This window comes from Lepidochelys kempii, chromosome 21 (genome assembly GCF_965140285.1).
Source record: "Lepidochelys kempii isolate rLepKem1 chromosome 21, rLepKem1.hap1, whole genome shotgun sequence".
Classification (NCBI taxonomy): Eukaryota; Metazoa; Chordata; order Testudines; family Cheloniidae; genus Lepidochelys; species Lepidochelys kempii.
Genome location: NC_136400.1, coordinates 17,408,155 through 17,550,939, shown reverse-complemented (window position 1 = coordinate 17,550,939; position 142,785 = coordinate 17,408,155). Strand labels below are relative to the sequence as shown.

At 49.2% G+C, this 142,785-nt stretch overlaps 3 protein-coding genes across 5 annotated transcripts; 1 reads left to right on the top strand and 2 right to left on the bottom strand.

Moving 5' to 3' along the window:
• The first annotated feature begins 34,620 nt into the window (after window positions 1-34,620).
• GNAT2 (G protein subunit alpha transducin 2) lies at window positions 34,621-54,982 on the top strand. The gene is made up of 8 exons (XM_073320361.2): window positions 34,621-34,738; window positions 39,405-39,447; window positions 43,252-43,393; window positions 44,485-44,642; window positions 46,216-46,344; window positions 46,665-46,794; window positions 54,117-54,270; window positions 54,792-54,982. The coding sequence occupies exons 1-8, from the start codon at window positions 34,621-34,623 to the stop codon at window positions 54,980-54,982; spliced, it is 1,065 nt and encodes a 354-aa protein (XP_073176462.1).
• A 3,901-nt stretch (window positions 54,983-58,883) lies between these two features.
• GNAI3 (G protein subunit alpha i3) lies at window positions 58,884-112,471 on the bottom strand. Its single transcript, XM_073320293.2, has 9 exons — window positions 112,238-112,471; window positions 75,054-75,096; window positions 74,795-74,936; window positions 72,946-73,103; window positions 65,431-65,559; window positions 61,995-62,124; window positions 61,248-61,401; window positions 60,171-60,369; window positions 58,884-60,062 (listed from the first exon to the last, which is right to left on the bottom strand). Exons 1-8 carry the CDS (start codon window positions 112,353-112,355, stop codon window positions 60,179-60,181), a joined length of 1,065 nt encoding a protein of 354 aa, XP_073176394.1. The 5' UTR covers window positions 112,356-112,471; the 3' UTR covers window positions 58,884-60,062; window positions 60,171-60,178.
• A 10,237-nt stretch (window positions 112,472-122,708) lies between these two features.
• On the bottom strand, window positions 122,709-133,001 carry GPR61 (G protein-coupled receptor 61). Of its 3 annotated transcripts, XM_073320358.2 has the most exons (4): window positions 132,927-133,001; window positions 132,504-132,845; window positions 125,027-127,075; window positions 122,709-123,621 (listed from the first exon to the last, which is right to left on the bottom strand). In XM_073320358.2, the coding sequence occupies exon 3, from the start codon at window positions 126,677-126,679 to the stop codon at window positions 125,306-125,308; it is 1,374 nt and encodes a 457-aa protein (XP_073176459.1). In that variant the 5' UTR covers window positions 126,680-127,075; window positions 132,504-132,845; window positions 132,927-133,001; the 3' UTR covers window positions 122,709-123,621; window positions 125,027-125,305. The 3 variants fall into 3 exon arrangements, with proteins under 3 accessions (XP_073176459.1, XP_073176458.1, XP_073176461.1); XM_073320357.2 differs by lacking the exon at window positions 132,504-132,845; XM_073320360.2 differs by lacking the exon at window positions 132,504-132,845 and having other exon boundaries at window positions 125,027-126,719.
• Between the last annotated feature and the right edge of the window lie 9,784 nt (window positions 133,002-142,785).

Sequence of the window (142,785 nt, the reverse complement as noted above, 5' to 3'; positions counted from 1 at the left end):
GATGACAAGATCGGTCAGGACTTACCTTGGCATGGCTGGTCTGCAGCTACTGGGGAAAGCAGAAGAGTTAATGCCCCTCTCCTCAGGCAGGATCTGGAAGTGGGGCAAGGTGCTTTTCCCTGCCTATTTTCTCCCAGTCAGATCCCCACCCAGGCTGGGGTTCAGGGCTCCAGGCACCCAGAGTTCCAAGCACCTGCCAGCCAACCTCGAGGCATCTCCCCATGGACTCTGTGCAGAACCGCCACCCATCCTCCCCCCGCCACATCCTGACTTGAGCCGTTCAAAAACTAGTCCGTTTCCAGCCAGATTTTCACTGAGAAAAAGGCACATTCCCATGGCCTTTTGAGCAGCCACTCAGCCTGCCATGCCCCTGCTGGGCACCTGGGGCCGGTTCCCAACCCCTCTTTTGCGAAGGGAGCCCATGGGTGGGCAGCTGGCACCAAGAGGTCAGGCTAAGGGTGGGGATGAACTGGCAGTCTGCCATGCAGGGGGACCCAGCAGCTGTGTGAGGTGGGCAGGCAGCATGAATCTGTGCCCACTGGCAATGGGACCTTCTGTGGTGATAGGGCCAGGGAGGTTGGAAGGTTCTCATGGAGGAAGAGTGATCGGCAGATATTAAAGGGTTAACAGCCAGGGAAAGCAAGGGGGGAGCCTATGACTGGCTGCAGCTCCTGCTGCCAGAGCGATGGGGTCTTCTCTACCGCACGGGCTGAACTGGCCGTTACCCATGGCAGCAAATACCCAGAGGGAGAGCGAGGCCAGGAGGAGTGTTTGCCTAGGGTGGCAAAACCTTGGGATGTGTGAGGCGGCAGCTCCTCAGATGAGAGTGGGAGATGCTGAATCTGTGGGGAGGCTTCCTCTCCTAGGGTCTCTGTGCAGACCCTCACCGCTACCCCCTAACGGTGTGGCAGTCCCTCCTTATCTGCCAGCCAACCTCAATGCATCTCCCCAGGGACTCCCAACTGAGCCAGTCCCTCCTCTTGCCATCCCATGCTGGAGGTGGTGTGGGTTGCCCCAGGCCAGTCCCAGAAGGGCACATGTCCCCAGCGACCTTAGCTCAGCTTGAATGGGGTGAAGGGTCTGGTATTTTAATTGGTTACATCTATTGGCATTGCTCCATTATGGATTCCATTAGCAGCAGGTTTATTAGAAGTGTTTACAGACTTGCATGCTTCCCAGGGTGCTTGGGAATCTCTGGCTGCTCATTGCATTGTCCCTTCTAGAGTCCTTCACAACAGGGCCTTTGTTTCCTGTTTAACACACAGCAAGAGAGAGAACAAACTTCCAAAACCTGGCCAGGCCCTGTCTGTGGGTGGATACCAGCTTCTTGTGAGCAGATTCACCTGCTGGATCTTAAAAAGAAGAGGAGGACTTGTGGCACCTTAGAGGCTAACAAATTTATTTGAGCATAAGCTTTCGTGAGCTACAGCTCACTTCATCGGATGCGTTTGTTAGTCTCTAAGGTGCCACAAGTCCTCCTTTTCTTTTTGCGAATACAGACTAACACAGCTGCTGCTCTGAAACCTGCTGGATCTTAGTGCTTCTAAGGCCCCCAGGTCGGGGTAGAGCTGGGTCATGGTTCCTAGCCTAGGTCTCTAAGACACACTCAAGTGTGGCTCCTGTGTCTTCCTCCTTATCTTCAGACATAGAATCATAGAATCATAGAATATCAGGGTTGGAAGGGACCCCAGAAGGTCATCTAGTCCAACCCCCTGCTCAAAGCAGGACCAATTCCCAGTTAAATCATCCCAGCCAGGGCTTTGTCAAGCCTGACCTTAAAAACCTCTAAGGAAGGAGATTCTACCACCTCCCTAGGTAACGCATTCCAGTGTTTCACCACCCTCTTAGTGAAAAAGTAAGCCCAGCTGCCTTAAACCCTCACAACCCAGCCTTCCCAAGCCCCCATGCTCTGTCAGAATCCACCTGGCTGTGGGCTCTCTGAGCTTCTCGATGAACCCCTTCAGAGACAACCTGGCAGACCATCAAGAAACAAAGGGATTAGTAAAGAAATTTTTTAACCAGTCACTTTTACTCTTAGGAAAGCACTTGAGAGTTACAGATCTTTGCCAAACAACAAACAGTATGTACACACACACACTCTTTTCACTTGTGAGGTCTGGTCAGCATCTCTGTCTAGGCAGAGTCCCTCCTGCCTCCTCCTGCTTGGTCTTCTGGCATGTGGCAGCAGACAGCTCCCTGACTCAGCATGGCCCCTCTTAGCACACTTTTCAGAGTGGTAGCCGTGTTAGTCTGTATCAGCAAAAACAGCAAGGAGTCTTTGTGGCACCTTAGAGATGCATCTGATGAAGTGGGTTCTAGCCCACGAAAGCTTATGCCCAAATAAATTTGTTAGTCTCTAAGGTGTCACAAGGACTCTTTGTTGTCTTAGCACACTCTCTTCCTTTTCCCTGCTGGGAAATTCTAGCTCCTTCCCCCAGTCAGGCTTCTGTGAAGAGAGTTCATTGTCCCTGGCAATGGGCTGGTACTTGAGAGACAATCAAAGCTGATGGCCTTACAGTGCTCCTTGATGGCTTTTCAGTCATAGTCATTCAACCAGGTGTCAAGCGCCTAATGCCACTTGGAGGTTCTAATCCAACATGGAGGTTACATTAGGAAATGAAAGTCACAGTCCAAGATGGTGGTTGCAATGCAAAATGGAGGTTACAATTTGATGTAGACATAGCTCTTGGCACCACCATGCCGGTATTCTTGTGACACCGCCCCTCAGGGACAGGGGCAATGCCCAGTCGCCGGTGAAACGAGGGGCTCACTTCAGCTCATATCCCCTTGCAGGGGAGCTGAGGGAAAGAGCTATGGGCCATAACCCAAAGCCCCTTGGCATCAATGTGTTTTGGATCATGGCTAAGGCTCCGTTTTAGTCACAGATATTTTTAGTAGAAGTCATGGACAGGTCACAGGCAGGAAACAAATATTCACAGCCAGTGATCTGTTCATGACTTTTACTATCTACCCCGACCAAATCTTCAGAGAGCCGCAGGTGCTTGTGGAGGGGCTGTGAGTGCTGGGGGCAGCCCGGGAAGCGCTGCGGGGGCGTGGGGGAGGCCGCAGGTGCTGGGGAGGGGCTGTGAGTGCTGGGGGCAGCCCGGGAAGCGCTGCGGGGGCGTGGGGGAGGCCGCAGGTGCTTGTGGAGGGGCTGTGAGTGCTGGGGGCAGCCCGGGAAGCGCTGCGGGGGCGTGGGGGAGGTCGCAGGTGCTGGGGAGGGGCTGTGAGTGCTGGGGGCAGCCCGGGAAGCGCTGCGGGGGCGTGGGGGAGGCCGCAGGTGCTGGGGAGGGGCTGTGAGTGCTGGGGGCAGCCCGGGAAGCGCTGCGGGGGCGTGGGGGAGGCCGCAGGTGCTGGGGAGGGGCTGTGAGTGCTGGGGGCAGCCCGGGAAGCGCTGCGGGGGCGTGGGGGAGGCCGCAGGTGCTGGGGAGGGGCTGTGAGTGCTGGGGGCAGCCCGGGAAGCGCTGCGGGGGCGTGGGGGAGGCCGCAGGTGCTGGGGAGGGGCTGTGAGTGCTGGGGGCAGCCCGGGAAGCGCTGCGGGGGCGTGGGGGAGGCCGCAGGTGCTGGGGAGGGGCTGTGAGTGCTGGGGGCAGCCCGGGAAGCGCTGCGGGGGCGTGGGGGAGGCCGCAGGTGCTGGGGAGGGGCTGTGAGTGCTGGGGGCAGCCCGGGAAGCGCTGCGGGGGCGTGGGGGAGGCCGCAGGTGCTTGTGGAGGGGCTGTGAGTGCTGGGGGCAGCCCGGGAAGCGCTGCGGGGGCGTGGGGGAGGCCGCAGGTGCTGGGGAGGGGCTGTGAGTGCTGGGGGCAGCCCGGGAAGCGCTGCGGGGGCGTGGGGGAGGCCGCAGGTGCTGGGGAGGGGCTGTGAGTGCTGGGGGCAGCCCGGGAAGCGCTGCGGGGGCGTGGGGGAGGCCGCAGGTGCTGGGGAGGGGCTGTGAGTGCTGGGGGCAGCCCGGGAAGCGCTGCGGGGGCGTGGGGGAGGCCGCAGGTGCTTGTGGAGGGGCTGTGAGTGCTGGGGGCAGCCCGGGAAGCGCTGCGGGGGCGTGGGGGAGGCCGCAGGTGCTGGGGAGGGGCTGTGAGTGCTGGGGGCAGCCCGGGAAGCGCTGCGGGGGCGTGGGGGAGGCCGCAGGTGCTGGGGAGGGGCTGTGAGTGCTGGGGGCAGCCCGGGAAGCGCTGCGGGGGCGTGGGGGAGGCCGCAGGTGCTGGGGAGGGGCTGTGAGTGCTGGGGGCAGCCCGGGAAGCGCTGCGGGGGCGTGGGGGAGGTCGCAGGTGCTGGGGAGGACTGGCCCGGGGGGCACCACAAGTGCTCCAGGGGGGCAACCTGGGGGGTGCCATGAGTGCTCGGGGGGTGCAGCCCAGGACCCCCGCTGGTGCTAGGGGAAGGCCGGGGGGAGTTGGTGGGTCTGGCAGGCTCCCTACCCAGCTTCTCTGAAGCGGCGACATGTCCCTCCCCACGCTCCTAGCTCCACACACTGCCAGCTCCGCAGCTCCCATTGGCCAGGAACCACAGCCAATGGGAGCTGTGTGGGTGGTGCCTGTGGGCGGAGGCAGGAGCTGAGGGAGGGACATGTAGCTGCTTCTAGGGAGGCCCCCCAAGGTAAGTGCTGCCCAGAGTCCTTACCCCCTCCTGCACCCCAACCCCCAGCCCTGAGCCCCCCACCCAAACTCCTCCTGCTGCGGCTGCCGCTGTGCTTGGGGGGCAGTTGCCCGAGACTGCCCCAGCAGCGGGTGGTGTGACTGGCCCAGGGGCTGCCAGATGATGAAGCAGAAGTCGCGAAATCCGTGATTTCCGTGACAAACTCGCAGCCTTAATCATGGCCCATAGAAGAGGTTGTTTGGGAGGCTGGGACACAGGGGAGAGGAAGATGGGCTCCAGATTTTCAGATTCCTTTCTGATAACATTGTAACAAGAAGGCAAAGGAGGCCAGTCCCTATCTCTTGAGGGAAAGGCCATGCTGACTGGGACTGGGACTTTCTCTGCTCTATCATTCCACCAACATCCAAATTGGTTCCTTCTTTCCTCGACCACGTATTCCAACAGAAGACAAAATAAAAGCTTAAGATCAGGATAGAAGTTGCAGCTCCTAGGCTGTAAAGGAGGCTGTCAAAGGACAACGCAAGCAGCATGGAAAACCTGCAAAGAGCACGACAAGCGTCACAATGCAGACATTTCAGGCATTCCTGACATCTGTTCAAGTGCTGGGGGATGGACTAGATGATCCCTTGATGTCCCTTCTAACCCTACAGTTCTGTGGTTCTATGTTCTCATCCAGAAGTGTACGATGGAAGGGCGGAGGAGTGATGCTGTATATCGAAAGTATCAAAAGATGCTGTTCAGAAATGGAGAGCATGACAATGAAATGCCCTGGACTCAGACAAGGAATAAAGAAGCAAGTATAATGGGCTTCTGCCCCAGAGCCCCAGGAATGGGGGGAAATAGCAGCAAAGTATTCCTAGGCCAGCACTAGCTACCTTACTACAGTCACAAGGGGTTAATTACCTAGCTGTCTGCTAGGTAGGAAACTTGCAAAACATGGATGATCAAAGTGGCTTCTAAGTTACATGGAAGACAACTTTATGACACAGAGTGGAGACCCTAAGCCAACACCTCAGCTCTACTTCACCCTGTTAGGATGCCTGAGTGGGAAGAATAAGGCAGGTTGGTACCTGTGACTGAGAGGTACCTGAATTTGTCACCGTACAGAACAGGCTCACCTAAGGCAGCCGCAGGAGGGGGGTTTGATTTCAGGAAAGAAAACTTTCGGGAACTGAGAACTCCAGCAGTCAGACTGCACAGGGAGAAGGAGGGAAATGACTTACCCTGTGTCTTAAAGAAGCTCTTCAGTGGGAGATGGAGCTGTGGCATTGTAGGGGAAAATGTACTTTCTTTCAAGGGCCTTTGAGACCAGGTCAGGTGCATGAGGGTTTCCCATGCCCTCGCCACCAGCTGGGCCACATTAGGGTATGACGGCACAGCAGCCTGGAGGACAGGAGTCCATCCTGGCCCAGGCTCCCTTCAGGGTTGAGACTTGTAGATTCCTCGATCAACTGCAACTGAAAATCAGATTGATACTGATCAGGCAGGGACCTGAGTGGAGCTACACCTGCCTCCTGCCACTCTCCAGGGTCAGAAGAGGAAGTCTACCAGTTTCATGCTAAAGAGCTAAGAGCCAGGGTATCTACATGGGTATCCTCAGGGAAGGAGTCACTGACATCCACCAGTGTGGAAGTGTAACCCTTCTGCCAGGGGGAGCCGGCAGCAACCAGGGCCAGATTCAGTATCTAGGGTTCTTTTTCAACAATACAACACAGAACTGGCTCGAGCCCCACTCAGTAACCTCGGAAAATTACACCCCACCCTCAGGCGTCTTTGAGAGGCCATACTTCCCCATTCGCAAGCACAGAGTCTGAGTGTAGAAAAGAAACTTTTAATAAAAAGAGGGAAGTCACCCGACATTAATTAGGGAAAATGCCACAAGCAGGATTCATAATCATAAAACTGAGGATGATGCCCACCCCAGAGTGCGTGGGGCAGAGCTTCCGCCTCGTGTTCTTGAGTCCTACAACCAACAGTTCCTTTTCTGTGCCCCTCTCTGCTCCCTCACCACACCCCACCCCACTCACAGTGGTTGCCCTTGGTCAGTGATGACCCAGGGCTCAGAGGTCCAGCTGTGTGGGTTCACCTCCCACCCAAGGAAGAAAGCACCTTGCTTGCTCCACCATCTGAGCACTTGCTGTGGCTGGCTGCCCCACCAGCCATGGTTCCTTTCTGCTGGCCACCCCGCCCGCTGCGGTTCTTTCTACTGGCCACCCGCTTACCATCCCCCAGCAGCTGGCTGCTTGCCGCTCCCGCAGGTCGACTGTCAGTTACCTTAGCTGTCAACTGCCTCTCTGCTGTGACATCTGCAGGTCAATCTCTTAGTGCTTGGCAGCTTTTAGCAGGCTCAGCAGAAACACTGCCCCACCACAAGTGATTTCAGCTCTCACTCCAGCACTTAAAATAACAAAGGCTCCTAATGAAGCCTATTTAGTTCTATCTAAACAGAGGAGGAACAGGTTAAACCAGACCAGGGATCCTTATGGAGAGTCCACACCTCCTGGCTGGGACACTTGTCCCCCACCCCTCTTACTTTAAGATGTCTCTGGCATTCGAGCCCTGATCAGCTCTTTAGCATGAAACTGGTAGACTTCCTCTTCTGACCCTGGAGAGTGGCAGGAGGCCGGTGTAGCTCCACTCAGGTCCCTGCCTGATCAGTATCAATCTGATTTTCAGTTGCAGTTGATCGAGGAATCTACAAGTCTCAACCCTGAAGGGAGCCAGAGGCCACAGTGCCAACCCCTTGTCATGCCCCATCACCCCACTGGGAGCTGAGGGTGTGCTATACTTTTTAGGATTTTACCTGCTGGATGAAGATGCAACAGACTATGAGCCCTCTGCAAAAGGAGTCAAGGAACCAGAAGCAGCCAGCACGGCATTGCCAGGGACTGATCAGCGATGGGCCATTCAATAAAACATGCTAGAAATGGAATAGATGGGAGACAATCAGCCAAGAAAATAGAGTCAGCTGAGGCTTTTGAGGGGCAGTTAAGGACTTTAGCAAATGATGAAGCAACATCAGCATTAGGAAAATGCTAATGCTGCCAGGGAAGTGAAAGGGAATAAGAAGGGCTTTTATACTTGGGGCAGGAGGGGAAGGAATACTGTAGGTAAATGAGGGAGACTAAAAATTAATAATGATCCAAAATGGCTGAGATACTGAATGCTATTTACAATCTGCCCTTAACTCTAATTTTAATTTAGGGCCCAATCCTGCAAGCGCTACCCACTTCCACTGACTTCAGCAGGGGATGCATTGTGCTTGGATCGACGTGAAGGCAGGGTGCATGACCCCAGAGAGGAAGGATGGCCCAGGGTTTAGGGCACCTGCCTGGGACTTGGGAGACGATGAAAAATGGATACACTCAGAATTGCTCGTCGCTGGTGAAAATCTTGGCCCTAATTGATTTCTTAAGGCACTATGATGCCACTAACAAAATTAAACACACACAGATTACACAAAGGACATGGACATACGCAAGTCAGCGTTTTGCAAACTGGGAGCCCCGACCCAGAAGGGGGTCAGAAGGCTATGGTAGGGACATTGCAATATTGCCACTCTCAAGGTTCCTTCCCCACTCTGAACTCTAGGGTACAGATGTGGGGACCTGCATGAAAACCTCCTAAGGTTACTTTTACCAGCTTAGGTTAAAGCATCCTCAAGGTACAAACTATTTTACCCTTTGCCCTTGGACTGTCACTGCCACCATCAAACGTTTATCTGGATTTATTTTTATTAGGAAAGCATTGTTTGGAAACGTCTTTCCCCCCCAAAATCCTCCCAACCCTTGCACCCCACTTCCTGGGGAAGGTTTGGTAAAAATCCTCACCAATTTGCATAGGTGACCAAAAACCCAAACCCTTGGATCTTAAGAACAATGAAAAAGCATTCAGTTTCTGAAAAGAAGGATTTTAATAAAGTAAAAAAGAATCACCTCTGTAAAATCAGGATGGTAAATACCTTACAGGGTAATTAGATTCAAAACAGAGAATCCCTCTAGGCAAAACCTTAAGTTACAAAAAGACACACAGACAGGAATATCTATTCTATTCAGCACAGCTTAATTTCTCAGCCATTTAAAGAAATCATAATCTAACGCATCTCTAGCTAGCTTACTTACTTACTTACTAAGTTTTAAGACGCCATTCCTGTTCTGTCCCCAGCAAAAGCAGCAGACAGACAGACAGACAGACCCAGACCCTTTGTTTCTCTCCCTCCTCCCAGCTTTTGAAAGTATCTTGTCTCCTCGTTGGTCATTTTGGTCAGGTGCCAGCGAGGTTATCCTAACTTCTTTACCCTTTACAGGTGAGAGGATTTTTCCTCTGGCCAGGAGGGATTTTAAAGGGGTTTACCCTTCCCTTTGTATTTAGGGCAGCCACCCTTATTTCTGCGCTGCCTTCAGAGCCGGGAGCCTGGAGGGCGGTGGCTGCTGGCGGGGCACCCAGCTGTGAAGGCAGCGCGACCGCCAGCAACAGCGCAGAAGTAAAGGTGGCCTAGGACGGTTTTGCCACCCTGACTTCAGCGATGCTGCTAGTGGCAGGCCTGGGTGCAACACCACAACCCCCCTACAGTAGCCTTGCCAACCCCCTTTTGGGTCGGGACCCCCAGTTTGAGAAACACTGCCCATAGCATAGGGTAAAAGCACACAAAAGACCAGATTTCACAGGAGAGTGTGGATTTCACAGTCCGCGATGCATTTTTCATGGTCATGAATTTGGTAGGGCCCTAGCAATGAGGAAGGATGGTCCAATGTGTAGGGCAGCGACTTGAGGGATCTGGAGCTTAATTCCCTGCTCTGCTCCAGACTCCTTCTGTGGCCAAGTCACTAAGGTATTTAGGCTTCTAACACCCAATGACGTCAGTGCCCATAGGCGCTGACTCCGTGGGTGCTCCAGCCCTGGAGCACCCACTATTTTTCCCCATGGGTGCTCCGTGGACCCTGCCGATAAGCTCCTTCCCCTTGCCTCCCGCCCGCTGTGGATCAGCTGCTCAGTGGCAGGCAGGAGGCGCTGGGGAGAGGGAGTGCAGCAAGGGTGGGACACGCTTGGGGGAGGGCGTGGAAGAAGGGAGGATGGGGTGGGGCCTGGGGCAGAGCGGGGGTCGAACATCCCTGGGGAAATGAGAAAGTCCGTGCCTGTCAGCGCCTTAATCCCTTTGAGGAGTTGGGCCTTAGTCTCTCTGGCTCTCAGTCCCTTGCCCCATTAAAATGGGGGTAATATCGCTGCTCTCCCCCACAGGGGACTGTGAGGCCCTCAGGTGACAGGGCCCTATAAGTACCAATGAACAGACCGAGAGCGGCCCCACTATATACAGCTTGATGTGACAACACCCAGAACACTGGGTGAATGTCTGGACATGGTAATACCAAACAGACCTGGGCATGCGGGAAGGGGTGAGGGGGGGAAAACAGAGAAGCAACAAAAACTCATCAGGAGCTGGAGGAATGAATTTATGAGGAAAGATTAAAGAGCTAAATTAGCAGATCTTGGCTAAGAAAGGTGAAGGAGCTGTGCTCGTCTGCAGATAGCCGAACGAGGTCATCAGAGGGAGAAACGGGAATGATTTCAAAAGGCACCAGGGGGTAAAACTCAGAGGAATTAGATGGAGATAAAAATGCAGAGTGAAGATGTAAGCAGAGACAGGGTGGGCTCCACCCTGACATCTGGTGGTGAGGTGTGGCAAGTTGTGGAAAAGAACTTCAGGGGCTGATCTCATTTGCATAGGCACACCCACCCCGCCTAGAATGAGGCCATAACTGCCCAAATCGTCACTTTGGCTGCTGTGGGATCCCCAGTGTCTCTGTTATTGGGGCGGGAAGAATAAATTGTTAGTACCCTGATTATGGGAACTGTGCTTGGAACTGTACTTGGCCTTTTTGTTATGATGGAGGACTCACCATCAACTGAGTAGCACTCACTAGGCAAGGGACATGGGTTCCAAAACTCTGTGAATTGAGAGAGACTTGAGACAGGTATTAGTGCCTGGTGGTGTAGGCCCCTTTGTGAGGGCCTGAAGCACCAATTGCACCTCTGTCTCTCTCCACTGTGGAATGTCAGAGCTAATTTTGGGTCTATTAAGAGTTTTGTTACAGGTATTGTGCTGAATTCACTTCAGCCTTATAGTGCACCAGCACTAAGGCTCCCACTACTATGAGCTGAAATCACTGAGAGCTGAAGTCACTGAGCACTGTGTCAAGTAGTGGGGAGCCGGAAGTTCTAGTGTGCAGTGGAGCCGGTCGTGAGACAGCGGTGTGTTTGTGAGACGGTGAGCTGAGCGGAGCCGGTCGTGAGACGGTGAGCTGTGCAGAGCGGAGCCAGTCGTGGTGGAGCGGAGCAGAGCCCTGTGGGGCAGTCAGCTTCAGGACACGTAAGGTGCCCCTTACCTCTTTCCCCCACACCCAGGCACATTTTAGCCAGATTGGGGAGTAACACTCTGCAGGTGAACTTTTGAACTCCGGGGCTGGACTTTTTTTGGACTTTGGGTGATTTGTGGATTGCTGGACTCAAGAGACGTTTGGGTTGTGGGACTCAAGAGCCTGAGGGAAAGGATGTGGCCCAAATTTTCTGGGGTGGGTCAATGTTCATGGTTTGGTTAATGAACCCTAGTTGTGGTGTTTCCCCAATTTAATGCTGATGTTGTTTGCCTCATGTTATTAAAGATTCTCTACTACACCAAGACTCTGTGCTTGCGAGAGGGGAAGTATTGCCTCCTTGAGGCGCCCAGGGGGTGTGTAAGATTTTCCCAGGTCACTGGGTGGGGGCTCGAGCCAGTTTTGCATTTGCTTTAATGAGAGGGAACCCCTGTGTACTGAACCCGGCCCTTGCTGCTATCAACTTGGCCTGGCAGAAGGGTTACATTTGTGGGGGAAAGAGGTAAGGGGCACCTTACGTGTCCTGAAGCTGACTGCCCCACAGTCAGCCCCTGAAGTTCTTTTCCACAACTTGCCACACCTCACCACCAGATGTCAGGGTGGAGGCCACCCTGTCTCTGCTTACAAATACATTGAAAAACAGAAAAATTATTGCTGTGTCCAGCCTCTTTCAGATCTAGTCAAGGTCGCATGCGATTCCTACAGAGACATCCCTTCGGGGAGGATCTATTAATGGAGATTCTCTATGTCCTAGTAAGGAGGAGAGAACGGAAGATGATAAAATACGGGTAGGATCTGATGAGAAACAGTCAAACGAAAGAGAGTCCCATTCAATTACATCACATGATGGCAGACAGCTTGTATACCAATACTAGAAGTCTAAATACTAAGATGTGTGAACTTGACTGCTTCATATTAAATGAGGAGATTGATATAATAGGCACCACAGAAACTTGGTGGATAATAATGGGACACAGTAATACCAGGGTATAAAATATAGCAGAAGGACAGAACCAGTCGTGCTGGTGGGGAAGGGGCACTATATGTGAAAGAAAGCGTAGAATCAAATGAAGTAAAAATCTTAAATGAACCAAACTGTACCATAGAATCTCTATGGGTAGTAATTCCATGCTTGAATAATAAGAATATAGCGGTAGGGATATATTACCAACCACCTGACCAGGATGGTGATAGTGACTGTGAAATGCTCAGGGAGATTAGAGAGGCTATTAAAATTAAAAAAAAAAACCTCAATAATAATGGGGGGATTTCAACTATCCCTATATTGACTAGGTACATCACCTCAGGACGGGATGCAGAGATAACCTTAAATGACTGCTTCTTGGAGCAGCGAGTCCTCAAACCCACCAGAGGAGAGGCAATTCTTGATTTAGTCTAAGTGGAGCACAGGATCTGGTCCAAGAGGTGACTATAGGTGGACCGCTTGGTAACAGTGACCATCATATAAGTCTCTATGTAAGACAGTCTCTACGTAAAAGAATAAATGGACACAAATCAGATGTCAAGAATTAAAACATTCATAAACCAGTCGGAGAACACTTCAATCTCTCTGGTCACGCAATTACAGACATGAAGGTCGCTATCTTAAAACAAAAAAACTTCAAATCCAGACTCCAGCGAGAAACTGCTGAATTGGAATTCATTTGCAAATTGGATACTATTAATTTAGGCTTAAATAGAGACTGGGAGTGGCTAAGTCATTACGCAAGGTAGCCTATTTCCCCTTGTATGTTCCTACACCCCCCCCCAGACGTTCTGGTTAAACTTGGATTTATGCTGGAAATGGCCCACCTTGATTATCATACACATTGTAAGGAGAGTGGTCAGTTTGAATGAGCTATTACCAGCAGGAGAGTGAGTTTGTGTGTGTGTGTGGGGGGGGGGTGAGAAAACCTGGATTTGTGCTGGAAATGGCCCAACTTGATTATCATGCACATTGTAGGGAGAGTGGTCATTTTGGATGAACTATTACCAGCAGGAGAGTGGGTTTGTGTGTGTGTGGCGGGGGGGTGAGAAAACCTGGATTTGTGCTGGAAATGGCCCAACTTGATTATCATACACATTGTAAGGAGAGTGATCACTTTAGATGAGCTATTACCAGCAGGAGAGTGGGGTGGGAGGAGATATCGTTTCATAGTCTCTGTGTATATAATGTCTTCTGCAGTTTCCACAGTATGCATCCGATGAAGTGAGCTGTAGCTCACAAAAGCTCATGCTCAAATAAATTGGTTAGTCTCTAAGGTGCCACAAGTACTCCTTTTCTTTTTGCTAATACAGACTAACACGGCTGCTACTCTGAAACCCATCATATAATTAAATTTAACATCCCTGTGGTGGGGAAAACACCACAGCAGCTCAACGCTGTAGCATTTAATTTCAGAAAGGGGAACTACACGAAGTGAGGAAGTTAGTGAAAAAGAAATTAAAAGGTACAGTCATAGGCAGCGGGTATAATAGGCCAGGGAGGCTCTGCCTCCCCCAGCGAAGCTGCTGCTGCAGGACCCCAGTTACAGGTTTGGCAGGGGAAATTTTTGCTTTTTATTATGCACCAGTCAGGTTCTGGGACTGCTGAGGAGATGGTATGTGCTATTCAGCCTCCTGGGTTCATTAGTAATCTTCCTCTTGGACTCCAGAGATTACTGAGGAACCCAGGAAGCTGAGTAGCAAATACCACCTCCTCCGCTGCCCGGAGCCTGCCTGGGGCATAGCAAAACCTCAAGTTCTTCTTCCAGAAGAGAGAAGAGAAGAGCTTTTGAATTTTCACCGAGCAGCTTGGGGTCTCTGGAGGGGAAACATGGCTGCAGGGGCTCCAGACAGCCCAGGGGTCCTCCAAGCAGGTGGTAGGGAGGCTCAGGGTTCCTGCTGGCCCAGGGCTCATCTGGCCAGGGGGGCTCAGGGCTCCAGCCATGGAGTGGGGAGGGGATCTTGGGGCTCAGGCTACAGGGAGCAAAGGGTCTTGGGGCTCTGGCCATGGGGGATGGGGCAGAGAGTCTCAGGGCTCTGGCTGCAGAGGAGGGAGTGGGGCTTAGGCTGTGGGGGAAAGAAGGGCAGAGGGCTTGGTCCACAGCGAGAGGCAGGGAGACTCAGTCCACAGGGGGGAAGAGGGTCCGAGGCCATGGGGGGCATTTCAGGCCACAGGGGGGTGGGGGGTGGAAGGGGGTCTCCGGCTGCAGCTGTTTGCTCCAGTATAGCAGCCCTCGAGTGCGGGGCTGTATGGCCTACTGGCCAGAATCAAGGGCCACCACCCACAGAGGTGATGGCCAGGGTAGGGGGACCTGGGCCCTCCCTGCTCCACTGGTTCTGGCCCAGGGCTCTGACAGTGGGGGGATGTTCACCACCCAGTCAGCAGGGATCCTACCACAACACACTAACTCTGTTTTGAGGGGGTACAACCCACTCCCCCTCCCCGGGCCATTTCCCACCCTGTTTCCTGAAGTCGTAGTCCATATGATATCAGGATCGCCAGGCACCTCAGCACAACTAACTCCCCTGGACTCCGATCCCAGCCAGTCAGCTGAAGGAAACAGGTCTCTGGTCTGGCCCTTGGCTTCTCTGGCTCCCACAGGCAAGGGCTGTAGCCTCCACCAACCATCCTTCCTCCTCAGCAGTCAGCCCAGACTGAGCTGAGCTGCTCTCCTTTATACTAGCACAGTATTTGGAGCATGCCCAGCAGGGTCTGAGGAGTGGGACTTCCTCCGCCCATAGTGTGGGAATAGCCCTTTCTCGCCTAGTGTGGGGTATGCATAGGCCCCGACTCCATGGGTGCTGCGGGGCTGGAGCACCCACGGGAAAAAATTAATGGGTGCTCTGCACCCACAGGCAGCCAAGCTTTCCTGCTCCTCCCCCTCCCAATGCTTCCCACCCACCGTCTAACAGCTGTTTGGCAGCGCTTAGGACTTTCCGGGAGGGAGGGGGAGGAGTGGGGATGCAGCGCGCTTCGGGGAGGAGGCAATAAAGAGGCAGAGCAGAGACTTGGGGGAATGGGGTGGGCAAGGGTGGTGATGGGGTGGGCAGGGGAGGGGGGGTCAAGCACCCATGGGGCAGAGGGGAAGTCGGCGCCTATGGGGGTATTCACACCCTGTCACAAAGGCCAAAAAAGAATTCGAAGAACAGTTAGCCAAAGACTCAAAAAGTAACAGCAATTTTTTTTTAAGTACATCAGAAGCAGGAACCCTGCTAAACAACCCATGGGGCCACTGGACGGTCGAGATGCTAAAGGAGCACTCAAGGACAATAAGGATGTTACAGAGAAACTAAATGAATTCTTTGCACCAGTCTTCATGGCAGAGGATGTGAGGGAGCTTCCCAGACCTGAGCCATTCTTTTTAGGTAACAAATCTGAGGAACTGTCCCCAATTGAGATGTATTAGAGGAGGTATTGGAACAAATTGATTAACAGTAATAAGTCACCAGGACCAGATGGGATTCACCCAAAAGTTCTGAAGGAACTCAAATGTGAAATTGCAGAACTACTAACAGTGGTCTGTAACCTATCATTGAAGTCAGCTTCTGTACCAGATGGCTGGAGGATTGCTAGTGTGATAACAATTTTTTTAAAAGGCTGCAGAGGTGATCCTGGCAATTACAGGCCAGTAAGCCTGACTTCAGTACCGGGCAAATTGATTGTGGAAAAATTGGAAAGAGTCCAGCGAAGGGCAACAAAAATGTTTAGGAGACTGGAACATATGAGTTATGAGGAGAGGCTGAGGGAACTGGGGATGTTTAGTCTACGGAAGAGAAGAATGTGGGGGGATCTGATAGCTGCTTTCAACTATCTGAAAGGGGGTTACAAAGAGGATGGAGCTAGACTGTTCTCAGTGGTAGCAGCTGACAGAACAAGTTGCAGTGGGGGAGATTTAGGTTGGATATTAGGAAAAACTTTTTCACTGGGAGGGTGGTGAAACACTGGAATGCGTTACCTAGGGAGGTGGTGGAATCTCCTTCCTTAGTAGTTTTTAAGGTCAGGCTTGACAAAGCCCTGGCTGGGATGATTTAATTGGGGATCGGTCCTGCTTTGAGCAGGGGGTTGGACTAGATGACCTCCTGAGGTCCCTTCCAACTCTGATATTCTATGATTCTATGATATGATTGAAACTCTAGTAAAGAACAGATTTATCAGACACATGGATGAACATGATTTGTTGGGAAAGAGGCAACATCGTTTTTGTAAAGGGAAATCATGCCTCACCAATCTACTAGAATTCTTTGAGGGGGTCAAAAGCATGTGGACAAGGGGGTGTAACTGTTCCTTAGTGGGTCACAACTGAGGATACCAAATTCAGGACAAACTGCTGAGAAATAGGGCAAACACAACCCAAAACTGGTGGTTATTCTTTTATAAGATATACCGGTGACGTTGTACGCCATATGATTTTATGAAAATATGCTAATGAATGTGAATATAATGTAACTGGAATATGCTTCATGCAAAAGGTTTCTTGTAAGGTATCATAACGAAGCTTATAATCTACTGAGTGTGGTCATCCTATTTGTATAAATGCATCATTCTTGTATCTGAAATGAGAAATATGAAATATAACTCTGAGGTCCTATAGTAATTATGCAAAGTGTGGGCCATTAATGGTGGTTTGGAATCTTGATGGCTCCCATCAGCCAGGACAACTGACTGTGGATGGCTCTGTTTACTTGCAAGCCTTCCTGTGAGTCAGACGAGGAAGAATGAAGGCTTGGGGTCTCATAGGACATGTGACCATGTCATCTGGTACTGAAATCCATCTTAAACTTGGTGCTTTTCCATTTAGGAGGGGTGAGGACCCAGAGAGACAAAAGATTCTCGCTGTGTGCCCAAGCTATAAAAGGGGATGGAACAGAACAAAGGGGGCTGGAGTCATGAGAAATCCCCTAGCTACCACCTGAGCTGGAACAAGGACTGTACCAGGCGAAAGGTTGGGCCCAGACTAGGAAGGAGTCCAGTCTGTGAAAGAAACTTATTGGAAAATCTCTGAGGGTGAGATTTTATGTGTAACCAGTTTCTTAATGTATTAGGCTTAGACTTGCCAGTTTTGTTTTATTTTGCTTGGTAACTTTGTTCTGTCTATTATTACTTGAAACGACTTAAATTCTACTTATTATATTTAATAAAATCACTTTTGCTTATAAAAATTAACCCAGAGTAAGTAATTAATTCCTGGGGGAGTAAACAGCTGTGCATCTCTCTCTATCGGTGTTATAGAGGGTGAACAATTTATGAGTTCACCCTTTATAAGCTTTATACAGAGTAATACAGATTTATATGGGGTTTGGATCCCACTGGGAGTTAGGGGTCTGGGTGCTGGAGACAGGAGCACTTCTTAAGCTGTTTTCAGTTAAGTCTGCAGCTTTAGGGGACATGGTTCAGACCTGGGTCTGTGTTTGCAGCAGGCCAGTGTGTCTGGCTCAACCAGGCAGGGCACTGAAGTCCCAAGCTGACAGGGAAAACGGGCTCAGAGGTAGTCTAGGCATATCAGGTGGCAGTCCCAGGGGGTCTCTGTGACCCAACCCATCACAATACCAAACCAGCCACAAAAGTAAACTCCTGTTTCACCACACTGGCTAACAAGAAAACAAAGGCAGTTTCCTCAGGCATTCCAGTTCTTAAATCACTGGATTCAGAGATGAGTGGTTCTTTACAACCAGTCTCATCAAATAATAGGTTCTGATCCCAAAGGACCAGCCACACACCCAGGTCAATATATAGCTTAGATCTTAGCCAAAAATCACACTGATGCCAATCCTAGTATCTAAAATCTAAAGGTTTGTTTATAAAAAGAAAGAAAGAAAGGTGAGAGTTAATATGGGTTAATCAATTACATAGAGTAATGGCAAAGTTCTTGGTTCAGGCTTGTAGCAGTGATGGAATAAATTGCTGCCTTACGTCAAGTCTCGGGAGTACATCCAGTTTGGATGGGTAATTAGTCCTTTGTTCAGAGCTTCAGTTTGTAGCAAAGCTCCTCCAGAGGTAAGATGCAGGATTGAAGACCCAATGGAGGTGTTTTCAGGGCCTTTTATAGCTTTTGCCATGTGGAGGGCATCCCATTGTTCTTACTGTGGAAAAATCACAGCAACAAGATGGTGTTTGGAGTCACCTGAGCAAGTCCCATGTTCATGCATTTCACCTCAGTCATTGCAGGAAGCCATTACCTACACACCAGACAGCACTCAGTGTAGATGGGTGTCTCCCATGGTTCATTGTCAACTAGGTGTTTCTTGATGAGCACTCAATTTGAATAGTCCCTCCAAGATATGCTGGGCATTACCTTGTGCGCATTACCCCAGGAGCAAACATTTGAAATCCAGGTATAGAGCCAATACTTATAACTTTACGTACAAAAACAATACTTGCATACAGATAGCATAATCATAACCGGCAAATCATAACCTTTTCAAAGACACCTCACTCAACAACCTTTGTACAATATTTGCTGCAAATATATAACAGTGGTTGCAACAATGATGTACATCAGTGGCCTCGGGGGCGCACAAGACCATCCTTGGGGGTGCGCAGCAGGAGAAGTGCCGCCGAAGGGCCTTTGATTCTTCGGCGGCGGCTCGGCTCTCCCCGCTCCGTCCTCGGCGGCCCGCTGGCAGCAGCTCTTCTTTTTTTTTTTGCTTCCCCAGAGCTGGCCCTGGGGGTGCGCGATTCAAAAAGTTTGGAGACCCCTGGTCTATATGGTCATATTTTAATCAGATAACATCACAGGGGGATCCAGTGGATGTAGTGTACTTAGATTTTCAGAAAGCCTGTGTAAAGGTCCCTCACCACAGGCTCTTAAGCAAAGTCAGCTGTCATGGGATAAGAGGGAAGGTCCTCTCATGGATGGGTAACTAGTTAAAAGATAGGAAACAAATGGTCAGTTTTCAGAATGGAGAGAGGTAAATAGTGGCGTCCCGCAGGGGTCTGTACTGCCCTGCCTCTTTGGTTTGAGGCCCTGCCCCCACTTGCTGCTCTCATCCCAACCACATGGCCTTGGGCGGGGGGGCCTAAGAGCTTGGTCAGGACCATGGAGGGCGGGGGACTGAGAGCTTGGCCCCGGCCAGGGTCAATCTCTTAGCCTGGGTTGGGACCATGAAGCTCTTGGCCCTGGCCAGAACTCCCAGCCTCGAGCCCCTCCTGCATTCTGCCCACAGCCCCTCCCATGACCCCACCCCATTCCACCTCTTCCCCTGAGGCCCTGTCCCCCACTCGCTCCTCCCGCCCCCCTGCTGCGGCCCCATGACCAGAAAAGCTCCGCAGCTGGGAGCAAGAACTCCCCCAGCCCCAAGGCTCTGGTTGAGGGAGATTTTTCCGGGGGCTGCAAATTGGCCTGGGCCCTGGGCATGGGCCCCAGGGGGTAATCTGCCATTGCCCCCCTCCTGGCGGCGAGAGGTTTGGGGAGGCTTAACCTCCCCTAGCCTGCATTATGTGCTGCCCATGCCCTGAAGCTCTGACCGTGACAGGCAGGTGGGAGGCCCCTGCAGCTCTCAGTCACTGCGGGTGGCAGGGGGACCCAGAGCTCCCAGCTTCCGGCCCCCAAGCTTTGAGTCACCACTGGGGGCCTCTGCAGCTCCAAGCCACCGTGGGTGGCAGGGGGACCCCGGAGCTCCCAGCTACAGTGGTGGTGGGTGCTGGACCCTGCCCCCCTCCTGCAACAGGGCTTGGGCTCTCATCCCACCGTCAGCCCCATTTTGTTCTGGTTATTTTCAGTAAGTCAGAGACAGGTTATTGCCTTGACGTGTCTTTTACTTTTACTAAAAATAACAGTGACAAAAATCTTAACCTGAATGGTGACAATGAGGGGGAAAAAGCAAAAGCTATATTGTTTTTTCCAGCAGCCTTCTGATTTTTAACCCTCCCAACTCCAGTCTGATCATTTCAGGGTGAAAATGGTCACACAAAAATGCAGGGCTTATCCCCTTGCTGAACCCCCGCTAGCCCCTCTGTGGGGGGGGGGGAGCTGCCATTCTAGCTCTTTTTGCACCCCTCCCCTAGTAAGCTCCTCCCTCCCTTCCCATGACCCCACTGCCTCCCAGTCTTTCTTGGCTCCCACATTTCCCTGCTGTGCCCCCCTCAGTCTCCGTCTCTTCCATCTCCCTGGATACTGGGGGTCGGACTGATTCCAAACCCACTGAAGCCTGTGTAGAATCTTTCCATTGATTTCAATGGGCCTTGGCGAACAGTGTGTGGCTAGCGTTAGTTAAGAGCCTGCCTGCCTTCAATCCCCGTGAAAGTACTAGCAGCTGGTGGGGAGGCAGGATGGCATGCAGAAGACCTAGGTTCTATTCCCAGCTTTGCCACTGGCCTGCTGGGTGATTTTGGATGAGTTGCTTCCTTGCTCTGTGCCTCAGTTTCCCCATCTGTAAAATAGGGATAATGATACCAACCTCCTTAGTAAAGTGCTTTGAGATCTACTCCTGAAAAGCATTAGGTAAGAACAACGCATTATTAGTATTCTGGATAAGGGGAAAAGTACGCAAAGGAAAAGGAAAATGTATGGTGAGCCTCAGGAAAACATCACAGGTGCTGACAATTCTGCCAACGCTTCTGGGGAAGCTCGTTCTACTAAAACCCATGGAAAAACAGAACATTTCTGTTTGGTTTCCAATCATTAACCCTCTTCTGCTGTTTTAAACACAACTAGAGGTAAGCAAAATTGAGCATTGCCATGCCTCGGGAAATTCCAACAGCTCAACATTTGTTTTCATTCCAAATTGGGGAAAAAAAGTTGAAATTTTTCATTGGACAGAAAAAAATACAATAAAAAATTTTGTTTTGACATTTTCAATTGTAATGAAACATTCTGACATTCCAAAAATCAAAATGTTTCCTTTGGGCTTGTTGAAATCACCCAAAATACTTCATTTAATGTCTTTTCAACATTAAATAGCATTTTCCCATTGTGGCACATTTGTCTCATGGGAGTTACAGTTTGGGAGCCAGATGCCCTCATTTTCCCCTATAGGTCAGGATCCCTGGCTGGACTACAACTCCCATGATGCACCACACAGAGTTTTGTCAGAGGGAAGATCATAATGCATTATGGGAAATGTAGTCCTCTAGGGAGCTCAGCCTATAGGAGAGACTTGAGGGCTGAACTACAAATCCCATAAGGCATTGCAGTGATAGGAAAGTGAAGTTTAATGTTGTATTCAACGGATATGAAACAAAATTGTTGGGTCAGTGCAATAAAACAAAATATTCTGATTTGGGTTCAACCAATCCAAAATGAAATATTTCCATTTAAATTTCCCCTACCAAAAAATATGGAAATTTTTGGCAAAATTGAGAATTTTTCTCATGGAAAATGTTGACTTTGTGGAAACTGCATTTTCCATTGGAAAATAATTTTTGCAGAAAAGTCCCAACCAGCTCTAAAGAAAAACCTAAACTTTGGGTCGAAAGTACCGGAGTTGACAGTTTCAATATGAATGGGCTGGAATGCAAAAGGGAAATCCTGCTGTGCCAATACAGATTGACTTTATTTAGGCCCAGGTTTCCAGAAGCAATATCTGGCACCCACCATGAGACCCCCTTGAAGTGACGTGATTTGCAGAGGCTAGGTATTTGGCTGAGCACCTTAAAGGCATCTTAAACTGGGCACTAAAAATTTGAGACACTCAGCATCACTAAAAAGAAAAGGAGTACTTGTGGCACCTTAGAGACTAACCAATTTATTTGAGCATAAGCTCACGAAAGCTCATGCTCAAATAAATTGGTTAGTCTCTAAGGTGCCACAAGTACTCCTTTTCTTTTTGCGAATACAGACTAACACGGCTGTTACTCTGAAACTCAGCATCACTAGTCACTTGTGAATATCTTGGCCTTAATTACTTTTTTGGCCAAGCAAAGCATGTACATTACACACAGGAAATGCACTCCCACATGGTGATTCTAGTCAGTGTAACTCAAGAAAGGTCTGACTGAAAATAAAACAAGCTTCAAACTATTCCTTGGAATCCCCTGCTTGTGCTTTGGCAGAGCACGAGGGGCAGACAAGGTAAGATGGGCCAGTGGTTAGGGCATTAGCATAGGAGACCAAAGGACAATTCTCTGCTCTGCCACAGATGCCCTGTGTGACCTTGGGCAAGTCCCTTGCTCCCTCTGGGCCTCTGCTCCCTCTGTTCAATAGGATAACAGCCCTGCCCTGCCTCCTAGGGGTTGTGATGCTTTCTCCACCAATGACAATTTTTAACTCAGGATGGAATGTTTTTCTTAAATGTGGGCTCTATTTGGGGGCAGGTCTCTAGCCGGTGTTACAAAGGAGGTCAGACTGGATGGTCCCAGTGGTCCCAGAATAGCACGGGGGCCAGATAACTGCTAGAGATAGAAGTTGGCTCCATAGGCAGAAATCCGTGACAGAGGCTGCCCTGTCACTAGGCCTGGAGAAAGCAAGCACAATCCATTGGTCAGTGTGTTATGGGTCCCCCCTGTGTCTGAATCCCTGGGGATGTGGCTCTGATACAGCTTCAGGCTTTCAGCTCTGGCAGTCCCTGGTGCCAGCCAAGATGTTGGCTGTCATCCAACCCTAGGAACCAGTAGCAAACAATGGAGCACGAAATGGCCAGGATGGGACACAAATTTAAATTCTTCTCATGGCATCCTCTCTCCTTTTGTTCACTTCTCCCAACAGCTCCCCACGGATCTACCATCTAGCACATGCGGTTTGGAGAGACGAGGGAAAGGATCTGTCGGAGTGTCCTGCGCTAGCCTCTAGAGTGAGCCCCAGGGCTTCTAAGCTTGAGTAGCGACACTGGGGCATTGGCCAAGGTGTCAGACCAGCTCGCTAGGAGAATACCAACTTCACTGGGGAGCAGGGGCCAGGCAATAGACTGGGAATGCACCAGAGGGGAGCAGCTGGGAACTCACCAGATTAATCTGCAGCATCAGCAGGAGAAATGTGCAGAGAGCAAGTGGCTCAGGAGAGAGGATAAGAAAGATGTTGTAACACTGTGCGGGTGAGGGAGGGCAGTTTGCTGTGAGCTTTACTGGCACCCACCCGGCAGGCATCACCTAAAGGCTGGGAGCAGAGATCTCCTGATCCTTTAAGAGACAGGCCCACCAAGATGCAGGAGGGGAGGGACTTGGCTGCAGCACAGAGAGGAGGAGGAGGAGGAGGAGGAGGATTTGGTTAGCAAAGCTAACACTTTAAAGAGCTTAAGTGGCAGGATAGAAGAGCCTGATTAATCAGCGGTAGTCCTTCTCCTGGCATCGAGGGATTAAGAGCACTCATTACCTGCCTCGTCCTTCAGAGCAGCCAGTGCCACAAGGAAGAAAACAAAAGGAGATCCAGTTCCCTTTTTCCTCACTCCCACCCCGCACTGCTGGGAGGACAGGAACCATGAGGCCAGCACTATGCTAGAGAAACCAGATCTATGAACCCTTGGCGTGCCTCCCCATTCCTGCAGAGCAGAACACTCCATGGCATCACAGCCTGACACCCGAGCCCTGCAGACCCCAGCTAGCATGGACCCAAACTTGGCTTCCTCCCTTCCCTGCCTGCACCCCGCAGCAGGCACGGGTCAGAAATCACAAAAGCCAGCGGGCTTCATCTTGCCCAACAGAAGTTGAGAGGCCAGGCTTGAGGTCAAGCAGAGAACAGGGCGCTCGCACTGGAAACTACATCCACTCTAAGCCCTGCACCTGTGGAGTGGCTCCTGGAAATGGAGCACTTCTCTCCGATGGTGGGTGAAAGCTCTGCAGGTCATAGAATATCAGGGTTGGAAGGGACCTCAGGAGGTCATCTAGTCCAACCCCCTGCTCAAAGCAGGACCAATCCCCAATTAAATCATGTGCCAAGGGCCCACAGCAAGTGGATTTCACATGGATGTGCATTGTCCTAATCCATTCAAAAGTAGCTAGTTGGGTGGGGGGAGCTCCCATCGGCTCCCTTTTGGATGGGGCAGGTTGATTAGTAGGCGAGTTCCAGGTATGGTGACCAGATGTCCCGATTTTAGAGGGACAGTCCCAATATTTGGGGCTTTTGCTTATATAGGTGCCTATTACCCCCATCCCCTGTCCCGATTTTTCATACTTGCTATCTGGTCAGCCTAGTTCCAGGCTGCCCTATTGCATGCAGTCAGACAAGCAGAGGGAGTTTCTAATTGGCCAAATAAAGCGAGGAGTACCCACAGTTCACAAGCTGTCGTCTGCACAGGGTGTCTTTTGCAGAACATATGTTTGTGTATAAATGTTCACAGAGTAACTATTCCAAAATAACTGGGTCCACATGGCTGGTTTTAGCCTACTTCCTTTGGAATCAGTGTGCCCACATAGTACTGAGTTTTTTTCAGAATAAGCGCACAGCATTCTGGGCAGGTATCCCACCATACATTGTCCTGCTCCTAGGGTCTATGAATTCTGGGATTTTTCTCACAGTGCATTTTGGGATACCCACTGGAAGCCACTGGAATTCTGGGACTTGGGGGTCAAACAAGTAAAGTCCCAGGATTCCCCTCCTGTCCCCATGATTCATTTGTCTTTCGTGAGCCAGCACCATTTTCAAACTGCTGTCAACCAGCCTGGAGGGGACTGTGCTGGACATGGTGATCCTGGCAGTTGTTAATATACAGTGTTGTACCAATAAAATAAAAACCAGCAGGATCTTATTAAAGGGAAAAAGGCAAAATACCACATTTATTGTGAATACAGAAAGAATCATAGTAAGCAGTTAGTTTTAGCTATAACATTCCATTCAATCTCATATTTATTCACACATTCATTCATTCATACAAACACACACACACACACACATACACACCCACACACACACGTTCTGCAAGGTTGTTATCATAGTTACCAGCCTTAGAGTTGCTCATGCCAAGCCACTGGCCAGGTGGCCTGGACATGAGGAGGGAGCAGGGCCTTGTCAGATGCTCATCTGATGCTCCTGGAAGTTGGTTTGCAGAATCAGACCCCAAAATTCTCACTTTTTAGAGTCTATTTTTATAGGAATTTCTTCCTATGCCAGTCTATGGGAATTGCTTCATCATGCTGTTGCTGAATCAATCAGCAGATAACATCTTGGAGCCGTCAGGAATGTGCTATCTTGTTCTTTGGTTCTCCCATTCTTGAGGCTGTTGGGTGGATTCCAGTCTGCCCTCCGGGTGGGGTCCTCTGGTTATTTCCACTTGACGCCTTCTTCAGCCGATGGACACTGGATTCTTAGGCTGGCACCTCCCTGATCATTCAGTTATTATCCACACCAAGCATCCATCCACATACATCCTCTATCTCTATTTTAATCACAATGGTTAATACAACAAAAGGGCGGGGAGTCTCTGGGTGCTGTTTCTGTTGTTACAGAGTATTGCTTTGAGTCTCTCTCTCTGTGAATTGCTTTGAGAACAGACTCTGTCTTAGAATGTAGTAACGCAATTAGCAGCTTGCAAGTTTCACACATAGAGGGAGAGAAACAGCACCAAAAACCAAGAGACCTCTTCATTAGTAATACCCTGGAATTGAAACTCTGGGGAATCAAACTCATTTGTGATTTTAATACAGAACTTCTTTAATATGATCCAACAACAGCAGCTGTTGCACTTGTATTTGCAGCTGCAGAGCCAGATGGTTTGGCTTTGGCTCAGCAGCACAGCGGCGTTTCCCAGTTTGGGAAGGGGAGGAAGAGGAGGATGAAGTCAAGCAGCTACTTGTGTCTGACCTTTTCCTGGAGCAGCTTCACTCAGGGAACTGCTGTTTCTGGGCTTGGCCAACTAGCCCTGACTGCGGGATGGGACAGTGCTGCAGATCTGGGATGACCACCAAGGGCAGCAGAATTTCAGGATGGCAAAGGCTACTTTCCAAGAGATCTGTGCAGAAGCTCAAGCTGGAGTTGCACTGGTGGCAAACCAACACGAGAGCTCACCGTGGTGTGAAAAAGTGTGTGGCCATTGCCATTGGGAAGCTTGCCATCCCTGGTCAGTAGCTCACCAATTTGGGGTTAGTAGATCAACCATCAGGGTTCTTCTCACGGTTGGGCACACTGAGGTGTGTGCTGCTGAAAGAGCATGCTGATGCCTGGCTCAGACAGCTCGGCAACGCACAGGAGGTTATGGGTGGATTTGCACAGCTGGGGTTCCCAAAGTTGTATTGGCACCATAGATGGGACCCACCTGTGCCCATTCTTTGAGCCCCACACAAGGCCTCAGAGTTCACCAACAGAAAGGGGGATTGCTTTAAGGCCTTGGTTGATCACCACGGCAGGTTTGCCAATATTAACATGTGGTGGTCTGGAAAGGGCCATGGTGCCTTTAACCTGTTTCCTGTAATGAGAAAGAGAACTTTGCGCCCAGGACCACTCTGGACATCAATGGTTCTGTGATTCCCCTGTCATTCTGGGAGACCAAGCTCACCCTCTGCTTCCCTGGCTGACAACCCCTTTTCCCGTGCACCTGGACAGAAGAAAAGAGCTGTCTAACTCTCTCTGGAGCAGCTGCGGCATGACAATGGTGTGTGTGTTTGGCAAGCTGAAAGGGAGACAGAGGAGTCTGCTGGCAATAGATGGAGGCTACTGAGCAGTATCTGCCTGGTGGGATGGCTGGTTGCTGTGTCTGGCACAATCTCTGTGCGAAGCCCAGTGTGGAGCTTCACCAATGGTGGAGAGGTGGAGGGGCAGAGACTTTCGGAACGTTAGGAACAGCTGGAGAAGTAGCCTCTGCCAATTACAGAAAAGTATCAGGGCCCAGGGTGAAATGGTGACATGAACGTCGATGACGCACTCTGTCAGGCTGGGCATAATGACTTTACGAAATGGACATTTGTCAGGCTTTTATTAGGCTTTGTGCATCGATTTTATGACTGTGCCATAGGTGTAGTTTTATACACATGGACTGAACCTGTGTCAATAAGAAACTTCTGTGAACTTCAAACAGTGCAGATAATAAAAATCTCTATTGGGCAGAACAGTGCAACCATAAAACCAGTGAAACATAAAACACGAGACAGTGCAAAGTGCAAGGTACATAGCAGTGCACACCTCGCACACATTTCTAAGGTGTCGAGTGCACGCATTTGTGCTGTTCAGGGCACCAACGTCTATGGGTGCAGAGCATGACCGTTGTTCTTACCTTGCAGTGCAGAATGTCAAGGGAGGAAACCAGGATCCACTGTTTTCCTTGTCATGGGGAAGGAACTGACTCTAGCTGGAACTTGGTACTAGTATTCCCAACATGCATTGCTGGTGTGGGCTCCAGGACATGACTGGGTTGAGATGCGAACTATGCACCGAAGCGTTCTCCAGCAGGACCATCTGCTTCTGTGTCAGTTCCAGGAGCTGCTCCTGTATGTCCCTGTCTCTCTCACGGCTGCCCCTTGGCAATTCTCTGTCCTTCTCTGTGAGGAGACCTTCTCTCTACATCTGTGCCTTCTTAACCCTCTTCTGAGATGCAGACACAAGGTCCCCAAACATCTCATCTCTCGTCTTCCTTTTGCTGCCCTGAAGATTTGTTGGGCAGTTAGAGGTTGAAAACGCTCCTGGCCGGTGTTCGGGGGGCATGGAGGGGCGCCAGGTGTGGGAGCTGCGAAACAGGAAAAGTAGTTATTGTACTAATTCCAGTCTCCATGGCAACAATGAGAAAACGTTGCTGTCTCACCACTCCTGTCGCCTCTCCCAGCCTGGGGCGAGCTTGGAGATGGTAAGATGTTTGCCACCTCCCCTTGCCGTCCGATAGGACCCCATACCAATCCTGGGTCGCTGGTAGGCTGTTGGGGTTGGATAGTAAGTTGGGGGTGGATAGTAAGGCTAAGGGGTGGCAGTGGGGGACAGGTTAGTAACTTCACGTGCATCTGATTCACAGATTCATAGATTCCAAGGTCAGAAGGAGCCAATGATCATCCAGCCTGACCCCTGTAGAACACAGGACAAAGAACTGCCCCAAAAGAATTCCTAGAGCCGATCTGTTAGAAGACATCCCATCTTGATTTAAAATGGTCAGTGATGGAGAATCCACCATGACCCTTGGTCAGTTGTTCCAATGGCTAATTACCCTCCCTGTTAAAAACGTATGACTTATTTCTGATCTGAATTTGTTTAGCTTCAACTTCCAGCCCTTGGGTCAGGTTAGACCAGGGGTCGCAAACACTTGACCCGCAGGCTGCATGCGGCCTGCAGAGGTCTTTCCTGCGGCCTGCCATAGCTCCCCTCACCCCACACCTCCGCAAGCGCACCGCGTCCCCGCTCCTCTGCCTACCTCCCAGTGCTTCCCGCCACCAAACAGCTGTGGCATGCTCAGGGGAGGAGGTGGAGAAGAGGCGGGGCCAGGGTGGGGATTTGGGGAAGGGGTTGGAATAGGGGCAGGGAGGGGACGGAGACTTTGGGGAAGGGGTTGGAATGGAGGCGGCGCTGGGGGCAGAGGGAGGGGCTTTTGTATCTTTGTATGAAAAAGGTGTCGGCGATACAGCCCTCGGACCAACGTACCAATCCTCACGTGGCCCTCGTGGCGATCTGAGTTTGAGATCCCTGGGTTAGACCTTTCTCTGCTAGATCAGCTGGGCAGCAGGTTACTAATTACATTTTTGAAGCCTGTCCCTACCTTGGAGGACGTTACCCTGAGGTGTGCTACCAAGAGACAGAGAAGGCACTAGGCAGGCCAGCGCGATATGCAGCGTTGCTAGTCACTAGAATGGTCCCCTGCGTAAGTTGCTACCTATGCAGGCAGCCCTGAGAAGGCTGTGTTGCCTGGTAATGAGTGCGCCAAAAAGCACTCTTTGCTTTAGCGTCTCTAACAGCTAACGACCAGCACAAAACGCACTGCAAAATAAACAGACTTCTGCAGGAATTATTCTGAACCAAGGAGTTAACAATGCAGCGAATCTGAGCTAGCCCAGTGCCCTCTCATCTCTATGAATTTTGAACTGTCTCACTTTGGGAGATATACTTCATCAAACGCTACAGTTGCGGAAAGCTCAGAGCATCGCTCAAAGTCAGAAGCAAAGGGCCGTTTTATTTCTCTCTTTCCACATTTGCTGTTTCAATAAACAAGCCTGCATTACAATGCATTAGATTTTTAACCCCAGTGGCGTGTCAGCCGGGGGGGGGAGCAGCGGCTGCACAGGTGGGAGAGGGACAGGGGATGGGGAGTGCTGGCTTGGCCAATCGAGATTTACATTTCAGAGAAACACACACTTCAGGGCTTAAATTCTCCACCATGGATCATGCCAATATGAGCAGGGGAAGGAGAGGCAGATAAAATCTGAGCAGGTTCAGGCTCCTAACTCACAACGGCCCAGAACGGTCGCAGCCGCTGGGTCCTGGAACAAAGAGTTGTTTCACCCCCTGTAAGAGCCCCCTAATTTTTCTCCCCCATGGTGGGAGTCCCTGGCCACGCCCAGTTATCTGTCTTATGTGCCGGTGCCTGTTTCTTAGTCCTTGCAAGAGGAGCCCTGCCCTTTGCGGCTCTTCTTGGGTCTCTTCCACTGAAGGAATCAAAAGGAAAATAAAAGTTCCAGCACCCTGAGAATAACTTCTTCCCAGGGCCACGTCACATGGAAAAGCCCAGCAGTGCCATCTTACTCCAGGGCTGTCTGCGTGGCACTGTTCTAGGAGTACTTCTGGCTGGGTCACTGCCCTGGGAGTTCGCTGCATTCCCCGTAGGGCTGGGGGTGAAGATCTCCTGGATGGGCATCCCCCTGTGGCTTTGGGAGTCGGGTGACCTGTCCCCTGCCCCCCGACCAGCTGACACTTAGCCAGGTCAGCAGTCAGGATGGCTTTGGCGATCAACTGTAGTACTGCGGAAACATGGTGGAGATAGCTGTCCCAAACTGGGCTATATGCGACTCGCTCTGCCAAATAAGCCACAGCGGACTGCTCATGTGGAAGGAGTACATGATCCATTCTTCTCTGAAAGGTCGCCCCTGCCCCGCCACCCAAACGGCATTGTTGGAAAATCATTGGTGCAGTGCAAAGCGCGAGGCAAACATGGTCTTTTCCCTGGATCCCGAAGTCAAAGGGGATCTGCCAACCCCAGGGGGCAGGGCGTCACCCAGCCTCATTCTGACCCCAGCCCCACAGCATTTCTGCCTCATTCCCTCTCCACCCCAGCCCAGCTCTGCCCCCAGCCACAGCTCCACTCCACCCGCAGCCCAGCTCTCATTCCCTCTCCACCCCCCAGCCCAGCTCTGCCCCCAGCCACAGCTCCACTCCACCCGCAGCCCAGCTCTCATTCCCTCTCCACCCCCCAGCCCAGCTCTGCCCTCATTCCCTTTCTGCCTTCAGGCCATTCCTGGTAAAGCCGGGAGGGGAGGCAGGGGATGCAACGGGAAAAGTTGGGCACCATGGAGCTAGATAGCTCTCCCTAAAGTTCATGGCATCCCTCAAAGTCTCGTGCCTATGCGTTCTGCAAGCACAACTCCACCACCCCGACCCCCCTACGGGATTCCGGCTTCAGCAGCCACCAGCAAAAATCTTCTAACTTCTGGGCTACGGTTCGCGGGCACGCACCTGGAGGTTACGCCTCCTCCCAGAACCGCCCTCAGTCTTGGGCTGCTACCAAGTCAAGTTCCCAGTAGGTGGTTTGAACCGGTCCTGACACATGGGGCACCACCAGCATGGCCCAGTGCTCCACCACCCACCCTGCGGTGATGCCAGCCGCCCAAAAGCGGGGAGAAGCGCTCGGGCCTTGTCAGCGCCCAGCTCAGCCAGCACCCCCTCGGCCGGGGGCTGGAGCGCTGGTAGCTTCTGTTGCACCAGGCTCTGTTGTTGCTCCTGTTGGCGTGTGGCTAATTCTCTTACCAGCGGCTGCACCAGGTGTTGCTGGTGCTGTGTGGCGAGTTGCTGCTGATGGTCTATGAGCCGTTTTAACGGCCGTTCTAGATCCACGCCCAGGAGGTTCCTGTAAGGACCTTTGCAGCTTCAGAGCCTCTGTACTCCTGCCTTTCTCAGCGGGGCCGACTGAACACCCACATGCTCAACCACTTGTAAATGAGCCCTCTGAGGCTTTTCTCCCTGATGGTGGGAGTCCCTGGCCCCACCCAATTACCTACACTGTGTGGCTTACGTCTAGGCCCCAGCTCCTTAGTCCTTGCAAGGGGGACCCCCATATTTTGCAGGCCTTCTTATGTCTTTTCTAATGGGGGAATCAAAAGGAAGATAAATGATCCAGCACCCCCAAGAATAACTTCTTCCCTGAGCCAAGTCAAAGAGGAAGAGCCCAGCAGTGCCATCTTACTCCAGGGCTGTCAGCATAGTGCTTTTCTAGGAGTCCTTCTGGCTGGGTCACTGCCCCAGGAGTTCACTGAACTCCCCACAGGGCTGGGGATGGAAATATCCCGGATGGTCATTCCCCACCCCCCGCGGCTTCAGGAGTCACTCCAGCCATTCAGCTCAGCTGATCTAACCCTGCTCCCCCTCCCCAGCTGGCTGCAGTTTCCTCCCTTTTAAAAGTCTTCTCCCTACCACACAGGATCAATAGACCTGCCAAACAGGGAGACTCTCTGCAGCCTTCCTCATCCATGTGGGCATCTATACACCCCATCATATATCCCCACATACAGCTGTGTTGTTATATAGGCCACAATAGGGACTGGCAGAGCTCCCCACCCCAGCACTGGCAGGCTGGGTGCCCATCTGGGTTTCAGGAGCTGTCTCTTCCTCAGGAGTTGCCTCAGGCTTTTGCCTGGGGAAGAGATCCTGGCTCTCCAGGGAAACCTCTTCCACATCAGGGTCCTGGTTGGGATCCTGGCCGGCCCGTAGTGGGTTAGTTGTCGTTTCTCCCCCTCTGGCTCAGCGGAAGGCCACTCCGCCTCACTACTCCCTGGGGCACCACCCACTCTCAGAGGATTAGCAGGTCAAGCGCCAGGGCCAGAGGCCCCTTTGGCGAGGCAGAGCAGGGCAGCAAAGTGGTTGGGGTGATTCTGACCCTCAGGCAAGGTGGAGCACCAAACAGTCTCTGGGTTTAGGCCCTGAGGCAGGGAAGAGCAACGTCCTGGCTCAGGCGTATGGCAGATAAATGCAGGTCTCTTGACCTAAGGTGGAGAGGCAGCAACCTCAGGGGTTGGGTTAGCAGCAGGGGGTAGGGAGACCCGGGCCCACCCTACTCCACCCGGTCCCAGCCCTGGGCCCAACAGTGGCAGAGGGTCAGCAGGGATCCCACGGCAACACGCTGACTCAGGTTCTGACAGCAAAACTGGACCAACGTCTGGTTTCCCTGGGCTACTTCCTACTGGAGTCTGGGAGGGGGGTTCCGTAGGCATGGGGTCCTCCATCTCAGCGGGGTACTGGGCTGTCGGCATTCCCGTGCGCTCCTCGCCACTCTCAGCTTCCTCCGGGGTCAGGGTGCTCCTCAGCTGGGGAGCTGGGCCCGGGGTCTGCAGCAGGCTTGGGGCATTCATCTCCTTCCCTGGCTCAGGCTCCACTGAGCTAGTGGCCCCATACCCACCTTTTATACTTCCTGTCCCGCCCCTTAGCTTCCAGCAGGAGGGTCAGGCCTGGCCTGGCTCCGCCCACCACATCACAGAGAGCAGCTCCTCCCCCTCTGGCTCCGTGGGAGGCCACCCTACCTCACGACACGGCCTCTTGGGGGCCTCCAGTGCTGTCCACAGAACAACAGGACGCCTCCGCCTGGCAAAAATCAGGTCCAGCTTGTGATAGGAGGGGCAGGGGCCGGGACCATTCCAGAGGCCTGGTTGCCCTTGCCTGTGGAGTGACCCCAGAACTTGTCCTGGGAGTGACCCCTGTCCGTCACTGGATTCGATACAGACTTGTATATCTGGGTACTCTGACGGTAGCTGCTAAGGCAGGACTAGGCCATCTCCCCAGCTCACAAGGAAATCCATGATCTCTGCACGGCTCCCTGGGGGGTGCATGTGGCATGGCTCCTGCACCACTGAGAGGGGTACGTGACTCTGGCCGTGTGTGCACTGACAGGGCACAGGTGATGGCAAGCCAGTGTTTAAACTGGGAGGGGACACCCAGTCAATGCCAGAGTAGTAGAAGGTACGGAGGTAAAAAGACAGGCCAATCCAGATGCAAAACAGTGCAGTGTGGGATAGTAGTGGGAGGACTGCCAGAGGCAGAACTGTTCATTCAAAATACAGATATGTCCACACAGACCTGTGCTGGACTAACTCATCTCAAAATGGACTCAATCCACTTGCAAAATGGATTAGCCAATTTGCAAAAAGTGGCCAGATAATTAAAAAGAAAAAGAAAAGAAAAGACAGATTGTGTCAGACGGACACTGGCCATTTTAATCCAAAACAATAGTTAATGTGTGTGTGTGGGGCAGGGGGGACGGACGGGGACCAACCTGTGTAGAGAAGCTCTTGGTGTTTGTCTGGCTGTTAGTACGTTTCCAACGTGATAACATTTGAATGCTGCATCCGACCAATTCCAGAATTTCAGGGAATGGAATTTCATGGGCAGAACAGTGTGGATTTTGGTGAAAACTCAGCAACCAGAAGGGGAAAAATAGGGAACACCTGGAACCCTTTCATCTGGTTAGCAGACCCAGCAGTTTCAACCACTTCTGCCATCATCTATAGATCAAAGAACCAGTTGGTGTTGCCACCTTCTAGCACAACCCCTGCTAGCTAGCTCAGCTCTACCCATCCTCCCAAGAAATTTTAACATGTGACCCCTTGAATTATTTATCTCCTAGATAGAAATAAGACTGGGGGACTGAAGGGGCATGGGACTGCACACAGAGCCCTTGGCTGGGGGTGGGAAATGGAGGACCCTGGTATGGGGGAGGTGGGGCACACAGAGCTACTGGCATATGTTGGAGAGCGAATGGGGGCACAGAGTCCCTGCCATGGTGGGAAAGTGGGGAATGGAGGACGTGGGAGGAAAGGGGAATGAGGGGGACACACAGAGCTGCTGGCATGGGGGAGGAGTCCCTGAAATAGGAGAATGGCACCCAAAGAACCTGTGGGGGGGAATGGAGGGGAGTCAGGAGCCTCGGGGGTGGGCAAGGAGCTCAGCTGATAGAAGCTATAAAGTGTGCAAACTACTAGTTAGCCAACGATCGATGAATTTCTAACGCACCCATCGCCGTGGTACTAGGGCCCCAGCTGCTAGGGTGCTGGCTGTTCCCCTTGGCTGCTGAACAGCCTCTTCCAGATCTGGAGCAACAGCAAGGAGAAGGCTGGTTTACCCAGCAGGCCCCGGCTGACATTTTTCATCTAGAGCTCTCCAGCTCTATAGGTCTGACCTGGGGCCCCCCAAGTCACACACCCCAGGGCCCCTGCAGCAGCGGGATTCCTTCCCTCGTGTGCTTGCAGGATGGGGGTCGCTCTCCCTTCCCCCCTTACATAATGAACCTCTCCGCCCCACCTGCAGCCTCGTCCAGTGTTCTCTGTTCCCAGGCATTAATCTTTGCCATCTTGGGCTCATTTAATTGGATTTCCCAGGTCACATGGTGAGATAAAAAGTCCCCAATCCGTAGGACAGAAAGTGGGTCATCCATGGGGAATTAAGGGAGAGGGGCAAGGTGAAGGGCTCCCAGGCTGCCTTCATAGCAGTCTCTGGCCAGCAGCTGTCCGGCGTGGAACTCCAGAGCCAGCCTGCGGCGTGCGGCCCTTCTCTGGTGCTGTGCGGGGTTGGGCAAAGAGATATATTTTTTCTCTCTCTCTCTCTCCCCACCCCGTAAAGGGTGAGTGACCTAGGGTGAAGAGCTGGAAGAGACAGAGGAGCTCGAGGAGTTAGAGGAGCTAGAGGAGGAAGACGCTGAGATGGGGAGTGGAGCGAGCGCTGAAGATAAAGAACTTGCCAAAAGGTCCAAGGAGCTGGAGAAGAAACTCCAGGAAGATGGAGACAAGGAGGCAAAGACAGTCAAGCTGCTGTTGTTAGGTAAGCATGGGAGCTGGGCAACGCTGCAGCTTGCCTGGGGCACCCTCAGCTCCTAGAGGTGGATCCAGAAATGAGCGGGCAGAGAAGTGGTTCTGTACCACTCAGAGCTGGTCTCCATGCATGTAATAAATGTGCAGTCTGCAGAGAATGGCCCAGCAGGGGATTCTGGTGATTCAGGATGAATGCAGGGTACGAGGGGGAGGTTAACCTGTAGTTCTCTGTTGGCTAAGCAGTGCCTGGGAAGAAGGCAACCCCGAGATGAGACGTAGTGATGCCAAGCTAGGGGAGGTGGGGCAAGAAAGGAGAAACTGGGGTTATTGTTGCTGGGCCTGAGGAAATCAGTTTATGTGAAGGGATTAGAAAATGGCAGTATCTGCTGGTGGTCAAGGGATGGGAGACAGAAGAAAGAGAAGAGGGAGCATGAAATGCAGCGCAGGACCAGGGCAGGAGGGCTTGGTCTGGCTGTTTCAGTCCATGGTGGGTTCAGAGATATGGTCACCCTAGGTTTTTTGTTGTTTTTCTCGTTTTTTTCCAACTGAGAGGAGGATCCGTTCCTAAGTAGCACCAGATGGGCTCTCATTAGCTTGATGACTTCCTAACTGAAGCGATTAGCTGGGATACAGAGATTTCTCAGCCAATCGGATGTGACAAGAGGTCACAAACACCCTCTTGAGAGAAGCCTGGGTGAAGGGGGCAGCACCTCAGTAGGGATTAAAATCTATTTGTGATTTTCCAGAAGGGGCGGTAGGGCTGGAAATAGGAATGCTGTGGCTGGTGTCACCACTTGGTAACTACATACCTGGGTCTTTCAGCATTGGGGCGGGGGGTGGGGGCACTTTGGATTGATTTGGTGACTCACCAAGGGCCATGGGTGAAAAGGGAATTGATCAGAGAGTCATTGTTCTGGCCAAAAATGACAAGCAAAGACGTACATGTCATGTTTCACTTCAGGTGAGAGTTTAGTGGCTGAAGCATAGGGCAGAGGATCAGGACACCTGGGTTCTAGCCCCAGCTCTGCTGCAGCCTCCCTGTTTGGCCCACAGATTCCCGGTCTGTGAAGCAGGGTGGGGGTATTATCCCTACCCCCCCCCCGCATACTGTGGGGGAGGTGCAAGGGCTGGATCAGGCAGCAAAGCTACTCTGGTGAGCAGGGCAGGATCAAACCGCAGCTCGTTAGACGCTGATGAAGCGCTTTGAGAGCTCTAGCCTAGAGAAAGGCAGAGGGTGATGGCGACTGGGTCTGTTACCTGCTTGTTGGTAGAAAACTTCATAAGCAGCGTGAATAGAAAGGGCTGGACTTTATTTCTGAACACACTGATTTTACCCGATTACTAAAAGCCTCAATTTAGCCAAATATCCCAGTGGCAGAAGGGCCTGTGCTCCGAGTCTGCATTACCGAGTCACCAGCTGGAGGCTTCACAATCCTGCTGATCTCCGAGCTGCAAGCTGAAGCGAATGGGGGGATCCCACTGCTGGGCTGGGCGCCTCTCTCAGCCCTTTTACAGGCACTAGACCATGAGCGGAGTACTGCAAACAGCAGAATACTGGGGCAGGTCTCACCGTCAGCCCAGCACTGCTGAGGCAAGGGAGCCTGCTAGGAGATGCCGAGAGCACGCACGGTTTAGTCCTTCTAAAGCCGTGATGGAGCGGGATTCTCCAGCCTGCTCTTGTTCTCCTACAGCATCCCCTCTCCTTTCCCCTGGGCTCCAGCTCAGAGCACAGCTTCCTTTGGGCCTGTGCTGCCCAGTGAAGCTGCTGCTCACTCTGGCACATGGCAAAGTCTGGGGCACCCAAATCTTACAAGTGTGCACATAAAGTCAGCTAGAAGGGGCCCTGCTTGGTCACAGCAGGGGCCCAAGTGTCTTCTTCAATGCAGCTGTGGGGGAGGTGTAAGGGATGGATAGGTCCCAGGGAGGGGACACAGGAGATGCAGAAGGTAGGGAGCAGGTGCTAGGGTGAAGGTTAGGCCACTGGATGGTCATGGGTGGGGGGAAACCCCCCAGTGACAGGCTCCTCCAACCCATCTCTGCTTAGTGTCACAATCAGCGAGGGTAATTCACCACCTCCCTCTTCCAATCAAGATCAGATGTCTCCTCCTGAAAGAAAGGCTCCTGCTCACAATGAAGAGATGGGATCAATGCAGCAATGTCTGGCTGAGGTCTCTGGCCTGGGCGTGGCAGCAGCTCAGACTAGATGCACACAATGGTCTGAGGGGCCATCAGGTTGCACCATTCCACCCAGGAACTCATCACTGGGGGGTCAGTCCTGGTCTGCACCCCAGGGTGCCCTAAGCCACCCTCTGTGATTCCTATGCTCGCCCCCCGTGCCTGGAGAGAACTCCAAGCCTGCATCAGAACCGTGCCAGTGTGAAGGCAGCAGAATAAACCCTTGCTCCAGAGGGTGACTGGTGAGGGTTTAGGAAAGATGGCACCTAAGCGGAGAACTGAGATTGAGGGTAGAAGCCCCTGCTGGAAACCCAGCCTCCCACCCGGCTCCTAGAAGAAAAGTGAGGCCAGCAGGGCCGTCTCAGCCCAGAGCCACCCTTTGCAGCTCCTGGGGTGAATGCTCCCTGGAGTTCTAGGTTACAACGCGGCTGCCTTGCTGCTCGCACTGCAGGGGCAGGAAGCCTGCGCCTGACTCTGTGCAGCACCACAAGGTTCATCCAGGTGACGGCAGGGAGGCTGGGATCAGTGTGATTAGGCCCTAATTCTAAGCAGCTTCCTGGTTTGGAATAAGCTGCTTAAAACGATAAGATGAGGCGCTGCCCGGGGCTTGCAGCCGAGAACTGAAGGGCAGGCGATGAGAATGGAGGCAGTAGAGAGGAGGGGGAGGTTAAGAAAAGCAAAGCGCGGGGCTGGGCTGATATGCCCAAGGGCTGAGGCCCTTACCATGCAGGGAATCCCAGCTCCAGGCTGAGTTCAGGCTGCCCGACATGGTCCTTTCTACCCTGCTGGGGCACAGTATGATGGTCCCAGCATGACAGACACATGGGCCTGGCTTGCTGTATAGGGTTCCACTGATGGGGGGCTTATGGAGTAACTAGGTCCCCTGACCCCATAGCAATGACAGGTCCTTTGTGCCAACAGCAGCCGGGGACATAGCTCTTGAGTGCCCCCCCCCCAGCGGCTAGCCTTTGAGCACTGCTCATGGGCTCTGGAGGGAGGGATCTCCAGCCTTCCTGGGCCAGGGAAATGAGTTGGGCCAGGGGGGAGCCTCTGAGGAATAAAAAGGGGGCATGAGCAAGGCACAGGGGGGTCTCCCTAGGCCTGAGAAAACTGTTCAGGCCCTGCTGACTGCAGGGGTGGATGGAGGCTGGAAGGTTCCCCTGATCCACCAGACCAGCAAGGCTCAGTACTGAGAGGAGCAGGTGGGATAGGAGCCAGAGCAGAGGGCTCAGTGACAATGCATCACATAGTCTGCAGGGAGGTTAGGTAGATGGAGGGGGACGCTTGCAGACTTAGGCAAAGGGGTGTGGAAGGATGATGGAAGCTGCAGTGTATTGCTCTGGCAGATGGATCCTGGAGGTGTGAGAGTAGTGAAGGATCTGAATACCAAGCATCCAGGCAAGAGCTGGGACAGGAGAGTTAGGGCAGCCAAGTAGTGGAGGCTAGATACCCTTATCGAACTACAGGGCTGGAAGGGACCTCAACAGGGCACCTAGTCCATCCTCCCATGCTGAGGCAGGCCCACCCCAATGGCTATAACCTATTTTCAAGCCCCCCGGCCTCCCGAACCCACCTGTTCCAGCGCTGAACTTGCCTTGCAGGTAGAAAGTTATTCCTAAAAAATCCAACCTCAGCCTCCCTGGCTGCCAAGTAAGCGGATTGCTACTTGTCCTGCCCTCGGTGGCCATAGAAAGCAATAGATCACCGGCCCCTACGTAACCACCTTTACATATGTTATGTTCCCCCCTCAGCCTTCTCATCTCTAGACCACACCTGCCCAGTTCTTTCCTCATCCCCTACCCTGTGGGGCACCAGATGGTTTGAACCCTGGGCAGGGAGACAGGTTTGGGCTAGAAGCACCTGGCCCAGCTTCCACACAGTGAGGCCTGTGTGACTTGCAGCTGGCTGGCACGGAGCCTTCCAAGGACTGGCTCAATGCCGGGGAACAGCGGCAGTGCAGGAAGCACGGCCGTCCCACGTGCGCCTCCCCCTTCCCAGAGCCCAGCTCATCCCGCTCAGGGCAGGCATGCATCAGTGCACAGCGAGGGGAGCTTAGCAGCGCGGGGGGGGGGGGCGCTGAAGGGGAGAGTCCAGCTGGTTCTGCAAAAGCAGATTCAATCCCTGGTTCCTAGACACCCATTTTGACTACTCCCTCAAAACAAGGCCTTTCCCTGGGCTGGGCTCTTGATGAGCTCTTGGGAGCCCAGGGCCCGGATCAACTGACCTGTTTGATCCACATTAATATGCCACTAAATAACCCTGCACTGGAGAAATCCTTTCGTGCTGCACTGTCTGAGGGGCCAGCCTCAGAGAAAGGTGCAGGGGGGACAGGAGTGAAGTGCAGGATAGATGCTGGATCTGAGCGCTGCGGATCCAGGTCCTTACGCTGGTCCCAGTGCCCAAGGATCTGAGTGCTCCAGAGCTGCTGTCCCCTTGAAGGCGCACGCGTCTCTCTCTTTCTGAATGCTGGCACTCAAACGTTTCCTCGGGCTCTTTTCCAGGTGCCGGGGAGTCAGGCAAGAGCACAATCGTCAAACAGATGAAGTGAGTACCATGGTAGGGCTGAGGGTCAGCTGCCCAGAACATAGCCCAAGGCAGTTTCCTTGTAGGAGCCTAATCTGAGCATGAATATAGTGTGATTAACCCCTACACTGCTGCTGGGCCAGGCTGCCTCCCATCTGGCCATAGCTTAGCAAGATTAATAAAAATGGATTAACCAACTCAAAAATAGCATCTGCAGTTATGCTGGCAAGCAGGAAAAGGTGCCCAGTTCTTCTGCTTCGAGGCACGAACTGATCAGCAGCTGGGGTCTCTTCATGTGCCATCTCAGTTACAAGTGATGGGTGGGGGTGGAAGTTTCATTCCTCCCACACACCTCAAGACAAGGAAATCGGCAGAGACAGACAGCAGATCTAGCATCTCCGCACCTGTGCCCTGTGGAACGTCCCAGGGAGTGGCTGGAGTATGGGAACATCCCATGTGAACTGTTGGCATGTGGGGTACTGGTGGCAAGTTCATGGCCAGCCATACCAAACACCAGGTTGCAAGTCTCCAGGCACAAAGGAGGAGGAAACCACCACACCCCCTTTGTGCGTTGTTCCTTGCTATGCTGTGTCACTGACGTTAGCCCCGGGAGGGGTGGGGGGCAGGGAACACAAACCATCACGGAGTTACACAGGGAGCAAGTGAGCTCTATGCATCAGCAGAGTCCAGCTGCAGAAGGTCCCATGCGATCTGACCTTCCCCTATGAATCTGAGGCTCTATCATAGGCAGAGCCATGTGTGGTCAGTCCAGGAGCCAGTGAGCTAATCCATGCCATGGGTCTCAGACCGCTTTCCTTTCAAAGCTGGTACCCTGATCTTCATGGAGCCAGCCGATGGAGGGAGTTCTCTCATTGCATCTGGGCTTGGCTGCAAGGCACCTGTGTAGATCACAACTGGCCCAATTGTGAGCTAGGCTGCATGCCAGCACAGAGGCAGATGGGGTGTAAGGAACTCCCTTTCTCCCCTGCATGGGGCAACACATTGTGAGAAACTGCTAGCAGATGCCACTCAAGCCGCTTCCCTCCCACATAGTGTTCAGCGGTGTGGTTCCTCAGCTCTGCACCAAGGGGAAAGTCAGCTATGCCAGGAAAACAGCAGGCATTCCAGCCTAGGAGTAAGCAGGGGCCAAGCTGGCACATTTCAGTCATAGAATATCAGGGTTGGAAGGGACCTCAGGAGGTCATCTAGTCCAACCCCCTGCTCAAAGCAGGACCAATTCCCAACTAAATCATCCCAGACAGGGCTTTGTCAAGCCTGACCTTAAAAACCTCAAATGAAGGAGATTTGACCACCTCCCTAGGTAATGCATTCCAGTGTTTCACCAACCTCCTAGTGGAAAAGTTTTTCCTAATATCCAACCTAAACCTCCCCCACTGCAACTTGAGACCATTACTCCTTGTCCTGTCATCAGCTACCACTGAGAACAATCTAGATCCATCCTCTTTGGAACCCCCTTTCAGGTAGTTGAAAGCAGCTATCAAATCCCCCCTCATTCTTCTCTTCTGCAGACTAAACAATCCCAGTTCCCTCAGCCTCTCCTCATAAGTCATGTGTTCCAGTCCCCTAATCATTTTTGTTGCCCTCTGCTGGTCTCTTTCCAATTTTTCCACATCCTTCTTGTAGTGTGGAGCCCAAAACTGGACACAGTACTCCAGATGAGGCCTCACCAATGTCGAATAGAGGGGAACAATCACGTCCCTCGATCTGCTGGCAATGCCCCTACTTATACATCCCAAAATGCCATTGGCCTTCTTGGCAACAAGGGCACACTGTTGACTCATATCCAGCTTCTCGTCCACTGTAACCCCTAGGTCCTTTTCTGCAGAACTGCTGCCGAGCCATTCGGTCCCTAGTCTGTAGCGGTGCATGGGATTCTTCCATCCTAAGTGCAGGACTCAGCACTTGTCCTTATTGAACCTCATCACATTTCTTTTGGCCCAATCCTCCAATTTGTCTAGGGCCCTCTGTATCATATCCCGACCCTCCAGCGTATCTACCTCTCCTCCCAGTTTAGTGTCATCTGCAAATTTGCTGAGGGTGCAATTCACACCATCCTCCAGATCATTTATGAAGATATTGAATAAAACCAGCCCGAGGACCGACCCTTGGGGCACTCCACTTGATACCAACTGCCAACTGGACATGGAGCCATTGATCACTACCCATTGAGCCCGACAATCTAGCCAACTTTCTATCCACCTTCCGTCCATTCATCCAGCCAATACTTCTTTAACTTGCTGGCAAGAATACTGTGGTAGACAGTGTCAAAAGCTTTGCTAAAGTCAAGGAGCAACACGTCCACTGCTTTCCCCACATCCACAGAGCCAGTTATCTCATCATAGAAGGCAATTAGATTAGTTAGGCATGACTTGCCCTTGGTGAATCCATGCTGATTGTTCCTGATCACTTTCCTCTCGTCTAAGTGCTTCAGAATTGATTCCTTGAGGACCTGCTCCATGATTTTTCCAGGGACTGGCCTGTAGTTCCCAGGATCCTCCAACTTCCCTTTTTTAAAGATGGGCACTACATTAGCCCTTTTCCAGTCGTCCAGGACCTCCCCCGATCGCCATGAGTTTTCAAAGATAATGGCCAATGGCTCTGCAATCACATCCGCCAACTCCTTTAGCACTCTCTGATGTAGCGCATCCGGCCCCATGGACTTGTGCTCATCCAGCTTTTCTAAATAGTCCCGAACCACTTCTTTCTCCACAGTGGGCTGGTCACCTCCTCCCCATGCTGTGCTGTCCAGTGCAGTAGTCTGGGAGCTGACCTTGTTCATGAAGACAGAGGCAAAAAAAGCATTGAGTACCTTAGCTTTTTCCACAACCTCTGTCACTAGGTTGCCTCCCTCATTCAGTAAGGGGCCCACACTTTCCTTGACTTTCTTCTTGTTGCTACCATACCTGAAGAAACCCTTCTTGTTACTCTTAACATCTCTTGCTAGCTGCAACTCCAGGTGTTATTTGGTCTTCCTGATTTCACTCCTGCATGCCTGAGCAATATTTGTGTACTCTTCCCTGGTCATTTGTCCAATCTTCCACTTCTTGTAAGCTTCTTTTTTGGGTTTAAGATCAGCAAGGATTTCACTGTTAAGCCAAGCTGGTCGCCTGCCATATTTACTATTCTTTCTACACATTGGGATGGTTTGTCCCTGTAACCTCAAAAAGGATTCTTTAAAATACAGCCAGCTCTCCTGGACTCCTTTCCCCCTCATGTTATTCTCCCAGGGGATCCTGCCCATCAGTTCCCTGAGGGAGTCAAAGTCTGCTTTTCTGAAGTCCAGGGTCCGTATTCTGCTGCTCTCCTTTCTTCCCTGTGTCAGGATCCTGAACTCGACCATCTCATGGTCACTGCCTCCCAGATTCCCATCCACTTTTGCTTCCCCTACTAATTCTTCCTGGTTTGTAAGCAGCAGGTCAAGAAGAGCTCTGCCCCTACTTGGTTCCTCCAGCACTTGCGCCAGGAAATTGTCCCCTACACTTTCCAAACACTTCCTGGATTGTCTGTGCACCGCTGTATTGCTCTCCCAGAAGATATCAGGGTGATTGAAGTCTCCCATGAGAACCAGGGCCTGCGATCTAGTAACTTCCATGAGTTGCCGGAAGAAAGCCTCGTCCACCTCATCCCCCTGGTCCGGTGGTCTATAGCAGACTCCCACCACGACATCACCCTTGGTCCCTGCACTGCCTCTCCTTTGGGCTGGGGGGCAAGGGGCCAATATCTGTGCTGCAGGGAGAGGACTGGCAGGGGAAGCAAGGCTGTGATCCCTGCTAACAGCTGTGTTTTATTCCCCTCCCCCCACAGGATTATCCACCAAGACGGTTACACAGAAGAAGAGTGCCTGGAATTCAAGTCCATCATCTATGGCAACGTGCTGCAGTCAATCCTGGCCATCATCCGAGCCATGTCCACGCTGGGGATAGATTATGCCGAACCAGGGCGAGGGGTCAGTACGCTGCCCCTGCCACCACTAGAAGATCTGATTGGCCCCTGGACAGGGGAAGGTGGAGGAGCGGGTGGTCCCCACGTGTTCGTCTGTTCGAATGCCTGCAGTTCCCAGTGATATGCAGGAGTCCTGGGAGAAGCTGCTGCTGCTGAGAGGAAGTTTGTTCCTTCTGAGCCCCCGAGGGGGCGGGGACGGGACGGACGGACGGACAAGTGGGGGTTGGTTCACTGGTGTTCGCTCAAGCTAGTGTGTGAAGAATAGCAGTGTGGATGCTCAGGCTAGCTGTGTAAGTCCAAGCCCATCTGACCCCCTGGGTCTAAGGTCGGGGGCTAGTCCGAGCCTAAACTGCAGCATCCACAGTGCTATTTTTAGCATGCTTGCTCAAGTTTGTCTACCAGGATGGGGAGGCTGTGGCGTAGACAGAGCCCGTGTGTCTCATTCACTCCTGCTAGTGCCTGCTAGAAGCCACTCGGTGGGCAAGTGGCAGTCGTCTGGTTCCACTTCCTCGCGATGTAGATCATAGAATCACAGAATATCAGGGTTGGAAGGGACCTCAGGAGGTCATCTAGTCCAACCCCCTGCTCAAAAGCAGGACCAATCCCCAATTAAATCATCCCAGCCAGGGCTTTGTCAAGCCTGACCTTAAAAACTTCTAAGGAAGGAGATTCGGAGGGGAGGAGATCGAAAAGGAAGGGCAAGACCTCCAAGTGTGGGAGAAAGGAGCTGTGGGGAAGGAGAGTCTAGAGATGAGTGTCCTGCTCCTTTCATTATTCGCAGAGGAACGAGGAGTTTGGTTTTCCGTTGTTTCAGGCACCACGCTGCTATGGTGTGTTGCCGTCTACTGGTTAAGGAAAGCATTCTGGGAGCAGCTTGAGTTCCCCACTCCTGGGCCGGTAGGATTCTGGATATGTTTCCCCACATTCTCTGGGGAAGCTGTTCTTGAAAATCAGCAGGGTTGAGTGGGGAATTTAAATTTCAAAATCCAGATTAAAATCCCACAAAACATGACCCTGTTCAGATGGGCCCAAAGCAGGTCTGCCATTCACACCCATCTCTGGCCCCAGCCTGCTCACCGGCTCTGTCTCTTACAGGATGATGGGCGGCAGCTGTGCAATTTGGCAGATTCCATCGAGGAGGGCACCATGCCCCCGGAGCTAGTAGACTGTATAAAAAAGCTGTGGAAAGATGCGGGAGTCCAGGCCTGTTTTGACAGAGCAGCTGAGTACCAGCTCAACGACTCCGCTTCCTAGTAAGTCTGTCCCTATGACCCAATCATTAGGAAAAGCACCTGCCAGACAGCGAGACCCTCCAGGGATGGGCACGCACTTATTGGGACACAGAGGGCTCATCCATCGTTGGAGCTTAGTACCTTGAATCGTCCCCTTCGCTGATGCTGAAGGGACTGATGTCTTTATGGAGCAGGTACCACCCCCCTCTACTGCCACGTAAAGCAACTTGGACTCAGCTTTTCACCAGCAGCCAAGGGGAAGGAAAGGAGAAATTCCAGGTAAAGGGGCCAATCTGCTCCCTTTGAAGCCAGTGGAAGTTTTAGCACTGAGTCCAAGGAGAGCCTTGTCCATCAAAGGAAGGGTACATGCCCCTTAAAGGGCGTTAGAAGACAAGCAAGAGAGACCAGAATGGCTTTGAAGCATCGAGTTGCATGCACGCTCATAATTCACTGTGTAACAAGTGAGGTCCTCTGTGCTCCCACTTGGCCCAGAATGCTCCGGGTGAGAGAGAGAACACAGGGGATTATCCCCCATGGCCTGGATAGTGCTACTGCGTCAGACAAAGCCCCTAAACACCACTGACGTGACTATCACTGCCTGCCGGAGGGGGGCTGCCTGCCCCTCGTCATCACCATTACTTGACGCTGCGCAAAAACCCTGTTAAACCCAGCCAACCAAGCGATGCTGAATTCAGCCTAGTTCCTGTACCCTTAATTGATGCCACATGCCAGGGTATGTCAGGCCACCAATCTGTCTCATGCACGATACAGGCTGCACTATCTGAGGCCAATGAGCCTCAGGGCCAAATGCTGCTTCTGCTCACAGTAGCGTAAATCCACCGAAGACAGTGGTTACTAGACACAGGCTGGTGTCAACACCATTGCAACTTGTCCCGTCAGGTTAGTTAAACATAGTTCAAGGGCCCAGAGCCGTGGCCTGGCACAACGGCTGCAGAGCGGAGGCGTGGGCACATTGCAGGCAATGCTGCAGGGAACACACGTCATTTTTCACGCTGCTGATCCAAATGTGGCCACTCTCTGCCCTAATAAACCCCGGCCTGCCATGCAGCTCCCTCGCAGGCTGCGGCAGCTGCACCGTCCCATTCAACAGCAGGATGGAGGAGCAACTGTGGATGCTGGAACTTAAGGTTACGGGCTTTCCAGACCACAGCATTAACGGAGCTGCTCTATCACCTCCCCCCAGCAGGGTCCACCTGTCTGCCTCTGTCGGTTGTCCCTTGTCTCAGGGTTAGATGGTCAGTTCTTTGGATCATAGCAGACCCTGCGTGTTCAGCACCTGGCACAAGGGGGTCATGGCCCACGCTCCTAGGTGCTCCTGCAATGCAGGTGAGAAGGGATGTGCACGTTTTGACCCTGGTTAGTCATGAACTGAGATTTTCTTGCTCTACAGTTGGGCTAGAAAGAAGTCTCCTCTCCCTCAGGCTAGTAGAATTGCTTGGACCTTCCCACTGTCCTCTCCTATGATTACTAGCTCACTGATAACCCCTTACCCCAGACCTCCTTCCCCACGCACGATAGCTATATTCCCGATCCCTTAGGGCTGCTCCCAACAGCTCTCTGCATTCCTGCCTAGCTACCTGAACCAGCTGGATCGGATCACAGCCCTGGATTACCTGCCCAATGAACAGGATGTACTACGATCTCGAGTGAAGACCACGGGGATCATAGAGACCAAGTTCGCCGTCAAAGATCTTAACTTCAGGTGAGCATAGGCGCACGTGTGACCCTCTCCCCTTTGGTGGCATCACCGACCCAGGTATCCTGGCCAAATTCCAGCTGGGATAATCTTCCTTACATCCTCTCCTAAATGGCACGTTTCTTGGCTGGTGTAAATCTGCAGAGCGCCATTGCGCTGTCAGTTGGCAGCGGCTAAGGATCTGGCCCTCTGCACTCATATACAGAGCTGCCACATCCTACCGGGCAGGGGCTGGGTTTCTGCGGTGGGTGCTGCGACTGCCTCTGTGTTCAGTGCTCTGGTTGGGAAGGGGCTATCTAACAACAGCAGAATTACTCCCTCCACAGGATGTTTGACGTGGGAGGACAGCGGTCAGAGCGCAAGAAGTGGATCCACTGCTTCGAAGGCGTGACCTGCATTATCTTCTGTGGAGCCCTCAGCGCCTACGACATGGTGCTGGTAGAGGATGATGAAGTGGTATGTTCTCTCAATCCCTAGCTGCTGATGGCACTGAGACCTCTGTCCTCTGTCACCAGAGCACAGCTGGGCAGCTGCTCTCCCCGTTTTCAGAGCACCAGGAAACGGACAAAACTCCCAGCTCAGCTGGGCGACATCTGAGAGCCACCACCCAGATTTGAAGAAAATAGCATCTCCCCAGCACAGACACTTGCTTGGTGTGAAGTGCCTGCATTGCCCGGAACACAGGGAGGTGCAGGCAGGCAACAGAGCCATGAAGAGCCTTGAACGTCAGCTCGCGGTTTACACTGTGCTGCTCTGATGCAAATCCAGGAAGCAAATAGCACTTGCCTGACATCAGATTAACTCATGTCTGAAAATAAATGCCCCTCTTCCAGCCAGTGCAGCTGGCAACTAAAACCAATTCAAGTAGCACAGTGACATCCCGTAGCTGGTTAAGACAAAGGATATTTCAGTGGGGCTGCCCAATGGCTTGCCTTCAAGAGGGCATGAGAAATCAATAGAAGGAAGATGGGCTTGTGGTTGAAGCATGAGGTATGAGAGCAGGATACTGTTCCCAGCTCTGTTCCGTGTGTGACCTTGGGCAGATCTCGGATGCCTGGATTTTCAGAAGTACCCGCACTCCTCGCCGATTTCAATAGGCGTGGCGGGTGCTCGGCCCCTCTGGAAACACACACTCAATTGTTCTGCAGCTTCCGCCTCTGTCAGTGAGAGATCATAGCCCCTACCTCTCAGGGTTAGCATAGGGCTGAATTCAATGGAACATCTGTAAAGCAAGCGGAGGGCCCCGGACAGACGGCGTGGCATTTTTATAATCAGCCCTATCGGCACATCGGTTTCAGAACCTGTAAACTAGGAAGTGAACGTGGAAAGTTCAGAGGAGAAATTGGGAAGGGCTCAGACATGAGCCACAAGCATGGAAACCTGCTTCATAGCAAGAAACTAAAGATGCTCAGTGTGTTTAGTTTGCCCGAGAGAAGGTTAAGAGGTGACTTGATCCCAGCCCGGAAGCTCCTGAGCAAGGAGGTTTCCAATGGCAGAGGATCTTTAATCTAGCAGACAAAGGCTGACAGACCCAACGGCTAGACACATGCAGACTAGACAGAAGGTGCACATTTTTAGCAGCCAGGATGTTTAACCGTTAAGACAACCTATCTGGGCACATGCCGGCATGGGGGGCTTAGAGACGAAGTGCTGCCGTGCTTAACAGCTGCTCAGTGGAACCCTCAGCCCTGGGTCAGGAGCCCAGGCTCCCTATACGATGCATCGGGAGAGCTGGGTAAGAATGGGATTGACAGAACCCAGCAACCTGAGCAGGGAGCCACCTAAGCTGGCCAGTAGAAGAGCAGGGGCTTGGCATTGCCTCAGTGAGGTAACCCCACGGGGTTGGGATGCCATCCCCAATAGGCAGAACACTCACCTGGCATGTGGGAGATCCAGCTTTGAATCCCCACTTTAATCCGGAGCAGGAACTTGGACCCTTGTCATCCGTCTCCCAACTATATGCCCTGAGGTGTGTTCCAGGGCAGGTCTCTCTCGACCTCTCCTGCTGAAGCTGTTCTCCTTTGTCTGAAACATTTAAATTGCCCTTGGAGCAGGGACGGGACCCTGGGTCTCCTAGGAGGGCGCACTAACCCCTGGGCTATAGTCTCTCTCTCTCTCCGGATCAGTGACTATTTCACTATTCCACATAAAGAACAGCTTCGCCAGAAGAAACGGAGACACCCACCCCAGAGTATGCCAGAGCCTGACAGTCAGGGCACTCAGCTGAGGTCGGGGAGACTCAAGTTCACGTCCCTGCTCTGAATGAAGCAGAGGGGGATTCAAACCTACGTCTTCCAGGTGAGTGCTCGAACCACTGAGTGACTGAATATAGGGTGAATCGGAACCATATGTTGTGTGGGTGAGCGTGCTCCGAGCATGACCGTAAGATTGGGCACAGCAAGCGAGGCAGGTGGGGGTAACACCTCGCTTGAGGATCGGGCCAGGCAGCTCAGCGGTCTCAGGAATTAGCGGCTTTGCACATGTCCACCAGTGGAAGCTGAGGAATTTAGGCACATGCAGGGTTAATCAGCAAGTGAGTGGGGGTTTGAGGATCTAAATTCCTTTGTGGATCTAGCCTGGAGTCTTTAAATCAAAATCTCTTCCTACAAGTTCTGCGATAGCTCAACCACAAGCTATGGGGCTGGGTGCAGGAATCCCTGGGTGGGGTTCTCTGGCCTGTGCAGGTCAGACTAGATGACCTCTTTTGTTTTTAAAAGGTATGTAGCTATGTAGGAACTAGAAAAAGGACAACAGCCAAACAGCATGGCCAAGACTGCAGCAATCCCTGGGTGGGGTTCTCTGGCCCGTGCTGGTCAGACTAGATGACCTCTTTTGTTTTTAAAAGGTATGTAGCTATGTAGGAACTAGAAAAAGGACAACAGCCAAACAGCATGGCCAAGACTGCAGCTTTGAGAAACTCTAGGAGAATTACCACATCCTGTGTGGGGACAGAACAGGTGAAATCCTGGCCTTGCTAACGTCAATGACAAAGCTCCCATTGACTTCACAGGGCTAGGGTTCCCCTCAGTCAGTGGTTGCCCTGGTTGCTGAAGGTCAGATGTCAGTGTAGGGAGGAACTGAAGTTTGAGTGACAAACCAACCCACAGGAAGTGATGCACCTGTAACGAACGTAAGTGCATCAGAGAGTCAGCGATGGCTTGCAGAACTAGCCAGGCAGCAAGCTGCAGCTAAACAGGTGCACCCATAGCTGAAGAAATCCCTTAGAACAGTTGGCAGTTTTACCATGAAAAGCTATTCATAATTCTGCTGCTTATATGTGCAGTTACATAACTGATGGATGGAAAAATCATTGTCCATTCACCCACTGCTTGCTCACTTTGTGTAGCAATGCAGGGGAAGGCAGCCACAGATGGGCCCGATCCACCCCACCACTCTGAACCTGGCTCCCAACTGCAGCTGGAGCCCCTCTCCAAGGGGCACCCTCATTACCCTGGGAAGCAGAGACAGAAAAAGATTGTCCACCATAAATCCCAATCCGCTTCACTTGACTCCCAGTGCAATGCTGTGGCCAGAAGGGCTAATGCCGTCCTGGGAGGCATCAACAGGGGACTCTTGAGTAGGAGCAGAGAGATGATTTTCCCTCTGTAGTTGGCACTGATGTGACCAGTGCTGGAACGTTGTGTCCAGTTCTGGAGATCACAATTCAAAGAGGATGTTGATAAATTGGAGAGGGATCAGAGAAGAGTCACAAGAATGACCAAAGGGTTAGAAAATGTGCCTTATAATGACAGACTCAAGGAGCTCTATTTAGCCTAACAAAGAGAAGGTAAAGGGGTGACTTGATTACAGTCTACAAATACCAATTTGGGGAACAAATATTTAATAACGGGCTCTTCACTCTAGCAGTGAATGGCCTACCATGAGCCAGTGGCTGGAAGTTGAAGCTTGACAAATTCAGGCTGGAACTAAGGCATACAATTTTTACAGTGCAAGTAATTAACCATTGGCACAACTGACCAAGGGTCATGGTGGATTCTCCATCACTGACCATTTGTAAATCGCCGGTGGGCTGTTTGTCTAACAGCTCCGCTCTAGGAACGATGTGGGCCAGATCTCTGGTCTGTGCACTACAGGATGTCAGACTAGACTATCACAGTGGTCCCTCCTGGCCATGGAATCGATGAGTTTGTTGCCAAGCAGTTCCTACCCTTTATTTCCTGTCTTTTAACCAGTTACTGCTCTATGAGGACCTTCCCTGTCATCTCACGACTACTTAGTTTGCTTAAGAGCCTTTGGTCAGGGACCTGGTCAAAAGGCTTTCTGAAAATCCAAGTACACTATATCCTCTAGATCACCTTTGTCCACATGCTTGTTGACTCCCTCAAAGAATTCTAAGAGATTGGGGAGGCATGATTTCCCTTTACAAAAACCTGTGACTATTCCCCAACAAATCGTGTTCAGCTGTGTTTGATAATTCTGCTCTTTACTATAGTTTCTACCACTTTGCTCAGTACTGAAGTTAGTTTTATCAGCCTGTAATTGCCAGGATTGCCTCTGGAACCTTTTTAAAATAGGTGTTACGTTAGCTATCCTCCAGTCATCTGGTACAGAGGATGATTTAAGCCCTAGGTTACATACCTCAGTTAGTACCTCTGTAGCTTCATATTCGAGCTCCTGGGTGAATCCCATGGGTGAATCCCATCTGATCCTGGTAACTTATTACTGTTTAGTTTGTGAATTTGTTCCAAATGTCCTCTATCGACACCTCACTGTGGAACAATGCCTGAGATTTGTCACTCAAACAGGGCCCAAAGAGAACTGAGGGGCATATTCTGGTTTTGGTTTATAACAGATGAAAGAACAGAGAGCCTTCCTAAATCAGACCACCACCACCCTTAGGATGATTTGTATTTCAGTAACTCCTAGCAGCCCCAACCAAGACCAGGGTACCCATGGTGCTACACACTGCATGGACCAACAGTAGCGACAGCCCCTGACCCAAAGCATTGACCATCCGAACAGACAAACAGCATGGCGGAAATAACGGATCATCCTCCCCCTTGCACAGGTTGGGGCCTAAGAACCAGGGAGATTGAGACCTGCCCATGTTCACACAGGGAGGGCATGTGGGGCAGAGCACAGAACAGAACCCACATCTCCTCAGTTGTGGTCTAGTTCCTTCACCCCAGGGTCTGATACTCCAGCTCCATCAGACACTGGTGATCTGATGCCCCCCCTGGCAGGGAGAGGGATTTATCCATCTCTGACTGCTGGGATCCCACAGAGCATCCGTCCAGGTCATCTTGCTCTGGGACTTCCTTAAAGAGAAGACAAGAGGAGAGTGAACTCTAGGATCCAGGCTTGTTCCTGCAGTGCCAGTCATTTGGTTCCTGCAGGCCAAACCGAGGGCTGGTGGACTTTCACAGCAGCTCCCCTTACATGCCACTCAGCCTCCAGCTTCCTTGACCAAGAGTCTCTCCAGAGCCCCCATTTCACGTAAAAACAGCATCAAGGGAAAAATCAGAGCAGTGCAGCCTGTGGGGAATGTTTCGGATGCTGCTAGTCAGGCAGGGCGCTGGCTCCATAGGGGCTCTCAGCCTCTCCTTCAAACACCACACAGAGGGTGAAGAGCAGAGAAAGCTGGCGACGAGGAGGCAGAAAACAGTAACAAGATGCCTCTGGTACTCTCTCCCCCTGCTATGAGCAGCCGTCTGAGGGAAGCTAGCCCATTAAACACCAGTAGCCCTCCTGCATGCAGATGGTTATCCTTCAAACAGGACACCTGCTTCTCTTCCTCCCTCAGGATGGATTCATGCAGAACGGCTCCCTGGCCCTGCAGGTTATTAAAACAAACTGCTTTGGAGGAGATTTGCAAATCAGAGAACATGGTCTACAACTTGTGGAGAGTTCTCTTTTTAGAAGACAAGAGACTATGGATGCGGGAGACTGAACTCCTCCCTCTCTTCTTCTCGGAGGTTCGACTCAGAAGGGACAAACCAGGGGGCAGCATTTTAGACTGTTTCACAAGATGCTGAAACAAGTCTACTCTGGTACCCTTCTAGACAAGCAAGGGGCACGTTCAAGCCCTTGGGAGCAAGAAGAGAAGGAGGAAGACATGCCTAGTGACTAGGACATGGGAAACTTGGGTTCAATTCTCACCTCAGAATTCCTTGTGTGACCTTTGGCAAGTCACCTAATCTACCCTATGGCTCAGTTTCCTCCATACAGTGGGGATAGGACTTCTCTGCCTCTGGGGTGTGTTGTGATCCATTGTTTGCGGGGTGCTCATACTACCAGGGGGTAGCGTTGGAAGTGGCTTGCGATAGTGCCATAGCAGATATTTGGGCCAGCGTGTACTAGTTTTCTCAAGGAAGATCTTCCTAGCACAGCTGACTTGCAAACCCAGAGGATAAGAACAATCTTGCTTTGTGAAGGGCACTGTAGTGATCAGAGGATGATTTCTGCAGGGCTGGCCTATCCTAAAGCACCTGCAACTCCTCTTGTGGTTGCTGCAGGAAGACCCATAGGCGATGGCTCATTAGAGAGAGCACATACCCACTGCCATCTCCCACAGCACTCCAAGAACTGGCCATCATTTTAGTAATGGGGTCTCAGCTCAGTTATTTAGACAGTGACTTCTCACATCTGATTCTTTCCCACACACAGAGCCTGCCTTGCAGCAATTAGGAATCTGGCATTAGCTTTCTGACATTAGGAGAGATTTACATTGAGGGTGTAGAGTGACAGAAGTCCTTCATTCTGGACTCCCCAGTAACTGTTGTGAGAACCCATAAAAACAGCCAGCCGCCTATGGTGCGGCAATAGAAAGAAGTAGGGCTACCGAGCTACCTGGCTTTGAGGAGCAGGAATGTGAGGATTCTCAAGGCAAAAAGAATCCTCCAACATCTCTAACCAAGCAGTTCAAGACTTTCCTATCATTGGCCATTTTGATAAATATTCTCCCATAGAAACCACCCACAACTTTCTCTTTGGCAACACTTGTGCTTATTACAGCAAAAGAACAGAAGAGTTTGCAAAAGACAAAAGGTAAATCAACTTGCTGGAATGCAGTTGGTTTGGCTGCTGGCTTCCAGCTGCTGTATTTGAGTCTGTACTTTTCTCCTCGCTGCCAGGAGAACTTGAAGTTCAGCACCAGAATCTCTCAACACTTTGTGTCTCAAGAGGGCTTTATTAGCAGTATTATGGTAGCAGCTGGAGGGCCTTGTGATGGACCTGGGCCCCATTGTGCTTGCACAGAACAGCCTCTGCTCTAATGAGCTAACAGTCAAGTGAATTTGCCCCCCTTGTACATTTTCAGTCATGGCATCATCTGAAAATTGAAGTCCTGTTGAAACTGCAAAAAAGCCACCATGGAAGGGTGCCAATTCGCTTTGTTTAAAATCCAGTTGGTCTAAAGCTTCTGCCTAGCCATAGAGTCCTTATCTGGGCTACGACAGACAGGAAACATCACAGCTTTATGACCAGCAAAGGCTTCACCACTGTAACAGTAGAGTGCTGCCCTCACTTTTACAGCTGCAAAATCTATGGAGATCAAAAAGCAAGTTCAATTAGCAGCAGCTCAGGCAATGGCTGTTGTAGAGCCTCAGCCTGTGTGAGGAACAAGCTTGAGTGGGAGTCGGGACTTGCACATGTTAAGCCACAGAAACTTGAGTGGGGGGAGAACTTTCAGAATGTGTTTGACCAAGCAAGGACCTGCCCGCCCCTACTTTCTGAAACCAGAATGAGCAGGGTCTTTACAACACAGCCCACCTCTGAAATTTCTTTACAAGTGATATGGTCTTTTTGTCTGTCTTCAGAACCGCATGCATGAGTCCCTGCATCTGTTCAACAGTATATGCAACCACAAGTTCTTTGCTGCCACCTCCATTATTCTGTTCCTCAACAAGAAGGACCTCTTTGAGGAAAAGATCAAGAAGGTCCACCTCAGCATTTGCTTCCCAGATTACGATGGTGAGTTGGTCTAAAAACTCTACCTCCCTCCCTCCCCCCCCCCATTTATGGTAGTGTTTAGGCCCAAATCATCCTCACCCAAGTTTAAAAAAAATCAAACCTGAGTAATTAGTGGGAAGAAAAATCACAAAAGGCACAAATGGATAGAAAATTCTCCTCTTGGGAAAAGTCATTAGGATCAAGCTAGGTCTCTGCAGCTGGGAAAAGGAGAGGATCTGTATTAAGCATTACCACCTTTGGGTGATTTGGTAGGAACAAAGAGGTTCTGACACAAGGCTGACCCACCCCAATAAAAAGGTCTGCTTGCTCTTCACCTTTTGTGTAGAAAGCACACGTCATTGCCCAGGGCTGTCACTCCAGTTCTGTTCTTTAACATGCATTTTATTCTCTCAAAACAACATGACAAAGGATCACATTTCCTCTGCTGGCCACAGATCCATGGGCTTTGAGGAGTTTCTAATTAGGACAGTCTTCCTAATCAGCAGCACTTATCAGCAGAGTTATTTCCTTCCCCGAAATAGGTCCCAATACATTTGAAGATGCAGGAAATTACATCAAGAATCAGTTCCTTGATCTCAACATGCGAAAAGATGTGAAAGAAATCTACAGTCATATGACCTGTGCCACAGATACACAGAACGTTAAATTCGTGTTTGACGCAGTCACAGATGTCATCATCAAAGAGAACCTCAAGGACTGTGGTCTCTTCTAGAACTCCAACTTTTGCAGGTACTGTAAACTTCAAGCAGAGAACTAAAAGCCCATTGTAAGTCACAATTTAGCCACTTTTACTACCAAACGGACATTGTGAGGGGTAGGAGACAATTGGTCTGACTCCTCACCGATAGTTAGGGCCCTACCAAATTCACAGCTGTGAAAAACACGTCATGGATCATGAAATCGGATCTCCTCCATGAAATCTGGCTATTGTAGGTGCGGGACCAGATTTCACAGTGTTGGGCGGCTGGAGAGCAGTGGCTGCTGGCCAAGAGCCCAGCTTGGAAGGCAGAGCTGCCACCATCAGCAGCGCAGAAGTGACAGTGTCATGATATGGCGTTGCCACCGTTACTTCTGTGATGCTGTTGGGAGTGGCGCTGCCTTCAGAGCTGGGCCCCTGACCAGCAGCTGCCCTTCTGACACCGTGAAATTTATTATTTTTAAAATCCTATGACCGTGAAATAGACCAAAATGGACTGTGACTTTGGTAGTGATAGTGCACCGCGCGCTCTGGAAAACTCTGCTTTTTTGCCCTTGTAAGCAGCAATATTACCACTAAGCCACTGGTTCTCAGCTTTTTCCATATGGGGACATCCCTCCCCCATCTGGGCAGTATCCTCCTCCTCCTTCATAGTATGGGAACAGCAGGGTGGTTGTGAGCACTAGCCACCCTTTTGAAGAGCCCATGAAACAAACTACTTAAACCCTGCCAGCCCCTGTAGCAGTTGATTTCCCTACTCGGCGTGTAGAAGGGGGTTTTTAGCTGAATCTAGTACGCCAAAGTGGGCTAGAGGGTCCAGGAGATGAGTTATGCAGAGTGTTCTGCTTTAGACAGCCTTTTAGCTAGCCACCATGCTGTTTTTAAACAAACACTAATGTTATTTTCAGTTTCTGATGTACGTTTGTACCAACTGCCCAGAAAATCTCTGAAGCATTCTCCGTCCACCCCCTGCCTCCAAAACAACATCCAGCCAGCATCCTCCAACAGTTTCCTGGGGAGCAAAATGAGCAATCTTGGAGCTTTCACTCTCCATGCACATGAATAGGAAAGCAGGGAAATTAAAGGCAGCCAGCCAGCTTCTCTGCAGGCACAAAGTAGCTTGCAGAAGGGCAGAAGGACAAAAACCACTTTGTTTCACCTCTGCATTGTTCGCTGCAAAACAAAACAACTTTCCAATCAGAGCACACAGCAGTCTGTGAATACAGGCACACCCACTTTAAGCATAAAGGAAGATATTGTGTGATGACAGTAGCTTGGAAGGTTTATCGCTGTATTGGGGTTACAAACACCTATGAATACAGCTCTTATAGTAGTGGTTGATTAGATTGAGAATAATTGTTGTAAACTTTACTACCACCATTGTATTTTCACACTTTGTTTGCTACTGTCTGAGCCAGATTCTTATTTAGATCAAGGCATGTTTATACAGCTCTGGTGTTCACGTAAATCAGAATCTGGCCCTCAATATTGATATTCTGCAGACATTTATGCATTGCATTTTGATTATCTTAAAATTGCCTCCTAATTTTAAAGTTCTAAAGGTATTTAACTTTTTCTCTCCCCTGCCACCTCCCTCAAGAAAAGAAAATGACTTCCACTTAGCATCACTGTTCTGAGGAGCAGAGCCAGAGGACTAAGCAAAAATTACTCAGAGTCCACACTCTAAGACCGGCCCAGCACATGGCTGCACGCCTCCAAGAACAAGCCATCCAGCGAGGCTAAACTTACTGCAGCCCAGTAATTTCCAGGGTAATTTCCTCATTTTTAATAAAATAGTTTCTCTGCAGTCTGTGTGCACTTTAAAACTGCTGCTTACAAGAGATCCAATGTGATCTGAACCCAAAGAGCAAGTAGTCTTCAGGACACCAAATGGATAACTGATACTGAAGTTTCATATCTCTGCACAGCTGCATGTAAAAAATGTATTATGAACCAAAATGGAAGTGGTGAAAGCAATGCTTTGTGGAATACTAGAGAAAACCACCCCTCAACTATATTTTGTGGAAATCATCAAAAAAATCCATAAGTGGTATGGACTGAAAGGTATTGCTGAAAGCAGACAATGGAATGGAATTAATTTTAACTCAAATGTAACGAATCCCTCTTTCCTCATGTTTTAGAAACTAACCAATTTACCAGTTGTAAATAAGCCCCCAAGAATTATGTGAAATTTTCAAACCTTCCATTGGACAAATTAACATTTGCAGTTCCCTGCAACTGGTGCAATTTGTCCCTACAGCCTTAAGCAGCTGATTGACTATTTCTAGTATCCAACTTTCTCTCTGTATTAGATAGCCTGGAAGGCTGATGAGTCTAGACCTGTTCTCTCTATCCATACAGCGTAGGAGTACTGATCCCAGCTCACAGGGTACCTGCGGCTGCTGAGACTTTTGCGCATGCTGTCTCATTGATGCCTACTGTAGAAAATCACAGGACAGTAAGAGACAGTGTTGTATTTATTAGAGTTTGGCAAACATTTCACATCTAGAAGGGGGGAGGGGAGAACAGGTCAGATATGAAGAGGAAATGGTTACTTGAAAAGATTCTCATTCTGCTATTTAGAGCTGTATCTGCTCTCATTTGTAAATAAGTCTATGCTATTACTGTAGACAAGAAGGTTTCTTGTATCTTCTCAATGTTTACTGCAGAGAATCACTTACATGGCTTCAACGAAAGTGTAGTAAAACCAAAATAAAGAAATGTGCATGGAATGGCTGGCTGTCATTTGTTCTGGGCTAGCCAGTTTTAAAATGATGATTTCTCAGAGCGTAAGTTCTTGATTCTGAAAACATGAACCACAGTAGAGCTCAGAGGCCGCAGCTGATTTACGTTCTCCATACTGGCCCTTGTCTTGTAACAGCTGCGTGCGTGCGCACCCCCCCCCCCCACACCCCCCCCCCCAGCCTCACCCCCACCCCTACCCCTCCCACTGCAACCACCAAGAGCGCCATGTGCACACTGGCCACAGAGTCAAGCCAAGTGACAGTCTGGCCACGCTGTGGAACTTCCAGTCGCTGCTGCCTTGGCTGTAAATGGCACCCACACAACCAGCCAAGTTCCCTCCTGACCCCTCTTTACCTTTAATAGTCTGAGGCTGCAAAGTGCTGAGCACCCTTGGTCTCACTGAAAGAAAAAAGAAATAAGCATTTATAGGCACAGCCCCTTGCAGGATCAGGCCCTAACTCAACAGTTCCTTCAGGTGGCACAATGTTGGCGTACGATGTTACGGGAGGGGTCAGCATGAATGTATGTTTTAAGAATGGAGTGAGCTACTCCTGGCATCACTGTGAAGCTGTAGTGAATCCTACACGGTCTGGTTAAAAGGAAAGTATGAGATACACACTGACAACTGAAGGGGATTTCCCCATCAAAACAAGTCATTTACAACAACTACTGAATGCTGCCACTTATTAGGGATGTTATGCAAGGCACAGAGTGTGGGGTAATGATAACTTGGACCAGCTGAGGTTCTTCCCCCAGGAGTTTCAAGTGCTAGCAGGGTAGTGGTGCCATACTTCCCAAGCAAGCATTCAAGCTGGCATGTATCCACCAACTGTTGAGTGGCGTTGGGCATTAGTTTTTCCATTGCATTCAAGTGAGGAACTAGGACTCTAGCTAGAGACTTGCCATCAACCTGTACATGGGATGAGTGACATGGGATGTCTGCTGATCTCCATCCAGGCCCAAGCTGCTGGCAGCGGAAGACAGCACTGTGCAAGACACCAGTCTGTCTAGAGTTCCTGTAGTCAAGAGTTAGTAGATCTCCGCTTAGTCCCACCCTATTTGCTACTAGCTGCGCATCTCATTCTTGCGAACAAACAGATGTGGACAGAGCACATAATACGGGACCACATTTCCAGAAATAGCTGGAATAAACTAGAGAAAAAGGCTAAACTGTTTCCTCACCATTTTAATACTGCCAACAACTACAACAGGTTGAAACCATACACATGACAAATTGGGAAAAGTCTCATAATGCAATGGTTTCAGCAAAGGAATGTACTGACTTGTTAAGAACATTACTACAGTAAAAACAAATGGCAAACAGGAATTTGGCACCACATTTACAAAGTAAAGGCATGCTGTCAATACAGTTTAGAAGTCTCTGAACATAAAAGGCCATGGTAAAATGCAGAACAAGAGGCATCTTTTACAAGGTTCACCACTGCTTTAGACCAAGAAAAAAAACAAACATACAAGGATCTAAGTGGTTGATTTAGTAGCTTTGTAGCAGCATGTATGCTCCATCCAGTTTGGAATTTAGCAATTTGTCCCTTCAGATGGGAGCATTCCTAGGTAGATTTTCACCCAAGAAGCCGTCTTTAAAGCTTACTACCCCAGTACAAATCTCAGTAATCTGGTGACCAGCATAGCCCAGGTAAACCCCAACCACAAGTTAAGACGTGTTATCCTGCTGCAGAAACCTCTACTCCCTCTTTTAAAAGACTTATGGTATTTGTAGCAGGATGGTAACAAATTACACATCAGAAGCAGCTGAAGCTAAAGTCATAAGAATTCTATGGATCTTTTAAATAGCTGCAGAAATATTAAACTGACCATACCAAGCATTAAAAACAAAGAGTTCCTACTAAGAGGAATACTTTCTGCATGATCTGGTCACATCATGTGCATAGTTAAGTGATTTTTTGTTTTGTTTTTTTAAACAAGATTCATTGGCAAATAAAGAAATAAAATTTAGTAAAGTTATATATAGTTTTCTTGATGGAAAAACCTTAAAAACAGACTAGTGGTGGCTTGTTAGTCAAAGAAAGAGAAAAGCTACACACTGAAGTTCTGGAATCCAGCACCTCAATTTCACAACAGCTGTACACATTTGAGATTATGCAATCTGACTGCTGCCTAGATGATCAAATCACACTTAACAGTTGTTCCATTTTGAGAACTTTAACTTCAACATCCCATATCAATTAAAAAGGTCCCTAATACAGAAGATTGTGCTAAGGAATGCAAGAATTTTGCATGCTGTTTTCATTCCCCTGGTCCTGTTCATGCTTGCAGCTGTCCATGAAGCAGCAAAGAAAGTTTGCTTCTCAAAACGCCACGTCTTTAAAAACTGAAAGAAGAACACCAAGTGTTAGCAAAAGCACATTGCAACCCGACATTGAGTTGTCAGTGTAAATATATTACTAGAACTCAGAGCAGTTAGATAGCTCATTGTTACCTTCCTTCTTAATAGAGTCCACATTCCTTCAGGTTGTTTTTAATGATAACATCTGTAACAGCATCAAACACAAACTGCACGTTCTTTGTGTCAGTGGCACAGGTGAAGTGGGTGTAGATCTCCTTGGTGTCTTTTCTTCGGTTCAGATCTTCAAACTGACACTGAATGTATGCAGCTGCCTCCTCGTATGTATTAGAGCCTGCAAAATAGGACACCTGACTTTACCCAGCAGCTTGCAGAAGAGAGCTTGATTCAAATCTTTCAAGCAGAAGTTAAGCTTCTTGCAACCATATGCTTTAGCAAGCTACAGTCTTACCATTAGCCCCTTCGGTACAATGGTCACTAGTACTTAATACCTGTACAGCTTCACCCACTAGATTAAACTACTAAATTGAAGTAGGGGATGAAACAAATGACAGGCATGAATGGAGGCCCCATCATTTGGGCTATGACTAGACATAACCCCAAGAAGATCACACTAGAGGGCAGATGTGGGTCTGACCTTTAAAAGACTAGGCATAGAGGGATAGATTCAGGAGAATGAACTGCCTGCACACCATTTGGAACAGGGAGGTGGCTGCAAAGGGTACTCTAGTGGAGGAAATGGGGACTTTCGTTGCTAGGGCAAATGAGTGCTTTAGCATTCACCGAGATTCCTTTTATTGTGTCTCCAGAATTTCCATTGAGCTGAAACACAGTTATCCTTACACCACCAGTGAGATGCATCGGGACCTAGCTATGAGGAGCACATGAACAGGCCAGACATCTGTTCTATCCATACCCCAAGTCATATGAAAATGTGGACAAGGGTTCCACATGGAGCCAAAGCTTCTGAGAAGAGAGAACCAGTGCTGATCATGCCCAGGTGGGCTAGCCCTTCTGACCACCTTTAAATCATTAGACATGTACTGTCCCAGCACAAGACAGAGCCCTCCCCTTGCCCGTGTATGAAGTCCAGAGGACGGGAATGACAAGGAAAGACAGGCTCAAGTGAGCTTGGATTTCCTGAGAGTTTTAACTGCCTGGCTCTGGGAGGCACCTTCACTCTAATTCTTCATTTCTGTTAGCCCAGCTCACCTGTGTACTCTGGATAGCAGATTGTTAATGGGCTCCTCTTAATCTTTTCCTCAAACAGGTCTTTCTTGTTCAGGAAGAGAATGATTGAGGTGTCTGTAAACCATTTGTTGTTACAAATGCTGTCAAACAGTTTCATACTCTCATGCATTCGGTTCTGAAAAGTAATTAAAAACAATGCATCATTCCAGGGGTAAATTGGGAGGAGGGTTTTTTCTTTGATGAGCTTTAGAACAAAGCTACTTGTGTTCAAAACGTGAAGAGTCACTGCTGTGCAACCACACAAATGTTAGTGGTGCTGCGTCAGACAGAGGTCAGGTAATTCTGCACTGTGCTTGACCCTGATCAGAGGTCTGTCCAGGAAAGATTGAAACTCCCCATGTCTTAATTTTCCTCAGCATTTCCCCACCCCATAATCTCTCTGACATTGTCAGGGAGGCACGGGTTCTGAAGAAAGCATGTATTTGTAGTGGTTGTCACTTCCTGCAGTGTTTATTATTATGTGCTCTTGTAGAGGAATAGGCTAGAGGCAGCTCTTGACAAGCCCATTCTCTGCACAGTGCTATTGCGAGATGACTTAGGGGAGAGATTGCTTTCTATCACCATCTCAAACACAGTTAATACTAACACAGAACTAGTTATGGTTAGAGTCCCATAAAACCTGGATATGAAGTCTGTAGGGCAGCTTGAAGCTAACTTCCACCTCAATCCCCTGGCTGCAGCCAGGTGTTAGTAACAACAGTGACATACCATTTCTTCATCTTCTGCAAGGACAAGGTCATAATCACTGAGGGCTACACAAAATATGATTGCTGTCACGCCTTCAAAGCAGTGGATCCATTTCTTTCGTTCTGATCGCTGGCCACCAACATCGAACATCCTGGAAGAGTGAAGGGAAAGTGGCTCAGATGTTATGCAGCACTCACCTTCCTACTCACAGGAAATGGAGAAGAACAACTTTTCACAGCACTTTCAGCAAGCTGATAGCAAGGGAAATGCAGATACACAAAGCCTTACCATAAATAAGGCCAGAAACTCAAATCCTCCAATTTAGGGGATTTTAATTATTTTTTCTAATTAAAACTCAAGTTTTAATTTAAAATATGAAGATTCTATGCCTTCCAGTTGGAAATAACCCTCAAGGGCTTGTTTGCAACAGTATCTCGAATGGAAAGAATAGGGCCTGCTGCTTCACCTTGGCACTCTTCCTTGTTTGTTATCTCACATTCCCAGCAGCAGTAACCCATTGGCTTCACTGGATACAAAGCACCCGCTTTGCATAAGTCAGTTCTTCTAATTACCTGTGCTTGGTTCTCTGAGGTAACATGACCTGTACCTACTGGGATGCTGATGGAACTTTTAAGAAGTTGGGTGTTGCAGCAGTTTAATATATAATTAATGAGCTACAGGAGTTTGAAGGTTTGGGGCAAAAAATTCCTAAATTTTGCTAGAAGATTTCTGGCTAGAAAACAGAGATATGGAAGTTTATTGGAAAGTTACAATGCACTCTGAAGAAAGGCAGTATTCCCTGCTGGTTTCCGACTGACCGCAATCATTAATTAAATCGGGTCAGATACAAGTCAATATCCAAGAGGTACAAAACCAAAATCCAAGTTGACAATCATCAGAGCAAACAGGCAGTCAGACAAAGAGAGGAACTATTCAGTGTGTGCCAAAAGGAACACAATTTAATTATTCTGATCAAAAGGGCCAGAATTGTGGCTCCATGCTTTTACTCAAAACACACTGTCCCAATGGACCACACTAGGAAAGAGGGAATTTTGTATAAAGATACAGGTTAGTTAGTTTGTAAAGATCTCCATTACTTTTGCGGTTATTGCAAAGATATCTGAAAAAAGAACAGTGCCTCTCAACCCCACTTCTCCAAGCTGATCCTGAATTCACAGTCATGCCTTTAGAACATCTCAGCCCAGTAGGGAAGTGCAGTCCCAGATTCAACATTGTGACTTCATTGCAGTATGAAAGAAAGATACATTAGGTTGCAAGAGAGAAGACTGCTGCTTTGTGTTTAAAATCTATTTAAGCATTTCCCTAAGCAGGCCCATCCCTTTGAAACGAGATGCCTTGTGTCTCAGTTTCTATGGATGCCCAGTTAGCCTAAGCAGGCTTTATTAGCCCCGTATAAGCCAGTCTCCTAAAGGGACGTATGAATGCTCAGCCTTAATGATCTAATTAAAAAAGCCTATTTAGCAATATAACACCTATCTCTACTCAAACCCACATGATCTGAAATCGCCTTAGCCAAATCTTGGCTGGGCCCTTCTACCCTCATCACGTATCTACTCTCACTTCTATATCCCATTCATATGGATACAGAGAGGGATATAGCCGTGCTTGTAGGCCCCAACAGGAGGCTGGGTAAGGGTTGCAGTGCCTTAGACAACATCTGTTATCTGTTGCACAGCAGATAGCTGGAAACTTTTCCTATCTTCCCTATTCACAGAAATGTTTATTTTAACCCTGTCTTCTACGTTGAGCTCAGTGTCCCAGGAGTCAGAGCACTGCACAGCACAGCAATGTTAATCCCAGTACACAGTGATGGAAGACAAATTTCCCCCGAGCTCACCAACAGCCATAAAAATAGCTCTGATGCAAACTACGCAAGCATTTTCTGTTCACAAGTCACAGGTTAGACAGCTCAGAAGCCAAGCTGCCACTGTATCCTCAAGAAGTGTGCAATGAGTCGGATTTCATACAAAAATGTTTAGATTTTTCCTATGTCCCTTTCAAACCTGGTTACACAAAAGGATCAAAATCATAGCTGGAAAATTAATGCTTATTTAAAGACCTTATGTAACTAAAACTTGACGACAGCATTCCTGACAGGAAAGAGAACCTGGCCCATAATACAAACACAGCAGCTTCCTATGACAATGTTACACAGCACTAACATCCACCACATAGGATTCTAGCTCATGTGTCAATGAACACGCTCAGAGTCCAAAGCAAGGGTTAGCTAGAAGAGTAAGCAGGAAGCTGGGGAAGCCTGTGCTAATCCTACCTATCCCCCGTACAACAGCTTGTATGGAGGATAAAGAGGGAACTCTGATTTATCATACTTAAAGGGACACTGTCAAGGTTAGGCTCAGTATCTGTACCCCTTCAAAGGGTTTTACTTGTATTACAATAGAGGGCAAGTCCCAGCCCCTGGACTCTTGCACAATAAAGGCAGCCATTTTTGCCACACTTATGCATGCTAGGGGGCTGGAGCACATGATTTATGAGGAGAGGCTGAGGGAATTGGGATTATTTAGTTTCCAGAAGGAAAGAATGAGGTGGGATTTGATAGCTGCTTTCAGCTACCTGAAAGGGGGTTCCAAAGAGGATGGCTCTAGACTGTTCTCAGTGGTAGCAGATGACAGAACAAGGAGCAATGGTCTCAAGTTGCAGCGGGGAGATTTAGGTTGGATGATAGGAAAAACTTTTTCACTAGGAGGGTGGTGAGGCACTGGAATGGGTTACCTAGGGAGGTGGTGGAATCTCCTTCCTTAGAGGTTTTCAAGGTCAGGCTTGACAAAGCCCTGGCTGGGATGATTTAGTTGGGGTTGGTCCTGCTTTGAGCAGGGGGTTGGATTAGATGACCTCCTGAAGCCCCTTCCAACCCTGATATTCTATTCTATGCCCCCTGCTCCTTTGCAGCAGGGTTAGTCAGCACTATAATATTTCGAGTTTTGCTAACAATGCCATGCAGGCCAGTCAGAGCCAAATTAATTTCAGTTCTCTTAGGAACACAGGAAAACAATGCACTGCAAATGACAGGAGACCAAGGCTATAGGGAAGGGCACTTATCTTATCAAATGAAGGGATTAAATGCAAACTAAAACCAGTAGCCAGTGTCCTTTTAGTAGTTTTTGATCCTGTAAACAAGCATTCAGTACCTGTGTTTGCGATTCCAACAGAAAAGCAGCTGAAAAGAACAAAAGAATGTAAATAAAAAAGTCAGAGGTACCCCAAGTGAGTAATTTCAGGAAGAACAGAGTAATTAATGACAAGGGAGTATAGTCACAATTTACTTGAAAGTGCTGAATAAGAACAAGGCTCCACAATATGTGCATGAGGGAAAACTGGATACCAACCATCATCAAGCACCACAGCACTCAGTAGAAGAAAGCAGTGCAATCTGCAGGGAGGAATGACATCCTGCAGCAGCCTGCACCATACTCACTTGAAGTACAGGTCCTTGAAGGTGAAGTGAGTTTCCACAATGCCTGTAGTCTTCACTCTGGTCCGCAGAACATCTTGCTGAGTTGGAATGTAGGTCTGCTGGGATATTCTATCCAAGTCATTTAGGTAACTAAACCAAAGAGACAATCCAAGACATGCTTTTTTTAGTCTGCTTCCTTGCTATGAATCTTTTATAAACCGCAGAAGAAAGTCATGGTGAAGTGCATTATTTCCATTAGCACATCCCAGACCTCCAACATATACCTGTATTCTAGAGTTTCCTATAGCCATGTACTATCCAGCCTAACACAGCAGTCAGTCAGTAACAGATGGTGCTCAGCTAGTCAAACACAAGCTGGGCTATAGAATAAGAGTGTGGAAGACAGAGCAGAAAAATGATCATAGAATTCCCTCTGTAATTAATACCTTTTGCTAAAGAAATTCACCTGGAGGCCTCCAAAGACAAACACTAATGTACCAGAAGAGAAGTGAATAAAGCCCAGGTTTCTGCTCATTGTAAAGGGTAAAAGGCAGAAAGTGGCAGAACAGTGAGCCACGTTCATAGCCCTGTCCAAAGCATGACAAATCCAGCCATCCACTCAGGCAAAAGCAAGCAGGAATCTTTTCCCTGACAACTTGGGAACCCTTACCCACCAATGTCTGGAGAACAAACTCTCAATCTCTAGCTTTTATGGGGCAAAAATACTTGTCATGTGACCTGATACACTTCTGCCTTCCTGTGCCTCCAGGCCCTCTGAGACCAGAATTCTGAACTGCCCAAGGCCCAACTCTTCGCTCCAGCACCCCGCCCATATAGCTGGGCTATGCACCTCAGAGGCTGCTGGGAGGAATCCTTTCCCCTCTGCAGCATCACAGCCACTGAGACCACCTTCAACTCCCAGCTTCAAACAAACATCCCCTTTAGAGCTCCAAGGCATGTAATGGGTGCATCTCTTCTAGTCTGGACCCACAAATCATGCTCCTGCCTTTCATCCATTTCAGAGCAAGCTCCTCTATCTTTGGCAACCTGAGAGTAATCTATAACAACTGTAGGTTTTGAACTGGCAGGCTTTAGCCTTTGCCCCCACTTCTAGCCCTGCCAGTTCTCTGACTCTTGGTAGACACATTTTATGGCTAGACCCTTCCAATGGATAATTTGTCATGGGTTGGTTCTACACAGTCCTTCTTTCCACTCACTAGCATAACAGACAAGTTGCCAACTAATTCAAAGAGTAAACTTCTCAACCGTCTACAAGAGACCCTATTCTGTGCCCTGGCATATTTTTAATGAGCTTTTAGAAAAACTATGTAACTGCATTTGGTGCAGGTAGTATTACCTGTACTAGTCTTGTGATAAAAGTATATTTCTGTTAGGAAATAAAGATCCTTGGAATTTCTAGTCCTGAGTAGCCTAACACCACAGGGAAATGTAACTGCTCTAGTCAGACACACCAGAACACAGCTAATTTAGCGACAACGCACTAATGGAAAAGCAGCTACACAAACCAGACAGCAAAGCCAAATGAATTAAGTAACAGCACTGGCAATAAGTATTAAACTCTAAACAAGCTGTGTCCTGTTGGTAGAAGAATGCAAATGCTACCTCAAGAGCTGGCACTAACAGCTTGGCTTTGATAACAAGCACGTGACTAACTAGTGAATTATTTAAACAGATGCTCGGCTTCCTCCATTAGCACACGTGTAATCTACTCACTACGTTGTCAGGATTCAGCACAAGACCTATTGAAAGCAAAACTGGTTCAGTTCTCTCATCAGCTCTTTCCACAGCAGATGGAGGAGATAAATAACTTCAGTCAATATCTACCACCAAATGAATTGAGAAATCCCACACATGCTTACAACACAAAGCTACTTTAGTCCAGTAAGCACCTTGTTTCCATTAGTGTTTGGAGTGTGACTCTTACAACAAACCTGGCCCAATTGATTGGAGAGAGAATCTACAAAATAATATAGTAAGAGTCCATGAAAGACCTTAACCAAGTCATTTGAAAAGGTGGAAATGAACAACGTTATAGGCCAATAATCATCTGACCCTCCCTGGTCAGAAGAAATACATTTTAAAATGATCATAACACTGGCAGCATCAAAAGGAACCTCCTGACACCAGGAAGTAAGCCTTCGCTCTTCAGTTTTCCCCATACGCACGTAGGCCTTGTAGATCTGCGACAAAAGCTCCCTCATCACACTTCCTTATCTGTCATGACTTGACAGATGTGGTTTGCTCTGTGTGGGAAGTGGCTGCAGCCACACCCATACAGCACTGTCCTGCAAAGAAGTGCTTTCTACATAGGGAAGCTGCAGAATCCTAATCAGTTACAAGCTGCTACTAGATCTGTGTGTGCACAGCTTCTGTACAACACGACCATGTAAAAGATGTCAGCCTGAAAAAAAAGCAGAAATGCAAGAAGAGAAAGTGGGGGACAAGAGAATGACGCAGAGACCACACTAGGAGACTTAATATTAATAATCCAGTTTTCCCATTACTATGTGGATAGATGTTAAGACAAACTAAGAGGAGACAAATTTATCTACCATTCAAAGAACAGATGTGTTTATCCTAACATGAGAGTCTTCCTATATCCTACCTGGTTTAACAATGTTCCCTTCCTGGCTGAGTGCCGCCCAGGGTTTTCCCTCACCTTCTTAGATAATTTTTTCACTATTTTTGACACAAACATTTGCTCCCTACCCCACACCCTCTCTAGTGGAGGAAGCTTGTTTTCATGCTTCAACTATCGCCTGTAAAAGTGGAAATCCTAAAATTAAGATTTCAGCTACAGAGGGGGTGACATTTTCATAATTAAGCCAAGGAGTTGGCTGACCATTGAGGTTTCCCAGGAGAACCCATAGTAGTTTTGGGGCAGCTCCCCAACGCTCGCATGTCCAGAGATTTATACCTCCAACTTGAAATCAAATAAAATCTGGCAGCTTCAGGTTACTCTGAATCCAAAACTCAGGAGGAACCTCGCAGTACAAAGCAGAACATTGATTTCTCACAGAGCTGCTCAGGAGACAGGCAGATTTTGGCAGATGTCGTCAATGAGTTGGACAGGATTCAGTTGGTGGCTACAATAGGTTCTCCCTCCTCCACATGTTCACCAGGGTGGTATTTTCCTAACAATGCAGTCATGTTTCCTTTAACTACTGGGAAGAACGGTTACTAGGCCAAACAGCTAAAAGCTCTAAAAGATTCATACAAAGCATTTATTATGGAAGAGGCTGTAGGATACTGAGTAGTCACAACCTGAGCTAAGGAAGGAGTTGTCACTAACATCTCTAGGGAAAAGTAGAGAACACAGATGACTGCCTTTTGACTCCATACTGAGGAGAGGGTATAAGAGGGCATGAAATCCCCATAACAGTATTCAGACAGTTCTGTATTTAGGACCACTGAACTACAAGCTTTCTGGAAAGGCTGTACCAAAAGGCCAACACCCATAAGATACGAGAACCAGAGAGGTACACTATCTTCTAGGGCCTGACTAGGAGTTCTCCTTCACAGGAGTCCTAGCTATTGCTCTAGTTATAGCTCCTCTGACTCTCAACCAAAGAATATCCATTCATCCCTTCCTATGCAGTTCTTGGGAGCCAGTCCTTCCTGAACTGAAGATGTTAGGGAAAACAGCCCCATGACAAAGTTCTGATGACCCAGGCATTGAGATCGGAGACCGAATTCCCGGGATGCAGAAATAGGCTGTGCCTTCCCTGCTGTGGTTAGCTGAAGTTAGGGAGGTGTTGTGGTTAGGTAAAGGTAGAAACAGATACACCAAACTGAACACAACCTCCAGCATCCCCAACGAAGGGAAGGGCGGATTTTAATTAGTTTTGTCAAACTGAATATGTCCCTTCAGCTATCAGGCCCAGCTGGGAAGGGAGAGGAGCTGCAGGAGGGAGGAAGGGTTCCTGAACTAGGCCATGCAGCAGGGGGAAGGAAGGGAAGGTGTGTTCTTTCAGCACCAGGGGGAAAGCCCCTGGGAGCTGGGTGGAGGATCTGCTTTTGTTTCACCTACATTTTACGTATGAAGAATAAAACTGCTTGAAAAAAAGATTTGGATGTGGCAGCGAGTCCTTCCTAGGAAGGTCAGGTGCATGACTGAGGGGAAGCCGAGGCAGTGAATAGCCTGGCACCCGACCAGGTAAAGTGCTGTTGCTTCAATGGGCCTTTACACAATACAAAGTCCATTGTACATGAAGCACAACAGCACAAATGGCAAGATAGGAACGTGGAATTAGCAACCACCTCTGAAAAGTCTGGGTTAAGTGATTTGTTGAGCACCACATAGGAACTCTGGCACGGAGGGGGAGGGGGGGGATACAATCCAGTTCCCCAGGGCAGCATTCGACTGCTTTACGCAGGAGCCCATCCTTTCTCTTTCCGCAATCCCCTGCCTCATTCACTACACATCTTCCAACTTCTGCAACCACTGAAGCAGAGAGCATTAGACAACACCCACCTTTTGCTGGACAGATTCATCCTGTGAACTGAATGAGGCTGAAGTGTAGAAAATAATGGCATGTGATCACATAATTAGATTGCATCATAATGCATATGCACAATGAGACTGGATTAAGTTTGCACAGGTAATCTTAATTCCAGCGTTTCCCAATTTTGGGGTGATTAACTTTGCAACATTAGCATTCATTTCTTGTAATTTTTCTGTGTAATTTCCTAGGTTTTTTTGTTTTGTAATTTTTATGAAAACAAAAATTCCATCATCATGTGGGATCATACGGACACCCACAGAGGTCATCAGCGGGGTTGGAACCATTAGATCCACTTCTGACACTTGATAGCTGGACTAAATTGTCATCCACTAAAATGACAAGCACTAGAAAAGGATGGAAAGCTGCCATTTAGAGGGCTTCCAGATATTTACTGATAGCAGATGAATGGTGAGACTCAGGAACCTTCGGTTCCAATCCAGGCTCAGGAGGGGAGTGTGCTCCAGTGGGCACAGACTCTTCAGCTAGTTTCCTCTCCTCCCACCCCATCCTGGCCCTGTCCTCTAGTTCTGTCTCTTCCCCACCACAGCCAATCCCACTACTCCCCACACCTCAGCTCCACAGCCAATATGTCTCCCCCTTCTGGCCCCCGGCCCATCTCCCTACCCAGACTTCTTGTCTACTCCCAAAGTAGTCATCACCCTCCCAGCTCCTTGTCCCTCTCTTTGCCCAGACAATCCCAGTTGACCCCTAGCAACCTGGCTCCTCATCAGATCAGTGTCATCCCCTTTCCCCCAACACCCACACACACTTCTTCCCCGCCCTCTCAGTTCCAGTCACTTCTAATCATCACCCCTCTCTGCGACTCAATCTCAGTGTCTCCCCCGTCCCGACCCCAACATACCGACTTAGTCCCCTTGCCTTTATCATCTGTCTTTCCCTTCACTCTAATTCCAAGTCCACATCCACCCCACCTCTTTGTCCCAAACTACTTCCCTGCCGTCCCAGCCCCAAAAAATCCAGCTCTAGCCTTTAAATCAGGCAGCTTCCTCCATGGTATGCTGACCCCGAAGAGGAGGTCAATGAGAGCACAGGAGAGAGAAAGGCGCTCCCTGCTCACAGGACCAAAACATGATCCCCAGCAGCCCAAAACTGCAACTGCAGGGAAACTTCTACTCAGCATGGACAGAATCTTCAGGGAATTTGGCTGCTAAAAGGAGTCTAGTGAGCATGTGCAAACTGCAATTTTTCAAAGGCTTATAATTTGGTGGATTTTTGATGGATTTTCACAGGGCTGGCAAAAGCCACATCCCTGACACAAAGGCCAGAGCCCTGCCAAATTTCAAGTCCCTGCAAAAAGCAAGGGGGCGGTAGAGCTGTCATAACCATACAGCTAAGGGTAGCCTAGAATTCCTCCTTACCTGTAAGGGGTTAAGAAGCTCAAATAACCTGGTTGGCACCTGACCAAAAGGACCAATGGGGAAAGAAGATACTTTCAAATCTTGGGCGGGGGAAGGTTGTGTTTGTGTGTGTTCTCTTGGGAAGCAGAGAAGCATCAGGTCAGAAAACTCCTTCTCCTATAAACCATCCTAAAAGTCTCTCATATTACAAAAATTGAGAGTAAAAGCCAGGCAAGGCGTGTTAGATTATCTTTTGTTCTGCTTGTGAATTTTTCCTTTGCTGGAGGGAGGTTTATTCCTGTTTTTTGTAACTTTGAAACTAAGCCTAGAGGAAGTTCTGCTGTGTTTTTGAATCGTTTTTACCCTGTAAAGTTATTTTCCATCCTGATTTTACAGAAGTGATTTTTAAATAAAATCCTTTTAAGAACCCGACTGATTTCTCTAATGTCCTAACACCCAGGAGTTTGGGTCTGTGATCACGTTGTAACCAATTGGTTAGGATATTATTCTCAAGCCTCCCCAGAAAAGGAGGTCTAAGGGCTTGGGAGGATATTTTGGGGGAATAAGAACTCCAAGTGGTTCTTTCCCTGATTCTTTGTTAAATCACTTGGTGGTGGCAGCATACCCTCCAAGGGGAAAGAATTTGTGCCTGGGGGAAGTTTAACCTAAGCTGGTAGAAATAAGCTTAGGGGGTCTTTCATGCGGGTCCCCACATCTGTACCCTAGAGTTCAGAGTGGGGAGGGAACCCTGACAAGAGCTTTCCAAAGAAAAGGTCACCAAAAATTCCAGACACCCAGCATGGAAAACAAACCCAAACAGCTAAAGTTTGGCAAAGTTGTAAGCAACCGAAAACAGATTCTCATAACGGGAAGCATCGAGGCTGCCAGCCCGGGCTAAAATACATAACCACCATTTTTGCCTGAAATTGTTTCCCATCTGGTGCACCACCAGAAGAAACCTGGTGAAAATTACTAAAAATGAAGAACGGCAAGAAAACGGATTTTCCTATACTGGTTTTAGGACCTCACAGTTAAATGTTGTTCATTACATATTTGGTAGCTTAATTATGAGTCTAGTTTCCAGGAAATATTAATCCTTACATTAATATGAGGAGACCTCAAGTCACCTTCCAGAGAAGCTACAACTTGTCTCACTACACTGACATTTACAAACAGACAGTTACTTTTACACTGGGAAGGCAAATTGACAAGTTAATTTATTCATGACATTAGAAACACAAATAAGTTTTTCATGTGATAAGGGGAAGACCGCAATAAATTCTATAATGGAGGCAGTTGATCCCTTTCCTTTTCATTACAAGATCTACTTTGATCAGCTAAAGCATGGAGTCACAGAATCCGACACGTGGGACTGAAGAGCCCTCAATAGAGCAGGTGACCGGACTAGATGACCTGAGGCAGGATTAAGTATTTAGAGCCAATCCCCTCCTGGCTTAGGATATCCCATTTTGCCAATCTACCCAGCTTAGGTAAACACTTCCTGAAGTGTGACTTGTACTCCCATTAAACGCTTTCCGACTGTCCTTTAAAGGAGCACCTAAGCACTGGACATACCCATTGCTCTGACCACAACACAGTCGTAAGTGGTGTGCTCACTACACAAAACACTGGGGGCAGTAACGGTCTCTTACTAGGATGCAGAGTCATTAAGTTGATACTCTCTTGATCTGCTGAAGCAGGCCTGGACCCCAGCATCTCGCCATAATCGTTTAATCACTCCAGCTAGCTCAGGAGTCATCACTCCTTCCTCAGCACTTCCAGCCAACACAAACAATTGACGGGCATCGTCCTGCAGGAAGAGGGTGAAAGGAAGATTCAGTCATACTCCACAGTTAACACCACTACAAGCTAAAATGAGGCTTAAACCACCACTTAAACCACAAATGCCTGCAGTGGCACCAGTGATAGGTTCCTGACTGGCATAGCTAGATTCCCCTCCCCAGTCTATCAATATTCCTCCTTCGTCCAGAAACACACGGACCGAGCAAGAAGCAAACTGCTCAAGAGCATCTCGTGTCAGGCAAGCAGGATGCATTAATCAGAGGGAGGTGGTGGTCATCTGTGGCATACAGCACACCCATAGTACCACAAACCCTCTCTTTGTAGAGGAGGATCATAGTTCCAACTTAACAGGCAATGTTTAGCTGGTTTAATGAGATACATAGGGCAATATGAACCTTCAGCATTATATCTTGTGCACGGCGCATCTCCTCAGAAGTGCTGCTGGCTTTCAGAATACCTGTTCTGTACAACAAGCTACTGAAGGAATTAAAGCTTTTCCTGTCTAAAACTACAATTTACAGTTTATTAGAGGCCATACTGTACAATACCCCAGCAGGGAAAAATCCAGCACCAAAAGCAAATACTGGGTGATTAAAGGTTTTAGAGCTTTGAAGAATTGCCATCTCCCATAAGGACTGTCAAAAGAAAGGGGAATTCCAATTTCCTAATGGGAACATTTTACAGGGAGGAAGGATCGGGACCACTCAGGATTCCAGTGTTTGTTTGCATTAGATTACGTGAAACACTTGTCAGAAAATTTAATATAGACTCTCGCTTTTCAATAGGGAAATTATCAGCCAGATTTGCAACTGAGAAATAGGCTGACCTACTTTGAGGTTTCTGTGATGATGCAACTTGTGTCAGCTCTATTTAAGGGGTAATGTTGCAAGGCCCTTTTACTCTCCCAGCAAGTCCACCAACTTGAAGAGCCTGTCTGCTCCTGATACTTACTTTCTCCTGAAATCAGTCCTCAGAATGCTGCTGCAGGGCATGGAAATAATGAACAACCAAGGTAGCCCGTAGGGTAATGCCCAGGGTGCCACCTCTAAGGGTATGTCACTGCAGAGTTAGCCCAAATGATCAAAATGTGCCACCTTTTCAAGTGTCTCCTGGGAATTTCCCTCCTTTGGTCTTATTGCTTTCCCCACCCACAAAAATCAAGAAAGAATGAAGAAATGCCAGAAAGTTTGCTAGATAGGAGGGAGTCCGAGAGGGGAAATGTTAATGATATCACAGAGGAGGAAACCATATGATTTGGAAAGGAGAAAGTCAAAGAGTTATCCTTGTGATGCTCTTAATCATTTTTAAATTGTGAAAAAAAAACTCACTAGCATCTGATTTAGATTAAAAATGTAAAGGGGCGTAACTTTCTGAAGTACGACTGAACACTGACGCAGGAGGCCAAGTATTTTAAATTAATCCGTAACGGTCTTGTTAAAAATGTAGCAACTTGATCTGAATCCAAGTATTTTGTATTAGAAAAGTTCAAAAGCTGTCAAGGGCTCCTTTCTGTATCTAGAATAAGATACTCCAGGCCGAGTGTTACTAATACTTTACAGATTTTCAGATGTACTCCACTACTGCTATCTTGTGGCTTAAAAATATTTCCACCACATGTTCCATGGACTGAACTTCAGATCTTCATTAACATAATCTACATTATAGAAGCAAGCTAAAGGAAATGAGTGAAATACTCACTGCTCTGGCAACTTCCCCAAAGTCTATCTTTAGCCTCCCCATGGCTCTTATTATTGCAATGATGGACTGAATAGTATTGCTGTAGACAACCACTTTATACTGTTTGCATTCTTCCTCTGAATAGCCATCTTCATGGATGATCCTGGAACAAAAACAAGCCATAATCACAAGCTAAACCAGGAGGACAATGCTGATTTCTTATTCAGTCCAATACAAAAATGCAATTTATACCAATTTGAATATCTGGGCTTCTACTTACTTCATCTGCTTCACAATGGTGCTTTTACCAGACTCTCCTGCACCTGAAAAGTACCAATAAACTCATGTTAGTTTTAATTTGAAGTTAAAACTAAGAGCCAAAGTGAGATGTAGCCCCACATCTAGATGTTGATTGGGACTGAAGTAAAGAACTTAATTGTGCAAACTCATCAGTTAAAGATCTCCACATCAGCTATTCCCCGCAGTGACCCGCCTCTGACAGTGGCTCCCTAGAGAGACTAGGCACCAGTACACAATGCTCAGTTTGTATTCTCAGTTTATGAATGCTGACAACCAAGTGATCATCTAATCACAGAACAAGGAAGGTTATACTTCTGAATTTCCAAAGTTCTGACTACTCATTTATTCTATCTTCCAAGCAGAAAGGACTGTAAAATGGGGGGGGGAAGGGGCCGAAGGTACTTCAGTTTGTACACCGGCCGATCCATCACCTCTTCCTGCAATAGTACACTAATGATCTCCCAAGGCAGCGTTTCCATTACGCACATAAATCTGAAGGATACAGAGCAGTGTAAGTAACAGGCATTAACACTTTTAACTGCTAAGATACCATTCAGCCAATGATCTCAAAACACTTTTGCGACGAAGCAGGACTGCTCTTAATGTTTCCTCTGAATATTGTGGAAGTGCCTCAGTTTCCCCTAGGCAGTTCTTAAGTATCTAGGTGGTGGGATAAGGGTGTTTGATCATTGCAGAGCCCTAGAGGGCAGGTGTGTGCAGGGGTCTGGACACAGAGAATGGCCAACACCCTGTTTCCTGGCAACTGATGGCCTGGCCCTTCCCCTCTGCAAGGTGAGAGCTAAAGGGTTGGAGAACAAAGGGATCAGGTGACCTCCTGGCCCTGGAAAGGGGAAAGCCCAGAGGAGTGGGGGCTGGAGACAGTTTCAGTTTGGGGCTGGCTGGGGACGAGGAGTGAAGGGCAGACGTGGTTGTCTGGCTCACTGTCTCCCAGAATGGACCAGCTGAGGGGCCCTGTTCTCTGCACCTACAAGCTCTGTGTTAGACCATGTGCCTGTCATCTAATAAACCTCTGTGTTACTGGCTGGCTGAGAGTCCCGTCTGACTGCGAAGTTGGGGTGCAGGACCCTCTGGCTTCCCCAGGACCCTGCCTGGGCGGACTCGCTGTGGGAAGCGCATGGAGGGGCAGAGGATGCTGAATGCTCTGAGGTCAGACCCAGGAAGGTGGAAGCTGTGTGAGCCGTGTGTCCTGCAGACAGTCTGCTCACAGAAAGGAGACTTCCCCAGAGTCCTGACTGGCTTCGTAGTGAGCAGTTCCAGAGCATCGCCCGGGGACTCCGTGACAACTTTATAAATAGTAAGCCGAAACAACTACCTAGAGAGGTAGATCGCTATCTTACTATTTTAAATGACGAGACAGCCGAGGACAGAGGTTAAGTAATGACCTAGGTGTCTCACCGAATTGGCAGCAGAGAATTGACTCCTAGGCTCTTGCTCTAGCCATCTAACTATTAGTCAATACTGTTCCCCAAGTGCAGATGGCACCCCAAGGAAGTTCAAGATTTTCACTACGGCAAATATACCTGCACCTTCCCATTATATACAGAACATGAGACAGCAAAGTTTGAAATGTTTGAATTCTCTTTCATTTTGCACGCCAGTCTGGGCCATATGTTTCCAGCAGCGTGATCTTCTGTGGTTCAGAAGCCAATATGAACAAGACGACTGTACTCTGACTTTACTACACTTGGTCTTGAGGATAATTCCTAGCAGTGCAGGTGGGGGAGAACAGAAAAAACCCACTGCACCAAGGGAAAGAAGATGGCAAATAGCCACAGTAATAGTCCAGCGTGCTAATTAACATTTTGTCTGATCTTAAAACCAACGCCTAGATTCCCTTTGTTTGCAAGTTCTGAATCGTCAAAATGATGGATTATAAACAAGATGTGATAGAAACCCAGCCTAGTGGCAAGTTCCAGCATCCCCATCTTCTGCCCCAGCGGCCTGTCTTCCTGGAAGTGGAAGAGTCGACTGGAGCCCTCATCCAGATTTTATTCTGCAGCAGTTTATGGAAACCTAACCTAAAATAGCAGTAACACTATGTTTGTTGTAATTATAGGATAGGACTGAACTAAAGAATTCCTTACATGTCAGATCATAATCTTGTTTTGCCTAGAGCAGTCTCAAGCAAGGAAGGCTTTTCCCCATTTTAGGGTAGCAGTCTGGGAAACTTTTAGGACAGAAGGTTCCAAAGATGAGAAGTGAAAGTTTACATCAAGATGATCTTATTGGCTAGATAGCAGGCCTCCCAGCTGTACCATTTGGCGCACACCCCTCCTCAAGAAATTGTCTTCATATGGAATCATTTTGCTGATTACAGTGGGGTGAAGCCCCACCTTGCCAGAAGTTCACAGACCCAGACCAGAGTCATCTTAACTATTTGCCTCTAGAACGCAGTACTTTTAGCCCTGGTCTACACTACGGGGTTAGGTCAAATTTAGCCGCGTTAGGTCGATTTTAAAATGAATACATCTACACAACCAACCCTGTTCTGTTGACCTGAAGGACTCTTAAAATTGATTTCTGTATTCCTCCCCGGCAAGGGGAGTAGCACTAAAATCAACCTTGCTGGGTCGAATTTGGGGTAGTGCAGCCGCAATTCAATGGTGGCTCCTGGAGGCCAATATCCCAGAGTGCTCCAATGAGACCGCTCTGGACAGCACTTTGAACTCCGAAGTGCTAGCCAGGTACATCAGAAAAGCCCCGGGAAATTTTGAATCTCATTTCCTGTTGGTCAGTGTGGCGAGCTCAGCAACACAGGTGACCATGCAATTCCCCCAGAATCGCAAACGAGCTCCAGCATGGACCAAAAGGGAGACAGTGGATCTGATCACTGTATGGGGAGAAGAACCGGGCAGGCTGAACTCCAATCAAAAAGAAGAAATGCTAATATATATACCAAAATCGTACAGGGCATGGTGGAGACAGGCTATAACAGGGACACACAGCACTGCTGCATGAAAGTTAAGGAGCTCAGGCAAGCCTATCAAAAGACAAAGGAGGCAAACGGTCGCTCTGTGTATGAGCCCCATACAAGCTGCTTCTATGATCAGCTGCATGGCATTCTAGACCCTACCACTACCCCACCACTGTCCGTGGACACTTGCAAAGGGGGGAGTCTCACGCAACAGGGAGGAGGAAGAGGAGGAGGAGAATCTGCAGCAGGCAAGTGGTGAATCCCTTCTCCCCAGCAGCCAGGACCTTTTCATCATCTGGTCTCCCATGTTTAAGAAGGATGAATTCAAACTGAAACAGGTACAGAGAAGGGCTACTAGGATGATCCGAGGAATGGAAAACCTGTCTCATGAAGGGAGACTCAAGGAGCTTGACTTGCTTAACCTAACTAAAAAGGTTGAGGGGAGATATGATTGCTCTCTATAAATATATCAGAGGGATAAATACCGGAGAGGGAGAGGAATTATTTAAGCTCAGTACCAATGTGGACACAAGAACAAATGGATATAAACTGGCCATCGGGAAGTTTAGACTTGAAATTAGATGAAGGTTTCTAACCATCAGAGGAGTGAAGTTTTGGAATAGCCTTCCAAGGGAAGCAGTGGGGGCAAAAGATCTATCTGGCATTAAGATTAAACTTGATAAGTTTATGGAGGAGATAGTATGATGGGATAAGATGATTTTAGTAATTAATTGATCTTTAAATATTCATGGTAAATAGGCCTAATGGCCTGTGATGGGATGCTAGATGGGGTGGGATCTGAGTTACTACAGAAAATTCTTTCCTGGGTATCTGGCTGGTGAATCTTGCCCATATGCTCAGGGTTCAGCCGATCGTTATATTTGGGGTCGGGAAGAAATTTTCCTCCAGGGCCTCTTCCAATCTGCCCTGGAGGTTTTTCACCTCTGTAGCATGGGGCACGGGTCACTTGCTGGAGGATTCTCTGCTCCTTGAAGTCTTTAAACCACAATTTGAGGACTTCAATAGCTCAGACATAGGTGAGAAGTTTTTCACAGGCGTGGGTGGGTGAGATTCTGTGGCCTGCATTGTGCAGGAGGTCGGACTAGATGATCATAATGGTCCCTTCTGACCTTAGTATCTATGAATCACCCTGGAGCCAATACCCTCCCAAGGTAGGATCCCCAACCCTGAAGCCAGAGAAGGCACCTCTGGTGAATGCACATTTGTAACTACAGTACAGGGTTTAAAAGCAATAGCGTTTAATGTTTGATTTGCCCAGAAGAATTGGGATGCATTCGCGGACAGTACAGCTACTGGAAAAGTCTGTTAACGTGTCTGGGGATGGAGCGGGAATCCTCCAAGGACATCTCCATGAAGCTTTCCTGGAGGTAGTCTGAAAGCCTTTGCAGAAGGTTTCTGGGGAGGGCTGCCTTATTTTGTCCTCTACAGTAGGACACTTTACCACGCCAAGCCAGTAGCAAGTAGTCTGGAATCACTGCAGCACAAGCCATGGTCACCTGGTTGAAATAGGGGAATTTTTGTAAGGGAACAGTAAAAGGACCCCATTCATGCTGGGTTGTTTGTGCTTGGCTAAAAGGGACCACCCCGGGGAATAGCCACGCAGTGGGGTGGGGGAGGGGTGTGCTGCACATCCACCTGAAAACCGCAGCTCCTCCTTTTAAATGTGAAACCCAACCGGCATTGCTTGCTATGGGAAAGGATGGCGCTGCAGTTCGAAACCATTCCCACATGATATGAAGGCATAAGAAGCCAACCCTGCATACCAAAAGGCTTACCATGGCTGCCTGGAAACCGAATTCTGTTGCCCAGCTGTTTGCTATGTGTCACCATACAGGCAGACGCTCAATATAAAAGGCAAAATGCGACCTTGTACCTAAAGCACACGCGCTGTCTGCTGTGAATTACCTGATTCACTGTGAAAGTCTCCTTTTTGTTCTCAGAAAGGTATCATCTTAAATTTTACACTCCCTTTTTATCTCCCCCCAGGTGCAAATGTATCTATGCTCCCCCTATCATCTCCATCCCTGAGGTTATCGCAGATTAGAAGGCGAAAAAAACCGCACTCACGATGACATGTTTTCCGAGCTCATGTAGTCCTCCTTCACTGATAGGGTGCACCTGAATGCATGGAGGCATTCAGTGGCAGAGACCAGGAAAGCATTAAGTGAGCGCGAGGAGCGGAGACAGAGGCGATGCTGAGGCTAATGGGGGAGCAAACTGACATGATGAAGCATCTGTTGGAGTTGCAGGAAAGCCAACAAGAGCACAGACCCCCAGCTGCATCCATTGTATAACCACCTGCCCTCCTCCCCAAGTTCCATATCCTCCTCACACAGATGCCCAAGAACACACGGGGGAGGCTCCGGGCACCCAGCCACTCTACTCCAGAGGATGGCCCAAGCAACAGAAGGCTGTCATTCAAACAGTTTTGATTTGCAATGTGGCTACAATAAGCAATGTGGCCTTGTCTTTCCTTCCTCCTGCAACCCACCCCACCCAGGCTACCTTGTCAGTTATCTCGCTGCCTTTTTTTTTTAAATTAAGAAAGAAAAAATGCATGGTTTCAAAACAATAGTTACTTTATTTCCTTTGCCGGATGTGATCGAAGGGGGAAGGGTGGTTGGCTTACAGGGAACTAAAATCAACAAAGCGGGTGGGTTTGCAGCAAGGAGAAACACACGACTGTCACACCGTAGCCTGGCCAGTCATGAAACTGGTTTTCAAAGTCTCTCTGATGCGCACATAGCTGTGCTCTTCTAAGCGCCCTGGTGTCTGGCTGCTTAAAATCAGCTGTCAGGCGATTTGCATCAACTTCCCACCACGCCATAAATGTCTCCCCCTTACTCTCACAGATATTATGGAGCACACAGGAAGCTGCAATAACAATGGGAATGTTGGTTGCGCTGAAGTCTAACCTAGTCAGCAAACAGTGCCAGTGAGCTTTTAAAAGTCCAAAGAGACATTCTACCACCATTCTGCACTTGCTCAGCCTATAGTTGAACTGCTCCTTACTACTGTCCAGGCTGCCTGTGTATGGCTTCATGAGCCATGGGAGCAAGGGGTAGGCTGGGTCCTCAAGGATAACTATTGGCTGAAATGCCAATCCTCAACAGTAATTTTCTGGTCTGGGAAGTCAGTCCCTTCTTGCAACTGCTCGAAGAGCCCCGAGTTCCTAAAGATGCGAGCGTCATGCACCTTTCCCGGCCATCCCACGTTGATGTCAGTGAAACGTCCCTTGTGATCCACCAGTGCTTGCAGCACCACTGAAAAGTACCCCTTGCGGTTTTCGTACTGGTTGGCAAGGTTGTCCGGTGCCAAGATAGGGATATGCATGCCGTCTATCGCCCCACCACTGTTAGGAAACCCCACTGCAGCAAAGCCATCCAGTATGACCTGCACCTGCAACGCGGACACAGGTAACTAACCGCTTTCATGTTCTCTCCACAGGTACCGTTGCGGAGAGTGGACCAGATGATATGTCTGGGGGGAGAAAGCAGAACGAGACTCCGCTGGTTGGAAGGCATGAGATGCGCTGTCCTGAGATGGGGGGTTCCATGACCACCACTCCCAAGAGAAGGAGGCGGGTGGTGGTGGTTGGGGACTCTCTACTCCGGGGGACTGAGTCATCTATCTGCTGCCCTGACTGGGAAAACCGAGAAGTCTGCTGCTTGCCGGGGGCTAAGATTCACGATGTGACGGAGAGACTGCCGAGACTCATCAAGCCCTCGGATCGCTACGCCTTCCTGCTTCTCCACGTGGGCACCAATGATACTGCCAAGAATGACCTTGAGCGGATCACTGCGGACTACCTGGCTCTGGGAAGAAGGATAAAGGAGTTTGAGGCGCAAGTGGTGTTCTCGTCCATCCTCCCCGTGGAAGGGAAAGGCCTGGGTAGGGACCGTCGAATCGTGGAAGTCAACGAATGGCTACGCAGGTGGTGTCAGAGAGAAGGCTTTGGATTCTTTGACCTTGGGATGGTGTTCCATGAAGGAGGAGTGCTGGGCAGAGATAGGCTCCACCTTACGAAGAGAGGGAAGAGCATCTTTGCAAGCAGGCTGGCTAACCTAGTGAGGAGGGCTTTAAACTAGGTTCTCCGGGGGAAGGAGACCAAAGCCCTGAGGTAAGTGGGAAAGCGGGATACCGGGAGGAAGCACAGGCAGGAATGTCTGTGAGGGGAGGGCTCCTGCCTTATACTGAGAATGAGGGGCGATCAGCAGGTTATCTCAAGTGCTTATATACGAATGCACAAAGCCTTGGAAACAAGCAGGGAGAACTGGAGGCCCTGGTGATGTCAAGGAATTATGACCTGATTGGAATAACAGAGACTTGGTGGGATAACTCACATGACTGGAGTACTGTCATGGATGGTTATAAACTGTTCAGGAAGGACAGGCAGGGCAGAAAAGGTGGGGGAGTAGCACTGTATGTAAGGGAGCAGTATGACTGCTCAGAGCTCCGGTACGAAACTGCAGAAAAACCTGAGAGTGTCTGGATTAAGTTTAGAAGTGTGAGCAACAAGAGTGATGTAGTGGTGGCAGTCTGCTATAGACCACCGGACCAGGGGGATGAGGCTTTCTTCCGGCAGCTCGCGGAAGCTACTAGATCGCATGCCCTGGTTCTCATGGGTGACTTTAATTTTCCTGATATCTGCTGGGAGAGCAATACAGGGGTGCATAGACAATCCAGGAAGTTTTTGGAAAGCGTAGGGGACAATTTCCTGGTGCAAGTTGTAGAGGAGCCAACTTGGGGGGAGCTTTTCTTGACCTGCTGCTCACAAACCGGGAAGAATTAGTAGGGGAAGCAAAAGTGGATGGGAATCTGGGAGGCAGTGACTATGAGTTGGTTGAGTTCAGGATCCTGACACAGGGTCCTGACACAGGGAAGAAAGGTAAGCAGCAGGATACGGACCCTGGACTTCAGGAAAGCAGGCTGTATTTCAAGGAATCCCTGTTGAGGTTACAGGGACAAACCATCCCGATGCGTCGAAAGAATAGTAAATATGGCAGGCGACCAGCTTGGCTTAACGGTGAAATCCTAGTGGATTTTAAGCATAAAAAAGAAGCTTACAAGAAGTGGAAGGTTGGACATATGACCAGGGAAGAGTATAAAAATATTGCTCGGGCATGTAGGAATGAAATTAGGAGGGCCAAATCGCACCTGGAGCTACAGCTAGCCAGAGATGTCAAGAGGAACAAGAAGGGTTTCTTCAGGTATGTTGGCAACAAGAAGAAAGCCAAGGAAAGTGTGGGCCCCTTAATGAATGAGGGAGGCAACCTAGTGACAGAGGATGTGGAAAAAGCTAATGTGCTCAATGCTTTTTTTGCCTCTGTCTTCACTAACAAGGTCAGCTCCCAGACTGCTGCGCTGGGCATCACAACATGGGGAATAGATGGCCAGCCCTCTGTGGAGAAAGAGGTGGTTAGGGACTATTTAGAAAAGCTGGACGTGCACAAGTCCATGGGGCCGGACGAGTTGCATCCGAGAGTGCTAAAGGAACTGGCGGCTGTGATTGCAGAGCCATTGGCCATTATCTTTGAAAACTCGTGGCGAATGGGGGAAGTCCCCGATGACTGGAAAAAGGCTAATGTAGTGCCAATCTTTAAAAAAGGGAAGAAGGAGGATCCTGGGAACTACAGGCAAGTCAGCCTCACCTCAGTCCCTGGAAAAATCATGGAGCAGGTCCTCAAAGAATCAATCCTGAAGCACTTACATGAGAGGAAAGTGATCAGGAACAGTCAGCATCGATTCACCAAGGGAAGGTCATGCCTGACTAATCTAATCGCCTTCTATGATAAGATTACTGGTTCTCTGGATGAAGGGAAAGCAGTGGATGTATTGTTTCTTGACTTTAGCAAAGCTTTTGACACGGTCTCCCACAGTATTCTTGTCAGCTAGTTAAGGAAGTATGGGCTGGATGAATGCACGATAAGGTGGGTAGAAAGTTGGCTAGATTGTCGGGCTCAACGGGTAGTGATCAATGGCTCCATGTCTAGTTGGCAGCCGGTGTCAAGTGGAGTTCCCCAAGGGTTGGTCCTGGGGCCGGTTTTGTTCAATATCTTCATAAATGATCTGGAGGATGGTGTGGATTGCACTCTCAGCAAATTTGCGAATGATACTAAACTGGGAGGAGTAGTAGACACGCTGGAGGGCAGGGATAGGATACAGAGGGACTTAGACAAATTGGAGGATTGGGCCAAAAGAAATCCGATGAGGTTCAATAAGGATAAGTGCAGGGTCCTGCACTTAGGACGGAAGAACCCAATGCACAGCTACAGACTAGGGACCGAATGGCTAGGCAGCAGTTCTGCGGAAAAGGACCTAGGGGTGACAGTGGATGAGAAGCTGGATATGAGTCAGCAGTGTGCCCTTGTTGCCAAGAAGGCCAATGGCATTTTGGGATGTATAAGTAGGGGCATAGCGAGCAGATCAAGGGACGTGATTGTCCCCCTCTGTTCAACATTGGTGAGGCCTCATCTGGAGTACTGTGTCCAGTTTTGGGCCCCACACTACAAGAAGGATGTGGAAAAATTGGAAAGAGTCCAGCAAAGGGCAACAAAAATGATTAGGGGTCTGGAACACATGACTTATGAGGAGAGGCTGAGGGAACTGGGATTGTTTAGTCTGCAGAAGAGAAGAATGAGGGGGGATTTGATAGCTGCTTTCAACTACCTGAGAGGTGGTTCCAGAGAGGATGGTTCTAGACTATTCTCAGTGGTGGAAGAGGACAGGACAAGGAGTAATGGTCTCAAGTTGCAGTGGGGGAGGTTTAGGTTGGATATTAGGAAAAACTTATTCACTAGGAGGGTGGTGAAACAGTGGAATGCGTTGCCTAGGGAGGTGGTGGAATCTCCTTCCTTAGAAGTTTTTAAGGTCAGGCTTGACAAAGCCCTGGCTGGGATGATTTAATTGGGGATGGGTCCTGCTTTTGAGCAGGGGGTTGGACTAGATGACCTCCTGAGGTCCCTTCCAACCCTGATATTCTATGATTCTATGATTTCCCCGAGTCACTACCCTCGATAGCAGATCATCAGTGATTGCACTGGCTACTTGGATCACAGCAGTCCCCACAGTAGACTTCCCCACTCCAAATTGATTCCCGACTGACCGGTAGCAGTCGGGCGTTGCAAGCTTTCACAGGGCTATCAACTGTCAGGCAGCTCTCATCTTGGTATTCCTGCACTTCAGGGCGGGAGAAAGCAACTCACAAAGTTCAAGGAAAGTGGTCTTACGCATGCGAAAGTTTCGCAGCCACTGTGAATCATTCCATACCTGCAACACTATCCGGTCCCACCAGTCTGGGCTTGTTTGCCAGGCCCAGAATCGGTGTTCCACTATCAACCAGCCCCACTGCCACCATGATGTCCTAATTGCCACAGACTGTGCTTTCAGGAACGTCTGTGTCCACGTCCTCATCACAATCGTCCTCGTACTGGCGTCTTAGCCCAGTTCTGCACATACTCCAGGATAATGCGCGAGATGTTTACGATGCTCACAACAGCAGTGGTGAGCAGAGCAGGCTCCATGCTTGCTATGGTATGGTGTCTGCATGGGTAACCCAGGAAAAAAGACTTTCACGGAGGGAGGGAGGGGCGACTGACAACACGTACCCAAAACCACCCGTGACAATGTTTTTGCCCTATCAGGCATTGGAAGCTTTACCCAGAATTCCAATGGACTGCGGAAACTGTGGGATAGCTACCCACAGTGCACTGCTCTGTAAGTTGATCCTAGCCATGGTATTGAGGACGAACTCCGGGTACTTAATGCGCTTAGTGGGGTCATACACAATCGACTGTATAAAATCGATTTCTAAAAATCTACTTCTATAAAAACAACTTAATTTCATAGTGTAGACATACCCTTAGATACTTTGCTTTTCATTCTGGAGCATCCCACAGTGCTTTACAAGTAGGGTGACCAGATGTCCCAGTTTTATAGGTACAGTCCTGATATTTGGGGGTTTGTTTTATATAGGTGCCTATTACCCCCGAGCACCGACCAGATTTTTCACACTTGCTGTCTGGTCACCCTACTTACGAGTGACATACGCACCCTGCTGAAAGGCAGCCCCCTGGAAAGTGGAGGTGGTAACCAACTCTCAGAGCAAAGGGCACAGAAGTGGAGTGACAGGTATGTTTTAGACAAACACTCTGGAGCAAACACTACTCTTCAGTAAAGAGTGCCAAGGGTTCTAATATTCACTAAGAGCAAAGAGGACATCAGTTTAAGGTCTCATCTAAAAGAAGCTCTCAGTAAACTGTAGAATTTGATTATGCACAGAAGGCTGAAGAGAAGCATTCCTAGGTTTGGACTTGTGGCTCATGGGATTCTAAGTATTTTAAGACTGATGATTATATGACCCGACCTCCTGTTCACTTCTAGCATGAGTATCTGGTCTCTAGAATCTTGGTAATTATGTTAAGTGAAATCTGGGCTTTGGTATATGTTCTTGTCACTATCGATATAGCAGAAGCTTCTAATGCCTCCTCTGGGAGGCATGTTCTCCAGATTAAAGTTCCAAAAATCTTTTGCTAGATTCAAATAGAGATAAGGAGGACAGCCATTGATAGAGAAACTGCTGTATTCAAGTTTAGTTATTACATCCTTAAGATGTCAGGAAACCTGAACTCCCAGAAAGAACCACGAACAAGGTTTGAAACTCACTCTGTACATTCCGTCTGTTCATGGTCCTTGATGTCACAAGCTGCCAGAGAAACCAGGATATCTGCAGCTTGGACTTCTGAAGATTAGAGAGGTGACTTTGTTATAACAACTTCTGTATAATAGATAAAAATTACTTTGTTTTGAATTTTACAGATGTGTTTCAACTTTGCTGAACTTTTTCCAGTTCCTTTATCATTCCGAACAGTTGTTTAAACCAGGATAAAACGTTGGGCTAGCATGGAAGAGAACTAAGAGTACTTCATGAGAATGTTAAGTCTCAAGATACAAATGGCGATTAGTTAGAGAGAAATGGAAAGAGCAAACATACAACTACCTGATTTTCTAAACTTACGCAATAGCCAAATACAAGCAGCTATTCATTAGTTATGGAAATATTGTGCAAACTTGAACAGGGAAAACAGCTGTCACCCTGGAAGCAGAACAACAAGACAATAACTATGCCAGAAATTGAATGAGACGATACCTGCAGTCTTTCTAGATGATAAAAAATAGATATATTTTTTTCTGCCATGTGTGCCCTTCGCAACAGGACAAACTGAAATTTATCCCTGGATTCAATCGCTTTATTAAAGTCTACCATAGGCAGTACAATAGCAATTCACTACAAAATTATGTTTCTCATTATCTGCCAGGGTAACTTTATACTCAAGTTTATATTTCCCAATTGTAGTTTAGATTGTTTTGGACTGAACAAGTTGTCCTAGTATTGCTTGAAAACCCTGGGTGGCTGAACACAGTAGGTACAGACCAGCTTCTTCATGCCTCAGTGTATTTGACAGTAGGTTGATTCAGTGCCTAAGGCTTCAATTAATGGTGTATAAAATTATCAAGAGAAAGAATGGCTCGAGGTTAAGGCACTGAGCTTCCAGAGATCTAGTTCAATCTGCAGCTCTGCTACACAGCTCGTGTGTCCATGGGCAAGTTTCTTCATCTCTGTGCCTCAGCTGCCCACCTGAAAAATGGGCATACCACTTCCTTTTCCCACTCTTCGGGTGACTAGTTTATCTAGATTATAAACTCCCGAGGCCCATCTATTGCTTGCACTTACAGAGTGCCTTGCACAACAGAGCCTCTAGGCACCTCTGTAATACAAAACCACGGCCTTAATCCATATGGTAGTTCAGGTACATGCGTTCTGTACAAGTTCTGCTGTTGAGCACATATGTTGATTTAATTCAGATTTACTGCCTGAGGCCATACCAAGTTAGAGTGTAAACTCCCTAAAATGCTCAGAGCTGATCAGAAGATGCTACTTGTTACAATACAGGGTTAGGTCGAATTTAGCCGCGTTAGGCTGATCTAAAATGAATACATCTACACAACCAACGCTGTTCTGTCACGGTAAAGGGCTCTTAAAATCGACTTTTTGTACTCCTCCCCGGCGAGGGGAGTGGCGCTAAAAATCAATCTTGCTGGGTCGAATTTAGGGTAGTGCAGATGCAAATAGAAAGTACTGGCCTCTGGGAGCTATCCCAGAGTGCTCCAATGAGACAAAGGAGGCAAACGGTCGCTCCGGGTACAAGCCCCATACAAACTGCTTCTGTGATCAGCTGCATAGCATTCTAGGGGGCGACCCTACAATTACCCCACCACTGTCCGTGGACACTTGCAAGCGGGGAGTCTCACACAACAGGGAGGAGGATTTTGTGCATGAGGAAGAGGAGGAGGAGGAGGAGACTGCAGCAGGCAAGCGGTGAATCCGTTCTCCCCAGCAGCCAGGACCTTTTCATCACCCTGGAGCCAATACCCATGTTGATTTCAGTGAAACGTCCATTGAGAGGTACCCCTTGCAGTTTACGTATTGATTGGCAAGGTGATCCGGTGCAAAGATAGGGATATGTATTCCATTTATTGCCCCACCACAGTTATGGAATCCCATTGCAGCAAAGCCATCCAGTATGACCTGCACATTTCCCAGAGTCACTACCCTTGATAGCAGATCATCAGTGATTGCACTGGCTACTTGGATCACAGCAGTCCCCACAGTAGACTTCCCCACTCCAAATTGATTCCCGACTGACCGGTAGCAGCCAAGCGTTGCAAGCTTCCACAGGGCTATACCCACTCGCTTCTCAACTGTCAGGGCAGCTCTCATCTCGGTATTCCTGTGCTTCAGGGCGGGAGAAAGCAACTCACAAAGTTCAAGGAAAGTGGCCTTATGCATGTGAAAGTTTCGCAGCCACTGTGAATCATCCCATACCTGCAACACTATGCAGTCCCACCAGTCTGGGCTTGTTTGCCGGGCCCAGAATCGGTGTTCCACTGTATCAACCAGCCCCACTGCCGCCATGATGTCCCAATTGCCACAGCCTGTGCTTTCAGGAACATCTGTGTCCATGTCCTCATCAATCGTCTTCGTGCTGGCGTCTCTTAGCCCGGTTCTGCACATACTCCAGGATAATGCGCGAGATGTTTACGATGCTCACAACAGCAGTGGTGAGCAGAGCAGGCTCCATGCTTGCCGTGGTATGGTGTCTGCATGGATAACCCAGGAAAAAAGGCACAAAACGATTGTCTGCCGTTGCTTTCACGGAGGGAGAGGCGACTGATGACATGTACCCAAAACCACCCGCGACAATATTTTTGCCCCATCAGGCACTGGGAGCTTAACCCAGAAATCCAATAGGCAGTGGAGACTGCAGGAACAGTGCACCACTCTGTAAGTCAATGCTAGCCACGGTATTGAGGACTTAATGCGCTTAGTGAGGACACACACAACCGACTGTATAAAATCAATTTCTAAAAATCGACTTCTATAAAATAGACCTAATTTCATCATGTAGACATACCCTGAGATGTATTTCATCAAGAGCAGCTCTGTGCTGTTGAGGCAAAGTACCAGCAATGAGTTTTCAGCTGTTCTGTCTTTGACCCAACCCAAGGCGAGAAGTAATGAAACGCAGTTCAATATTTTAAACAGTATTTCATGTGACTCAGCCTCATTCATCACTTACACATCAAATACGGAGGTACTTCCAGTTCAGTCTCAGACAGTATAGGATATCTATCTGGAGCCTGCTGCTAAGGCAAACAACAGAAACAGAAAGAGGACTTTACATCAGGTCTCAAAGCAAGTTTCTTTTCTTCAAGATTATGAGCAGACATCTGCCACAAAAGATACTCCAAGACTGAAAAGCAATGAGGCTAATGAAACACTCAAAAACTTCAGCTTTCACAGATGACTTTAGTAATGCTCTTTTAAGAATCAATGTGATTTTTTCCTTACAAAAATATCTTCCATTTAGTAAGCTAGCTCTCTGGTTCTCTTCCCTCTGTACTTCAGTTGCCAAAATGGCTGCCCATCATTTCTGAGCTGTGTGCATTTCAACAGAGATGACATCAGGAATGTCTATCACTCTGAGAACTTTGCTGTGCTCTTCTTCCACTGCTTCTCATGCTTTCAATAAAGAAAAATATTTAAGGTTAGGCCTAAGAATTTAGTGGTTCCAATATTCTGTATATTCCCTTTTGGAATTTCCACACTGGGCGCAGGGGGACACACAAATTCATTTTATTTTGACAGTGATCCTCTAAATTCCCCTTACAAACGGAGGGGATATTTGAAGAATAGCTTCAATGTATTTTGAGCTGCATTGTATACAGTTTTGTAAAAAAAAAAAAACAGACTATCCCCACCACAAAAAGCTCTGGCAGCAGGAATTCTCATGCAGACTACTTTCAGGTGCATTCTCAAATGACACATTTCCCATTGCTGTGTTTGCTATTGAAGTTTCCTCAATTTATCTTAAAGCTATCTATTTCTGCAGCACAGTCAATGCTGAATATGCGATAGCATAATTTTATGACACTTTGTCAGTGAAATAACAGGTATCAATAACTTCCAGGATAGGCTATAAGGACATTCTAATTTTAAAAAAATGTATATTTCCTTTTGTTTAAATCTTCCCCTCATCGCAAGTCAGCCCCCATTGTATCTCAAAAGGGGAGGGGGGAGAAGTGGTCCTCAAACTATCAGATGAGAGCGCATCTCATTATCTGATTCCTTCTAAGAAGGTAGAAATTTAAATCGAAAAAGTAGTTAGAGAAAACATCTTAGGCCACCTGGTCCTCTCGTCGTCCTCACATTTCAATTTTCCTTCTTTTTCCAGATCACTTACAAGCGGACCCAATTCTGTACCAAGACTGTCCCAACCAACTCAATAATTTGATGTTTAATCACTATCCTTTATTTACTGCTTTCAGCCAGCTTCAGTTATTATGATGTATATTCTGTTTAAACGTGACTTGAAAACTTAACCCTAAAGTACAAGACAACCACCTCTAGATTACTAAGTAGGAATTTAAATACAAACAGAAAAAACTTTTCTACTGTGATCTCTCTTGCCAAATATCAGTTTTTCGAGTAGGCTAGTGTGATTGGATAACATTACATCTGATGTTCTTGTGGGTTCTGCATGCATCCTCTTACTTAGGGATCAGAGACAGATCCCGAACAGAGGTAAAAATTATAAAGCTTTCAAAAGCTTAGAGCTCAGAAAATAAGAGTCTGTATTTTACTGGGCTCAAAAATAATTGGAATTCAGAAGCATTATTTAGACATTTTCACGAGCAAAAATGTAAGTGAGGCTGTTCCTTTTGCTTTGATTAGAACAGCTACCCACAAGATCACATTTCAGCATGAGAAATCTAAGCTGACTCTGGTTAACCAATTTCAGAGCAGGGACATTATAATTACGTGGAGAACAGAAGTCTCAATTCCCTTCTTCAAAATTAGCAGTATGAGGACAATGAACCCCAGCGCTCTGTTTGCATACATGCAAAAGTGCAAAGAAGAGATGATTCAAAATGAGACAGAACTCAAATTACCAAGCAATGTGAAAAAAGCCACCATAGCAATAGGTTCACACCAAAGGGTAGCTTGTTTAGAACCAGAGTCCTCACTGCTAGGTTATCAGGTAATCGGGAAGCCTGTGACAGAATTGCTTTAGCTCCCTATGGAAACCAGGCCAAAATCTCAGGTGCTCCCACAGGCAGACATCCACTCCACCCCTATCCACAAAAAACCCAAGAGCCTGCATCAAGGTCTTTAAAAGGGATATTTCATGCATGGTCAACTATTAGAATTTGTATTGTAGGGCTTCTTTCACCATTATGCTGAGGGGTAGAACAGCAAGTCTATCCCTAGTTACACATTTCTGTAACAGTTATTTAAGATCCCACAGGGTATGTCTATACTGCAATTAAAAACCCATGGCTGTCCCATGCCAGCTGACTCAGGTAGGCTCACGGAGCTCAGGCTAAGAGACCGTTTAATTGCGGTGTAGATGTCCAGGTTCTTGGACCCTGTGAAGTAGGAGAGTCCCAGACCACTGGCTTCAGCCCAAGCCTGAACAGCTACACTGCAATTAAACAGGCCCACAGCTTGAGCCAGCAGGCACGGGCCAGGTGCAGGTATCTAATAGCAGCGTAGATATACCCATAGAGGCTAAACAAAAGCCCAGGCACAGAACTCTCATTGGCTTCAGTGGGGAGCACTGTACACTGCAGCTTTGTGATGAGCTCCACATTAGTAATGTCATCAGTGAGTGCATTTATGCAAAGGGGACATCATCAACCATTCACTTCCTTAAAGGAAGCCAGATGCCTTCCTGAAACGAAGAAAAATCCAAACCTCACAAGAAGTCAAAATTGATCAGTTAACTGGGAAGCGACAGCCAAACAGTAAACTGCCAAGAAACAGCTTTGGATAGCAATTAGATGATTGGGTGTTTCAATATTCTGGGTACAGAAAATTAAATGAATGCAATAGTAAAAAAAAAAATTTGAAGCCACCCCATTGTCCTGGACCAGAAATTAAATATGCCTTTTAGATACTGGCACTTTTTACCCAGTAAACATCATCATTGTTTTGGAAGCAGTGACCAATCATTAGTCTAAAGTCTTTGTTTGGGAACCAACTCAAGACTGCATTAACCTGGGCTGTGAAAGGGAGTGGGAAAAGCTGGACAGGGTTGGAAAATTTCTACAGAGAAATCTGGTCCTTGTTGAGACCACTTCCTCCTAGAAACTGCAAAGACACCTGGAATACCGAGGGGTGGAGGTGGGCACCATGACAGCCAAGCAAGGGATCTTAGGAGGTCTTTAAATTCTATAGGAGTCCGAGCACAGTTTCTACCGCAGCAACAGTCCATATTTGGTTTATAATCTCTGCAGGACTCCTGTGGCCAAACTTTGCAAAGTGCGCCAGACCATTCCAGAAAGGGGCAGACGCGGCAACCTTTGGAAAATTTGGTGAAGTTCACTGAAAGTTGACAAAATGTTCATAGGTTCCTATTTCCACCATGAATAAACTTTTGCATGAATAATCCTATGCATTCCATTTCATCAAGGGCTCCTAAATAAATCTGAAATGTCAAGGCCTAGTTGTATTGGAGTTAAGAGGTCAAGTGCTAGACTTTTTAAAAAATTCATGGCATCATTTTTCCTCTAAGGTCCATAGGTGAGAAACAGCTTATTTTATTTGCCTCAAATTTTGTCAAATTCCCCTGCTTTGGTCACAGGCCACACGCACGATCTAAAATGCACAATCTTTCTTCTGGTATGCTAAGGGAGACCAAAGTCAGCCTTATATTTCTGTAACAAGATTTCCAATAACTCTGGAGAGTAATGTGTGTCTTTCGACAGTAGCTGAAGAAAAGTTATGACTGGAGTGGGAGCAACTTAAGTCAAGTCTTCAGACCCAAAGGGATGTTATCTCCCTTTCTCATCCCTTATTTGATGTTTCTCCCCAGCAACTGAACTTGAATACTTCCCTTCACACACAGAAAGGCTTACACTTTCTAGTACACTACTTTCCAGGTTTAAGTCCCCAAAATACTTGAAGGTTTAGAAGCAGCATTCTTTTCTCTAAATCAATGACAGCGTTTAGAATCAGTGTGACTTGCTATAAACTCTTCCATGACAGAACTAGAAACCATGTGCTACTTAAGGACTGCAGCTAAAGCAGACAAGGTCGAGGGAAGAGGAAGTGAGGCCATCAGGAAGAGAGCAAAGCAGGTCAGATAGCCAGACCTACTGTCAATTAGCCCTGGCCTACAATAAGAGTGGAGATCGAATTTAGCAGCATTTAATCGATTTAACCCGCACCCATCCACACAACGAAGCCCTTTTTTTCCCCCGACTTAAAGGGCTCTTAAAATCAATTTCCTTACTCCACCCCTGACAAGGGGATTAGCGCTGAAATCGGCCTTGCCAGGTCGAATTTGGGGTACTGTGGATGCAATTAGACGGTATTGGCCTCCAGGAGCTATCCCAGAGTGCCCCATTGTGACCGCTCTGGACAGCACTCTCAACTCAGATGCACTGGCCAGGTAGACAGGAAAAGGCCCGCGAACTTTTGAGTTTCATTTCCTGTTTGGCCAGCGTGGCAAGCTGCAGGGGAGTGAAGAGCTCATCAGCAGAGGTGACCATGACCGAGTCCCAGAATCGCAAAAGAGCTCCAGCATGGAGCCAACGGGAGGTACGGGATCTGATCGCTGTATGGGGCGAGGAATCCGTGCTATCAGAACTCCGTTCCAGTTTTCGAAATGTCAAAACATTTGTCAAAATCTCCCAGTGCATGAAGGAGAGAGGCCATAACAGGGACCTGAAGCAGTGTCGCGTGAAACTTAAGGAGCTGAGGCAAGCCTACCAGAAAACCAGAGAGGCAAACAGTCGCTCCGGGTCAGAGCCCCAAGCATGCCACTTCTATGATGAGCTGCATGCCATTCTAGGGGGTTCAGCCACCACTACCCCAGCTATGTTGTTTGACTCCTTCAATGGAGATGGAAGCAGGTTTTGGGGACAAGGAAGATGATGATGAGGTTGTAGATAGCTCACAGTAAGCAAGTGGAGAAACTGGTTTTCCCAACAGGCAGGAACTGTTTCTCACCCTGGACCTGGAGCCAGTACCCCCCGAACCCACCCAGGGCTGCCTCCCGGACCCACCAGGCGGAGAAGGGACCTCTGGTGAGTGTACCTTTTAAAATAATATACATGGTTTAAAAGCAAGCATGTTTAATGATTAATTTGCCCTGGCATTCGCAGCTCTCCTGGATGTACTCCCAAAGCCTTTGCAAAAGGTTTCTGGGGAGGGCAGCCTTATTCCCTGGTAGGACACTTTACCACTCCAGGCCAGTAGCACGTACTCGGGAATCATTGTAGAACAAAGCATTGCAGGGTATGTTTGCTGGCGTTCATACAACATCCGTTCTTTATCTCTCTGTTATCCTCAGGAGAGTGATATCATTCATGCTCACTTGGTTGAAATAGGGTGCTTTTCTTAAGGGGACATTCAGAGGTGCCCGTTCCTGCTGGGCTGTTTGTCTGTGGCTGAACAGAAATGTTCCCCGCTGTTAGCCATGGGGAGGGGAGAGGGGCTAGCCACATGGTGGGGGAGGTAAAATGCGACCTTGGAATGAAAGCACATGTGCTATGTATGTAATGTTAACAGCAAGGTTTACCATGAGAGAGTGTACCCATTGTTCTATAAAATGTGTCTTTTTAAATACCACTGTCCCTTTTTTTTCCCCTCCACCAATTGCATGTGTTTCAAGGACCACAGGATCCTCTCCTTCCCAGAGGCTAGTGAAGATTAGAAGGCGAAAAAAACCGCACTCACGATGAAATGTTCTCTGAGCTCATGCAGTCCTCCCCCACTGACAGAGCACAGACGAATGTGTGGAGGCAGACAATGTCACAGTGCAGGAAAGCACAAAATGACTGGGAGGAGAGGTGGCAGGCTGAAGAGAGTAAGTAGCGGGATGAAGAGAGGGCTGAAGCTGAAAGGTGGCAGCAGCATGATGAGAGGAGGCAGGATTCAGTGCTGAGGCTTCTGGAGGATCAATATGCTCCAGCATACGGTTGCGCTGCAGGAAAGGCAGCAGGAGCACGGACCGCCGCTACAGCCCCTGTGTAACCAACCACCCTCCTCCCCAAGTTCCATAGCCTCCTCACCCAGACGCCCAAGAAAGCGGTGGGGAGCCCTCCAGCCACTCCACCCCAGAGGATTGCCCAAGCAACAGAAGGCTGGCATTCAATAAGTTTTAAACTTTTGAAGTGCTGTGTGGCCTTGTCCTTTCCTCCTCCACCACCCCTCCTAGTGCTTCTCTCCTCCACCACCCCTCCCGGGCTACCATGGCAGTCATCCCCCTATTTGTGTGATGAATTAATAAAGAATGCATGAATGTGAAGCAACAATGACTTTATTGCCTCTGCAAGTGGTAATCGAAGGGAGGAGGGGAGGGTGGTTAGCTTACAGGGAAGTAGAGTGAACCAAGGGGCGGGGGGTTTCATCAAGAACAAACAAACAAAACTTTCACACCGTAGCCTGGCCAGTCATGAAACTGGTTTTCAAAGCTTCTCTGATGCACCCCGCGCCCTCCTGTGCTCTTTTAACCACCCTGGTGTCTAGCTGCGCGTAACCAGCGGCAAGGCGATTTGCCTCAACCTCTCACCCCGCCATAAACGTCTCCCCCTTACTCTCACAGATATCGTGGAGTGCACAGCAAGCAGTAACAACAATGGGAATATTGGTTTCACTGAGGTCTAACTGAGTCAGTAAACTGCGCCAGCGCACTTTTAAATGTCCAAATGCACATTCTACCACCATTCTGCACTTGCTCAGCCTGTAGTTGAACAGCTCCTGACTACTGTCCAGGCTGCCTGTGTACGGCTTTATGAGCCATGGAATTAAGGTGTAGGCTGGGTCCCCAAGGAGAACTATAGGCATTTCAACATCCCCAAGGGTTATTTTCTGGTCTGGGAAATAAGCTCCTTCTTGCAACTGCTCAAAGAGCCCCGCGTTCCTAAAGATGCGAGCGTCATGTACCTTTCCTAGTCATCCCACGTTGATGTTGGTGAAACATCCCTTGTGATCCACCAGTGCTTGCAGCACTACTGAAAAGTACCCCTTGCGGTTTATGTACTCGCCAATTTGGTGCTCCGGTGCCAAGATAGGGATATGGATTCCGTCTATGGCGCCACCACAGTTAGTGGATGGCTTTGCTGCAATGGGATTCCCTATGACCTGCACATTTCCCAGGGTCACTACCCTTGAAATCAGCAGATCTTTGATTGCATTGGCTACTTGCATCACAGCAGCCCCCACAGTAGATTTGCCCACTCCAAATTGATTCCTGACTGACTGGTAGCTGTCTGTCGTTGCAAGCTTCCACAGGGCTATCCCCACTCGCTTCTCAACTGTGAGGGCTGCTCTCATCTTGGTATTCTTGCACCTCAGGGCAGGAGAAAACAAGTCACAAAGATCCATGAAAGTGCCCTTACGCATGTGAAAGTTTCGCAGCCACTGGGAATCGTCCCAGAACTGCAACACTATGTGGTCCCACCAGTCTGTGCTTGTTTCCCGGGCACAGAATCAGGGCTCCACCGCATGAACCTGCCCCATTAGCACCATGATGCCCACATTGCCTGGGCCCGTGCTTTGAGAGAAGTCTGTGTCCATGTCCTCATCACTCTCGTCACCGCGCTGACGTCACCTACTCGCCCAGTTTCGCTTTGCCAGGTTCTGGTACAGCATATACTGCTGGATAATGCGCATGGTGTTTAATGTGCTCCTAATTGCCAAAGTGATCTGAGCGTGCTCCATCCTTACCATGGTATGGCATCTGCACAGAAAAAAGGCGCGGAACAATTTTCTGACGGAGGGAGGGGCAACTGACGACATGGCTTACAGGGAATTAAAACAAACAAAGGGGGTGGCTTTACATCAAGGAGAAACAAAAACTGTCACACAGAATGGCCCCCTCAAAGATGGAACTCAAAAACCTGGGTTTAGCAGGCCAATGCTCAACCCACTAAGCTATCCCTCCCTCTGGTATTTCAGGCAGGACTGAATCTCCATTAAAGTTTTCAAGGTGCCCCTGACAGACCTCACCAAAACAATTGTCAGCCGTTGATTTCATGGAGGGACGGAGGTGGGAGCAAATGAATACAAAACAAATCTGGTCTATTTCTTATTTTGATCCACTCCGTCTATCCTTTAGATCTTTGGCTGGCAGCAGACGGTGCAGTAGGACTGCTAGCCATCCTCATCTCCTGCCTGCCCAGCAGGAGATGGTGCAATAGGACTGCCTGCAGGACTAAAGAGAATGACCTGGTCGAGTCACTCCTAATTTAGTCCCTGCACCCATGTCTGCCCAGGTGCTCCTGACCGACCTTACCGAGGCAGCCAGGAGCACCTCAGACATGATGACGATGGTTTTCAGGCCTATTGCACCGTCTGCTGCCACAAGGCAATGAGTTGCTACTGCTATGAAGCAATGCAATACTGCGTCTGCCAGCACCCAGGAGACATACGGTGACAGTGAGCTGAGCGGGCTCCATGGATGCCGTGGTATGGCATCTGCACAGGTAACTCAGGAAAAAAGGTGGGAAACGATTGTCTGCCGTTGCTTTCACTGAGTGATGGAGGGCCTGATGACATGTACCCAGAACCACACACGACAAAGTTTTTTGCCCCATCAGGCATTGGGATCTCAACCCAGAATTCCAATGAGCAGCGGAATCATAGAATATCAGGGTTGGAAGGGACCTCAGGAGGTCATCTAGTCCAACCCCCGGCTCAAAGCAAGACCAATCCCCAATTAAACCATCCCAGCCAGGGCTTTGTCAAGCCTGACCTTAAAATCTTCTAAGGAAGGAGATTCCACCACCTCCCTAGGTAACGCATTCCACTGTTTCACCACCCTCCTAGTGAATAAGTTTTTCCTAATATCCAACCTAAACCTCCCCCACTGCAACTTGAGACCATTACTCCTTGTCCTGTCCTCTTCCACCACTGAGAATAGTCTAGAACCATCCTCTCTGGAACCACCTCTCAGGTAGTTGAAAGCAGCTATCAAATCCCCCCTCATTCTTCTCTTCTGCAGACTAAACAATCCCAGTTCCCTCAGCCTCTCCTCATAAGTCATGTGTTCCAGACCCCTAATCATTTTTGTTGCCCTTCACTGGGCTCTTTCCAATTTTTCCACATCCTTCTTGTAGTGTGGGGCCCAAAACTGGACACAGTACTCCAGATGAGGCCTCACCAATGCCGAATAGAGGGGGACGATCACGTCCCTCGATCTGCTCGTTATGCCCCTACTTATACATTCCAAAATGCCATTGGCCTTCTTGGCAACAAGGGCACACTGCTGACTCATATCCAGCTTCTCGTCCACTGTCACCCCTAGGTCCTTTTCCGCAGAACTGCTGCCTAGCCATTCGGTCCCTAGTCTGTAGCGGTGCATTGGGTTCTTCCATCCTAAGTGCAAGACCCTGCACTTATCCTTATTGAACCTCATCAGATTTCTTTTGGCCCAATCCTCCAATTTGTCTAGGTCCCTCTGTATCCTATCCCTGCCCTCCAGCGTATCTACCACTCCTCCTAGTTTAGTATCATCCGCAAATTTGCTGAGAGTGCAATCCACACCATCCTCCAGATCATTTATGAAGATATTGAACAAAACCGGCCCCAGGACCGACCCCTGGGGCACTCCACTTGATACCGGCTGCCAACTAGACATGGAGCCATTGATCACTACCCGTTGAGCCTGACAATCTAGCCAACTTTCTACCCACCTTATAGTGCATTCATCCAGCCCATAGTTCTTTAACTTGCTGACAAGAATACTGTAGGAGACCGTGTCAAAAGCTTTGCTAAAGTCAAGAAACAATACATCCACTGCTTTCCCTTCATCCACAGAACCAGTAATCTCATCATAGAAGGCGATTAGATTAGTCAGGCATGACTTGCTCTTGGTGAATCCATGCTGACTGTTCCTGATCACGTTCCTCTCATGTAAGTGCTTCAGGATTGATTCTTTGAGGACCTACTCCATGATTTTTCCGGGGACTGAGGTGAGGCTGACTTGCCTGTAGTTTCCAGGATCCTCCTTCTTCCCTTTTTTAGAGATTGGCACTACATTAGCCTTTTTCCAGTCATCCGGGACTTCCCCTGTTCGTCACAAGTTTTCAAAGATAATGGCCAATGGCTCTGCAATCACAGCTGCCAATTCCTTTAGCACTCTCGGATGCAACTCGTCCGGCCCCATGGACTTGTGCACGTCCAGCTTTTCTAAATCGTCCCTAACCACCTCTTTCTCCACAGAGGGCTGGCCATCTACTCCCCATGCTGTGATGCCCAGCGCAGCAGTCTGGGAGCTGACCTTGTTCATGAAGACAGAGGCAAAAAAAGCATTGAGTACATTAGCTTTTTCCACATCCTCTGTCACTAGGTTGCCTCCCTCATTCATTAAGGGGCCCACACTTTCCTTGGCTTTCTTCTTGTTGCCAACATACCTGAAGAAACCCTTCTTGTTACTCTTGACATCTCTTGCTAGCTGCAGCTCCAGGTGCGATTTGGCCCTCCTGATTTCATTCCTACATGCCCGAGCAATATTTTTATACTCTTCCCTGGTCATATGTCCAACCTTCCACTTCTTGTAAGCTTCTTTTTTATGTTTAAGATCCACTAGGATTTCACCGTTAAGCCAAGCTAGTGGCCTGCCATATTTACTATTCTTTCGACACATCGGGATGGTTTGTCCCTGTAACCTCAACAGGGATTCCTTGAAATACAGCCAGCTCTCCCAGACTCCTTTCCCCTTCATGTTAGTCCCCCAGGGGATCCTACCCATCCGTTCCCCGAGGGAGTCGAAGTCTGCTTTCCTGAAGTCCAGGGTCCGTATCCTGCTGCTTACCTTTCTTCCTTGTGTCAGGATCCTGAACTCAACCAACTCATGGTCACTGCCTCCCAAATTCTCGTCCACTTTTGCTTCCCCCACTAATTCTTCCCAGTTTGTGAGCAGCAGGTCAAGAAAAGCTCCCCCCCCAGTTGGCTCCTGCGGAGATTGCAGGAACTGTGGGACAGCTACCCAAAGTGCAACATTCCGGAAGTCGATGCTAGCCTCGGTACTGTGGAAGCACTCCGCCGAGTTAGTGCACTTAATGCACTTAGAGGATTGTGTGGGGGGACACAATCGATTATATAAAAACGATATCTAAAAAACCAACTTCTATAAATTCGACCTAATTTTGTAGTGTAGACATACCCTTAGAAAAAGGGCTAATCATATGGCCACTGTGTCAAACTAACACCCATGCTGCTCCATTAAAAGCTGAGGTTGTTACGAAGGAAGGAAGTTAATCACAATATAACAGGATGCATTCATCACACCAACATATCTCTAAGTCAGATAGCCTCTTAAGTCAGAAGCCAAAGGCAAAAATATTACATCCACCTCTTGTGGGATAACAAGACACCGCCTCCTCTTCTGTAAAAGCGTTAGGTTAAAAGATGGCCCAATGCAAACAGTTTGTGCATCTCCCCTATTACTAACTATTGAAGCAGATAATCATGTGCATTTATTTCTGCAGGAAACAGATTTTTCAAAGATAGGAAATTAAATACAATAATTTAAGTTCATATAACACATTGAAAATTCACAGCAGCAAAGTAATTAGAGTTAATATTAGGCACAGAAGTTAAATATAGCAATATAGTATTAGGTCATCCAATCCATCTCAATTTTAATTGCACAAACCAGGTTATGGAACCATTACACTGTATATGTATCAAAGACATTAAAGTTAACATTCAAAATACTGTTACTTTTGGGCATTTAAAATGTTCATGGCACTGTTTTATTAACCTACTTTTTACTTAAGGGACTGAATGTGTAACAACTGCCTCAAGGCTTTTGACATTATACTTGAGAGGGTGCCCTGTAGGAAAACTGGGAAGTACTTGGCATAGTTATTGTGTATTATATTTGAGCGCAATGGTCATGCCTGCCAATCAAAAAAAACCCAAATAAACTAAATGGAACAAGAGCCAATCTGTCCAGGGCAGCATAAAAACAGGCTAGAAACTTATTTAAGAGTTCCATGTAATACTATTTCACAAATGAGGTCACTTTAAGACAGGGTGGCCAATGGGAAGCAGAAAAATGCTGAATTCAAAGATATAGATAAAATTTACACTTTATACATGGTGAAAAATATTACAACTTGTGACCTTTCATAATGTTTAAGTAAAATCCACAGAAGCCTTTCAAAAAAGGCAACAGACATATCAGGACATTACAGATTAGGAAACTTGATTTAGCAATTAGAAAATACAAGGGTGGACTAGAGAACCTACTCTCTAACTAAAGGTCAGGCAAAGAAATATTGGTATATGGAATTAACATTATAAATAGATTTTTAGATAAACTGCAGAAGAGGAAACTAATTATTTTGGGGTGGGTGGGTGTCTAAACAAGATGCATTATCCCTAATTCAAACCTAAGTCTTCTGTGGAACTGCTTTAACCAATTCTCGGAACTGGATCAGAACTGTCCATCTCCAGATTCAGCTATAAAAGCACTAAAAGTTGTAGCCTAGAGGTTTCAACATGGTTACGGGAATAAAGTAAGGTCTTAGCTCCATTACAACTTGTTGGCCATGTTGTAATGGGGTTAAGGAACAATTGTGTTGTAACCAGTTCAGCTTTACAGTTAGACAGGATCTCCGATGTAGATAGTCTTCCATGATTCTCAGAGGATCACTCTAAAGTTCTGCAACATAGTAAAGTTGCTTATTCCCTTTATAGCCTATGAGCATATCAGCAAAAACAGGATATTTGATTATGCTGGAAGGCTCTCTGCATTCAAAAACTATGTGCAATATTATTCAAATTGCAGCATTCATCACTGAAGCAGTATGAACTTGTTACTAACCATCACTAGCAACACACCATAATGATTAGGTATGGGCAGCAAGAAGATTGAATCCAACAGATAGTAGTAGAAAATAGATAAAACTTGATTTATAGCAGAATTGTTAGTTTCCACATGAATATTGACAATGGAGCACATCTTCAGCACACAAAATTAAGCCCAAACGTAAAGAATGGCCTTCACAAACCTGATAGATTGCTCAAAGCCTTATTACTCAAGTGCGTGGGATTTCAGGGCCTTATCCACACCAGGGTTTGCTCTAATTCCAGCCATCAGTGGCCAACTGGCATAAGCTCCACCAGTGCAAATACTAGCTGTATCCATCTATACTAGGGGCTTGCACGAGCACAGTTATGTCCCTGGTCGATAACAGCAAATCCATAAGCTCGCAAAATCTCAGCAGGGTCTCATTTCCTCTCCAGAGAAAGATTTTTTTAATACAACTAAAGCATTAGAGACCACTTCTACATATCTTGAACTATGCATAATACCACCATCATCCTTGCCTTTTTGTTTTGTAGTTGTTTTTGCAGCACTTCACACTACAGCCTTGGGAGCATTTAAAGCTCATTAAACCCATGTTACCAACATGGAGCACAAAACACCTATTGATAATAGTCATGAAAAGCACTAAACATATTGTTTGACAAAAGAGCGAGCAAACAAACATCTCCCAGGTAAACTGCTTTAGCTACCTCTTTCTCACCTACACAGGTTTACATCAAGCCCTGCTGTCATACTTAAATATGCAGGAGAATGAAAGGGACTAAAATGTTGCAGCATTCCCTAGTCAATCTTTTAGTTGGAAGCACTTCAAACATCTACCCAATCATATGACTAAAGTCTTCCTCTTAATGTCCTTTTACAAAGGCTTTTTTCTATTGAATGACATAAGAACTAAATTAAAAATATTCATTCTTGAAGTAACCTAAACATGCCATATGTAGTAGTCACATACACTCATACTCTGACAGCCAGATCAAATAAAGCAAAAAGAAAGGTTTCAGAGTAACAGCCTATCTAATAAAGCAGTTATTCTCAATCTTTTCAGGTTGGCAACCCCTCATTTGAGGTAAAAAAAATTCACAAGCTGTCAAGGTTCCTCCCCCACTCTGAACTCTAGGGTACAGATGTGGGGACCTGCATGAAAAACCTCCTAAGCTTATCTTTACCAGCTTAGGTCAAAACTTCCCCAACGTACAAAATATTCCACCCGTTGTCCTTGGACTGGCCGCTATACCACCACCAAACTAATACTGGTTACTGAGGAAGAGCTGTTTGGACGCGTCCTTCCCCCCAAAATACTTCCCAAAACCTTGCACCCCACTTCCTGGACAAGGTTTGGTAAAAAGCCTCACCAATTTGCCTAGGTGACTACAGACCCAGATCCTTGGATCTTAAGAACAATGAACAATCCTCCCAACACTTGCACCCCCCCTTTCCTGGGAAATGTTGGATAAAAAGCCTCACCAATTTGCATAGGTGACCACAGACCCAAACCCTTGGATCTGAGAACAATGAAAAAACATTCAGTTTTTTACAAGAAGACTTTTAATAAAAAATAGAAGTAAATAGAAATAAAGAAATCCCCCCTGTAAAATCAGGATGGTAGATATCTTACAGGGTAATTAGATTAAAAAACATAGAGAACCCCTCTAGGCAAAACCTTAAGTTACAAAAAAGATACACAAGGTGCCACAAGTCCTCCTTTTCTTTTTACAGACAGAAATAGTTATTCTATTCAGCACAATTCTTTTCTCAGCCATTTAAGGAAATCATAATCTAACACATACCTAGCTAGATTACTTACTAAAAGTTCTAAGACTCCATTCCTGGTCTATCCCCAGCAAAGACCCAGCATACAGACAGACACAGACCCTTTGTTTCTCTCCCTCCTCCCAGCTTTTGAAAGTATCTTGTCTCCTCATTGGTCATTTTGGTCAGGTGCCAGCGAGGTTACCTTTAGCTTCTTAACCCTTTACAGGTGAGAGGAGCTTTCCCCTGGCCAGGAGGGATTTCAAAGGGGTTTACCCTTCCCTTTATATTTATGACACAAGCCCCTTATTTTTTTACTCTATTTTTATAATAAATGGCATCAAAATCATCAATGCATTGCTAAGCCTATATAATTTGTGTCTGTCATAAGAGCAGACAGAAGACTTGATCTTAAAAAGGTACTAGGGCATGGTGTGAAAAGGAGGGAGATTTTCTTTGCTTTAGGCCATGTTTACGCTAGCGCTCATGTTGGCAAAATTTTTGTCACTCAGGGGTGTGAAAAAACCATACCCCTGAGTGACCTATGTTTTGCTGGTATAAGCTCTCGTGTGCACAGCGCTATGTTGGCAGGAAAAGCTCTCCTGTGGACATAAAACCAGCTCAATGATCGGTGGTAGCTATTATATCAACAGGAGAGCACTCTCCCATTGGCATAACATGGCTACATGAGCACTCTTACAGCATCCCAGTGTAATGGCCACAGACTAATGAAGCGTTCCGTGCTTGTGACCTTCCCCACCCGGATTATCTTTCACGAGCCAATCTGGGGGTTGTGACCAGTTTAACCACTGAAATAAGATTAGAAATCAGATGCAAACAGCAGAAAGTTATGACATTAAAAATTGAGGAAGTTGGATGCAACAGGAATGTCCCCATTGTACTACTTATGAAATGGGACATAGCAAAGTCACTATAGAACAGAATGCATACCAACTACCTGTAAATATTTAAATTGTAGACACTTTTAAAATCATTATGAGATTGCTTTTGAATCTTACATACACAAGGAATATAAAATGCTTTCTGTCAGGGGATTAACTTGGTAGCAATTTGTTTAACTTACAGAGAAGAGGACTTGTCTTTGGGGCACCCCTTTCTAGTTGAACAAAACCTGTTTGATGCTATGCCTCGAAGATTAATGGAGCAAGCATGCTCAGAAAGCTTCTGAGGGGCAGGAAATATCGATCTACCAATGGTTAAGCAGTACTTTACAAATTGTTTGTCCTCAGCTATTAATATGATGATGACCCCAGAAATGTCCATCTTAGCTCTTCCACACAAATGGTCTACAGATGACCCAAGAAGCAAGAGAGAAGACTAAAAAGCACCAGGGCACAAGTCTCATTCCAAAGCTCACAGATCACCACTTTTTTTATTCTTATGCCATAAAGTCTCTGACAGCAGATTTACTCTGACTGGCAGATAGCCTGATGGATCAGGGCTTTCTCCTCAACCTCAAGAGGATTAAAGCCTTTCACACTGTGATGACTGAGTAAATGTTTTGTAGGTAAATACTTCAGCTCTTTTGGCGGGAGAGGGTGGAAGAGAGAATATGGAGGGGACATGACAATTCCCTGGGTCACTCAACGAAGTTCTGGAGGTGTAAGAAGAACTTTCATGAAACAGAATGCCTTAGACAAGCCTCCTCACAATCTGGGTTGAGATTTAGGTATTGTATAGAAACCCAACTTGTATTAGATGACCTTGTTACATTAGTGCACTGTAATTTCCACTGTCTGCCCTCCAGTTTTAGGCGGAGTTTGAGAATTTTGCCCTGTGAAACCCTAGACACCCTGTTTTTGAGGTACTGTCCAGAGCTGATCAGCTGTGGCACTAAAGCACTTGACTTCCTAGTTTACATGGAAGTAGTGGCAAGGCATTTTCAACGAATGGCCCTCACCCTTGGAATTCATCCTCCAGCCCTTTGGTCAGAAATAGCCCAAACTTGTTGAACTTCATGGCACAACACAAAGCCTGTTACCTTGAGCTCAGGGAAGGGCTAAGAAATAACTGGTGGCTCAGGTCCCTAGAGAAGGTGGGGGGTGTTTTGTAGGATGTCTCTTTGGTTAACTGGTTACGTAGGTCAGGGTTTTTTAGGATGGGCTTCTGTTTCAATTATTTTGTATGTGTTTTTAAATTATGTTCAAGTACCACGGAATTAGGGGGAAAAAAGACGGGTAAAATGCATGTTATGTATGAACAGTTCAAACGGGATGCGTTGGCAAAGATGCCATCTAGCAGAATGTTCCATTCAGAGAAGTGATACTGACTGGATTCAACAATGGAACTGCCTTCTACAGCCAGTAATGTATTTGTCACTTGATATTGCATGAACGCTTTTTTTCCTAAAAAAAGCAGCAATACAGTAAATTTAAAGTGTTGAAATGTACAGTATGGCATAACTTACAGCTAAGCCCCTTCATTTTCAGTATAAACCCATTTTTACTGAAAATTTCACAGGTTTTACAAAAAGTATTCAGTTTTTTCCAATCTTCACCATACTCTTGTGTCATTCAAATATAATAAACTTGTTTTATTAGGAACATAATATATTGCATGAGATATCTGTATTACGATAATATATTAGTATATGCAAAGCTGCCTGTTGAAGGAAGGCTATGTATTAGTTTAGAAGATACACACAACAAACAGGCTCACACGCAAGCTCTGAAGTGCGTGCGCATCTGAAAATACTGATGAATCTGATGTTCACCACATCCACATTTCAAGTTGTTAGCAGGTAACGATTTAAAGATCTGACACACTAAAATGGAAAGAAAACAAAAATCTGTATTGGAATAAGTTTCAGAACTCAAGGAATTATTCAAAAGTTTTAAAAACACAAAATGAGAAAAGGATGAAGTTGAGTGTATGTGCTGCAAATGGTGTGACCCAATTATTAAATGTAAATATTTATAGGCTAATACTTCTAAGTCTACAATAATAAACTATTTATTCAAATAAAAAGTTTTATTTGTGGATTAGAGATACATTGTTTTCTTAAACTCAGGTTTTGTTCTGTTTTAGTTCTGCAGCAAACCACACTGATGAATGGAATTCAAAGCATTAATCTACTGAATACTTTCCATACACCAAAATAAACCTTGATATTTACTCCCCCAAAAATAAATAGTTTTTCACACACATTTTCACCTGTTTTTGTTGTTGTGGTAATAGACACTGATAAATTCCCAGGAAAAATTAAATAAAACAAAAACTGAAAATGAAGGGCCATACTTACAGCACATGGTAGGAGTTACACTGAGTAGGTAAAAAACATACAATTTCCATACCCTCCCACACTTTGCTGCTCATCATCACAGGAAAATCCGATAGAATTATACGGCAGCTAAATTGTATGTCTGTTCCTGCACAGTAGCATTTTCTTGGAGGAACTGGTTACAAACTAATAGAAAGGAGGGAGTGTTGTCTAGAGCAGAGGTCTGAGCAAGGACTCCTTGATTCTATTCCCTACTCTCCCACAGGTTCTCCACAGTCTCCCATATGCTAGGAGACTGATCAGCTGTCGACAATAGATGTCAACAATGTTTTCTATAATGTTGCTGAAGACTGGTGTCCACCACCAGTTAAAGCCATTTTCAGCACTGGTTCAAAAAGACCCATTAACAGTAAGTCAGCAAGAGGACAATTACCTAGTGCAGACAAGGTCTTGTGTGATCTTGGGCAAGTCACTACGCTTCTCACATTTCCTTATGTCTAAAATTGGTGTAACACATTGCTACCTAACAGGCAGGGTTGCGAAACAAGCATTATTTGTAAAGTAATTGGACACCCTTGTATGAAAGGTGCTACAGAAATGCAAATATGGTTATTTCAGAGGAACAGCCGTGTTAGTCTGTATTCGCAAAAAGAAAAGGAGTACTTGTGGCACCTTAGAGACTAACCAATTTATTTGAGCATGAGCTTTCGTGAGCTACAGCTCACTTCATCAGATGTTTACCGTGGAAACTGCAGCAGACTTTATATACACACAGAAATCATGAAACAATACCTCCTCCCACCCCACTGTCCTGCTGGTAATAGCTTATCTAAAGTGATCAACAGGTGGGCCATTTCCAGCACAAATCCAGGTTTTCTCACCCTCCACCCCCCCACACAAATTCACTCTCCTGCTGGTGCTAGCCCATCCAAAGTGACAACTCTTTACATAATCAAGTCGGGCTATTTCCTGCATAGATCAAGGTTTTCTCACATCCCCCCCACCCCCATACACACACAAACTCACTCTCCTGCTGGTAATAGCTCATCTAAACTGACCATTCTCCAGGTTTAAATCCAAGTTAAACCAGAACATCTGGGGGGGGGGGGGTAGGAAAAAACAAGAGGAAACAGGCTACCTTGCATAATGACTTAGCCACTCCCAGTCTCTATTTAAGCCTAAATTAATAGTATCCAATTTGCAAATGAATTCCAATTCAGCAGTTTCTCGCTGGAGTCTGGATTTGAAGTTTTTTTGTTTTAAGATAGCGACCTTCATGTCTGTGATTGCGTGACCAGAGAGATTGAAGTGTTCTCCGACTGGTTTATGAATGTTATAATTCTTGACATCTGATTTGTGTCCATTTATTCTTTTACGTAGAGACTGTCCAGTTTGACCAATGTACATGGCAGAGGGGCATTGCTGGCACATGATGGCATAGATCACATTGGTGGATGTGCAGGTGAACGAGCCTCTGATAGTGTGGCTGATGTTATTAGGCCCTGTGATGGTGTCCCCTGAATAGATATGTGGGCACAATTGGCAACGGGCTTTGTTGCAAGGATAAGTTCCTGGGTTAGTGGTTCTGTTGTGTGGTATGTGGTTGTTGGTGAGTATTTGCTTCAGGTTGCGGGGCTGTCTGTAGGCAAGGACTGGCCTGTCTCCCAAGACTTGTGAGAGTCTTATATGTATATATATATATATAGTCTTATATAGTCTCTTGTGAGAGAGTTATATAATTCAGCTGTGAAAGGGCTTAGTGAGCAAGACCAGACAACCTAGAACCCTATTTTTCTTCCAGTTCTGGGCTGCTCTCAAGAAGGGCAAAACCAAAGCAACTGCAAAAAAGAAAAGTAGAAACCCAGAAGAACAAAAAGGGCCTGTAGTAACAGGATGTGTAGCTGAAAAAAGGCTAGTCCAAAAATTCTAGAATCACTCTTTTCAAAAGGGGCGGGGAAGAAGTCAAATGCATTTAGAATCCTGAGATATGGTGTAACCCACATTTTGAACAATGTAGTAATTTAGAAGTGTCATAATACTGAAGATTCTGTTAAAAGACTGAGGGAGGGGAAAATGACTAGACCTTGCCTATGTGAGCTTTCCCAACCTACATAATTCTGCAGAGAAGAGCAAAACTAGGCCACTTATTTGAAGAGATGCTGGGAAGATGTATATGGAGTGTTCTCACCTTCATTCAAAGTATTTCTGAATTTTAAAAAGATGATTACAGAGTGGGTTTGGACTTTACATAAAGCAACATTTCTTCTCAACTACTCTGTAGCGGCACTGAGTGCCTTGCTCCAGTTATTAAACACTCCAAAGGTCTCTTACAATTTAATGAAATGAGCTACGTTGCTTCAACCTAGACATTTTTATATTAATTTTTTAAAGAAAAATGCTATCTCAAACTGTTTAAAATTCACATGTGATTCATCTAGCTTTCTGAAATTTTAATGAAATGACTAAAGCATGCATTTTATCCTAGCAATTGATTGATCTGTTTTAGCTGTATGTTACCAAATACATAGAGAGCAAATATCTTTGTAGAATCCTTTAATTCAGAGACCTTACTAAACTCGGATTTTTTTAAAATATGAGTTATACCGAGACATTTTTGAAAGCACAAATTGCCGTTAGGCCAATTAACAGCCACTGAAAGACAACAGAAATTAGGTGCATAACCACCATTCATGCTTTTCAAAGTCTCTTCCACTCTGTGTGAACATTGCTATGTGTTTTGATTATTTGGACAGCTTTTCTGTATATTACTTAGGGCTCTTGTGTACAGGCATAACTGCTGACATCATTGCAAATTCCTTGGTATTTCAGTGTAAGCTGTATTCCAGCACCATGGCACATAAAAAACCCCACGTACACAGTATCAAAAAGGTTTCAGAGTAACAGCCGTGTTAGTCTGTATTCGCAAAAAGAAAAGGAGTACTTGTGGCACCTTAGAGACTAACCAATTTATTTAAGCATGAGCTTTCGTGAGCTCATGCTCAAATAAATTGGTTAGTCTCTAAGGTGCCACTAGTATCAAAAAGGTTACTAATCCCATTTTGAAACTCCTACTTACTAACAAAGGAACAAACCCTCAAGGAGGAAGACTTATCACCACATACAGCCAATCAAAAAAAATGTTCTATGCACACAAAGAACCACGAACCTCAGTGCCTCACACAGTTCATACAGGTGAAAAATAAGTTAAGCAATACACATGTTGCTCTTAGGATTCCCATGGCTGCCTCCCATTAGGAAACCAGAAATCTTAGTAAAAACATAAGCCTTCGTGGGTTTATGCCCAAATAAATTTGTTAGTCTCTTAAGGGGTCACAAGTACTCCTCGTTGTTTTTGCTGATATAGTCTAACACAGCCAGCACACTGAAAAATCTTAGTGTAACATTTTCCACACAAATGAGAGAAGCTCACTTAGTACACGCTAAGTAGATCAATACACACACCAGAGCTATACCATGTCTCTAACTGGAACTGCAAACTTCACAAAGCAACTGATTATGAAATATAGAAATCAGCTAATCCACCTTCCACCCTAATAAATGCAAGGTTGTTCCTCACACTTGATTCTTTAGCTCATTTTAAATGACTCAAGAAATGGGACTGCCGCTGTGAAAAGGAGGACTTGTGGCACCTCAGAGATTAACAAATTTATTTGAGCATAAACTTTCGTGAGCTACAGCTCACTATTCAGCAATTTTCCCCTAATAGGCAATCTTCAATTTTCATTTGCTTCCTTTCACCCCTATGCACAAGCCTCCAATAGGGTTAATAAAAACCAGACAGAACATGGCACTTTATTTGTAGCCCCAAAATATTTATCTATTCAAAGAACTATATTGAAAAAACAGAAATCAGCGATCTCCAATAAGTAAATACTGAATGGAAGCACCTTAAAATGTTACCATCACAAAAGTGACCATATTTAAAAATAGCATCTCCTTACTCAGAGGATATGCTTCCTGCACATGTCCAGAGCGCTGACTTTGGTGACAAGAAAACATTCTACTTCACTCCTGCAAGCACTGTGGAGACCAGCTGGCCATGTCTCCACTAGGGACTTTACTGCGACACAGATGTGCCGCAGCAAGATCTCTCATGTAGCCGCTCTATGCCGGCGGGGCAGAGCTCTCCTGGCGGCATAATTAAACCATCCCCCATGAGCAGCATTAGCTGTGTCGGCAGAAGACGCTCTCCCGGCCACACCGTTGCTTTTGTTGGTGACAGTTGTGTCGGCCAGGGAGAGGGTTTTTCACGCCCCGCCTGACCAGGGTTTTGCGGACAGAAGCACGAGCGCAGACGCAGCCTTAGTCACGACAGGAGCCGGCCTCTGTTTCGGCTGATGCACCAAGCGCCAGCCACAAGGGCTGGCGACCCCACCAGCTGCCGGGCACGAGCACCTTTGCCGGGGAAAAGGAGCCGCTCGGACCCGGAGCGGGGCGCTGGCAGAGCCGCCTCCCGGAGCGGAGCCTGTTTCCCAAGCCCGCGCGCTCCACCAGCGAGCCCAGCTGCCAAGTCCGCCGCCTGCCCAGAAAGCTCGCCCCGGCCAGCCGCCCCGCGCCGCCGCCCGCCCCAGCCCTGGAGCCGGGACCCCGGCCGGGAGCGGGACAGCCAGCCCCGGCAGCGCGCCCCGGGGGCTCGCTCGGCCGCAGGCCCAGCGCCGTGCGCGGCCCGAGAGCGCGGCGGCGGCGCCCCCACCCCCGGGACCGCGCCCCTCCCCCCCACCCCCGGGACCGCGCCCCCCCCCCCGCGGCGGCAGCGCCCGGCCTCCCCCCCGCCGGCCCCTCCTCACCGAGCAGCAGCAGCTTCACCTCCTTGGACGCCTTCTCGCCGTCCTCCCGCAGGTTGCGGTCGATCATCTTGCTCCGCTCCACCGCCGCCTTGTCCTCGGCGCTCAGCGTGCAGCCCATGGCGGGGCCGGGCCGGGCCGCTCCGCACCGCTCGGGGGGCTCCGGGCTGCGCCTCTCGCTCTCCTCAGCCCGGCAGCCCGAGAGCGGCGCTGTGTGAGGCGGCGCCGGATATCCGCTCCGGGGCCGCCTGCCGCGAGCCGCGGCTGGGGGCGCGGCGCACTCTGGGAAATGTAGTTCTCCATGCGCACCAGCGGCCACGGCCCACGGGTTTAGAGCGTTGCACGCTGGGATCTGTCCGGAGACGCCCCCGCCGCGTTGCATATTGGGACTTGTAGTCTTATGTGCTGCATGGGAGCATCGTTTGGCCCGGCCCGCGGTCTGCACTGGGGGCCTGTGTGCACGGCAAAGGATTGAAGCAGGGGGCTGCACGCCCCTGTGGGCTGGTGTCTCTCGTGGGACTAGGTTTCCACTGTACACTCCGGGCACCGGGAACTCACCAGTGGCTCTGTGCTGCATGCCACTCCCACTTGGAACCAGGCAGGGACAGTGGGGCCAGCACCCAGCTCCAAAAGCCCAAATCCCTGCTGCTCGCGCTAATAGCAAATTGCCCTTGACGGCTGGCAGCATGGAGCTTATGGCAAATAGTGTGGGTGCTGATTCCATCCCGCAGACGGCAATATTAAATGTAGCTCACTCCAGTACATGCACCCACCTCAGTTCATTACAATGGTTACACCACCGCTAGGGGATAGGTGTAAAACTGCACAAATAATGGGCTCTTCAATATAGCAGAGAAAAGTCTAACACCAGGAGTTCTCAAACTGGGAGTCGGGACCCCTCAGGGGGTCGTGAGGTTATTACATGGAGGGTCATGAGCTGTCAGCCTCCACCCTACACACCACTTTGCCTCCAGCATTTATAATGGTGTTAAATATATAAAAAAGTGTTTTTAATTTATAAGGGGGGTTGCACTCAGAGGCTTGCTGTGTGAAAGGGATCGCCAGTACAAAAGTTTGAGAACTACTGTCTAATACTATCTGATGGCTGGAAGTTGAAACTAGACAATTCAGACTGGAAATAAGGTACACATTTTAATAGAGTAATTAACCAGTGGAACAATTTACCAAGGGTCATGGTCGATTCTCCATCACTGCCCATTTTTAAATTGAGATGGGCTATTTTTTTTAAAAGCTCTGCTCTAGAATTATTTGGAGGCAGTTCTCTGGCCTGTGTTATACAGGAGGTCAGATAAGACAATCACAGTTGTCCCTTCTGGCCTTGGAATGTATGAAGTCTCCAGCTACTCAGCTGGCAAGGGATGTGCATTAGTCCTTTTACCTCAGGCACCTGCATACCGAGCACTGCGGCCAACATGGGCCATGGACTCAACACAAAGTAGGGCTCTGAGCTACAAAACATCATCTGCTGCTTGCTCTTTGTCTGCCCAGCTCATTGTTTCCCTTTGGAGTGTGTGACAAGGGTATACAAACCCCACACTGGTAAGGAAGGGGTTAAGCAGGTGATCTGGGCCTAGATGGCCCAGGATTAGTGCAAGCCAATTTACCAAGTGGGGGGTCAGTGCTAACGAGGCCAATCAGGGTGGATGTGGCCCATTCTCAACAGTTGACAAGAAGGTGTGAGTTGGGAATGGGCCACATCCACCCTGACTGAGTTGGCCTCGTTAGCACTGACCCCCCCCCACTCGGTAAGATAACTCCCATCTTTTCATGTGCTGTGTATTTATACCTCCCTACTGTATTTTTCACTCCATGAATCTGATGAAGTGGGTTTTAGCCCAGGAAAGCTTATGCTCAGATAAATTTGTTAGTCTTTAAGGTGCCACAAGGACTCCTCCTTGTTTTTGCTGATACAGACTAACACGGTTAACACTCGGAAACCAGTTATTTCATGGTTATTGTTTTATCATTGGGAAACGGGACTGGTGAGGAAGCGACCCAGGGAGGTAGCAGAGTAGCACTTTGGGCACAGGATTTAGCTGCCTCCCTGGACTGGAACCTGGTGAAGAGGGCTGGCATAGCCTGGGTTCCCCTACCAACCCCAAGGTGGGGGGAGTGAAGCAGACATAAACCCTCCCCATGAACAGGGAAAAATCTGGGCAAGGGAAGACCCAGAAGGCCCATCTCCTAACTTACAGTGCTACCCCATTGCAGGATTCTACATGCCCTGAAAAGGATGGACAGAAAGGAGTAATCAAGCTGGATCAGGGGGCATGAGATGGACAGACTACTGCAGGGCCAGAGCAGCTGTCACCGGGGCTGCCAATAGGCCGCTTTTTCGCTTTTGTGCTGGGCCCAGCCTCCCTACAGCACCAGGGGCTGATGGCACATTGGCTGCTATGCAGGGCCCCATTTGTGGCAATCTAGCTAAGCTCCTATAGGGTACCCCTCACAGCCAGATCCTTACCAACAGTGAAGAGGGAGCAGGCTGCAAATGCATCTGGAGGACTGGGGGTGGCGGTGGGGACCATGTGCCCAGAGAAGGTACAATTGTCTTCTCCCACTTTTAAACTTGTGGAGCGTTCAGGTAACATGCTGTAGATGTTACATCTTGGATGGACTCTTATATTTTTGGTATGAATTTAGTGCCCAGCCTGAAAGCCCCTGGCAATGGGATCCTCAATGCCCCGGCAGTTCCAGGACATGCTACTCTTCCACAGTGCCCTGTGCTCACATGTCTCAGCCCTAACCCAAGGGACGCCCTCCAAAGGAGTATTCAGTCTCTATTAAGTCCTTGGTGGCTGTGCTGAAGTTGCCACCCATTAGTGTCAAGCCTAGTGCCAACTTTTCTGATGAAGACGCCTGTCTGTGGGGAGCCAGCCTGAGACCCACCAAACTCCCCTCTCCTGGGGAAGAGAACCACCCTGCGACAGAGCGCTCTGAGTCACTGCGAATGGACGCATCCAGGCAGTGACCCTGAGGTGAACGGCTCTTCATTACCCACCCCTGAGCCACGTGCTCCCCCAAGCAAGGAGCACAATGCCCCTTGCCAACAGCTAGCACTGATGGTGTATGCCCACCAAGCTAGGATGGCAAGAACATCTAACTCCTCCCCAGTCCCGACGTATAAACCCGCCCGGCTCCGCGTTAGGGGACGGAACGCAGCCCCTGTCTCTTCCCCAGACAGGGGGACACTTGCAGCTGCTCCCAGAACAGCCGCCAAACACAGGAAATATTGTGACTGCCACTGGCCTTCCTCAATCTGTTCACCAAATAGAGCAGTCACCATAAAGGGCATTCTGCCGCCCTCTTGTGCCTGGTTTCAGAGTAACAGCCGTGTTAGTCTGTATTCGCAAAAAGAAAAGGAGGACTTGTGGCACTTTAGAGACTAACCAATTTATTTGAGCATGAGCTTTCGTGAGCTACAGCTCACTTCATTTGATGTGAGCTGTAGCTCACGAAAGCTTATGCTCAAATAAATTGGTTAGTCTCTAAGGTGCCACAAGTCCTCCTTTTCTTTTTCCTCTTGTGCCTGTTACTCTCCATAACACCCAGTGCCCTAGGAAGAAAACCCCAAGCTGGTCTCTGGATTCCATCAGAGGCGGGGCGGGGGGGGTGCCGTTTAGGGGCGCACCAACAATGGGCGTGGTGCACCCCTGGTGTAACTAGATGGGAGCCGGGAGTGCGCAGCCCCTCTGATAACCAGGCATTTGTGTAGAGGCTTAACCAAAGGCTCGCCGGTTTAGCCGTGGCCAGTAAAATTCCAGCCCAGGAGGGGTCTATTGGCTGGGGATGCGTGTGCCAGGTGGGGCGCTGCGGGAGACCTTCGGCTAAGGTAGCCAGGGAGAGAGCGGAAATGAGAGAGCCGGAGGCTGCAGGAGAGTTGGGGAGGGTGGGAGAGGGAAAGAACTTAACCTGTGTTTTCACCTTGTCAGCACAGGAAGGGTTAAGCAGTACATTCAGCAACAACCATGTGTGAAGGACTGATGGCCTACCCTGTGCTTCAGCAAAGTGGAGGTAAGTGGCCCAGGAGGCAGCCCTGACATCCCTTTTGCCCCTGCTGGCTCAGTAATGAAGTGGTTAACTCCCATTTCCTCCCTGGTTCAGAAAGCTGCCAGCAGCCCTGGTACTGGGAGGTAGGTTTCAAATGCATTTTACACCTGAGGGGGCAATGCCAGCCCTAGTTGATACCCTCTCCAGCCTCACAGAACTCAATCGGACACAGCCGGTGCGTGCTGCAGGGCTTGGGGACTGGCCATGGGCTTGTAGGCTCCAGTCCGTGGGCTAGTGAAATGTATTGGGGGGCTCAGGGACACTCCCTGTGGCACTCGGCAATCTCCATTCAGAGGGGCCCAGTCCTGGCCGGACTCCCCCTCACTCCATGGCAGGGAGGTGCTGGGGGCCAGGAGGGGTGGGGATCTTGCTCCTGCTGCTCCTGATCTAGAAATGAGCAAAACTCGTGTCCCCAAGGCAGGAACATCACATGGCGAGATGGGGATGGAGAGCGAGCGGTGGCCACGCAGGGCTCAGGCAGGCTGGCAGAGCAGCTAGGAAAGCCAGGGGAGGAGGAAAGGGGAGAGGGCCCAAACTCCACAGGCATCCTAAGAGAAGCTACTCCATCCAGATTCGAGCTGCTCCCTTGCACCTGCAGAGGCTGGTGCCGGCGTGGCTCCCGTGTCCCTTTGCCATGTTTCTCCATTACCCATAGAGCAGCTTATGACACAAGCGCTTTCTCCTAGGGCTGCTGCTCCGCCCTGGCCAGGTGTGGGAAGCGCTCTTCAGAGCAGAACGGTTGCTGGGGGCTCCAGGCTCCAAGGGACGAGCGCGTGAGCCACGTGCACAGGGAGGCTCCGAAGAGTGTGAAAGGTCAGACCTGCTGGATCCTGCAGGAGACGAGGGGGAGGCGGGGAGGACGGACTGTGCAGGAGGTGCTGGGAGCGTGTGCAGGAGATCACACGTGTATGTGAACAGTGCCTGGGCTGGTGCATCCAGAGCCACGCTCCATTCAGGAAGGACTCACTCGTATGTGGGGTGGCTCGGCCTGCAGGCCCTAGGGAGACTCCCCAGGAGGGATCCCAAGAGCAGAGCTGCCAGAACAAGGCGGTTGGGGTTCAGCTTTCTGGCTGCAAACACAGTGCTCGCTGAGTGCAATCCTGGCCAGGGGGCCTGATCCCCAAGGGGCAGAACTGAGCCAGGGGCCTCTGAGCCTGACCGTTGCGCCACGGTGCCTTGTGGCTCAGAACCTGACCCCCAGCAGGGCCAGAGGCACCTTCTACTGGAGACACCCAGCAAGGCTAGCCTGGGGAGGAGAACAAAAGGCTCCAGGGATGTATGTGGAACACATGGGATTCAGGCCCCACAGATGGAGCCAGTCCCCTCCCACCCGCCTGTGGGAGTAAAGGATGCAGAGACTCAGACAGTAGTTGGCTTGGGGGAAAAAGCTCCTTTGCCATAGGCTGTCGGGGAACTTTGCTGCCTCTTGGTATTTCCTGGCCAGGCGCCCGGCTCCATTTGGGCAGAAAGAGAAAGCGCTCAGGGGAGCAGGAGGCCTTGGTGCCTGCTGCCCCCACCCCCATGTGAGGCCCCTGAGCAAAAATGGGCAAAGATTGGTTTTTGAAAAGGCCACTTGCCCAGGCTGCAGCCAACAACAGGAGATGAAAGCTGAGACCCTCAGACATCTTCCTCCCCTGGGATCCCCAGCTGGGCATGGAGGGCTTCTGCTGGCAGGCAGCACAGTCACAACTCAAGCCCTGCAGCTCCCTGGAGTTATTATTCGTCATACAGTGAAACCAGGAGGCCCTGAATCATCATAGAATCATCATAGAATATCAGGGTTGGAAGGGACCTCAGGAGGTCATCTAGTCCAACCCCCTGCTCAAAAGCAGGATCCATACCCAATTAAATCATCCCAGCCAGGGCTTTGTCAAGCCTGACCTTAAAAACTTCTAAGGAAGGAGATTCCACCACCTCCCTAGGCAACGCATTCCAGTGTTTCACCACCCTCCTAGTGAAAAAGTTTTTCCTAATATCCAACCTAAACCTTCCCCACTGCAACTTGAGACCATTACTCCTTGTCCTGTCCTCTTCCACCACTGAGAATAGTCTAGAACCATCCTCTTTGGAACCCCCTTTCAGGTAGTTGAAAGCAGCTATCAAATCCCCCCTCATTCTTCTCTTCCGTAGACTAAACAATCCAAGTTCCCTCAGCCTCTCCAGATGAGGCCTCACCAATGTCGAATAGAGGGGGACGATCACGTCCCTCGATCTGCTCACTATGCCCCTACTTATACATCCCAAAATGCCATTGGCCTTCTTGGCAACAAGGGCACACTGCTGGCTCATATCCAGCTTCTTGTCCACTGTCACCCGTAGGTCCTTTTCCGCAGAACTGCTGCCTAGCCATTCGATCCCTAGTCTGTAGCTGTGCATTGGGTTCTTCCGTCCTAAGTGCAGGACCCTGCACTTATCCTTATTGAACCTCATCAGATTTCTTTTGGCCCAATCCTCCAATTTGTCTAGGTCCCCCTGTATCCTATCCCTGCCCTCCAGCGTATCTACCACTCCTCCTAGTTTAGTATCATCCGCAAATTTGCTGAGAGTGCAATCCACACCATCCTCCAGATCATTTATGAAGATATTGAACAAAACCGGCCCTGGGCACTCCACTTGACACTGGCTGCCAAATAGACATGGAGCCATTGATCACTACCCATTGAGCCCGACAATCTAGCCAACTTTCAACCCACCTTATGGTGCATTCATCCAGCCCATACTTCCTTAACTTGCTGACAAGAATACTGTGGGAGACCGTGTCAAAAGCTTTGCTAAAGTCAAGAAACAATACATCCACTGCTTTCCCTTCATCCACAGAACCAGTAATCTCATCATAGAAGGCGATTAGATTCGTCAGGCATGACCTTCCCTTGGTGAATCCATGCTGACTGTTCCTGATCACTTTCCTCTCATGTAAGTGCTTCAGGATTGATTCTTTGAGGACCTGCTCCATGATTTTTCTGGGGACTGAAGTGAGGCTTCCTGGCCTGTAGTTCCCAGGATCCTCCTTCTTCCCTTTTTTAAAGATTGGCACTACATTAGCCTTTTTCCAGTCATCCGGGACTTCCCCCGGTCGCCACGAGTTTTCAAAGATAATGGCCAATGGCTCTGCAATCACAGCCGCCAGTTCCTTTAGCACTCTCAGATGCAACTCATCCGGCCCCATGGACTTGTGCACGTCCAGCTTTTCTAAATAGTCCCTAACCACCTCTTTCTCCACAGAGGGCTGGCCATCTCTTCCCCATTTTGTGATGCCCAGCGCAGCAGTCTGGGAGCTGACCTTGTTCGTGAAGACAGAGGCAAAAAAAGCATTGAGTACATTAGCTTTTTCCACATTCTCCGTCACTAGGTTGCCTCCCTCATTCATTAAGGGGCCCACACTTTCCTTGGCTTTCTTCTTGTTGCCAACATACCTGAAGAAACCCTTCTTGTTACTCTTAACATCTCTCGCTAGCTGCGGCTCCAGGTGCGATTTGGCCCTCCTAATTTCATTCCTACATGCCCGAGCAATATTTTTATACTCTTCCCTGGTCATATGTCCAACCTTCCACTTCCTGTAAGCTTCTTTTTTATGCTTAAGATCTGCTAGGATTTCACCGTTAAGCCAAGCTGGTCGCCTGCCATATTTACTATTCTTTCGACACATCAGGATGGTTTGTCCCTGTAACCGCAACAGGGATTCCTTGAAATACAGCCAGCTCTCCTGGACTCCTTTCCCCTTCATGTTAGTCCCCCAGGGGATCCTACCCATCCTACCCATCCGTTCCCTGAGGGAGTCGAAGTCTGCTTTCCTGAAGTCCAGGGTCCGTATCCTGCTGCTTACCTTTCTTCCCTGTGTCAGGATCCTGAACTCAACCAACTCATGGTCACTGCCTCCCAGATTCCCATCCACTTTTGCTTCCCCCACTAATTCTACCCGGTTTGTGAGCAGCAGGTCAAGAAAAGCGCCCCCCCTAGTTGAACGAGGCCACAGCCCCATCATGCTGGGTGCAGCGCATACAGCCCCTGCCTCAAACAGCGTGGAGGGCGGGGGGGAAGGGAGCAGAAGAGTGAGCCAGTAGCAGAGCCATGGCTAGAACACAGCTGCCCTGCATCCCCAGGCCTGAGCTGCCTCTGCCTGTGCCTCTGTCTGTCTGCACTATCCGCTGTCACAATCATTCACACCAAGGCCTGTTTCCTGGGCGTCTCACAGTACTTCACACTCGTTAGTGCCCATGTCACTCCTGGGTGCTAGACCAACTGGCTGAATTGCTCACCACTCTGGGGAGGTGTGTAAATGAGTCATAGAGCTCTTAGGGTGCTCCATGGCAGTCCAGGCCAGAGGGGACCCCCAGACCACTGTCCAAGCGCCTGTATCCCGGCCCACCAGCATCACCCAATGCCCGAAATGAGACCCAGCTATTACAGCCTAGGCCCCTGGAGGGGCACTGCCCATTGTTACAAAGACACGGAGGGCCATGACTCACCCAGAGAGACTAGGGCAGCGTTTCCCCTGCTCTAACCACTAGAGACCATTGCCTTCCCTCTTGATTATCCCTTGTGTGTGGCTACTGGACACTGGCTACCAAGCGTGCAGATGTCAGTTGCAAAACTCCCCTTCCGAAGCCAGCAAGTCTGCAGATGATACTAAACTGGGAGGAGTGGTAGATACACTGGAGGGCAGGGATAGGATACAGGGGGACCTAGACAAATTGGAGGATTGGGCCAAAAGAAATCTGATGAGGTTCAATAAGGATAAGTGCAGAGTCCTGCACTTAGGACGGAAGAACCCAATGCACAGCTACAGACTAGGGACCGAATGGCTAGGCAGCAGTTCTGCGGAAAAGGACCTAGGGGTGACAGTGGACGAGAAGCTGGATATGAGTCAGCAGTGTGCCCTTGTTGCCAAGAAGGCCAATGGCATTTTGAGATGTATAAGTAGGGGCATTGCCAGCAGATCGAGGGACGTGATCATTCCCCTCTATTCGACACTGGTGAGGCCTCATCTGGAGTACTGTGTCCAGTTTTGGGCCCCACACTACAAGAAAGATGTGGAAAATTGGAAAGCGTCCAGCGGAGGGCAACAAAAATGATTAGGGGGCTGGAACACATGACTTATGAGGAGAGGTTGAGGGAACTGGGGTTATTTAGTCTGCAGAAGAGAAGAGTGAGGGGGGATTTGATAGCTGCTTTCAACTACCTGAGAGGGGGTTCCAAAGAGGATGGCTCTAGACTGTTCTCAGTGGTAGCAAATGACAGAACAAGGAGTAATGGTCTCAAGTTGCAGTGGGGGAGGTTTAGGTTGGATATTGGGAAAAACTTTTTCACCAGGAGGGTGGTGAAGCACTGGAATGCGTTACCTAGGGAGGTGGTGGAATCTCCTTCCTTAGATATCTTTAAGGTCAGGCTTGAGAAAGCCCTGGCTGGGATGATTTAGTTGGGGATTGGTCCTGCTCTGAGCAGGGGGTTGGACTAGATGACTCCTGAGGTCCCTTCCAACCCTAAGATTCTATGATTCTTCCTCTGTCCTGGGGCTACAGCCCCTGGCACATTTCACTGGGGTGGTCTCAGGGGAGCCCAGTAGCCTGCCAGGAAACATCACTGCATCCCACTGCTCCAGGAGGAGCCAGAGCCAGAGCTCACAGCCAATAGCAGCTCTCTGCCCCCCAGGGTCCTGTGCAGGCGGCTGGGTGAATGGATGAGGAGGCAGGACTCCTGAGTCCCATTCCCGGCTTTGCTATGAGCTCGCTGCCACGCCACCAATTCTCTGTCTTCACTGCCCCAGCTGTAATGCAGCCGGGACTAGCACTTACCTACCTCTGTGACGGGCTTTGAGATCTCTGGAGAAAGGGCCCCGGCTGCCTGCTCCTCCCAAGGATTGCATCTGAGTTCAGACTCTGAGCCTGTGGTGAATCAGTATCCTCATCCCTGGTACACAAAGGAGGAAACTGAGGCATGGAGCAGTCTTGAGCCTAATTTTCTGAGGTGCTGAACACCCAAAGCTCAAACAGGGATCAAGGGGAGGCTGGGGGCTCAGCACCATGGGACAATCAGGCTATTTCCTTGAGTGCCTCAAAGTGGATTTGGGAGCCTAGGCTCATGCCCATTTGGGGGGCTCTTGGCCTAGTTACGGGCCCAAGGTCACATGGGGCACAGACTGCAGTTCACCTGACTCCGGATTTGTGGCCAGAGCCCTGTGCTGAAATCACTGGACCATGTCCCGTCCTGAGCTCAGCTACAGCTGATAAGGCCAGGAGAGAGAGAAACTAGTTTTCATTAGAGCAAGACCCACCTGGCCACAGCTAAAAGCCCCATCGGAGCAGGATGACATTCCTGGCATCCTGTTCTGGACCCTTTGTTCTGAGCGCCAGGGCTTGGAGCCCACCAGGTCCCATGCAGGCAGGGAGCCATGTTTCGTAATAAAGAGTTTTATTTGGTGCTCCAGGTTGAAATCATCCTAAATGAACGTCCTCGAGTCCTAGCCCTCGGAAGCAGTGACGACGGAGCTCAGACAGTGCTGCTCGGCTAGATGTACTGGCTCGCCAGCTCAGCATGCAGGACCCGCCTGGAGAGGGCGCTCCCAGCCAGGGCGAGCCCCTGCAGGCTCTGAGGTCAGGACACCCCCCAGCTGAGATTAGTGCATAATCTTATGGCAAAGGTGGCCAGGCCTCTTCTCCTGGCTATTTCCCATTCTCCATCCCAGCTGGGAAAGGCTCGCTGATTACAAGGGGCCCATCCGTCCCAGTTCTGTCCACGCCTGGGGCAGTTTTGCCAGAGATCCCGGCAGGCTGAGGCTGGTTGGCTGAGCAGATCTTTGTTCACGGGCTGAGATGTGAATGCCATTCTCCTCTCCGGCCCTCAAGAGCAGAGATGAGACAAAATCAGAACCCCTCTCCCCGCCCCATCGCCCTGCACTGAGGGGGCCGGGGGGGGGGCTGTCAAATAAATAGGACCTGGATCAGAACCACTCCCTTGTTCGGCAAACCCAAGGCCTGACCACTGAGGTCTTGCCAGACCTAAACCCTCCACATGTTTTGGTTGACAGAGTTGGGCAGGGCCAGACCCAAGCAGACAAGGTGGTTGGATAAATGCAGCTTGGATCCCACTTGCCCCTAGCTTGGGCCATGTGATGGGTGAAGACTCAGGTTCAGCCTGGCTCTGATCAGACACGACCCCACGATCAGCTGTTCCTAAGTCTCCGCCAGTGATCAAAGATGCCATGAGGGGGCCAACCAGTGGGGATGGCTTAGCCCTGCAGCTGCCCCGCTCACGTGTCACATGGGCTCCTTGCGTTAGAGTCCCCTTTGCTACGGGCAGACAAACCAGAGGGGGCGGTTCTGGAAGGGAAAAGATGATTCATGTCAATACAAACAAATCACTGTCACTGTTCCCTTCCCCTACCCAGCACCCCGGGACAGCCTGCCCTGGAGCACTGCTTCCCATGTAGCACTGGCTCTGTTCTCTGGGGCGAAGGCTGTATCTGATGTCTGAGCTGGGCCATGCATGGGCGGGGGCTCCCCTGGGGCTCCAGGGCAGGGGATCCAACCCCAGGCCATGAAGCAGCTTTGGGGGACAAGGCGGGAGAAGAGTGTGGGTTGGGGGGAGCATAGGGCCCAGCACTTGAGCTGCTGGGGAAGGGGGAAGAGACCCACAGTGGCTCCCAGGGCCCACCTCCCACTGGGCAGGTGTCATCAGCCCAGCAGCACTTCGGAGGAGTTTGAGACAGAGCAAGGGGCCTGGGCCAAGCTGAGGAGGGATTGCTGGAAGACCAAGGGATAGGGAGGCAGATTGCACTGGAGCCTGTGCTAGGTTCAGGGCGTGCCCGGCGGGAGGCTGCCTTGGAGTCTGGGGGCGGGGTGGGAGGAAATGGAGCTGGATCCTAGGAAACCCCTGTCTCACGGCCTGATCAAAGGTCACTTGTTCAGCTACATTCCCTTGAACTGCTTCGCCTGAGTCTCCACCTGCTCCTTCCACAGACACGTGGCTCCGCCGTGCCTTGTCCAAGGCCTAGCCAGGAGTGTCCTGGCTCAAGCTTGTGCTCTCCCTCCTCCTCGAAGGGATCCCAGTGGGGGAAAATCAGGGAAGTGGCATGGTGGTGGGGATCCCAGCTGTCCCCCTTTTCCTATTTGGATTAGGGTGGCTAGGTGCTCAGTTTTCGACCAGAACATCCAGTCGAAAAGGGGACCTGACAGTGTCCTGTCAGATCTACTGACTGGACACCCAAACTCTGGTTACTGTGGGTGGGGAAACTGCGCCAGCCCCTACTCAGCTGGGGCCGCCTCCTACCTGTGTAGGGCTGCTGAAGCTCCCATTCCAGGCTTTGCAGGTGAGTCCCTCCTGACTCTTGGGGGGCAGGGGGAAGGTAGGAGGGGAAAACAGCGAGTGATGGGAGGGACGGAGAAAGAGAAATGAATGGGGGCAGAGGAAGGCAGGGGCAGGGTTTGGGGGGAATAGGCAGAGCAGGGGTGGGGCCTCGGGGAAGAGGAAAGGGCAGGGGAGGTTCTGGCATTCCTGCTGGAGTGTCCATTTTTTAAAATATAACCCTTCCTGGGATGGAGGTAGGTTCACACAGTTGGGGGGTAGGGATCAGATCAGAAAGGATTAAGAGGATATTGAATTAGAGACCCCCCCCCAAAATCAACGCTCTTTTCATAGACCCATAGAAACATAGAGCTAGAAGGGACCTCAAGAGATCAGCTAGTCCATCCCCCCGCACTGAATGAGGGCCTTTTGGAAACTTACAAGAGACAAATTGGAAATTCCAGGGAATTTTTAATCCAAGAGGCTGTTTCTGCTCCAAGTGGAAAAGGGAAAAATCATAGAAACGCTACGATATTGATCTTAGCCAGCCAAAATGACTCAGCCACCAGAACCAGCTGCTTGTCAGCGTGGGCGCTCAGGTGGAGAGAGGACACGTCAGTTGCCACGGTTGTGTTTATTAGGAAATCGTGCCCTGTTGACAGCTGGGTTTTGCATTATTCCACACATCAGAAAGACTAGGTTGTCAAGGGCAAAGGTCTGCTACGGCTCGGGCTTGGGTGTGGGCGCGGCCCGGATGTAGCTGTCGGAGACCGTGATGTGCTGGTCGAGGAACTCCGAGGTCTCCTCCGCAATCTGCCCAGGTATTCGGAAATCTATGCTGGGCGGCTCCCTTTTGGGAGAGGCAATGTTCCTGCTCTCTGTGTTGCAGCCTGTCCCCTGCAGGAACTGCAAGAAGTTCTCCTCGATGGAGCCTTCGCGACTGGGCAGCCGGAGGTCCTCCTCTGCCGGCTGCTTGAAGAAGCAGGTGAGGTGCCTGCTGAGCTCCCCACGGATCTGCCGGTTGAGGCACCCGTAGAAGAAAGGGTTGGACGTGAAGCAAAAGTAGCCAATCCAGGTGACCACACTCTCCACTTGCCGGCCCGGGAAAGCCTGAGAGCTCAGCGCCAAATAGAGATGGAAGGAGAAATAGGGCAGCCAGCAGAAGAGGAACTGCCCTCCGACTGCTAGGAGAATGATAGCAGCCTTCCCACCCCCAAACGTCCTCTGAGGGGTAATCCGAGGGGCACCCGAGCTGGTCACCATGGTGGACCTGCTGCTGAGGGATTCTGATCGCTGCCGCGGCGTATCCATCCAGGTGGGGAGCGGGCCATGGTGCATGGCAGCCACCCTGGCCACCTTGAACATGCTACAGTAGACCACTAGGATGATCAGGACGGGCAGGAGGAAGTAGAAGGTGGCGAAGAAAACCACGAAGAACTTGCAGTAGGAGCTCTGACTCCACTGCAGCGAGCAGCTCCGGCCACTGTAGGCTGGGGAGGCACTGACACGATCCGGAGAGAGCCAGCCCAGGACAGGGATCACGGACATGACCACCGCCTTGATCCACACCCCCACCAGGACGCAGGCCGCCAGGCCAAGGGTCATCTTGACCTCGTAGCGCATGGGATGCACCACATAGTAGTAGCGCTCCACGTTGATGGCCGAGATGGAAAGGATGCACGAGCTGGTGAAGCAGACGCTCAGGAAGAGGTAGACACGGCACACGGCCTCGCCGAAGATGGTGCTGTTGAAGAAGGCGGAGCTGGACAGCATGGCCAGAGGCATGAGGGTCAGGGCTGCCAAGAGGTCCACCAGACAGAGGTGGAAAACAAAGACAAATTTCCTCAGTGCTGGCGTCTTAATGATGACAGTCATCACGGCCACATTGCCCACGATGGCCGTCAGGTCAATCAAAAGCATGAAGAAGAGCCCGATGGATTCTGAGGCCACGTCCCTGGTCTTGGTGTCCAGGGTGGAATTGGGGTGCATGGTGCTCTGGGATGTATGGAGAAGCCTTCCCGGCCTGGAGGAATTCCATACCCACTGGGTAGGGAGTGAAGGCTCCATGGAGACTGGTGTCGACGCCCACGGCATCTCCCCTCACAGGTCCATCATCCATCCTATTTTGGGTCCCCTAGAGTAATCAGAGAGAATTAGCCAGCAGAGAGGGAGCAATCCCAGCTCACAGACTCACATTCTGGCTGGCTCCTTCACCAGCTGCCAAGCCCCAGAGGACAAGTCCATGCTCCAAGGGCATTTACACTTCCCGATGCTGCTGGATTACACTGGCCATCCTGCTGCTCAGCTGCACCGAATTTGGCACCCTTGTCTGTGTCTTGCTGGATTGTGCTTGGGTGGGTGATGCCCGCTGGTCCAGAAAAGCCATGGGATTGCAGATGGGGCTGTGCACTGGCTAAGGGTCTCCTGTCTGTTTTCAGCCCTCCTGGTATCTCATCTTGCTGCTTGCTTTTCCCTGGCAAAGCTTAGCACCTACAACGAAATGTAATTCCGCGTTAATCACTGCACTGGCTAAGCCGAGAGCCAGGGCCAAACCCTGAGCTCATGCTGATAATGGGAATTTTGCTAAAAGGGCGGACATACCAAAGCACATGCGTACACTCAAGCACGTTCGTAAGTGCTTTGCTGAATCAGGGACACAGATCTGAGTAGACACCGAGGACGGTGCTCAGGTTCTGCCCCCCAAGGTCCTAGCTGATGCTGCTAATCCATTAAACCACTTTGATTTTGGGAGGATTCCAGCCCCTCTGCTGCTCCAAGGGCTCCTCCCAACTTTGGACCTTGGTTTCCAACTCCAGGGGCATCCCCTAAGCTCCCAAAATGGACAGGGTAGAGAGACCCATCTATCATTATTAGGGATTGGGCGAGATCTTCCTGGGGGAGGGAGCAGGGGCAGGGGCAGATTGCCCCATGTCTGCCTATTACTGTGGGTTTCCTGCACCTTCCTCTGTAGCAGCTGATGCTGGTCACTGTCCCAGACAGGATCCTGGACTAGATGGTCCGTAGCTCTGATCCAGTCTGGTGGTCCCCAGATCCCTACGTTCCTTTCACCTCACCAGCGGGGCCTGCTGACTCTGCAACAAATGTCTTAGGAGTTCTGGGTTCTCTCAGGATTCTCCACCGTCCTGTCACACTGGGAGCCCCAGGGCTGCCTTGAACTAGTGAGTGGCTGCTTCATACCCCAGATCTCAGGAAAGGCAAAGGAAGGATGAGTATGCTCACCCAGAGAAAGAAACCATCCACAGAGGGCCAGGGGCATACCTGGCTCATGGTGGCTGATGCCCCATCAACCTCCTCCGGCCATCCCCACCTCCCTGCTCTCAGCGAGCCCAGAAATTGGCCAAGATCCTGGGCTGGTGTAATCAGCACCGCTCCACTGAAGGGCCATAGCTCCACATTGATCATTGAGCAAAGTGGATTTACACCAGGTCCTAGCCCTGGGCCCCCAGCTCTCACTGGCCTCTGTGCTGGCTGGGTCTGCGCCTGTGCTCACCAGATCTCATCCAAGGGGCCTGTAGGTTTCCGAGTGTTCGGGATTCCCCAGTGTATGAGCATCCAGCATATTGCCAGATATGTTCAGTGTATTCCAGGGGATCTCCTGTTTCTTGGGCATCCGTTATATTTGAGAGGTAGCCTCATTATCGGGGGCCTGGGGTGTTCCATATGCCCTGCCTCCCATCCTCAGGGAAGCAGTGAATCTTGGGAGTCCCCCGTTATCAGAGGTCTAGCATATTTCATGGGCTCGTGTATGTCAGTGGGTTCCCATTCCTGGCCATCCCAGCATTCGGGAGTTTCCTGTCACTCAGACACTCGCTGGCATTGTCCTCACACAGGGAGTGGAAGTGTCCCTTGTGGAGTCTCTGCCCAGTTTACAAAGTATACCAGAAAAATAACCTCCCTGAAAGGACAGGAGCTGGGACTGTCCCCCTGTCAGATGGTAAACTAGTACCTTGCAATCACACAGCACCTTCCATTCCAAGGGAATTCCAAAGCACTTCACAGGCTTTAGCTAAGCAGGAGTCACTTTGCTCACAACTGAAATGCAAACACTTCTCGAGTGGAGCACAGCAGCTGTTTAACAGCACACCACAACACTGCCGAATTGCTGAGAACAGAGAGTGAAGAACATGTCCACTTGAAACTACAAGGGGAATTTAGGCCATCCGAATGTAATTACCTAACCTGGAATATGACCAGGACATCAGGGTTCACATCCTTACCTTTGGGAGAAAGCACACTAAGATCTTCCATGCTAACAACAGAGATCAGAGCCCCACTTTCTGAGAGGTATAAAACCCCACAGGACTCAGGGGATCTGATTCTCCAGTGCCCCATACTTGATACAGTTGTTTCTACCAGTGCATCTTGCTGCCAGAGCTTCATAAACGGGCCTCAGTATCACTGAGAATCACAGTGCTGGTAGGGTGACCAGATGTCCTGATTTTATAGGGACAGTTCCAATTTTTGGATCATTTTCTTATATAAACTCCTATTACCCCTGACCCCCATCCCAATTTTTCACTACAGTCATGAGAGGGGCTCGCCAGCCACAGTAGGAATCCACCTCCCCGAGAGGCGAGAGCAGATGAATTCTTCTGTTGCCCTAGTGCTGTCTACACTGGGGGTCAGGTCAGCTGACTACATCACTCAAGGGGGTGGATTTTTCACACCGCTGGGTGATGTAGCTGGGTCGACTTAACTTTTTAGTGTAGACCAGGCCTTGAAGAGCCATCTCACCCTGTGACACCAGCATCAGGGTTTGTCTACACTATGGAGGCCAGACCACCATAATCCCATAGCATAGCTGCAGCCTATGCCGCCGGAAGGGGATTTCTGTCACTTAGGAATGCCACCTCCCCGAATGAAGTTAGCTATGTCAACGGAGGTCCTCTTCCACTGATGGAGCTGTGTCTGCGCTGGGGGTTTAGTTGGCATAGCTACCATGCTCGGGGGAGGATTTTTCACATCCCTGACCAATGTAGTGATGCAATACAACCTGTCAGCGTGCACCCAGCCTAAGATAGCGCACCAGACGCATGCCGCTTGATGAAATTAGCCAAAATGGAAAAAAAAAAACCCAAACATCAATGCCTGATCTAAACTTAACACCGATTGACATATTTCAGAGGAGCAGCCGTGTTAGTCTGTATTCGCAAAAGGAAAAGGAGGCCTTGTGGCACCTTAGAGGCTAACCAATTTATTTGAGCATGAGCTTTCCTGAGCTACAGCTCACTTCATCGGATGCATTTGTTAGTCTCTAAGGTGCCACAAGTCCTCCTTTTCTTTTTACTGATTGACATAGCGACTTCCCTCAGGGGTGTGGAAAATCCACACACCGAATGCTCTAGCTGAGCAGACCCAGCCCTCCAGTCTAGATGCAGCTAGGTCAGCAGGAGAATGCTTCCATCCAGGTAGCTACCACCGCTTGGAAAGGTGAATTCTTTACAGTGATGGGAAAACCCCTTCTCTTGCCATAGGAACCATCTACATCACGGTGCTACAGCGCCATAGCTATGTCACTGCAGCGCCCGTAGTGTAGACATGGCCTAAACCTCAAGCACTGTATAAAGGCAGGAATTTACTGCCACCAGCTGTGGAAACGCATGTGACTCCAAAGGGTCTGGGCAGAGCCAGTCGAAGGAACTTTGATGGAACCATATTCCCTGGGAAAATGTAGTTCCACTGAAATCGAAACACTCTGTGAAACTGGTCGATTTTGTTCCAATTTTATTGGGGAGAGGAGGGAAGTTGCAGCAATGTTGCAATGTCCCATTTTGACATTTTCAGAACGAAACATTTCAATATTTTGTTTTTAAACAACTTTTCATTTCCGCTGGTTTTGGTTGGTACAATATTCTAACATCACACAAAGATAAAAAAAAAATCAAAGCACAAGGGACTGGACATTAATTTCTTTTCAGAATTTTCCTGAGTGGAGAATTTCAAAATGTTCAGTTTTCCCTCTGATTCGGAATGAAGCCAGATTTTGAAATCTCAAAAAGCTTTGCAGCACAGAACTCCCATTGTCCTCGCAGATCTAGTTCTGGGTGCTGAGATGCCAGCTCCAGCAGAACTATGTATCCTGAATCTCATGGCGTGGGACAGCTCAGACACACCAGATCCTCAGCTGGTGATCACTGGCCTTGCTCCATGGACTCCAATGGAACTAAGGCTGAAGATCTGGCCCTAAATTTTGATTCCTAAACACAGAATTGCTCTGATGGAAAACTCCCCCACAGGTGAAACAGTGGTGAATGTATCTGCTGGAAGCAGCACCTGGGGAGGAGGGCACCTACAGGGAAAGAACAGACAGGGCAACATTTCAACAAACAGTAACAACATTTGCAGCCGTCTGAATAGTTAGATATTGGCCACTGATGGGATTCAGCACTGCAGCTGTTACCAGCTCGGGAATCTGCTGAACGGTCAAGCATCCCGAAATGGGGAACCAGCAGCGCACGGCCTGGCTTGCGCCATAGCACTGACCTGGAAAAGAGGGTGGTTGGATACTGTACAATTAATGTTACTGCCGATTAAAAATGCCAGGCCTAGCTCTCAGCAAGATAAGGCTTCTCTGTACTCATCTGGTAGTGGGAAGGGACCTGAAACTGGGAGTAATTTACGCCAACTGCAATATAAAGGGGCTAGAGCATAAATGAGAAGTGGGGCTCAGCACCCGCTAACAGTAGGCTGGAGAACTAGGGTAAGCCCTGACTCAGAGGGAAGAGCGCCCCCTACTGACTCACCCACAGCAGCACGCAACACCTAGCACCATACTGTGGCTTTGGGGTCAGCACTGACTCCACACATAATGCTCCTTACTGCCCAGTGCCCCCAAGGGCCATGCTGGAGCAGTGGAGTCAGCCCCCTATTGAATGACTCACCTGGCCCCGCCGTGCTTAGTGCACAACAGTGAATGGGATCTCAGCACAAATGGGCCATTGCAGTTTCCTACTGGCGCTGCGGGCGCCCAGTGCTGGCATTTGCAGGCTGTAGCTGGCACAAAGCGGGGAGCAAGGGGAAATGCATGCAGTCCAGATCACAAAGACTGTGAGGCAGTTCTGCCTTTGTGTGATCCACACCGGCAACTTCTCCCCCAGTCCATGTAGCCACCCATGACAACGGAGGACGTCCACCAGCCCCCAGGAGCCCGTTCCCCCCAGAGGAGCAGCGTGGTAGCAAATGGGCGACTCTGTCATCAAGCACCTTTCCTAGCAGAGGAAACCTGTTCAAATTCAGCACATCCTTCCCCTGCCCGCCCCCCTGACACTGGTGGATGTTCCTGAGGCGAAGCGCTGTGGGACAGGAAAGGCAAAGGCACTGGGATAGGAACACTGGGGAATGCTCACGGAGTCACACCCACTGGCCCTATGGCTGCAGTGGTACTGATTGGGATCAGGGGTCTGTCCGTTCTTATGCTTCAGGGCGCCGGCTGATCGCCAGCTGGGGGTCAGGAAGAACCCCCTTTTGGGGGAATGGTATAAACCAGTTAGGTATACTACACGGGGTGCACTACCCTTCATCTGTAGCCTCTGGTGTTGGGCACCATGAGAAGCAGGGCACAGGGCGAGATGGCTGGCTGCTGTGTTCTGTGTTCTCTTTTCCCTGCCCATCCCCAGCTCCCTCCGCTCTCCCCAGCAACGCGCCCTCCCCACTGCTCCGATCTTGGGCCTGATCAGCCCCTCAACACAGGATGCTTTGCTCGCCCAGGCCCCTAGGCAGGCTGCCCTCTACCCAGTGGACGCCCACCATGGTGTTGTGCCCAGCTCACATGAGCCAACCTGAAGAATCTGAGGGTGACCCTCCTCCCCTGTTCCTGCCCAGGCTGCCCCCACAGCCTCCCATTGGGCCCTTCACTTCTATCCACTCGCCCTTCCCTTTGCAGGGGCAGGATTCTTACCCTGGGCTTTCCACCTGCGCAGCGAGCCCCAGCATCCTGCCAGCAAGCCCCGGCCAGGGGTGGAAGGGAAGAGAGCCAGACTAGGAGAGCAGAGCGGCATCCAGCCTGGCCCTGCTCATTCCTTCGCCCTGGTGCTGCTGAACTGGCTTCCAGCGGGACCCTCTGAAGGGCTGCCTCCACCCAGCTCAGGTCCTCGCCCCTCCATTAAAACTGATCCTAGAGTCCCTGGTGGCCAGAGCTCAGGTGCCCAGCTCCGGTTCCACACCAGCTCCTTGAGGTTTCAGTCAGGAGACTGGACTTGGCTCTGTGCATTTCTCCCATTGACCGAGACACTCCAGATACCTGGGGATGCAGAGAGAAATGCTGCAGCCTAGCCAGCCCCAGCCCTCTCCTCCTGTCCCCAATCCAGGCATCAGCTCCTACCTTTCCCTGTGCAGCCTGCCAGAGTACTGGGGACCTCTCAGCTGATGCTCCTCCACGGAAGATGATGCACAGAGTCACTGCAGTGAAGGGTGAGAGGCAGCCAGCAGCTTGGAGATCATCAAGGTTTCTGGGTCCTAAAGGCCTCCTGGTTTGCAGTTTGGTATAGCTGGTCCTGCCCGGTCCACGGCTCACACCAGGGATAAGGAGTGCAGGTCAAGGCCTTGCAAAGCATCCAACCGCCTTCTAATGCCAGGCCAGACCCACAGCGTTCCCATGAGAGTCAGAACCATTGCCTTTAGCAGCTTCCTCCAGGCTACGTCCGGCTTCTGCCAGCAGGGCCTGCACCGGGAACAGCATGTCCTAGCATGGGGCTTGCTGCCCAGCGCTCTCTAATGCCATTGCAGAGATGGGACTTGCTCAGCTGATGGAGGACAGCACTTCCAGGAGCAGATGCCCCTGCTACCACATTGGGCAACGGAACGTGCCCAGACCATGAAGGTCAGAAACTCCAGCAGCACAGCACCCCCTATCCCTGGGATTGGAAGGTAGAGGAGGGTCAGCATATGAAGGCCCCATCTCCACTACCTTCCAACGAGCCTGCAGCCCGGCTTCACAGCCTACCCCCATAATTGTAAGTAGAGCTACCCTGGGCCAAAGCGTGCAGAGAGGGGTGAGTCTCCCCTAAAGGAGAACAGCTGGGGGTTTGCACCCAGGCATAGTCCATGATAGGTCACCATGAACTCAGCCGTCCTCTTCCCATCCTGTCACCAGGTCACTCTGGATGGACGAGAGGATTTGGTTGTGGCCCATCCCCTGTGTTTAGCTAACTCCTCTGAACCCAGACCACACACAAATGATTTAAAAATGGCAATAGCATGATCCAGCAGGGAGGGCATAGGCCTGGGAGTCAGGACTACTGGGTTCTGTCCTGGCTGGGCCACATATACCCTGCAAATTGCATCCCCCACTCACTCTCTCTCTGTGCCTCAGTTTTTCCCATGTAATAAAGGAGCAATGATACTTACTCTCCTTCATAAAGTTGATTGCTAGAGAAGACAGGTGTGTTGTTACCTCTCCTGTGTAAGGGACAGGACCACAGGTGAGGTGCCATGGGGATTACACAGCCCTGGCGGCCCAGCCCAGGGGCAGACACAATGTAGCTGGGGTAGGTGAAGCTTTAGTGGGCGAGAGAGGCACTTCCCTCAGGAAGCTGTAGTCGTGTAGGGACAGCCTGGAAGAAGGCACAAAGCCCACGGGGTGGGGGGGGGGAAGGACACAAGGGAATCAGAAAAGAAGGGTTAGGGCTTAAACAATGGGCAGGGGCAACCTCTTCAAGGAGAGGGGGAAGATGGGTGGTGACCCCCCAAGGAGTGGGGGATGGGGGCAGCAGAAAGGGCCCCGTCTGGAGTAGAGTGGAGGAGGCAGAGAGGGGAGTGGGGAAGGCCAGTGCGGCAGAGCAGGGTTGAGTTGAGAATGGGAGCGGTCTGATATCTCAGCAGCAGCATTGGGGAGTGAGGGAGGGACAAGGAGGAACCTGGGGCTGGGGGCTAGATGGTAACAGGGAAAGGAGGAGAGTGTTTGGGGGCAAGGCACTGTGTAGGAGTCTATCCCTTGAAGGCCAGGGGCCCTGGTTTCCAGCCAGGGAACACCCAGCTTGGGCAACAGCTGTGGGCTAGTGGACTAAGCACAGGGCTGGGGGCCAGGACTCCTGGGTTATTGTTAGTAGTATTGTCACAGCCATGCCATGCCTAGGGCTCCAGCATGCCAGGCGCTGCCCAGACACCTGGAGTAGGAGACAGTCCTACTCTGAAGAGCTCACAAGCTGAGAGAAAGGAATCAGCCCCATGTTACAGAGGGGGAATTAAACGTGGGGAGCAGAAGGCCTAGGTTCCCAAAGGGATTTTAGGTAGCACAGCACCTAACTCCTAGATGCCCTGCTGTTCAGGGGAACCTACCCACAGCCCCACGTCCAGCACATGGGGAGAGCCAAGTGCCTCGGAAAGGCATGCAGAAGCCAGCCAGGGTGAAATGCTGACGGCGTGGGGCTTAAAGCCTCCATTCGCACAGGAGCCTAGTGCCTAACTCCCTTTGGTCTGGGCCTTAGGTACCCTAGGGACAGGGTGGTGCCTGCCTCCACTCAGGCTTCCCAGGCCTGACCCCTCTCCTGGTCCTGACCCAAAGTCTCCTGGGGAACCTGTGGTGGAGGCAGGAATTGAACCGAGCTCTCCTGAGTCCCAAGCTGCTGGGACCATCCAACCTCTGCTCCCAGCTCAGCTACTGCCTCTCTGGGCACCCTGGGTAGGTCATGTCCCCACTTTGCCTCAGTTTCCCCTTGGATTGCCAACCCTCCAGGACTGTCCTGGAGTCTCCAGGAATTAAAGATGAATCTGCAGTTAAAGACTATGTCATGCGCTGAAACCTCCAAGCGTACGTCCAACCAAAACCGGCAACCTTCTCTGTAGCACGGAGCCAACAATGCACAGGATTAGCAGCAGCTCTGGGAATGGCACATGGAAATGGAGAAACGACGCAGATTAAACCATTCAGAGAATAAACTCTCTGGTCCCTCCAACCTCTCCCAGGACACCCTGGCAGCTGGGCAGGGCCACCCAGGGCAGGTGCGTTTCCTTCTGCCCGGAGCTGGGCAGGGCCACCCAGGGCAGGTGCGTTTCCTTCTGCCCGGAGCTGGGCAGGGCCACCCAGGGCAGGTGCGTTTCCTTCTGCCCGGAGCTGGGCAGGGCCACCCAGGGCAGGTGCGTTTCCTTCTGCCCAGAGCTGCAGCCCGGGGCTGGTCCTGGGGGGCACAGCGTCGGGTCCTGGTTAGCTTCCTACCTGGCACGAGCGTGGCTTTTTTTAGCATCTGCTTCTCCCCTGGGAAAGTGTAGGCTGCACTGCGGCATCTCCCCCAACACAGCCAGCCGCATGGCCCCAGCCAGGAGGCTGGTCGTCATTTCAGCCTGGCCTTTTATTCATTTAGTCAGTTTGGGGGCTTATGCTGCTGCTTTTCATCTGTTCCCTCTTTGCCACTGCACAGGGCTAGCACCAGTGAGACTACAGCTGTGAGCTCCCTCATAGCAGGGCCCTGGCAAGGCCAGCCAGGACCCCAGGGCTGTGATCTTCCTCCCAGCAGTGTCCTCAGCTCTGCCAGTGCTCAACCATCTCCCTTGCAGCAGTGGCCCTGACTAGCCACTAGCAGCCACTGTCAGAACAAGAGAGAAGGCGGAGCTCAGCAAACCCTTTGTAGTTGCCTGCGTTGGCTGCACGGGCTCCTCGGCTGCTGAGTAGCAGCTTGGAGAAGGTAATGCATATTCAGGCTGCAGCCACCGCTGGTCACGTGCACCTATTGCTAGGTTACAAGAACCCAAAAATAAATCCTTCCAAACTAGATTAGAAACAGAGGGACCTCAAATGACCTGTGTTCCCAGCACTGTAGTAGGGGAGCAGGGATATTAGTGAGTGGCAGAGGGGGAGACACGGGGAAGATCCCTGATAGGAAAGGAGGGCCGTCCTTCCCAGCCCTCCCTGGACAAAACAAGGGGGCTACTCCCCCCTAGGCAGCTGCTGACCTTCAGCCCCAAGTCTTCATGCACAGCTGAGGATGCTGGGCTGCTTTCATCAGGGCTGGCCAGCTGGGGCATAAAGGACCAGCACTAACTGGGCTCACAACTGGGAAACCATCTTCGGCTGCCAATCAGTCAAGGACCCTTCTAGAGAGCATCTGCCTGCCCCACTCCAGACTGAGAGACTCAGGCAGCCCCATACATAGCCCACCCAGCACAACACGGCCCTGCAGGTGACCTGAATGCACTTGATGTGTTAGTGGACCAGATCCCCAGCTGGGGTAAATCGGCATAACTCCATTGGCATCAGTGGGCCAAATCCCCCACTGATGTAAATAGCTGCATTGGAGTCAGTGGGCCAGACTCCCCTCTGGTGCCAAGCCCCGTGTCTGCACTGGGTCAGTGCTGCTATTCTGATGTGCATGGCTGAGGGTCTGACAGGCAAATGACACAAGGTCATGGACGCAGGCCACTTCACTGCTCGGTTAAGGCGTGAGGACATGTAATTGTGCTGTTCTGTCCTGGGTCATTGGCCAGTAAATCCAGGAAGTCAGCCTGCGGGATGCTTTAACCAAGTTAGCCGAACTTTTTAAACATGGGTTCAGGTTACGACTGAATTAATAGGGGGCTTGAATCCCCCCTCACTCACCTCGGTGTAAATCCAGAGTGACCCCACTGGGCCTAATTTCCCCCCCTCACTCACGCCAGTGTCAGTCAGGAGTCACCCCACTGGACCCGATTCTCCTCTCACTCCGGTTTGAATCAGGAGTCAGTAAGTGAAGTCAGAAGCAGGTCAATACAGAACTGTATAAGCTGCACCAGAAATACCTAGGGTATTTGGGATACTGTATAAATGAGCAATGCAGGACCCTGAATTTGGGAGTACAAGCCGTGGAACAAAGAACATCTCCTGAATCCATTCCAGAACGGAGATGAACCTAGGCAGCAATCCATCCGGCTGGCTCAAGTCACTGCACCTTCTCAGAGTGATCTTCTGCAGAGCGGGCATGCCTCGACCTGGAGAGCCCCAGCAGACCAGGTACTGCGAAGAGTGAGACGGCACCACGAGTGAGACAGCGTCTCTGTGATGCAGGGACACTGACTATTGTAGGCTGGGATACCAGTAACACTCATTGTGGAGCATCTTTGTAAGGGCCTGATAGTCTGATAAAGCCCCAGGACACTGTGTGATATTGAGGCTTGCTATGTTTGCTTCAAGCAAGACGCTCTTGCTTCCATTAGAACTGAGCCATATGTAGGGACAAGAGGTTCCTTTAACCACAAGCCACTGGTGCCCCCGGATAAGCAGCCGGGGACTGCGGGGCAGTGAGATGTCAGACTCCGTCTGCACACGACAAGAGACAATACGGAGGTAGTGTCTGTGCCCAGCAAGGCCTGGCTCATGTAACCCATCTCGGCACCCAGGGGATGTCATGGCTGTGGTTTTCGGGGGAGGGATAGCTCAGTGGTTTGAGCATTGGCCTGCTAAACCCAGGGTTGTGAGTTCAATCCTTGAGGGGGCCATTTAGGGAACTGGGGCAAAAATTGGGGATTGGTCCTGCTTTGAGCAGGGGGTTGGACTAGATGACTCCTGAGGTCCAACCCTGATATTCTCTGATTCTATGATGCAGGAATGCTGCAGATAGTTGAGGAAACTGAAGCAGCCAAAGGAATCAGGCCAGGCTTTGGAGCGGCTCTTCCCAGAGGGGCTCAGCCTGGGAGGCTGTTGTGGCATTAGCTAGCAAAAGCACAGTGGAGTCCATTGTGGGTATCAGAGCATGGCAACGAGCAGGGATGTCCACCTGATGGCCCAGGATTGGGAAAGGCCTCCGGGGCCAGAACCTCCGCTGGTGGGTCAGGCCCACAAATGTTATGAACGCCCTAGCAATCCCCAAGCTACTGGAAGGGTAGAGAGGACAATGCAAACCCAGAGAGACGCTGCAACACAGGTGTCAGGGTTCCTTCCCCACTCTGAACTCTGGGGTACAGATGTGAGGACCCACATGAAAGATCCCCTAAGCTTATTCTTACCAGCTTAGTTTAAAACTTCCCCAAGGCACAGATTCCTTTCTTGTCTTGGGATCGCTGCCACCACCAAGTGATTTAACAAACAATCAGGGAAAGGACCACTTGGAGTCCTATTCTCCCAAAATATTCCCCCAAGCCTACACCCCCTTTCCTGGGGAAGGCTTGAGCATATATCCTCACCAATTGGTTACAAAGGGACAACAGATCCAAACCCCTGGGTCTTAGAACAATGGAAAAATCAGTCAGGTTCTTAAAAAGAAGTTTTTTATTTAAAGAGAAAAGGTAAAAGAATCACCTCTGTAAACTTAGGCTGGTAGTTAACCTTACAGAGTAACAGAAGATTCAAAGAGCACAGAGGAACCCACTCTAGCCTTAGTTTCAAAGTTACAACAAAACAGGGATAAACCTCCCTCTAGCAAAGGGAAAATTCACAAGTTGAGAAAACAAAGATAAACTCATATGCCTTGCCTGGCTGTTATTTCAACTTGTAAGTAAGTGAGACTTGTTCAGAAAGATTTGGAAAACGTGGACTGATGTCCGGTCCCTCTTAGTCCCAAGAGCGAACGGCCACAGAAAACAAAGAACCCAAAACAAAACCTCTCCCCACACCCAGATTTGAAAGTATCTTTTGTCCCCATTGGTTCCTTTGGTCAGATGCCAACCAAGTTACTTAGTTTCTCAACCCCTTACAGGTAAGGAGGAATTTAGGCTACCCCTATGGTTATGACAGCAGGCATCCTTTCCTAGCTTGACTCACCCACAGAGCAACATAAATAAATAGAGCAAGAGCCACCCAGCACAGCTGAGGAGGCAGCTGCTCTCAAGGATGAGCTGTGTCCTTCAATGGCCACGTCTCACACAAGTGCCGCAGGCTGACACAGGAGGAGCTGGGCGGCATCTCACCCGAAGGGAGCCGCACGGGCTCGAATGAGAACGCACCTTGCTGACGATGAAGGGGGGAGCAGACCCAGGCAGGGTGCAACTCTTCAGGAGAGCCAGGGGCTCCTCAACTGGTGTAAATCAGCTTAACTCTATTGATGCGATGGGGCCATCTTCATTTACATCAGCTGTGATTCTGGCCCATACTGCCCCTTCCTGGCCAAGCCTGGCACTGCCAACATTCCTTGCCTCAGCTCCCTTCCCCAAGATGGGTCTTCTTGGGTCTCCCTACACTGGTCAGGGTTGGGCATGTGGCTTAGCTGTCCAGCTAAGGCACCAACAAACTCCACCTCTTCTGGGGTCACCCACATCCATACTAAGAGTCCCAACAAATGAAAAAGTTCTTCTGCCCTTTGGGGGCAGCCCTTCAGCCCGCCCTCTGGGCCTTGTTCTCACCCCCTTTCTGGGCTCTCTTTGAGAGGCTTTTTCTGCTCTAGTATCGAGCACCAGGCTGGTTCCCCTGGAGTGCCTGGCCTCCCGCAGACCTTGGCTGAGAGTCTGCCACAGGAGCGAGCCAGCCATCCAGCCATTCAACACCCCACACTGATGTCTCCCCTCCCTTTTATACTGCCCAGGTGACCATGCAGTTAGTCCCTGACCCCCTTAGTCCCACCCCATCAGGCTGGGAAGCAAAAGTGTCATTTCAGAACAATTCAGGGAGGCGGGAAGTTGTGTCAGTGCATAGAATATGCTATGGGATTAGCACAATCAATTTCAAACATCTAGAGAATAAGAAGATAAGAAGGTGATAGGTAACAGCATGGATTTATCAAGAACAAACCACGTCAAACCAACCTGATAGCTTTCTTTGACAGTGTAACAAGCCTTGTGGGTGGGGGGTAAGTGGTAGATGTGGTATATCTTGACTTTAGTAAGGCTTTTGGTACTATCTCACATGACCTTCTCATAAACAAAATTAAGGAAATACTAGACGGAGCTAATATAAGATGGGTGCATAGTTGGCTGGAAAACCATTCCCAGAGAAAGAAAAGGAGTACTTGTGGCACCTCAGAGACTAACCAATTTATTAGAGCATAAGCTTTCGTGAGCTACAGCTCACTTCATCAGATGCATATCATGGAAACTGCAGCAGACTTTATATATACAGAGAATATGAACCAATACCTCCTCCCACCCCACTCTCCTGCTGGTAATAGCTTATCTAAAGTGATCATCAGGTGGGTCATTTCCAGCACAAATCCAGGTTTTCTCACCCTCCACCCCCCCACACAAATTCACTCTCCTGCTGGTGATAGCCCATCCAAAGTGACAACTCTTTACACAATGTGCATGACAATCAAGTTGGGCTATTTCCTGCACAAATCCAGGTTTTCTCACATCCCCCCCACACCCCCATACACACACAAACTCACTTGTGTGTGTATGGGGGATGTGAGAAAACCTGGATTTGTGCAGGAAATAGCCCAACTTGATTGTCATGCACATTGTGTAAAGAGTTGTCACTTTGGATGGGCTATCACCAGCAGGAGAGTGAATTTGTGTGGGGGGGTGAAGGGTGAGAAAACCTGGATTTGTGCTGGAAATGACCCACCTGATGATCACTTTAGATAAGCTATTACCAGCAGGAGAGTGGGGTGGGAGGAGGTATTGGTTCATATTCTCTGTGTATATATAAAGTCTGCTGCAGTTTCCACGATATGCATCTGATGAAGTGAGCTGTAGCTCACGAAAGCTTATGCTCTAATAAATTGGTTAGTCTCTAAGGTGCCACAAGTACTCCTTTTCTTTTTGCGAATACAGACTAACACGGCTGTTACTCTGAAACCTGTCATTCCCAGAGAGTAGTTATCAGTGGTTCACAGTCAAGCTGGAAGGGCATATCGATTGGGGTCCCGCAGGGATCAGTTCTGGGTCCGGTTCTGTTCAATATCTTCATCAATTATTTAGATAATGGCATAGAGCGTACAGTTATAAAGTTTGTGAACAATACCAAGCTGGAAGGGGTTGTGAGTGCTTTGGAAGATAGGATTAAAATTCAAAATGATCTGGACAAACTGGAGAAATGGTCTGAAGTAAATAGGATGAAATTCAATAAGCACAAATGTAAAGTACTCCACTTAGCAAGGAACAATGAGTTGCTCACAAATTAAATACGACTCCGTAACACTGTTGCAAAAAAAGCAAACCTCATTCTGGGATGTATTAGCAGGAGTGTTGTAAGCAAGACACGAGAAGTAATTCTTCCGCTCTGCTCAACACTAATTAGGCCTCAACTGGAGTATTGTGTCCAGTTCTGGGTGCCACATTTCAGGAAGGATGTGGACAAATTGGAGGAAGTCAAGAGAAGAGCAACAAAAATGATTAAAGATCTAGAAAACATGACCTATGAGGGAAGATTGAAAAAACTGGGTTTGTTTAGTCTGGAGAAGAGAAGACTGAGAGGGGACATGATAACAGTTTTCAAATACATAAAAGGTTGTTACAAGGAGGAGGGAGAAAAATTTTTTTCTTAACCTCTGAGGATAGGACAAGAAGCAATGGGCTTAAATTGCAGCAAGGGAGGTTTAGGTTGGACATTAGGAAAAACTTCCTAACTGTCAGGGTGGTGAAGCACTGGAATAAATTGCCCAGGGAGGTGGTGGAATCTCCATCAATGGGGATTTTTAAGAGCAAGTTGGACAAACACCTGTCAGGGATGGTCTAGATAATACTTAGTCCTGCTATCAGTGCAGGGGGCTGAACTAGATGACTTTGTGAAACTCTGCACCCCATATTCCCCAGAGTCATTTGATTATGATATGGCGATAATATAATTATGATGCAGTTTGTACATGTAAGCAGAGTCAGAATGAGCTCTACCCTGACATCTGGTGGTGAGCTGTGGAAAAGGACTTCAGGGGCTGATCTCGTTAGCCACCCTGCCTAACATGATGGACTGCCTGCCCAAATGGTCACTTTGGCTGCTGTGGGATCCCCAGTCTCTTTGTTACTGGGGCAGGAGTAATAAAGGGTTGTTATCCTGGTTATGTGAATCAAGGACAGTAGAACTGTACTTGGCATTTTATGATGGAGGGACTTGCCCTCAACTAAGCAGCACTTGCTAGGCGAGGGACATGGGTTCCAAAAACCAGTGAATTGAGAGAGGCTGGGGATAGGTATGTGTGCCTAGCAGTATGGCCCTCTGGTTCCCCCCTATCTTGACACCCTGCCCCTGTGTAATAACAGAGCTAGTTTTGGCTCCATTAGGAGTCTTGTTACATACTGCAGAGCTGAAATCACTGACCCCTAGGTCCAAGCATTAGGTCTTCTTTCGGCTAGTGGTGCACCAGCCCTAAGGCTCCCCCTACTACCAGCTAAAATCACTAAGTGCT

Coding starts and splice junctions, on each gene's coding strand:
- GNAI3 (XM_073320293.2), bottom strand. CDS start 112,355: ATGGGCTGCACGCTGAGCGCCGAGGACAAGGCGGCGGTGGAGCGGAGC. Junction 65,560..72,945: donor CTTAATGACTCTGCATCCTA/GTAAGAGACCGT, acceptor TCTTTGGTTTAG/TTACCTAAATGACTTGGATA. Junction 60,370..61,247: donor CTGCTATCCAGAGTACACAG/GTGAGCTGGGCT, acceptor CCTATTTTGCAG/GCTCTAATACATACGAGGAG.
- GNAT2 (XM_073320361.2), top strand. CDS start 34,621: ATGGGGAGTGGAGCGAGCGCTGAAGATAAAGAACTTGCCAAAAGGTCC. Junction 34,739..39,404: donor AGTCAAGCTGCTGTTGTTAG/GTAAGCATGGGA, acceptor GCTCTTTTCCAG/GTGCCGGGGAGTCAGGCAAG. Junction 44,643..46,215: donor CTCAACGACTCCGCTTCCTA/GTAAGTCTGTCC, acceptor ATTCCTGCCTAG/CTACCTGAACCAGCTGGATC.
- GPR61 (XM_073320358.2), bottom strand. CDS start 126,679: ATGCCGTGGGCGTCGACACCAGTCTCCATGGAGCCTTCACTCCCTACC.